Genomic DNA, 144,179 nt, shown 5'->3' with positions numbered 1-144,179 from the left:
TTTTTCTGATATCTCAGCCTCCCGTCCCGTCTTATTCTGGATACGTGTTGAACCAAATTTACATTAACTGTCATCTCTGAACCATTTTAAATTACTACATTTAGTCCAAACATTTCATTAAATGTATTACCTCTAATCAAATTGGACACAATTAGTGATTGGTGTTTTGAGCCTATTTGTTTCACAGGTATGGAGCAAGAGCCAGAGGCCCTTAATCTCAATCTCAGAAACCTCAAGTTTTTAAAGGGCATTTTTATTCAACTGCAGAATGCTCATAATTACCTATGCTGTATAGAATAGTCATTTTTCATTCAAAGGATTTTCCCTTGATTTTGAACCCAAAGGATTTTCCTCTGATTTTGAACCCAAAGGATTTTCCTATGAATGAAGCAGCTGTTGGCAATGTGTACACCAGAGGGAGGCAGAGGTGCAGTACAGAGGGACCATCACGGAAGCAGCAGTTCTAGAACCAGCCAGCCAGTGATGAGAGAAAAATCTTCTTCACAAGTTAAAGCAAGGCGGTGGTTCGTATAATGGGTAGAGGTATCTCTGTAACACTCTCAGTCATTTAGCTTTTCAATTACTTTTAGAGAAGTATCAGCATTGGAGTGAGATTGGATGGTCTCCTGTGCAGCCGATTGCGTGTAGACCACAACCCTTCAGTGCTTCAGCAACAGCGCCTCATTGGTACATCAGCTACATCTACCTCTTAAGCCAGCAGTCAGTTAATGCATGAAATGTACATGTGGGTGTAACTATCCTGTACATACCTCATAATTATCCATTACACTATGGCTTGTTATGGGGGGGGGTCTCCCTAGATTTCACATCTCCATGTTACCGGCACAAAAGGCCTTGAATAGGAAACTTCCAGCTGCAACAACGAGATGAACACTATTGCAGGATAGCAGCTTCAGAACTAGTCTCCAGATGTAGCAAGACGTTCTGTTTTCCCAGGGAGTGCGGTAACAAGTCTCTTTACTATAAGTCATTGTAATTTTGTACAGGCTTCAAGTTGCTGTGTTGGGAGGACACTGTGTATTTGTAACTCTTGCAGATTAAGTTATATGGGCCGCCGTTCCAAAATCTACATTCAAGTCTACACCTACGGTTCATAAAGGAGGAATCCTTCATGTTCAGGTCTGTGGTATTTAAAAGCTTCTTCTGGAAAAAGGTTTCCACTTTGAATTGTATGCAGTCAAACAGTTGTCCCTCTGAAGGCAGTTGTAATTAGGATTACTGTAATTCAAGTGATTGGTTTGTAGTGTTGTAGTGCTTGTATTTGGGTAAGGGTATTGTGGGGAGAGGCTTTTTCCTTTGCATTTTTCAGTGTGCTGTGTGCTTTCTGTCAGGGGCTGGCAGAAGTGGCAGGCGTGGACCCAAATGCACGACACAGAAGAAGACTTGGATTAAGCAAAGTTCTTGGTTTATTACTAAGCAGAGGTCAGGATCCAGGCAGACAGTCCGAAGCAAACAAAACCAATAGGGAGTAGACGAAAGCGGAATCCAGAAAACAGAGCCGAGGTCAGGAGCCAGGTGGTCAGTCCAAAGCAAACAATGTCCGACAGGGAGTAGGCGAGAGGAAGGTCCAGAGAACAGGCAGGTAAATCACAAGGAGGTCAGGCAGGCGATCAGTAAGGAGGGAAACGCTGGAAGGTAAGGTACTAAACACTAACAATCTGGCAGAGGGCAAAGGAAACTAGCAGGCAGATATACAGGGGAGAAGTAATGAGTAGATAGAAGGCAGGTGTGTATGTGGGTGGAGCCGATGCAGAAGTGCAGAGCAGGAAGGGAGTGGCCGAACTCTGAAATGACACAAGAATTAGTAATTGAAAATATGACAAGTGAAAACATTAATAGGAGGGTGAATTTGTGACACTTTCCAATACCCAAGATCACCAGGAACTCCTAACTAATTGTTTGTACAAGTTCCCTTGCGAATCACGCAATCAAGCATCACGTAAGGTCACCCAATTTCAATTTCTTAAAAGTAGACCTTGTCCGAGGGTAATGCAAATTATATTATACAACTCCAAGATATTTTGAAAGTTCAGGATGCCTAATATCATCTGGCAAAGTGACTGCTGATGACAATTTACCTTACAGCTAACTCGTATGCATTTCAAATTTGTATGAATGTTGCTAAACGTACCTTTTTTCAAATAATATAAAACTAGAATAATTAATAAATGGATGCTAACATTGTTCAGAGTTCTAAACACTGGCAGTGGCATATATTAAAAAAGAACACAACAGTAATCCCGAAATCTGGTTGTCAAATGATCGTATAAATAAATAATTGGGGCTTGATGTTCTACCTTAAAACTTAATGAAAGATAGAAAAAAACACAAATAGATTTTCTTCTTTAGATTTTCATATCTGAACAAATCTATACAGATAAATATTTGTGTGAACGTCTCATATCGGCCAATATCATCAGCCAACCAATTTAACGGCAAGTCTCTATGAAACCTCCAACATTTTAGTTTATTTAGTCCAAACATTTTATTAAATTTATTACCTCAAATCAAATTGGACACAATCAGTAATTGGAATTTTGAGCATACTTATTTAACTGCTATGGAGCTAGAGCCAGAGGCCCTTAATCTCAATCTCAGAATCCTCAAGTTTTTTAAAGGGCATTTTTATTCAACAGCCTCATTATTAGAATGATGTGGTTGTTGGTAACTTTGCATGTTGCAACATTAAGGATTTAATCTATAATAAATTTAATCTTAATTCAGATCAAATTTAATATACACATATTACTGGAGTCAAATACAAGTACAAGTTCCCTTGCGCATCAAGCATCAAGCATCACGTAAGGTCACTAAATGTATTCAGATTTCTAGTCCATCAGGGGAAGATCTGATGGACCTTCATTGATTCTGACATTATCTGCAGTAAAGCTTATGGTCAAGGATATCAATGGTCAGTTCTACGATTAACTTGGGGGGCATAGGGGGTGTTTCTTGTTTACCTCTTGTTTGATCTTGCAGAACAGTCCGGAGGAAGAATGCGGTCTACGTGAGACAACACAGGAATCATCTCAACCAACATGCAGTTTGAACAATGGGATTCAGGTTGCTTTTTGATCAATGGATTGAAATGATTAGCCCTCAGCTGCTAGCCCTTGTGCAACTGTGCAGGTGGTAGGTTGCTCATATTAAGATCTTGAAATCGCACAACAGCTTTCCTCAGTAGCTGAGGAAGGCTGTGCATGGTGCAGCTTCAATTTGGTCTGAAATGCAGTGCAAATGTGTTGCAGTAGTTTATATTGCTATTGGGTTTGGTTGGGTTTATCCCTGTACTTCTCTTCACAGAAATAATAGTGCGAGGCTGGCTCAAGAATGAGTGAAGTCCTCTAACCTGGATTAGGTAGTAAGGTACTGGTTTAACTTTTCATAATGAACTTCTGCAATATTGTAGTTGAAAAATTGTGTCTTGGAACTGGCTTTATGTTAACCTCAAATATTTAATAAAAATAATGCTTTACTAGCATTTCTCCATCGCCACAGGGCCTCCTGACCGAGATAAATCCAAATGTGGTGACAGAATAATATAGCAGCCAGGTGCTGAGTGGTTTTCTTTTACCAGGTTTTGCTTTTGCCCTTATTACATCAAAAACAGAAAAGCAAAAGACCCCGGTAGTGGCACTCCTGACTTTGTCAGGACAGGGTTCAATTCCCTGCGGTGTCTTGCTTTTAAGAATGCTGTGCAATGGGCTGCAAAAAAAATGGTGTGTTAGAGAAGAACCCAATTTATTTGGGGGCCGATTCAGATCTGGGAATTTTTTTTCACGTTCTTTAATATTGAGAGAATATTCCCTGGAAATACTTCATTGATCTTGATGAGTTCAGGGAACTGATATCTATGAGTGTGTGAAATTTGTTGCAGTTTGATTAAATTCAAACGGATTGTCTTATCTTATTAGACCTAATTATTATTCTTCAATCTATTTCTACTTAAATGAGGTCCAGACCAGTGATGCCGGTAACGCGTTACTCTAATCTGACCACTTTTTTCAGTAACGAGTAATCTAACGCGTTACTATTTCCAAACCAGAAATAAGATTAAAGTTACTTGTCCAAGTCACTGTGCGTTACTATTTTGTCATTAATAGTAAAATATATATTTGATTTCTTCTTGCGTCTCTGGGAGTGAAGTCATGTAGGCCAGTGATTTTCGACCATGTTGGGCCAGAGCCCAGCGGGGGGCCCCCAGACACTGAAGCCAAGAGGAACAAAGGGTTGTTAAACTTTGGGCGGGAAACATCCTCCTGCAGGCTCAAGAATCTCCCCCTGGTGGTGGAGAAATGTCCTGGGGTTTTCCCAGAAACCCCCGCTCAGTTCCAAGCCCCGCCCACTCAGATCCATTTCTGACACTCAATTGGCTTAAAGCCAGCATCATCCTATGACCAACTCCTCAAGGAGGAGGACCTCTCAGGTAGAACAAAACCACTGAGACCCCAATAATCGCTGCCATTTTTACCCTGCTCTGAAGACAACACCAGGCCCCCTTCGGGGCCTCTCAGCTGATTCAGTTGCTAACGGGGGCAACCTTAACTTTAGTTTATCAACCAGAGTTATTTTATTTTCATTTCTTTTATTTCTTTATTCAGTCGACGTTTTTATTTTCAAAAGGACTTTTGTTATTTTAACTTGAAGAGGCCGCGCACAGGAACTCGCTCGCCGGTCGAGCATCACAGACTTTCTTTCCAAATCCACAGCGGCGTTACCGCTGTTCATCCCCTGCAGAAGCGCGAGATTCATTCCGCTGAGGAGCACGAGCTCCACATCCCTGAAGAAGAAGGACGACGCTCATCCCATCGAAGCAGCACGAGCAAATCCGCTGTTTGTCCGGTCCAGCGGCCGAAGACCGCTTGAGAGACCACGTGATTCACTGGCCCGACGCGCACGCACACCGCGAGGGTGGTACAGTAAGAGGCTTTATTGTCTGGGCAGATGTTAATCTAATACGTAGCGTATTGTTTTAATACTTGAATGTATTTGTTTTGTATGAGACCGCCGAGTCTCTAGTGTTAGCGGCGATTCGCCACTTCCGGTTTCCGGTTACGGCCTTGTGCCACAGTTTTTAAGCGCCGTGAGCAGCGTCTCCAGCTCATTGTGACCGTTTGAACAACTTTAAAGAGACTTTACCGGTCAAACCTCAGCACACAACGCCACTTGGGTGCTGAGTGGTAAAGTAAATGTAACTTGTCTCTGACGGTGCTTTTAAGAGCTTTGCTCTCTCCTTGTATGTATGCTCTCTCTCTCTCTCCTTCTAAACCGACCTATACACACATCCGATCTGTATTTAGAATACAGTTCATGTAACATAGTTAAATCTATATTCAGAGAGGCTGGACACATCTGGAAGCCATGCGGCCGAACGCCAAAGCAGAGACAAAGAATTCTCTTTGTCTGAAAATCCCTTGGTGTAATTCATGTGACGACCACCAGTGTGAGCTCCGGCCACATGGTGTCATTAACATAGACTCCATTTTGAATAACGCAAGTTAAACCACCATTTTGAGTCTATTATTGCCACGCCTCCTCTCTCCCTCTCCTCCCATTCTGGCTCTAAATTCATAACGGCTCCGCCATCTTGTTTTGTAGTCAATCCGCCATTTTGAGAGTTTTTAGGCCTTGATTCCACGAATCATGATCGGCCGCCATCTTAGATGTGACGTCACCATGTGACTGCGTCATCGCCACGCCCCCCCTTCTTTACCTCTCTCTCTCTCGCTCTCTCACACACACACACACACAGACACACCCACACAGACACACATTGATAGACACAGACAGATACACACACAGATACACATAGATGAATACATGTGTTTTTCTAAATTGTGATAAGCGGCTGCTGTTGTTATCTTTGAAATATGGGAGTTTGTTAAAATGATGAATCATTAAATAACACTAACTTTATTTCACATGCATACACATAGACACACACACACAGAGAGACACTTTGACACAGACACACACCCACACACCGAGACAGACATACATAGGTAGACCGCCGGTTTTACATGTATTTTCTGAATTGTGATAAGTGCTGCTGCTGTGTTTATCTTTGAAATATCGGAGCTTGTTAAAATGATGAATCATTGAATAACATTAACTTTATTTCCCCTTTTTAATAAATGCTTTTGTAATTAAAGTATCTGTAGTCTGTGATTATTTGTGCATATGTATGTGATTGCAGCTGGATTATGATTGCCTGTGCTCGAACTTAGTAGCCTTCACTGTTAATTAAATAATTATTAATATTAAATATTGAGATTATTGATTTGACATTTATCATTATGAGACTGATATTTATAGATTGTATCGTTGGTCCCTGTAACCAGGGTGGTGCCCCGCGACAATAAGCAATGATTACAGATTTGTATTATTCTTAATTGATAATTTTATTGTTTTCATTAATTATTTTAACTATTATTAATGGATAACCGTATCATTTCGAATTAAATGTGTTACATTTCTTAATTAATAGCTTTATCATTTTTGATTATTTTTAAGAAATAATTGTTATTTTAATAATCATATTTCATGATTATTAATAATTAGCCAACGTCAATTCTACTCCTACTATTGCACAACATAAATGGTGCCCCGTGTGAGGCATTCTAACTCCAGCTGTATCATAATACTGTACAATAATCCAGATTCATTTTCCCCCAGAAATTAATTTTTGAAGAAAAAGATATTAATTAATTTTTTTTCTCCTTCCAAAACTTTTTTTTTATCCCTCACAACATAAATGGATCCCCGTGTGAGGGCGGAACGCTTCACGCATGCAACATAAATGGTGCCGCTGCTTGAGGCTATCTAACTCCAGCTGTATCATAATACTGTGTACAATGATCCAGAAATAATTTTGAAAATTATTTCTCTGCAAATAATTTTTTTTTTAATTTCTAAATTCCCCTGCACCTTTGCAACACAGGTACACTCGTGCCTTGCATATCTGTGGTTGGCTGCAGAGTGCAATCGGTGGTTGTGTATTCGCGATGCACAATATTTATGATTAATTTCTTAAAGAGAAAAATAATTTTGGAAATTTATTTCTCTTTGAATTTTTTTATTTGTAATCCCTTTGCACCTGTGCCAAACAGGTATACTATTGCCTTGTGTATCCGTGGTTGGCTGCTTATTGCATATTAGTGGTTGTGTCATCTCAATGCACAATAATTATAATTCATTTTCTTAAGAGAAAAATAATTTTGGAAATTTATTTCTCTTTTTGAATTTTCTTTATTCTTAATTCCCTTTGCTAAGCAGGCGTTGTGTATAGCTATGGTTGGTTGCTGACTACGTTTCAGTAGGTTAGTAATATTTTTTATTGGAGAATTTTCTGCATGCTTTTTAATTTTAAGGAAACAAACTAGATTTGAGAGACTAGTTTTGTTGAGACTTGTTTGTTAACCAACTAGGTCTTAAGGATTGAGCCATCGAGCTATCCTACATAGCGCTACTATATAGACACAGAGTGAAGCTCACCTGTGCATCTTGTGTAGTGTTTATTAAATTTTTATCCGCTTTTAACCTAAGCAAGCTTGAGCGGCCCACCAGGCTCTTTTCGCACTCAGAAGATGAGTAGCATGGACCATCCTGGGGCAAGGGCTCCCTCAAGGCCAGACGACCTGTCAGAGACCGTCGCCAGTCTGAGCAATTTTTATAGAAATGCTATAATTGAGTTTTTGTCCGCTTTTATCTAAGCAAGCTTGAGCAGCCCACCAGGTGTTTGCGCACTCAGAAGATGAGTAGCATGGACCACACTGGGGCAGGGCTCCCTCAAGACCAGACGACCTGTCAGAGACAGTCGCCAGTCTGATCAATTTTTCTAGTGATGAAGTGAGTGAGTTGAGTGAGTATGATTTAAGTACCTGCGATCGTAAGATTAAAGAACTGTCCATTCACCTGATCAACCCCACTGGCCCGCATCCAAAAATACCCCATGCTCTGGGTCAACTGACACTCCCCTACCAGCAGAGAGCCGAGCTGCAGGCCCAAGAACATGCGAAGGAGCTCCAGGCCATGCAAGCAGCATGTCGAGCGGAGCAGGAGAAAAACTCCCACCTGCGGCATATCATCGAGACCCGCACAGAACAGGACCAGGCGTAGCAGGAGCACGAAGCTCTGCACGGAAGGTCAAAGGTCAGCAGAAAGGGGGGCACAGTCAAACAGAGCTGCCCCCCCCTCGAGCTGATATCCCTGATGACAGGGCCAGGAGCTGACGTCATTCCCGGTGAAGCCAGCGGAACAGAGACACTGGGAGAAAAGCTGCGAGCACAGCTACGCAACCCTCTTGCAGAGGAAGCTTTGCTCTGGAGAGCCAGACACACCCAGCAGTCGACCGCTCCAACCCCCTCAACACCAAAGGGGGGGCCGGACTCAACCCCTAGACGTGCAGTGACCTGGGACCGCTATGAGGCACTCCAAATGCCTTTCCAGCGGACACACAGCATCCACTCCAGCCAGAAGGAACACATCCTGCACGGAGCCATGCTGATCCACACCACAACGACGGAAGGAATCCGTCCTGGAGGGCTGAAGGAGAGTTCCCAGTCTGCCACTCAGGCAGGGGCGCACCATGACTCACGGTTGCGTCCTGGATGGTCCTCCACTCCCGGTGCAAGAGATGGTGGCCACAAAGATGAATACTGTGGCACACACAATTCAGAAGACCCTGATGACTCAGCACCCCCTCAAAGAGAGGAAATCTGCACCCGGCAGCTAGAGCCCCTTAAAAAAAAAGACATTTATCGCTTCGACCCAGACAACCGAGGGTTCAACGAAGACGACACCGTGGTTCTGGCAGTTCAAATCCAACTAAATGTGGACCCGGCGCTGGAAGATGACAACTTTCCCCACGCCAAGATGAACCCCAGCAAAGAGAACCAGGAACAGCGACCCTTCCAACAGGGCGCCCCACAAAACCAAGGGGGTGAGGATTTCAACCAGCCCCACAAACAGTTTCGACCTCAGCACCTGAATCCCTCTCAACAGAGGAGTAGGGGCTGGAACAGACGGAAACCCTATCAGTACCAGGAGTATAGATGTGGTGACCGAAAGCCAACACATGGGATGCATCCTGGGACAGAGGAGTAAATACGGAGATGTGTGGATGAAGCAATGAGAGACATTGTGCCACGTGTTCCTTCAGGCTCCACTGAGAGACCAGACACTGAACCCCGTTGGCGAAACTAGGAGCAGACGCCCTCCTTCTCCACTCCCAAAGATGACTTCAATGACGGGGAAGGACCAAGGCGCTGCCAGAAACCCCCTCTCACCTCCACATCTGAAAAGGGGGGGAAGAAATCCCAACTTTAAAACAAAAAAAAACGCTCAAACCACTCACTCCATCAATAGCTGCATGCTTTAGACCCTCTGTCAGTAACTTGTATAACGTAGTTCAGGTAGTGAACCTCCTTAGACCTCGTTGAGGATTTTGAAGTCGTTACCACTACGGTTGTGCAGCCCTCACGGGTACACTTGGCAATTCAGTCTTGGCAGTGAAATTCCAATATCTGTAGATCTGAAAACCTAGAAATAGGATTTATCATAAATTCACAGATTAGCGAACAACAGAACGTGACTCGCCGTTCTAAATGTTTTGGTTTGACAGGATAACACACATGTTTACCTCAAAACACCAGCACCTACTCAAACATTTTCTTCTGTTCGTGTTTCCACTTTTCTTTCATTTCACTCTTCACCGAAATTCATTGGTATTTTAACTAACTGCCGATAAGCATTATGTGAAATTGAAAGTGTGTGCCGTGTTTTAGAATATATGTTATTTAGCCTGTCTGCCCAGACAATTACCTCTCTCTGTTTAGACTCATGCCTCGAAGACATTTATGCCTCTCTGCCTCATAATGAACTAACTTTCACTGCTTCAACTCCACTCAAGGATTACCTCTCATGGATTATCACTGGACTCTCGACCATAGTTTGCCCTGGAGACCGGGGTCACAGCCCACTCTCCAGACCAAAAGGGGGACTGTTGGGCCAGAGCCCAGCGGGGGGCCCCCAGACACTGAAGCCAAGAGGAACAAAGGGTTGTTAAACTTTGGGCGGGAAACATCCTCCTGCAGGCTCAAGAATCTCCCCCTGGTGGTGGAGAAATGTCCTGGGGTTTTCCCAGAAACCCCCGCTCAGTTCCAAGCCCCGCCCACTCAGATCCATTTCTGACACTCAATTGGCTTAAAGCCAGCATCATCCTATGACCAACTCCTCAAGGAGGAGGACCTCTCAGGTAGAACAAAACCACTGAGACCCCAATAATCGCTGCCATTTTTACCCTGCTCTGAAGACAACACCAGGCCCCCTTCGGGGCCTCTCAGCTGATTCAGTTGCTAACGGGGGCAACCTTAACTTTAGTTTATCAACCAGAGTTATTTTATTTTCATTTCTTTTATTTCTTTATTCAGTCGACGTTTTTATTTTCAAAAGGACTTTTGTTATTTTAACTTGAAGAGGCCGCGCACAGGAACTCGCTCGCCGGTCGAGCATCACAGACTTTCTTTCCAAATCCACAGCGGCGTTACCGCTGTTCATCCCCTGCAGAAGCGCGAGATTCATTCCGCTGAGGAGCACGAGCTCCACATCCCTGAAGAAGAAGGACGACGCTCATCCCATCGAAGCAGCACGAGCAAATCCGCTGTTTGTCCGGTCCAGCGGCCGAAGACCGCTTGAGAGACCACGTGATTCACTGGCCCGACGCGCACGCACACCGCGAGGGTGGTACAGTAAGAGGCTTTATTGTCTGGGCAGATGTTAATCTAATACGTAGCGTATTGTTTTAATACTTGAATGTATTTGTTTTGTATGAGACCGCCGAGTCTCTAGTGTTAGCGGCGATTCGCCACTTCCGGTTTCCGGTTACGGCCTTGTGCCACAGTTTTTAAGCGCCGTGAGCAGCGTCTCCAGCTCATTGTGACCGTTTGAACAACTTTAAAGAGACTTTACCGGTCAAACCTCAGCACACAACGCCACTTGGGTGCTGAGTGGTAAAGTAAATGTAACTTGTCTCTGACGGTGCTTTTAAGAGCTTTGCTCTCTCCTTGTATGTATGCTCTCTCTCTCTCTCCTTCTAAACCGACCTATACACACATCCGATCTGTATTTAGAATACAGTTCATGTAACATAGTTAAATCTATATTCAGAGAGGCTGGACACATCTGGAAGCCATGCGGCCGAACGCCAAAGCAGAGACAAAGAATTCTCTTTGTCTGAAAATCCCTTTGTGTAATTCATGTGACGACCACCAGTGTGAGCTCCGGCCACATGGTGTCATTAACATAGACTCCATTTTGAATAACGCAAGTTAAACCACCATTTTGAGTCTATTATTGCCACGCCTCCTCTCTCCCTCTCCTCCCATTCTGGCTCTAAATTCATAACGGCTCCGCCATCTTGTTTTGTAGTCAATCCGCCATTTTGAGAGTTTTTAGGCCTTGATTCCACGAATCATGATCGGCCGCCATCTTAGATGTGACGTCACCATGTGACTGCGTCATCGCCACGCCCCCCCTTCTTTACCTCTCTCTCTCTCGCTCTCTCACACACACACACACACAGACACACCCACACAGACACACATTGATAGACACAGACAGATACACACACAGATACACATAGATGAATACATGTGTTTTTCTAAATTGTGATAAGCGGCTGCTGTTGTTATCTTTGAAATATGGGAGTTTGTTAAAATGATGAATCATTAAATAACACTAACTTTATTTCACATGCATACACATAGACACACACACACAGAGAGACACTTTGACACAGACACACACCCACACACCGAGACAGACATACATAGGTAGACCGCCGGTTTTACATGTATTTTCTGAATTGTGATAAGTGCTGCTGCTGTGTTTATCTTTGAAATATCGGAGCTTGTTAAAATGATGAATCATTGAATAACATTAACTTTATTTCCCCTTTTTAATAAATGCTTTTGTAATTAAAGTATCTGTAGTCTGTGATTATTTGTGCATATGTATGTGATTGCAGCTGGATTATGATTGCCTGTGCTCGAACTTAGTAGCCTTCACTGTTAATTAAATAATTATTAATATTAAATATTGAGATTATTGATTTGACATTTATCATTATGAGACTGATATTTATAGATTGTATCGTTGGTCCCTGTAACCAGGGTGGTGCCCCGCGACAATAAGCAATGATTACAGATTTGTATTATTCTTAATTGATAATTTTATTGTTTTCATTAATTATTTTAACTATTATTAATGGATAACCGTATCATTTCGAATTAAATGTGTTACATTTCTTAATTAATAGCTTTATCATTTTTGATTATTTTTAAGAAATAATTGTTATTTTAATAATCATATTTCATGATTATTAATAATTAGCCAACGTCAATTCTACTCCTACTATTGCACAACAACCATTTAAGGGCCTCTGTAGACATGCTCCCAAAATAACTGTCAAAAGACATTAGACACTGACCACTTTGCCATGCACTGTCAGAGAAAAGAAAAGAAAAAAAAGAAAACCGAAAAGGGACAACATCACTGAAGCCTAAAAGAGAAAACCGCAAACTCTGTCCGTGAGGTGAAAACACTAAGGCCTACCTTCTCTTTGGAACAAAAAAAAGATCTCACCTAGCTCACCACAACCTCCCAAACAGAATTAGCTCGCTGCCACACATGCATCAGGAACAAATGAATCACTCAATTCATACTCAGATGCACCAAAAACCAATGTTGTTAGAAATGGCCAAAAAACTAAAGCCCATGGAATGTGTATGTCAGTGGAGACAGCAGTGTAGGAAGTGTTTGGAAGTGAACATTTTATCAATGTATCACAACAAAATACAAGGAAGTGAAAAGTGAACCCATGTAAGCAGCTGCTTGCAGGAGGGGAGAGCGAGACAACCTGTTTCAGACCTGGGAACAGAGGGCACCATCTGGTGATAACCCTCACCCTAACCCTCCTGCCCAACCCAATACATTTCTGAAAGGCAAAAAGATTAGGGGTCATAGCAAAGTTTGACATATAGATAATAACTCAATCTTAGACTGAACTACGGGTAAACAACACAATATGAGCATTGTTCCTGTCGCAAGATGGAGAAACCTTGTCTTTATATCGTGTTCTTAGATCCCTTGGTTTCATATAGAAATGGGAAAGTTATTATTGTCAAGGTAAAACATAGAACAATAGGCAGAAACGAATACAAGAACATCTGATAACCGTTCTTGCTATTCTCTGTCAGAAACTCAATTGGTAGTAGATATTATAACCCCTTTAAGTCTATATGTATTTTAAACTGCCATTTCTCTATCCAGCTTGTAAGATAAAAGGTTCTGATGAGCAGTTATTGCAGATTTGGCGTTCTAATCACTTGCCAGCCACAGATTAGTCTTCATTTGGTTGGACTGATGGGCTTCAGTTTTAGTATTTCTGGACACACGGTTTCACAAATGGTGCTAAAGTTCACCCTTTCCTACAGCAACTACCACCACAATAGCAAGACGAATAAAGAAAAGAAGTGTAATGTCAAATCAAAAATAACATTAACACACATTTAAGTCTTTAAAGCATAAGATTTGTGTGACACTGCCCCACAGGCATGATGGGAAAACGTGCCTTCACTCATACCAAGGCCTCATGTGTTCCAGCTGCGGAGTGAAACTTTTTATTATCCAAAATAATACATTTAAAGAAGTTTAGAGGAGCAGAACTGTGGGGAACCTAGGAATAAAAAACATGTAGTATGACATCATTTCCCCCTGTGTTTTGTTCTGTTAATGTTTTTGTATGAGTTGGATGTTAGTGTTGGCAAATGTAGAGAACACGTTTTTGCAGATTTTATATTATTACAATTTAATCCCATATATTATTTAGACACAAGCTTTGAAAACTTGGTAAGGAGTTCCCTAACCAGATAGTCCTGCTGAGAGAAACACAGCTGTACAATGTCTGAAACTGGGAACTGCACTCAAACTCTGTGCCCACTTTCTGAAAGATGCATGAGCTTTTAACATTCCTACCAGGATGAAGAAAAACTTTTCTGGCTGATTTCTGAGTTCACCTGTTAAAAGATGGAGCAGATCATGAAGTGATCTGGAACCATGGCTGCACATATTTTCCTGAAGCCACTACCACAGATTTCTCTCCTGACGCAACTGTTTGCAGTTGTTCATCAGATTGAAGTCCAATAGGAAAGATGAGCAGTTTGATTCTATTAGCTCAGGTCATTCCATCGTTGTTACTGTAGCTCCACTTATCCATTTGTTTCTAAATGGTTCCAACAAATCTTTGTATCATTTGTAAACAAGTGACAACTCAAAATTGATATTGTTACACAAAAGATGCTGTGAAATCTTCAAGGTTTACAAAACAGATGATTGCCTAATGTCGTGATTTTTACATTTATCATCAGCAAACAGTTAAAATAAATATGAAAACTAACTGATGACAAGGTTATCGACTTTAATTATTATTGTATTATTGTCATAATTAATATATAAATAAAACCAACTCTTCTGTTGCTGTGTTGTTGTGAACAGTAGCGCACTTATCCATTCACACTGATGTATTTAACTCCACACTGTGTAAATTGAGCACAGCCATTAATCCTCTATCTGTGTTTAGAAAGACAAACACAGGTAGATGTTACTTTACTTGTTATATTTATTTACAAGATTTACCATATGTATAATAATGACATCATTAAACGTGTTATGGTATTTACATGTGTCCAAAGGGGGAACGGGGTGAGAGGTTTGTTCTGAAGAGGAGGAAAAGGGTGGGGGAGGGTTGGGAGTGAGAGGCGTGGGCAAGGAGGAGAGGAGTGGGTGATTAGAATCGGTGAAGGGAAAAGGTTGAGAGGTTCCAGGACAAACTACTATCTTCTCACCAAGTCAAAAAGACAACAGCCAATCAGAGGTCTCCTGTCGAAGAAGTCCAATCAGATTTTTCCTGTTGTCACATACACAATAGAGTTATCGATGGAATGTCACTGTCAATCAAAATCACCCTCAAATTCAAATCTCAGCATGTGGTTGCTGTGGTGATGGAAACACCTAATGATGAAGGAAGTTTTCCCAATCATTATTTCAGTAAATACTTTTTTTCACTCTAAGTCATAAAGGTATTTGTATGACTACATTTGATTTACATTTGAAATAATAATGATGCCATGAATGATGTTCGTTTTGTGCAAAATAATCCTTTATAAGTCCTTAGTTCCACAATTTGCCAGTTAACCCTTACATAGTGTTATGGTCAAATATGAACCTTTTGACATTTGACAGCAGTAAAAATACCCTAAATGTCATTCTTCTAACCTGAACTGTGATGACGTTTCCTAAAGTGAGAAGGGGGAGAAGGGGCGTGAAAACGGAAGGGGGCAGTAATGCAACGCTTTGGATGCCAGCTGCCGTGAAGCCTCGGAGGAGGAGAAGAAGAAGAGGCGGAAGTAGCCGTTCGGAGGCGCGTGCAGCAGCATCAATACTTGTCAGTATCCAGAGCTGTGTGTGTTGTCTCTGAAGATTTGAACACTTCTGCTCCGTCAACCCTGCTGGTGTTTGGGAATCACCTTGTGTAGGTGAGTCATTGAGAGGCATGTTTACCCGAAGTTTACCTGGCGGAGGTGTAACTGAGGAAGCTAACAGTTAGCTTCAGCCGGCTCAGCGTTTTGTAACCACAGCTGGTCCCGTCATACGAGGCTGGTCGCTGCGTTATGTGACCAGAGCAGCGTCCATTCACACCACCAGCCATTGACTCCCTTGAAGCGCAAGCCAGAAGTTAAATACTCACTGTCAGACAGTTAAATAATGTAAACTAGACTGGTAGTAGAATTTATCAATATGATCGTCTCTAAATCCTCAAAACTAAGTCCATTACAAAGTGCCATTGTTGAAATGTGAAACAAAGTGCTTCTTGCTGTCACGTCAGTATGAGGTTGTGTAGTGTGCTTGGGTGGAACGTGTCTACATACCCAGAGATGTATGTTTGTGTACATGTCATCAGTCCACTTCTGGCTGCTGTGTGTCTTCCTGTGTAGAAGTATGGCCAGTGAGGAGAAAGTGGAAGCAGTGGGACAGGTTCTGGTGAACCCAAAACAGGACCTGACCCGGCGGTTCAGAGCCTTATTCACCCTGAGGAACCTGGGAGGTAAATGTCCACACATCTACAAATCCTTTAGAGCAAATTAGAGATGAAATAAAGGACCATAAGATTCCTCATCAAGCCAAATAACCAATTTACCCAGTCAGTGCTCAGTGATGGCAAAGTGATCATTAGATCTAAGATTAGCCAGTTTGCTGAGAGCTGTTATATTTACATTAATCTATTCTAAAAACCTGACATTGAATCTATCAGAGGCCTGTGGTACCTAGTGAAGGAATTTGCATGTTTTTGAGTAATACTGGAAAACACGTCATCATGATTTTAATATAAAAAATCTATCCCATGCATATACTAGTGGTACATTTTTATAAATTCCTCTATACTTTTCCAGGTTTTCAGGTTGAGACATTTCAGTTTAAGCACTGGGACCATAGACTGTATATAAAAAGGAAAGAAAAATAGTGAATACCTCAGTCATGGTGTGCATGAATGACAACAGACAACATAATAACAGATACCTTATAAGGAGGGGAGTTTCTGCTGTTCACAGCTCACGCCAGCTTTTTGTTATTGTCCATCTGCCGGGATATATTCAATCATATATTGGGCCCTTTCTAAATTTGTCTCATAGAGCATACCAAGGTGTGCCATCTTCTGTTATTAACCTCAACGAACGTAAGGAAAAACTACAAAAAAAGCAACCTATTAACAGGGAAAAAAACTTAGAAACCTCAGAGACAGCCAGTGCTCTGAAGAGGAACCCCAACTATCGCAGTTTTAGCCCTCTTTTGCGATACATATATACATTACATGTCATTTAGCTGACGCTTTTGTCCAAAGCGACTTACATTTTTAGTAGACTCAACATTTCTGAGGAGCCATTTTAGGGGTTCAGTATCTTGCCAAAGACACTTAGGCATGCAGATGGGAAAGAGTGGGATTCGAACCAGCAACCTTCTTGTTGCAGAACACCCGCTCTATCCCCTAGGCCACGCTCTCCTCTTATATACAGGCAATACTTTTTCGATATATCGTGCAGCCCTAGTCTCTATGGTTTTATTTCATTTGAATTTTGAACTGATTCTATCCATATTCTGGATTTCAGGTACTGAAGCTATAAACTGGATCAGTAAGGCCTTCTCTGATGAGTCTGCCCTGCTGAAGCATGAGTTGGCCTACTGCCTGGGACAAATGCAGGACAGACAGGCCATACCTGCTTTGACCGCTGTTCTCAAAGATACACAGCAGGAGCCGATGGTTCGACATGAAGCAGGTAACTACCACACATTCTTTATTAACCAACTAGAATGTTCATGTTCTTAAAGGTAACCACTGTCTGGCCCTCACATGTGGCTCTCTCTGAAGTTTCTATGTTTTTTCCACTGTTGATAGTTTTTTTGGGGGTGTTTTTTCTGTCTCTTGCTGATAGTTAATGACAGAGGATGTCCCACCTTGTGAGACAAACTCTGATTTGTGAATATGGGCTTTACAAATATAATTTAATTGATTGACACAATTGGTATTTGATGCGGCAAAGTTATTTTTTATATCAATAATTGATTGATTACTAAAATAATTCACACGTATGCTTTGGGAAGTCGTTTGTGTCTTAAATGTATATATGCAAATATTTATTCATGCTGCATGCACATATTGCACCAATTGCATATATATCCATTAATTTGTCTGTGTATAAGTGTACACCAATCTAATTACAAACAGTCATAACTCACTACAGGGCACTCATGTAATGAGCAGTAGTAATGATTAGTGAGTAGTGGTGTAATAATGGAAACACTACTGATTGCTCATATAATACTTTTGTAAGTCCTACTTAGTACGCCTGGTTCAGCAAATCAACATGTTCACTGGTTTTGTGTGTGTGTCTGTACTCATCACTGGTTGGTCTCTAGTTTGTCTGATTGTATGGAAATCTAATGTTTTCACTTCCTACAAAGTAAACAAAGACAGTTCAGTTTTAACATAATCATGTACAGGAGAATGGTGTGTGCTGCCAGATCTATGGATGAACTGAACTGGGACTTAATACTATTATGCAAAAAATACATGGTGTGCATCTTTAGTAGTGCGCTGACAAATAATACACACAATCTACATGGAAACTTGAAGCAGAAGTTCTGTGTCTGTCCCTCTGTCCATCTGTGTGTGTAGGAGAGGCTCTGGGAGCAATTGGTGATCCAGTGGTTCTGGACCTACTAAAAGAGTACAGTCAAGACCCTGTCATTGAGGTAAGAACATAACACTCGCCAGTAAATTCCAAGGCAGTGACATCAGTCTATTTTATAATTGAAACATTTGAGACAGATGCAGGACAGGCAATGGAAAAATGTCCCTTTGATAAACACTTGCATGGCTGAGTAGATCAAGTAACTTGATTTCACAAATTCATAGATGCAGATTATTTGCCTCAAAGGTTAATATCAAACTTAAAGCAGGGTGTTTCCCAAACATTTGTATCCTGTCACAAAACAACTCCCCAGCGTAGCTTTGTGTGTATTTCAACTTTGGTGAACTATGACCTGCGATATTCACCCGCATCCATGTATGTGTGACTATAATCTGGGTTGTTAATTTTGGTGAAGTCATTTTAAGTGTATATCACACAAAGATCAACCAATATGCACGTTACAGGCACCATTAATTCAAAATACATGTTCCCAGTTTTCATCATGTGTCCATTAGGGCTGAACGATTAATTGCATTTGCTATAAAATCGCGATATGATAAAACGCGGTTTTCTAATCGCAACGTGCGCGATTAAAACGTGCGAAAGAGAGTAGGGCTCTGGGATGTTCTCCTCACCCGCAGCAAGAATGCCGTGGGACCAGAAAACTCCTCTGATCCAGAAGATAGCGAAGCAAGCCTGCATCACCTACAGGGTCCCAAAGTCTTCGGCCGACGTGTCGGACACACAGAGCGAGCTCATCTCGCCGGTGGCCACGGTGCGGGCGGCGGACCTGAAAATCGCTCCCCGGAAAAGCAAGCCGTGCTCCGGGGCGGCGCGGCTCCAGAGCCCCCTGGTCACCTACATGTACATCTGCGAGACGGAGGTGTTCAGCATGGGGGTTTTCCTGCTGAGGCCCGGCGCCTCCATACCGCTGCACGTCCACCAGGACATGAACTGGAATCTACGGAGCTGCTGATCCGCAAGCTGCCCTTCCAGCGCATCCAGCTGGCCCGCCGCATCCGCGGACACAGAGCTTAAACTGCTGCTGATCCACTGACTATAACAACTCCGCATTCCTACACTTATAAAATGCAATTCAATGTGGAAGTAATCCAAGAATTCAGAATATGTTACTCAGATTAGTTAATGTAACGGAATACGTTACAGATTACATTTTAGGCATGTATTCTATATTCTGTAACGGAATACATTTTGAAAGTATCCTTCCCAACACTGGCAATGTTACTGACTTGGGAGCAGTAACACACCTATAATTAAAAAAAAAATTTTCTCAAGATGGTAAATTTTGCACACAGGTTTTAAAAAGTACATGGCTTGTGTTCATACTTACAATGACTTTGATTAAATTACTTAAATGCACACCGATTTGTTGTTCTTGTTTCTGTAATGAGAAGTTAAATAAAAATGTGGGAAAGAATATTGTACAGTAAATGTAACTTATATTGTGTTGGTCATATTTAAATCCTTCATTACGGTTTTTTTGGGGGGGGGGGGGAAAGAGGATAAAATAAAAAAAAAAAAATATTCAATCGCAATATTTTGGGAAAAAATCGCAATTAGATTATTTCCCCAAATCGTTCAGCCCTAGTGTCCATGTGTCAGTTGATCTTCTCATTTACCAAATATTTCTAAGAATATTTTTAGATTTAAATTTCTGTTATTTTTCTTCCTATTTCAATTACTCATCCTGCACTCAGGGAGGTCAAATCATTTGCATCAAATGGAAATGCACTGTTTGTGCTTTCCCATGTAATAACCGTTATGACTTCAATATTAAGTGCATCATACTACCATATAGCCAAAAGCATATCATCATACGTACGGCTACTCAAACAAAGTTGTTTTATTCCTTGTTTTGTGACTTTGTCATGGTCCCCTTGCCAAGGGCTGGTATCTAAGGCTCTCGTATTCAGCATGATACCTGTTCTGAATCTTTTCTTTTCCTCCCTCCCTGCAGGTTGCAGAGACGTGTCAGTTGGCTGTTCGTCGCCTGGAGTGGCTGCAGAGTAGAGGAGAGAAACAGTTGGAGGATGGAAGTACCGATGAGAACCCCTACTGCTCTGTTGACCCGGCGCCCCCATCAGTGATCAAAAGTGTGTCAGAGCTGCGCTCCGCCCTGCTGAACGAGAGTCTGCCACTCTTTGAACGCTACCGCGCTATGTTTGCCTTGCGTAACCTGGGCGATGAGGAGGCTGTCCTGGCACTTGGAGACGGTAGGATACTATACTTAAAACTGCAGTTGTATCACCGCATGGATTCAAAACAACACAACAGTAACACTAGACCTTTGTAACTTTTCATTGTTCAATTTTAAACTTCAGTCTTCAACCTGTGAAACAGATTCAATGCATAATGGGGGAAAAAGCTGGACATTACAACTTATGGTTTAAACAATATATAGAGGTTTTTGTTGTCTCACACAACTCCTGGATCATGTGTGTTGCACAATTTTTTTTTTTAAATAGTAGAACATCAAAAATGTAAAGAGTAAATGGTCATAAGAAGCAAATCACAGCATGTCCATGTAAAATAAATACATTTTGCTTCATAAACATGCATAAGTTTTACATGATTCATTTAGTTTTTAATGACGTTCACAGCTCAGTAAGAAGTAGAACACACAATTGGGTTTTGATCTAAATTGATGGACATATGATAGCAGTAGGCTAGGTTTGCATTTATTTAGAAATGGTCTCACCATCACAGTTTGTGATATCGTTTTTCCACCACTTATATGCTAATAAAAAATTCTACAAATAAAATTCTGAAGATGGCTGAAAGAGTTCTTTAAAATCCTTTTATTTCTAGATGCACTCCAAAACCACAGTATGGGTCAGTCTGTGATTAGTTTTTAGGCTCTGATGTGTTACGGAGTGACCACAGGGCCATGATGAATTCATGATTTGTGACATGACATGAGAGTGCATGACAATAATATTGCATGAAGAACTCGAGTCTGGTTCAGGCAAACAAAGAGCATATATTTACAGACTGAAGACTTCTAACTGCTTGTATGCAGTTCCCCTCCCCCCCGGAGTCTTATCATAGTTTGTATCATTAAATGAGCTGATGCTCATATTTCTTAGAAGTAACCTTGTAATTAATTTACATACAGTACAAAACTGACCTGCATGTATTCTGAAAACTTTCCAGGCAGCGGAACTTTGAGTCCACTGCAATGATGATGCATAGGGAACCCTACCTGTCATAGGTGCCCCCTCCTCTCTCAGCATCTCAGAGAAAGAGCTTTGTAATGATTAAACCTGTGTTTGACTTATATCCAATGCATAAAGGTTAACTTGTGACATCTTTGTCTTCAGGCCTGCAGTGCTCAAGTGCTCTGTTCCGTCATGAGATTGGTTACGTCCTGGGTCAGATGCAGCACCCGGCATCGGTTCCGGCGCTGAGTGCAGCCCTGGAGTCTGCCGGTGAGAACCCCATGGTCCGGCACGAGGCGGCAGAGGCCCTTGGCTCCATCGGCAAAGAGGACTGTCTGGCTGTACTGCAGCGCTATCGCAGAGACAGTGAGCGTGTTGTCAAGGAGAGTTGTGAGGTTGCGCTTGATATGCTGGAGTACGAGAACAGTGACCAGTTCCAGTATGCAGATGAACTGGTGAGGTTACAGGGATAAATGGTTAAAGGTCAGTGTCATAACTGAAGGGGCTTTCACCCTAATCCATTCTGTATATTTAACAGAGAGACCTGGATTAAGGGCTGCATCTGTAAACCTCTTGGATTCTGTGAGATGAGACTTTACAGCGTGAAATATACTCTGCACATAAAATGAAAGTTCAAGAGATTAATCAAATACGATTAGTGAGCTCTTGTATGTGGCGATGGTGTTATTCAAGACACAGACAAGTTGGAGCTGAGTCATTACAAAGATAATGGCCAACAGTAAAGCACATCATCTATGGACTGTTGGTGTGTAACAATTTCAAGTTTATTTCGCAACTCATCGAGAAGTGTTTTGTATTGTTTGCCCCCACACAATATGCTTCTTTTCGACTATCATTTACAGTTTTGTAGAAGCTACATAACCGCAGAAGTTTGAAGGCTTAAAAGACTGATGTGACAACTTCAACTGATGTGCTTTTTTATCTATTTCGGAGTTGTATGTTTGTATGGTTCTAGGTTGCACCATTGTATGGTCAGCCCTGATGTCAGTTCATTCTGCTGTAACTTATGAAGACAAGCCAAAGACTAATCTGCTTCTCTGGATGTGGGAAAGTACACAGCCACCATCGTAGGAAGAGTCCATTCTCAACTGTATTCTTCTGCAGAGGTTGTCATCTCTAATGCTCCTCTGGCTGCAATGTCACGAGACTACTGTGGAACACAGGTTGTCAAATTAATTTGTATTTCTTATAATTAACAGTCAGGTGTGAATTGTATGCAAATTCAAATTATTCTGTGACCTTTTTTTAACCTGAAGATAAACATTCATTCAGGCCACAGTTGATATTTATGTACGTATACTTTGAGAGTGACCTAAACAGGGGCATATATAATCGGGCAGAGAGAGGGTCCCGCCACCCCCCATCAGCCCATCATGGGAATAAATTAGTGTTGACAAAGATAATGTTATTTGACATAGTGTAATAATATGCCATGAAATCATTATACCCATTAAAGATGCAACATAAAGCATTTTTTATTTTTGAAAGATTGAGCCCCATCTCATTTGCCTCAGAGTGGTTTGGTCCACTGTGCCACATGCACCCGCACACCACACACTCACTGTGCTACAGAAAGGTTATATTTGCCAGTAAACTTGTAAGTGGCATCACTTATTTGTCTCAAAACCATCAGACAATGAAAACAGAGTAATTTTCACTCACATTATGCTAGACCTTTAAAACAAAAACAAATTATCACCGAGGCTGACGGAGCCCTCAAGGCAATTATCAATATGTATATATATTAATATTATAAACATTTATATACGTGCTTTTATAGGCCTGTATAATAGAATTTTACCCTTACATTTAACGGCTATCAAAATCTTTTACAGATTACATTTTCACATATGACCAACAATTCCACAAACAATTTACTGAAATATTATCTGACAGAGGTGACCCATATGTGACGCTGTAACAAAATTTTTAACTTGTAGTTATATTAGCTCTCAAATACATTTAATCAATCAATTACAGCTTTAAAACAAACAAACAATTGATAGGCTGTTTATAAACATTTTATTCAGATTAAATGTTAATTTGATTTTGACTTTGGATTCCTTCGGCCTCTGTTTTTTATGTCAGACCAAATTGCCTAATTTTGTTCTGCAACCGTTATTGGCTATGCTTTCAATTCTTCTAATTCTATTGACAGAGGTTGCCTAGCCATGCTGTGCTAAAACGCACAGACATTTTAAGAGGTTGTTGACATATTATGGTTGGGCCACAGGAAATATTAACATTAGGATTTAAAATACTCTAAAACTATGAAACTTGCATGATTTTATTATAATTATAATTTTTGATGTTTAATTAAAATCATGTTAAATTAGTGTTGACACAATTTTTGCTCTGATATGATATATTATAAGTGTTTCTTTTTATGAAACAAGCTCCTTAATCATTAAAAATATTTTTATACATTGTATTATACATAGGATGATTAAACCCTTCTCTGTGGAAATGCTGTTTTAGATGTATGGGGAAGACATTAAGTTTCATAGATTTGATACAATAATTAATAAATTGAAGGGAATGAATGTGTTGAATACATTCAATTATTAATCCCTCATTACATCTACTTTTTAAAATATTTTCATTTTTGTACCTTATAGCAGTTTCAACTGCTCGATGTGTTTTGTCCCATATCTCAAGAATCTGATATATTCATTCACCAGCTATATATATATATATAGCTTTTGTCAGTTCTACTATAATATATATATATATATATATAAATATAGTAGAACTGACAAAAGCTTCATGAAGTATCAGTGAAAGTGTTCAAGCCAATGCCAGCAGCATCTAGATGAATTGACAACTGGTTTATGAAATTTATGATGGATTGTGTGCCACACACTATATGTACAAAGGTATTGGGACACCTACACATTACACCTACACAAGCTTTTATGACATCCAATTAGAAATCCATAGGCATTAATGTGGAGTAGTTGTATCAGCTTCCACTCTTCTGGGAAGGCTTTCTACAAGATTTTGGAGTGTATCTGTCGGACGTTTTAACCATTCATTCAAAAAAAGCAATTGTGAGGTAAGACACAGATGGGATGCAGGGCCTGGCTCACAATATCTGTTATGGTTCACCCCAAAGGTGTTTGATGAGGTTGAGGTCAGGGCTCTGTAAGGGCCAATCAAGTTCTTCCAAACTCACGCAACCATGCCTTCATCGACCTTGCTTTGTTCACTGGAACAGAAAAAAGCCTTTCCCAAACTGTTCCCACAAAGTTGGAAGCATAGAAGTGTCCAAAAAGTCTATGCAGCATTAAGATTTCCCTTTCGGGATCTAGTGGCAATGAAACACCCGAATTGATGAAGGGCTGCGTCCCAATACTTTTCTCTATATAGTGTAGCAGTTGCTGTGAACATCCTGCAGGCTGGAAGAGTTTTGGGAATAAAAAAATATGTGGAATGGCAGTAAATAACAGATACAGTAGGTTCAAAAAAATAAAATAAACATTCTGCAGCACTGCCCAAAAGACCACAATGTGTCCCACAGCATCCCAAATGATATAATATATATTATACCATTGTATATTTCACTACCTCCAGAGGGCGCAGTCCTCCCAGCAACCGATCTGCTACAGCAACCATAGCAACCATAGAAGTTTGGATCTACGCTGTCTCGTTGTTTTCCAGTGTTCGTGGCCGACACAAGAAATAGTCCCAGAAACCAGTGAAACCAACCGAGTGAGTGAAGGATGGAGAGAAAGCAGGACAGCAGCGAAGGGACGCTGCAGGCAGTTGCCTTGCTAAAGACTACCATGTTGAAACAGAGCACTAAGAGCGGCCTGAACCTGTAAGTACCGTGTGTCATGGTGTTTGCTCATGTTTGCTAGAATCTGTGAACTTCATGTAAACAGCTGTACTAGCCCATTAGCAAGATTCAAAACACTGTAGAAGTTGTATTTAAATTAAACTTAAAATTAAATTAAATGTTCAGATTCTAATGTGTTAAAAGTTCGGCTTCATTTAACAGCCATTTCCAAGAAGAAGGGTAACTCCCTCCTCTACAGTAATGTGGGTAACTGTGCTCAGCATTGACAACAGAGATCACATCTTAGAAACAACACTTAATACTGAATGTGTTCCAAAAAGTGTAAACATTAAGTCTGTTTTTTAAAAAGTGCAGATTATTTTCTATTGATTGACTTTTAACTGACGTCAATGAATTACCTAGTTATCTAGTTGTCCTGCAGAGGAAAGGGTTTTCTCACCGGAGGTGTCCTGATAAACCAGGAATCCTGCTGCACACAAAGTGATGGTTGACAGCAGGAAACTCAGATCCACTGGTTTACACAGTGACGTCAGCATGAAGGACACTCCAACTGAACTCGAATTGACTGAAAACGTTTGCACTTTGGCTCACATTTCAGTGAAGCTGAGCTACAGGTATGGATGCAAATGTGTCCGTATTATTGATTATAACTGTTTACTCAGTTTTACAACAAACACAGAGAGATAGTCATGTAAATACAGTAAACATACAGAATACCACTCTCTAAGGAAAATGTCTGTATTTTGTCCAACAGTAAATGGTATATTATATTTGAGAATATAATTTCTGTATGCTTATTCTTTGCAATGACCAATGGATGATCCAATGCTCAGGAACTAGTATCGTTCTTTAATGTTCCAGCTATGACCACCTGACCCGGGTACTAATAAAGGTGATGGATGAGCAGCCACAGGATGTGGTGGACGTGATCGAGGATATAAGTCGTGACGTGAAGCGGGCTTTGTTTGAAGACAAGCAAAGCATCCTACGAGACCTTCCACAGACTACAGCTGCCGAGCTACTGGCTGAACAGCAACGTCCACTGTTTTCTAGACCAGAGAACAATGAGCAGGAGGATGAGCTGGTATTTGCTACATATAAGTAAATTGTACATTTGTCTTAGTGGTTTGAAAGTGAAATGAATTTTAATTAAAATTGTAACATCATTTTAAAGAGCCAGTGACACCACGTTACAACCTTTCATTGGTGGCAGGTGGCAGAAACTTGACACCAAATGAAACTTTCCATCCCTTGTAGCCACTAATTACCGCCACCAAGCAGATTATAGTTGCTTCAGATTGAACAAATCATAATATTTATGTGATGTTTTGATTAAAAGGGTTGTAAAATATTTATATTTGTCTATCTAACATATGCAAAAAACAATTATTTTGGTAAAAAACCACTCATGTATATTATAAGAAAATATTTCCCAGCGATTTGCCTTGGATCCACAGGGGAAAATAACCAGTACAATGTTGCCTACTTGAAGAATATTTTGTTAATGTAACTGATATTAATATGAAGCTGAATATTCATAATGTGTCAATGCTTATTTGTCTCCAGCAACAGGAAACACCTCTTCCTAATGTGAGTGAGATCGCTTTCTACCTGGAGCAGGCTGGAGTGGGTCTGGGCAGAGAGGAGATGCAGAGGATTTTTCTCGCACTCAAGCAGCTTGTTGAGTCGCAGGAGCTCCTGTGCTGCAGACTGTGGGGGAAGATTCTGGGAACAGTGAGCAGCTATATTGTTGCTGAAGCTGAGTGCAGGGAGGGGGAGGAGGAGGAAGAGCCGATCAGTGATGAAGCAGCTGAGGAAGAAGAGAGAGAGACCGAAACTCAGGAGAGTGACGAGAATGAGGTGAGGAATTGGAACATAGTAAATCAATGTAACAGAAAATCCTCATTAATTCTCCGAGAGTATCTGCCTCAGGGGCTGAGAGGACAAGGACATTCAATATATGTATTTGTTCATATTTTAGTCAGAGGCCTTTCTGTTTTTGACTTAAATTATTATTGATTGCTAGAAGGTCAATGTCCAATCAGAATCAGGTGTAAAGAGAGGGTTACATTTCATAGTTGTACCTAGGGTTGCAAAGGGGCCGAAAATTTTCAGTAAATTTCTGGAACTTTCCATGGGAATATTCAGCTCGGGAATTTTGAAAAAAATATATATACGTAAATTAAACGTTGAGCCACAAAAACATCATTCAAAACTCTATTTTAAAGTTGTATGGAATGCAACACACGCTGCATGTTGAATTTCAACCCTGTACTGCGCATTTCTCCATCACATGCACAGATAATTCCCAGCATCCTGCACACTACAGCTGGGCTATTGAGGCCTGCTGTAGTGTGCAGGACTAGTCAGGTAAGTTTCTATGATATTACTGGGGGAAATATATTAACATGCTGATTGAGGATTGTTCATCTGTCCATCTAGCCTATTTCTATTCATTTATCCATCAATTGTAAATGACAAAACAAATGTTTATATTTATGTCTGTATATGACAAGGTAAATACAGTTAGTATAAATTACCTACACAATTTCCCGTTAATTCCCGTTAATTCCCATGGAAAGTTTCCAACTTTGAATATTCCCGGCATTTTACCCTAGTTGTACCCCAAGCATCACACACAGTGTGGACATTTTGAGTTTTACTCATTCAGTGTGTTTTCTGCTTTGTATCTTTACACACATTTTCATAATACAAATTATTTTCAAGATAAAGAAATTATATTAATCTTTCTTGTCTTGTGATGGTTTTTATTTTCAGATGGATCCTCTTCCTCAGTCGACGTATAAACCCCCACCAGTGGTTCCAAAGGAGCCCATAGGAACAGGCACTAACAAGTGTGTTTACTATGTATGTAAAGAGCCTGGTCTTCCTTGGGTAAAGCTGCCTTCAGTCAGTCCTGCGCAGATTGCTGCTGCTCGCCAGATCCGTAAATTCTTCAACGGGAAGCTGGAAGCACCAGTTAACAGTTACCCGCCTTTTCCTGGGAATGAAGCCAACTACCTGAGAGCACAGATTGCTCGGATCTCTGCTGGCACACAGGTCAGCCCCCAGGGCTTCTTCCAGACTGGGGAGGAAGAAGGCGATGAGGAAGATGAGGCACCACGAGACAGCTATGAAGTGAATTCTGATTTTGAGGGCGTTCCAGTTAACGAGATGGCTGAGTCCTTGTCCACCTGGGTGCATCATGGTCATCACATCCTGCCGCAGGTACCAGTCTGATCAAAGAAAGTTCTGGAAAGCAAGTACCATTCTCTCAGCTGTTGTATGTGAATGCTTATTTAACATTAGGATGTGAACTATTTTAGGGTCGTTGCATTTGGATTAACATGGCTGTGAACTCAGAGGACTTGAATGAGGAAGGAGAGGCTGAGGAGAAAGAGGAGCCTGATGAACCTGAACCAGAAGTTGGGCCCCCTCTGCTCACTCCCCTTTCCCAGGATGTAGGTCAGTCTTTATCTTTCAACATTGCTCTGCCAAACTAGGAAGGGGTTCATTTTTTTTTTAACCCCACAGTTTCAGTTTCATTCATTTCTTTAAATAGTGTCCTCTGACTGTCCAGTTGCCAGAATCCAGAGAGAGAGGTCAGGAGCGTGTACATTTGGACCAAGCAGGGTGCACAATGTGTTTATATAGAATAGGTGGTGGTAATGCACCTTGACATAGTTGCCACACACCAATAAACCGAACAAAAGTGAACAAATTGTGGATCTGATAATAACGATTTTAGAACCGAATAACAATTACATATAAAGTTCTTTGGGTGCTTTCCGCTTTTATTCTAAGAATAACTTTACCATAAACTACAGGCCACTCAGGCTTGCAATTTTCTCTTCATGCAGCCAAAAAGAGCAGATTGGCTGTTACATGATGTGAAAGTGTTTTAATTGTAAAATATCAAGGCATTGTACTGTAACATTTACTGCTGACTTCTCACCTAACCTCACGAAATGTTCTTGTGAGTAACATTATGTGACACTATGCTCCGTGGTACACATATTTGTGTTTTTGCATTCTTTCACTTCCCATTCCCTTCCTCCAAAGTCTATTGTCTTTTTTTTTGGGGGGGGGGGGGGGTTGTTTCCATGTTTGCTTACACAACTCAAGAGATCTCTGTTGGTAGCTTCAGAAAGGAAAAGCAATGGGTTGTCTATCTCCCCCATCCGTTTCACAACAGCATTTGAGATCATTCTGATTGCTGGAAGGCATGTGCTCCGAGGAGTCAGATGCCAGTCAAGTCAGCTACTCCCAGTCCTACGTAGCTATGATGCCCCCACCCTCCTTCAGATAGCAACATGTACCTCCAGACTCCTGAAAAGGCTGGATAAACTGCTGACATGGGCCCAGATGAAAATAAAACCTACCAAATCCTGCAGTCTCTCAAACCGGAGAGGAGTCAGGAGTGACAACATGTCTCTTTCAGTTGATGGTGAGAATATTCCATTCTTGGCGGACCAAACTGTGCGAAACTTGGGAAAGCTTTACATAGCCGACCTGTCCGACAAACACATGGCTGCCTAGCTTCGACCGAAGCTAACTGCCAAGGAAATTCAAGGTTTGGTGCTACCAGTATACCTTGTACCAACAGGCCTGAAGATGGATGCAAAAGCCAAATGTTACATCAGCAAATGGCTGGGCCTCCCCCGATGCCTTTCCACCATGGCATTGTTTGGGAGAAACACCCTAAAGCTTTCATTGAAATCCATCAGTTTTGGCTACAAACCAGAAAAGATGATCCTCGTGATCGAACTTAGAGACTCACCTGACCTCTGACTGTCCAAAACACCAATGCCCAAGTTCGTATAGGACGTAAGTGGAACATAACATGAATAGTAGACCAGGTCATCAGCTGGCTATTATATTCATTCCTCATTTTGTCATGGATTTTTTTGTGAAGATCTTTGTAACCTTGTTTAGAAAAGAGCTATTCAAATAAAGTTATTAGGGCCCGAGCATTGACAGACACTGACAGACAGTGAGGCCCTATTGAAATTGTAAGGATTATTATTATTTTTCAGGCAAACGAATTGGCTTTTTGAGGGCTTTAACATTTCCTCAAACCATGTAAACATTGAGGTACGGCAAAGGTTCATCCTTAGCCAAAGGAGACGATGTTGTAATAACTCCATTGTGCATTGTCCTATTACCACCAAACTTCTTTCTCATGATCAGAGTCCAAGCCTGAACAGCTCTATGTGTCAATATTTCCTCAGGGTCATAGCGCCACCTTCTGATCAGTGTGAAAATGAAGTTGTTGTAGAATTGTCCAATTGACACAAAATTTCTCACGCTACATTAGAGCGCCTACTTGAACAGATCTGCTAGTGTTAGGCGGCTGTGGCTGAGGGGTAGAGTGGTCGTCCTCCAACCTGAAGGTCGTCGGTTCGATCCCAAGCCTGACCCATCTGCATGCCGAAGTGGCCTTGGGCAAGATGCTGAACCCTGAATGGCCCCCCATAGAATAACAAAGTGCTGTGAATAGATGCACTGTATGAATGGGAATAAGCTTTGTTAAACAATTATCATTCAATTTACATAACATTTTCACAGTGTCATATGCAATTGATAGCGTTGACCCTAATGAGCAATTAGCAGGCAAGAATCAACATCAATCAATCAATCAAATTTTATTTGTATAGCCCGTATTCACAAATTACAATTCATCTCATAGGGCTTTAACAGGGTGTGACATCCTCTGTCCTTAACCCTCAGCAAGAGTAAGGAAAAACTACTAAAAACCCTTTTAACAGGGTAAAAATACGTAGAAACCTCAGAGAGAGCCACATGTGAGGGATCCCTCTCCCAGGACGGACAGAAGTGCAATAGATGCCACATGCAGGAAAACATCATCAAGATTAAAGTCTTCAAGATTAAGATTAAAGTCTCTAGCAGCATTTGATGAGGGTAGACATCCCGAAGGACAACCCCAACATGACATGCCAAGCAGTCCCGCTGCAATCACAGTCCATGGTCAGCAACCATCCAGACCACGATCCACCATCCAGACCAGACGCCACTCCGGTCCTCAGTCACCATCCACCGCCGCCCACCAGGACCCATCACGAGCCACCACCGTGGTCCCGGTCCACCGACCGTGCCCAATGCCAACGCGACACAGGGTCCGCCACCAGCACCAGGATCAGCCCACATAACTCAGAATCCGCCACGCTGGATCCAACACTGTGACCCCCGGTGCACGATCCACAAACCGCAATCCATGGTGCGGCCACAGAGGCCCTGGATCTGCGGGTGATAAAGAAAAGGGATTCCGGGGAAGGGGGATAGGGATGGAGAAGAGGAAGGAGAAGCTGGAAAGAGAAGCTCCGTGTGTCATGTGTCATAAAATAGAAAAAGTTACGTTCTTCCGCACTAATTAGCTCTAACTATAAGCTTTATCACAAAGGAAGGTTTTGAGCCTACTCTTAAATGAAAAGATGGTATCTGCCTCCCGAACTGAAAGTGGTAGATGATTCCACAGCCGAGGGGCTTGATGGCTGAAAGCTCTGGCTTCTACTCTACTTTTAGAGACTTTAGGGACGACAAGTAGGCTTGAATTCTGGGAGCGGAGTGCTCTAGTGGGTTTATAAGGTACTAACAGCTCTTTAAGGTAAAAAGGCGCTATATTATTAAGGGCCTTGAAGGTGAGGAGAAGAATTTTAAATCCTATTCTAGATTTAACTGGAAGCCAGTGTAGCGATGCTAACACAGGAGAAATGTGCTCTCTTCTCTTTGTTCTCGTCAGGACACGTGCTGCAGCATTTTGGACAAGCTGTAGAGTCTTTAACGACTTACTGCTGGAGCCTGATAATAATGAATTACAATAGTCCAGTCTCGATGTAACAAAGGCGTGAACTAGTTTTTCTGCATCTTTTTGTGAAAGGACATGTCTAATTTTTTAAATATTACGCAAGTGGAAAAAGCGGTCCTAGAAATTTGTTTTAAGTGACTATTAAAGGATAAATCAGGATCGAAGATCACTCCCAAGTTCCTGACTGTTTCATTGGAAGCAAGGGCAATGTTGTCTAGCGCAGCTATATCATTAGATAATGTATCTCTAAGGTGTCAAGTATTATAACCTCTGTTTTGTCTGAGTTTAATAAGAGAAAATTGCGGGTCATCCAGGTTTTTATGTCCTTGAGACATGTTTAAAGTTTAGTTAATTGATTACTTTGTTCAGGTTTTTTTGACAAATATAACTGGGTGTCATCCGCATAGCAGTGGAAATTTACAGAGTGTGTCCTGATAATGTTTCCTAGTGGAAGCATATATAATGAGAATAAAATTGGGCCGAGCACAGAGCCCTGTGGAACACCATGGTTAACTTTGGTGCGCACAGATGACTCATCATTAATTTGCACGAATTGGGAGCGATCAGAAAAATACGATTTAAACAAGTTAAGGGCTGTTCCATTAATGTTAATTAACTGTTTGAGTCTTTGTAATAAAGTGACGGACGCAGGATGAAGCCTTTATCCTTGCCGCAGTGCGCAAAACGCATGAAACACTTCAAATGCATGTGCTCGGGCCCATTCAGTGCTGCTTTGCAGTCCTAGAAATTGTAGTTTTATTTTTATTTATTTTTTCAGGCAAATTAATTGGCTTTTTTGAGGGCTTTAATAATCATATTGCTCCTCTCGTCCGTTATCGCCGTTTCGTTTCGTGGAGTCACGAAAAACATGATTCAAGGTCAACCCACCCTCTGTGTCCCCGAGAAAGACTAGACGGGCTGACCCTGATACCAAAGCAGCGGCTGCAACCATATTTTACCTTTGTTGATGTAAAATAAGTGGTGTGAGGTTTTTAGAGCTCTTGTCACTAGGCCTTAACTGTCAATGCCCATACTCTGGACTCACGGCGCAGCTGTGTGGTGGTTTTCCATCGCTCACACAGTCAGCTACTGGCGGCGGGGCTGCTGGTTTATCTACTGCATTTCCTTGAATACAAGTCAAATTATGTACTAGACTACATGCCAGGACTCTATAATATGAAGACGTGCATCTTCTGGTCTTTGGATGACAATCAAAGTCCAGTTAGAACAAATGGATGGATTCAGAAAGGGAAACACTGGAGTGCTTTTACTTTAAACGGGTTCGAGAAGTGTTGGAGATATGTTTGTGACATAAACAGATAAACATTGGGTTTCAAAGCAGAATAAACAGAGAAAATGATCTTTCACCTGAGTTTTAATTTTTATCTCTTGAATTCATGTAACGAACATAAATGGTTGCAACAATTCCTATATGTGTTTCAAATTAAAAGCACTCCTGTGTATATGTTGGCCGAACACGTTTTTTTTTTTTATTGTGAAATATTAGCAGAAGCGGAAATTGCACTGGTTCATATTGTGAGGACACAGTGTACTACATACATATTTGTATACAAGGCAGTAGCAGCTCCTCTGCAGAACATATTGTTGAACTGAGAAGCTAAATATTGTGCATGAAACAGATGTTGTAAATATGAATCGATATTAATGTGAGTATTCTGGACAGCACCCTTTCATTTGCACCCCATATTCAAAACATCACCCGGACTGCATTCTTCCACCTCCGCAACATCTCCAGACTCCGCCCATCACTGACCCAGTCCAGCACCGAAATCCTGCTCCACTCATTTGTCACATCCCGCATCGACTACTGCAATGCCCTCCTCACCGGACTCCCCACCAAACTCATCAACAGACTGCAAATCATTCAGAACTCGGCCGCCCAGATCATCACCTGTACCAATTCATCGGATCACATCACTCCTGTACTCATCCAACTTCATTGGCTCCCTGTACAATACCGCATCGACTACAAAAACCTTCTCCTCACCTATAAAGCTCTCCAGAATCTAGCCCCCACTTACCTCTACCACCTCCTTCAGGAATACACTCCCTCCCGCACCCTCCGCTCATCCTCTGCTGGACTGCTAACCATCCCCACGTCACGCCTCAGTACCATGGGTGTCCGAGCCTTCAGCTGCTCAGCACCCAGGCTCTGGAACTCCCTCCCCCCCCCCACACATAAGACAATCAGACTCCATCACATAATTCAAGTCTCAACTCAAAACTAACCTGTTCAAACTGCCATACTCTTTATAAGTGGACCCTGTGCACTTCACTTGTTTTTATGTTGATGTTCTGTTTTAATGTTGTTTTTATCTTTCGGGTTTTTATCTTTTATCCTGTACTATTGTATTGTAAGGTGACCTTGGGTGACAGGCGCCTCCAAATAAAATGTATTATTATTATTATTATTATTGTGCATTGCATAACTGCCTTTCTTTGTTTAAATTTCTGCTAGTATATTAAGCCTTGAACAGAAATTGTGAAAAATATGAAAAATATGACCTTCTTAAGTAGGTATTTTTTTGAAGATATTGGTGTGGTAGATCAAGGCTTTGCGTGGTGACCACTGTTCTATGACATAAAATACAGTAAAGTAAATACCCTACTCATGGTTGGCTTTCTAAGAGGGAAGGCTTTTGAGTGTTGAATCAAATTAAATCATTAACTTTCACAGAACTTGTTTTCCACAATTATCCCAAAACCAAGGGGAAATTTCATTGGGTTTTGTTGAGAGAACCAGGCTGTTGGCACTTGACACACTTCAGCTCGATAGCATTTTTTGGATGGATGAATGGAAGTTTGAAAGGAAGGAGGGAGGAATATCATGCACAGATGTCTTTTTTAAGTTTAAGCCATGAATTCATGGTGCCTCTTCTTCTGAAGCATAACCTATGTCCTTGTGGGTATTATTTTTTATTTTGTCTCAGAAATGTTCAACACCCCTCCCTGGACCTCCAAGATGTCCTCCACTCTCACCCCTCAGCATGCAGTAGCTGTGCTGCGTTCTAACCTCTGGCCGGGAGCATTTGCATATGCCTGTGGTGGAAAGTAAGTAAAAAGATCAGGATATTCTGACTTCCTGAATTTGTTTTCTCTCAGTATACTGAAAGCAATACTGTAATTTACAAACAACCATGTGCTGTCTCTTCACTTAGAAAGTTTGAGAACATATATGTTGGATGGGGTCTGAAGTATGCAGGGGAAGGGTACAGCCCACCTTTACCACCACAGCCACAGAGAGAATATCCCAGCGATTCAGAAATCACAGAGGCACTGGACCCGTCACTGGAGGAGGAACAGGCCCTGAAAGAAGTTTTGGAAGAGCAGCAAGATGTTCAGGAGGAGTTGGAAGACACTGATGAAGAGGATGAAGATGATGGCTGAGAAAACAGTTACACATTTTTTCCAGTTTGATCTTTCAGGTATTTTAATGTTGGAACTGATAAGTAAAATTTGACCAACATTTGGCATTTAAGTTACTTGTGTCATTTTTAAGCAAAGAGTTTATTAACCAGAAAATTGCAATTACAATGAAGTTGGATGTAAGTAAAAATAGAACAGGAAAGACAGGGAAATGACTGGAAATGTTTAAAAAAAACATGAATAAAGCTTTTACTTCAAAAATTTGATTGAAAGAATTGACAATATGCAAATTCATGAAGGAAGGATATAACATAGATACTTTTTTCAGATGATTGAGTGAGTGTGTGTCTTTTTTAAAACAGTAAATGAAAACATTAGTTGAGTGTATGTTATGTAGTATTTCTAAAGACCTTCTCCACTGATTGAATTGATATTAATTAATACAAAAAGTTGTTGTGTAATCGTTAGAGTAAAACATGTTGGTATATGCTTAAAACACATAATGACAGGTTAACATTTATGATGCCTATCTTCTGGACACTCAGACATTCTCAGAGAGTCCTCCAGATGTTTGCCTGGTTTGTTCTCTAACTTTTGAGGATGACCTTTGACTTCGGGAGTTGTTTCTGACCAGCTGGTGGATGGATACAGAGGGAATGTATTTGACTAATGTGTCTTCATGTTCAGACACAAAATGTGGGGAGGGGACGTCATTTAGGGGACGTCATTTACCTGAAGTCAAGGGCGGAACCAATATCCCTAAATAACTGTGTGTAAGACCCCCGCACGTCAGATTTTCACCATTTGGCTGTGTGATGTCTCCGGGTATCTAGATGCCCGTCCTGACCTGTGAAACTTCTGTGTAATAAACTTTGATATACTGAAGGTACTAGGTCCTCGGAGTCCTTTCTTCATCATCAACAACTTCTACAACAACATCCACCTCTCGGCTACATAGAATATACGATAACTTTTTCCATGATACCATATTTTAAATGATCGCATCAATTCTCCAAAGCATTATGGGGTGTATCAGAGAAGAAGCCAGGTAAACTCACTTTATTAACATGAGGTGAGGGTATAACAATATGAGAGAAAAACAGTCAAATCTGTATTTAATTTTGAATGAATGTATGTCTCTTAAGTTGATGGGAATTTACTGGTTAGACTATGATGAAATCAAAGAAGCACGGGAGATTTCAGATCCATTTTACAGCTTTATTTTGTAATGGTGAATTGTTGAGAAAATCAATTGATTGTAGTTTAATTTTCTACAATGAAGCAAACAGATATAAACAAAAATCAATAAACAGCTCTGAATCAAACATATTGATCAAGTCCTAATAACTAATGAGTGTTAATTAGTGCAGGTCGGCAGGAGAGGAGAGGAGGAAAGAGAAACTCCAGCTCGGTACAAACCAACTGCAGTGCCTGCTCTGATCACTGAGCGGCTGTGACAAGAGATAAACTCTGTATGGTCACTGTTTCCACTCTTCTTCAACAAAGTTGTTGACCGGCTGCTTTACGTTAACGCTTCTCATCTCACTGAGCATAGTATTAATGGGGAATACACATTTTTGGAAAGTGTGGACATTTTGGCTGGTCCTCACTTTTTCTATTGACTTTAGAGGGTTATGACCTGGTTTTAGGGTTTGGGTCCGAATTAGGTTTAGGTCATGGTAGGTGTTAGGGTTAGGCAATACATTGTGATGGTTAAGGTAAGGGGCTGGCAAATGCATTATGCCAATGAGTGTCCTCACTATGTTTAAAGTACAAAAATGTGTGTATGTGTATGTACCCCACCTTGCTCCCGGAGAGGAGATGGGACATGACACGCTAGAATCTTGGTATTGGGGTCACACATGAGAACAGGTACATAATAAAAGATCATCGTATTAATTCCATATTGGGTCATTCAAATGAAGATCAAAATAATTTTTTGAACCCACCCTTTTTCCAACCAGCAATTATCAGGAAATTCTTGGGGGGCAAATGAAATACACGTGATTGGCAGATTCAAATGCACAGATAAAGTTGAGCAAGTGTGTGGGCAGAGTAGAGACTTGGGTTGGCATTGCCCACGCCTGCCCACTTCTAGACCTAGGCCGATGGACTATGTCTCCTCTAAATTGAGGTGGCACTGTACTTCTGGTACGGCACATTGGAGACAGAACCTCACAGTCCATGTTACATGAGAGTCCGTACCTCAGTAAGCGTGTCTCAGGGCCTTCAACAAAGCCAATACTGCATTTAAATCACACAGCAAGTAAAAATGAAATAATTAAACCCTGGGAGGCTTTTTATACATAATGACTGATAATATAAACAAGTATAAAGTGATATACAGGCAGTGACTGATAATGAGTACTTAATGAAATATAGAAACACATAGTATATAATAATGATGTTAAAGAAAATAGATAACTTATAAAGGATGTGAAGTTGCGTTAATTCAAAAAGTATCACAAGCACTGCCCTAAAGATCACAACGTTTCCTTTAGATGATGACACAAAGTATCCCGAACAGCACTAGTACATTCTTGTCATACTTCAGTATTTTTATATACTTTACTGCCTCCAGGAATGACCAACAATTCTGTTACATTAACCATACCAGCAAACATGGACAGACCAGTCAGAGCCAGATAGGGGCCAGATCAAGTTGTGACCAAATACAACAAACTCAGAATATTATACAGTCTGGTCTTATCCTAAATCTGACTATCTGACCAGTACGTGTTCAACACTCCAAATACAATTACTGTTTTTCAAGATTCAGTGGAAGTGTAAATATGTTTTTATTTAGAATTTTTAATGCTTACTGGCGATGTTTGAAAAAAGTGGGCGGGTTCACACAGCAAGAACGCTTCTAAGTTACAGACATAATACAAGTTTTTATCCTTGACGAGTGGTCTGAAATTGGAAGGTTTAACTTAAGCAAGATATATTTTTTTAGGATATTGTGTTGACTTCTTCTAGTGATGTCCAAGATGAGATCAGATCGGAGTAGATATGTGGATGTCATTTCCAGGACGTCATCAACAAGATGTGATCTTCACGGCCAGTGTCATGCCAAAAAGTGGCAAAATTATCTGCCAGAAACTGAGAGCCGTCACACATGCAGTCTGTTATAGTTGTATATCCTCATGTATATGCTACAGCAATTTGTATCTGAATCAAACTGTTTTAACCTGCAAATACACAAAAGGGATCTTTCATCTTTCCACAGTCGGCGATTTTTCATTGCTGGAATTGTTGTGTTCCTGAAGGTACAGGTTGATGCGTGGAGTGGATGGGGCAAGCCCCTATGCCAACTCCCTGTTGCAAAAATCTTCTTCTTCTTCTTCTTCTTCTTCTTCTTCTTCTTTGTTCTGTTCAGTGGTGGCAGGTTGCAACCAATGTCAAGGTGCATTACCGCCACCTTCTGTGTTCAGGAAGGAAGGGTTGTGTTGAAAGAATTGTCAAGATATGGCCCATTCCTGCCCAGCTCCAGCTCTTGTGGTTTCTTCTCGGCGATGCTCATAGATCTGTCACTCTTGGAATCTTCACACAGGAGGAAACTGGGTTTCCAGTGTTGGCTCATGTTTTTGTGTTTTCTACCTGCTGCTCCTGAGAGGCTGACATTGATGCAATCACCGATCCCGGCCTGTGTTGAAGGAGGTGTCTCGATACTTCCCATTTCTGCCCTGCTCTGTAGAGAATTTTCCGCATTTTGGATGGTAAGTACATGCCGTGCATTCAATGGTTGGTGGGAGACCACCGTAGTCACTGGAAGATGTCCTGTATAGGAGATTCTTGAGCTTTCTTCTCAGGGATGGATGTACATCTTTCACTGTTGTAGTCAACATGCAGGAGAAAACTGGGTTTCCAGGGTTGGTACATGTTCTTGTGTTTTCTACCTGCTCCTCTTTAGAGGCTGACATCTCTGCAGTACCCAGGGTTTTCAGTTTTTTTTTCTACCTGATCGCGCACTTCACTGCTTTCATCAGCAGGAAGAGTTTCTTCTTCTTCTTTGTTCAGTTTAATGACACATGGAAACCAATGTCAAGTTGCATTACCATCATCTACTAAGGTTTCTATCTCCCTTCATCTTCCTGCTGCTACTTTTAGAGCTAGGCTTATTGACATCAAAGACATTAAGGAGCCATTTTTAAAAGGTGTCATTTATACCTTCTGAAATTCCTTTTATTATTTTTCACTTCCATTTTGTTTGCACAAATGTGAAGGCAGTTATGCTCACTGATGGCTCCATTCTTTGGATGTTCCCTGGATTAGGCAAGCAGCATGCTAAGATAAAAAAAGGAAAAACTTTCAAAAACAACAATGGAAACCAAGCTAGAAGAATAATATATATATATGGAGCAGCAAGCATGCTGTCAACCTGAATTGTTGACTTGGCATCTCATGAAAGGGCATAAAGCCAGTGAAAAATTCAAGGAACATGAAAGATTTAAGTTGCACACTGATTCTATTCATAGAAGCAAAGCTTTGGGGAATGTTCCGATAAATGCCGTCTTGTCATCAATCAATCAATCAAATTGTATTTTTATAGCCCATACTCACAAATCACAATTTGTCTCATAGGGCTTCAACATGGTGTGACATCCTCTTCCCTTAATCCCCAACAAGAGTTAGAAAAAACTACTAAAAAAACCTTTTAACAGGGTAAAAAGGATCCACATGTGAGGGATCCCTCTCCCAGGACGGACAGAAGTGCAATAGATGTCAAGTGTAAAAGAGAACATCAGAAAGATAAGGGTATTTGCAGCATTGATTAGAATAAACACTTTGTAGTATAATATTTTCAGTAATGGTTGAGTATCTGAAGACAAATATCATATATCAAGCAGTCTTGTTGTAATCATAATCCATGGTCAGCAGCCACCACGATCAGGATCCACCATCAAGATCGGTACCACTACAGTCCACAATCATCACCCACTGCCGCCATTAGGATCCACCATCAGACGCTCTAATACTGCTGAAGACCAGAGGTGTATCACTGGGACAGGAGTCTGCATCATTTTCAGAGTAGGAGATGGTGAGACTTTAACCAAGATCCTGACATGGCCTTTCCTTTGTCAGTCAGAAAAAGTATTCATCTTGCTTAGCTCGAGGGCACCATTGGAGATGTCAGATTGTAGAAGATGGGGGGCTAAAATCACTGTTAGTTTGTGATATGACAACAGTTGGACTTTCTCCCTTTGTAAAAGATTTTGAGTGTTTAAGTTGGATTGATACATGAAGTGTCGAAGGTGGTATCGGATATTGTAAGATCAAGCGAGGGTCAAGCGCACCTGAGGAACCCATAGAAGCAACCATGAATATGGTTCCTAATAAAGCATCTCCATAAGACCAAAACCCGAAGCCCTACGTGAATCACCAGCTTGTGCACAAAAGGCAAAGAGAGGGCAAGGCGCTTATCATTGTTAACTGGATGTTTTTTTAAGGCCATTGAATAGCAGACTAATGGAGGGAATCCTGGGCAGGCTACATGCTGAAGGATCTTTGCATCTCAAATTACCTTAATACCTGCTACAGAAGCTTTAAAGATCAAGATTTAAAATAGAACAATAAAAGTACAGTTGCTTCATTATCGCAAAGAACTGATTTGTTTCCTTGGCCAAGATTTGCCCCGAGAATGCCTGCAATGACAATAGGATTTAATTCTGTAGAGCTGTGGATTGACATAAGAGGGAGGAGCAAGGAGTTATTTGGGCCAAGCGCCGGGCTCATTATTGTGGATCCCCCAAAACCAACATAAAGCTATCAGTAGCTGATAGCTTATGTTGAGACCTGGTATTTGTGAACTACAGTAGTCAAAAGCCTAAGGCCACATGTGGTTTGTCCAGACCAGCACTCAGACTCCCAGGGCGCGTCAACATCACACAGAGGGGTGAAAACCAACCGGTGACACAAGTTTCAACCACTCATCTCATCTCATCTCATCTACTCTCCGAGAGGAGGTCACCTCTCTTTCTGCTCAACTTCAATGGAGGAGAGGTGGAGCTCGTAGCTCACCTCACCAAGGAAGCCTCCTCCCAATCCAAGCTACTTCGTTTGTTTTGGATTCGGCTGGTACGCTGTTTAGCTCTGCGCTAGCTTGGCCACTTCCGGTGGACTTTTAGGCTTAAAACACAGTATTAATTACCTTGTTTTCAGTCGTATACGAATGTCGGGGCTTGCAGACACTTAGATGACGACACAGGAGCAGTATGGAGGCAAACAAAAATGCTGTTGTTTTATTGCGTCTGAAGAAGTGGTCACAAATGACTTCAATTGTGTTGGATTCAGCTGCAATGCTGTTTAAACCTGAGACTCCAGAAGTGTTTTGCGGACTCCAACACTTCACATATCCCTCCATCGACCTAGTGGATGAGTAGATAATGAGTGCATTTAATGTTTTTGTATCCCACATTTAACAGTGTCTAGAAGGACAAATTGGTCTTTAAAACAGCATATGGGTCGTACTAGACCCCAATGATCTCAGTGTGCACGGAAATTATCAAGTTTTGGGGGATCAAGAAGAGCAGAAAACTCAGTTCACAATTTAATAAATACCTGTTGTTACCTACGCTGAGGCATTGTCTTGGTCTGGAGTAGCATGTCTAGAAGAGAGGTGCCCGGCAGCAAGGCCTCAATTGATGTAATTGAATCATATTGTTTGTACTGGCGAGAAAGTGCATCAAGATATGACAAGACAAGGAAATTCACTTGTTACAGCAGCAGGCAGGTCAGAATGAGGAAGACAAGAGAATAGATAAACATAAAAAGGACAATAGAATAAAAATAAAGAATTAAAGTTAAATAGAAAAATGCTAAATATCTGTTTTGTACATAAAAATAAAACATTTGTATACAGACAAAAAATGTGCAACAAGTTGCTTTCTCTTAGAAATTGTGCAAATAGTGTAAGCAACATGACCAAAGAAGCATTTATTTTTCATTTCGGATGGTGTTGTAGGTGGAGCAGTCTGCTGCTGAAAGAGCTGCTAAGGGCCCCCACGGTGTTATGTAGGGGACGAGAGGTGTTTTCCATCTATGAATTCAGGTTTGCTAGCATCCACCTCTAACCCACCTCCCCAGCGGAAATCAGATGGCATTTCAAGACCAAGCTTGCTCTCATAACCAGTTTATTTAGTCCTTCCCTTTCCCTCTCAGTGCATCCACACCCCCAGCAGACAATGGCGTAGAAAAATGCAGAAGGCACCACAGTGTCATAAAAAGTCTGAAGGACCTCAGTCTCCTCAGCAGATGGAGAAGATTCTGGCTCCTCCTTGTACAGGAAGTCTGTGTGTGTGGACCAGTCCAGTTTGTTGTTGAGGTGAGCACCCAGGTATCTATAGTACTTCACGATCTCAATGTCCACATCCTGGATGTTCACCTGTCTGTTCTGGGGCGACTTCCTGCAAAGTCTATCACCATCTCCTTTGTCTTGGTAGCGTTGATGTAAAGGTGATTCAGTTAACACCAGTGGACAAAGTCAGTAATGAACCCCTCCAGTTCGTTGCCAACCGACACACACATTTTATGGATTCATTTGTATTATTCAGGGTCATATAATACAGAAAGTTAAGTCCTCCAGATTTGTAATTATTCATAACAGCAGTTTCTGTGATATAATGTGTATGATACAGTCTTTAACAGCCAAATATTCATATTTATTTCCAACATAGACCAGATGCCTTTGAAAAGTTATAAAGTACATTAATTACCGAAAGTACTATAATATTTTTTAATTTTCCAAAAGTCTAACATTAATAGAAATATGTGTACTTTTCACAAAGTTTGACTGACTCTCATCAATAATTGTGTCTAGGGCTGCTTTAAGTATATTGGTAAAAAAAAAAAGGCAATGCTTTTATCATCGTTATTAAGTAGAGAAATAGGTCTACATCGATGAGGAGTAATTCTTAAATTGGCTAATAGCAGTTTCCTGTAATCCAAGAGGGGTGACACACCCATTTTTAATAGTTTTCAATTCCTTTACTGAGTTAAGTAATTAAGTGACAGTTTCTTCATGTATTTTGAACTATCCGAGTTACTGTAGAAATGACAGCAGCGTCGGTTGTGTTGTGAAAGCAATATTACGTCATCAGACGTTGACGGAAGAAGATGGGTCACATGCTGTAGAAAGCTCCAGATCAACATGGCGGCGTGCATGAAGATGCTGAGCGCTGCGAGACAGATGCACAGAAATCCGGCTTCAGTAAAAGTGAATTGGGCCGGGTGGAGCCGGACCCCCAGCAGCGACACTTCAGCTCTGACCCGCCTTCAGCCGTCACGGTTCTACACCAGCACCGTGAGCTGCTCTCACGTTCCTGTCAGCACAGCAATGACAGCTGGCTGCAGGCTGACCCTTAGACCCCAACGATGGATGCGAGCCGGTGCCGTGCTCCGCTGTAAAACCGATCTTGTCACACCGACACCTCGGCCCTTCATGGTTCAGGACAGGATGTTCGGGAACCGGGCCAGCGGTGCCGGCTTCTCCGGGGAGGACGGCGGGGAGAGTGCAGGCTCCGGGGGAGAGGAGTCTGGGGGAGACGGGGGAGTCCCTTACAGCGGACCTCAGATGACAGCGCTTACCCCCATGCTGGTCCCGGAGGTGTTTCCCAATGTGCCGCTAATCGCTGTGAGCAGGAACCCGGTGTTCCCCCGCTTCATCAAGATCATAGAGGTGAGGAAGATGCCGATCTCCTTCAGTGACCCGGGATGATGCAATCCTACAGCAATGCTCGGAGGTCACATTCCTGGAGGCTGAGCTGTGTTGGCGTAATGGGGCAGCCACAGGTTTTTCTCATTTTGTAACGTTGTGTTAGATCAGGCTCGAAGGTCTTTGCTTACACCAAGCATGTGCAGCTCCAGTCACTGCACCTAATTTCTGTGAGCCAGAAAATATTGCTGTATTAATCCTTTAACAAAAGATGTATTATTCCATTTGGACTGAAATAAATGGAATGCATGGGACATCTGATTCCATTGAGGGGGGATTAGCTGTGTGGACCTGAATGTGGCCTGGATCACATTGAAGGACCACCTACGGGGGCTGATGTCCTCTGACCCAAATTATTAATTCACTTCTGTGTTTTACATACACAAATTAATTTGTGGCCACTGACACAATGTTAATGTTCATCACCCATATTGTCTTTCCAAATTTTCTCTCTCTCTCTCTCTCTCTCTCTCTCTCTCTCTCTCTCTCTCTCTCTCTCTCTCTCTCTCTCACACGCACACACACGCACACACATAATCAAATGAATCAACAACGGACCCCTCTGTATTGTCAGACTTGATTAAAACATCCTGTGATCTGAACAGAAATGATCTACAAGTTTATTTGCTTGTAGAGTGAGGAAGGGAGATCTGATCACTGTGCTTACTGGAGACACATTCTCATAGAATGTGTTATATGACAAGTTGACAAAGGTGTGAGATGTCCTTTTGATCAGATGACCTTAGACAGATGTTTATACTATGCAGCTCTGAAAAGGACTTCATTGTGTTTACGACTGTATTAACTCACTCCAAATTAGAAATTCTTGTGTATGGTCATTTTTCCAGACTCTAAAAGCTCCCTCCGTATAGCCAATCCATAATAAAATTACGTGCAGGGGTAAATCTGACATTTCAGGTTAAGTATTTTCAAGTGCTGCTGAGTACGAGTCTGTGTGTGATGCGTCAGTCTCTTTTCCTGTCAGGTAAAGAACAAAGCGTTGATGGAGCTGTTGAGGAGGAAGGTTCGCCTGGCTCAGCCGTACGCTGGAGTCTTCCTGAAGAGAGATGATAAGTAAGATGCCTCTCATGACACATTCATAATTGACCGAAGTAAGGTTATTTCATAATCAGAACATCACAGTGTCACGGTTGTTATGACAAGAAATCAAGTGTTATAGAAATATAAATAATTTAACATATTCATTTTTAATAATAATAATAATAATACGTAAGTATGTCAGTGATTGTGATGCGCGTGTGTGTGTTTGTGTGTGTGTAGTAACGAGTGTCTCTCTCTGTTCCAGTAATGAGTCCGATGTGGTGGAGTCTCTTGATGCCGTCCACTCTACAGGGACTTTTGTTCAGATTCATGAGATGCAGGACCTGGGAGACAAGTTGAGGATGATTGTCATGGGACATCGCAGGTCAGAAACACTACTGCTGCTGATGACTAGAAGTTCTGTGTAAAATGGGGGGTATTTTGGAGCAAAAATCCATAGAGTAAAGTTGTATCGCTTTTATCAGGGACTGAAACTTATTTTTAACATTCAGTAGCGATCCCTGATCTGAATTATGATCTTTCTTCCTAAATTGGAAATGTACTCTTTTTGCAATCTATTTGCACGAAAAAATTGTAGTACAATGGAAACTGCTTATAGACACATGCACTCACATCAAATGCATGTAAACACAGACTGGGTAAAACAACATAATATGTAAACACTTTAAGCGGATACTTGATCACTATAACTGAATTATTTATACATGATTTGTATAGGAACGAAGGTTTTTGAACAGATTTTTCATGTTGCCTATGGCATTGTCGACCCTCGACTGACAGTTCATTTTGCTTTGAAAAACATCTGACTATGCAGAGACAAACCACTGCCACATTACTGATGTCCTCGTCCACCATGCTGACGGATCGTGTTTAAATCTTTTTCAGCATAATATAAAATGGTCAGATCGCCCACCCCTGTACCATGTGTAGACAGCCTCATCAGTACTTACTGTACACTCTTTTCAGGATCAAGATATCAAGACAGCTGGAGGTGGAGCCTGAAGAGGCTGAAACGGCCCCCGTGTGCTCAGAGGCTGAGCCTGAGTCCCAGTCCAAACCTCCATCGAGACGCAAATCTAAACGCAGCCGTAAGGACCAACCAGGGTCTGTGGCAGAGCAGCTGGAGGACAAGGTGTGTAACACGAGCCTCGCATGCTAAATGAATAACCCTCAAACATTACCCAGACTAACACTTCAGCAGAGGATGCAGCCATCAGCACCTTCATCATCCTCTTCAACATCAACACCTTCACCTTGTCTGGAAAATGCCTGGTTTAGCTTTGTGGGTATGGATGTATTTTTCTGGGCTTGTGTTTCCGATACAGTTCTTGGTTCAGATGATTGTGAGTCAGCACACAATAGCTGTGTCGCACTTCAGGGGCTGCCATGGACCACGAAGAGGGCGGTCTTCTTGTGCCTCGTTGACCCCGAAGGCCAAACTGAAATGAGACAGTCTGGTCTACAGAGGATTTCTGGGATCAGCATCACCAGTTTACTGCTGTCACCTAGCAACAGAGCTGCATTCGGACACGACAAGATTATAATTATAATTATGAATCCCAAAAAGGAGCATAATAGGTCTCCTTTAAATTCCTTTTTCACTACATACTGTTTATTAAATGAGTCTGGATAGACATGAATAAACTGTGGTTTGACTGTTTTGTATACACATACAGCAGTGATCTAATAGATCTATTCAGCCACTATTTAAAAAAGTCTGTCCACTTTAGGGTTAGGCCACTGTCACCACTGTGTGTGTAAAAGAGGGCAGTGAAAGCATTTGGAGTTTATGTTGGTTTACACATTGATAGCTGTGATGTGAACCTCCTTGTGTTTGGTCAGATTTCAGACGCAGACATGAGCCCAGAGCTCCAGCCTCTCACCTCCTCAAACATCCTGATGGTGGAAGTGGACAATGTTCAACATGAGCAGTTCACTGTCACAGAGGAGGTCAAGGTACAAAACATACATTATAATATGTGTTCCATTGAGATGATGTGTTTCACTCATTGTTAAACTGAAATCATTGGTGATTGTGTGGCATTTGTTGTAGAACAGATGGTCTAAGTTATGAGTTGAACTTGTGGGATGTGATGTGTGTGTCTGCAGGCACTGACAGCAGAGATAGTGAAGACCATCAGGGACATCATTGCACTCAACCCGCTGTACAGGTCAGACCCATTATTTAGTGTAAAAACTGTAACCCACAAACAAACAACCAAATCCTACAGTAGCAATGCTAAAATTAAAGTGTGTGTGTGTGTGTGTGTGTGTGTGTGTGTGTGTGTGTGTGTGTGTGTGTGTGTGTGTGTGTGTGTGTGTGTGTGTGTGTGTGTGTGTGTGTGTGTGTGTGTGTGTGTGTGTGTGTGTGTGTGTGTGTGTGTGTGTCTCTCTCTCTCTCTCTCTCTCTCTCTCTCTCTCTCTCTCTCTCTCTCTCTCTCTCTCTCTCTCTCTCTCTCTCTCTCTCTCTCTCTCTCTCTCTCTCTCTCTCTCTCTCTCTCTCTCTCTCTCTCTCTCTCTCTCTCTCTCTCTCTCTCAGGGAGTCTGTCCTACAGATGATGCAGGCTGGTCAGAGGGTGGTTGATAATCCCATCTACCTCAGTGACATGGGAGCAGCTCTGACGGGGGCCGAGTCACATGAACTACAGGACGTCCTGGAGGAGATCAATGTGAGCGACCTGCACGCAATCAGCTGTTGTATCTACGGCAGGGAGTTGTCTGTTCAAGATCAGTTTGTTATAAAGGCTCTGGGAAGTGGCTGTGTGCTGCTCGTCAGCAGAAGTAGGGAAAATTATCTGATACTCAATACTCTGGCTGCTTCTCCTTTTAAGAAAATATTACCTATCTACCAATTTCTTTAATGAAGTTCTTCCTTTTAAGCTGTGAAATCTCTGACACGTGTTGTTGTTTGCAGATCCCAAAGCGTCTCTACAAGGCTCTCTCTCTGCTAAAGAAAGAGTATGAGCTGAGTAAACTGCAGCAGCGTCTAGGCCGAGAGGTCAGCGGTCATCATCAAACATGCACTGTAAGCATTAATCAGCCCCTGCTCCACTCATCAGTCACTGATTTGTGTTGCTGCTCTGCTCACAGGTGGAGGAAAAGATCAAACAGACCCACAGGAAGTACCTGCTACAGGAGCAGCTCAAGATCATTAAGAAGGTAGAGCTGTCTGTCTGTCTTTCTGTCTGTCCATCCATCTATGTGTCTGTCTGTGGACTGTTTTATTCCTCCCTTACATATTGTTAATAACACATGTGTATTATATTTTCAAAAAGGACCGCGCCCCCTCTTCCCTTGTCTACTTCAGAATTATTCATTGTCATTAGGAAGTCCTCCTCAAACAGTTCTACAATATACTGTCAGTTGTAAGGGTGGAACGAATGCTGGATTTTTCTGCATAACTGTGTTTGACCAATATATACGTTTGAATGATTTATTGAACTGGTGTTAATATTCCATAAATTGCATGTCGCCTATTTCGGAGGTCTGTTTCAATCGACACAATCTTTAGAACCAAAACAATGTTTTACTTTTTCTTTGTAGACTGGTTACTAAATAGGAAGTGATTCAAGGAATTTTGCTTCCATGAAAGTGATTATCTGTGACATACGTGATTTAAAATAAATTAATAGATAGATTACAGAAGCCCCTTCATCCCCCCCTTGACCTTCTCAGAGATGGAAATCTTAAGTTCCATCTGTTTTGCTGAAAGAAAGTGGCGTGACTTTTGGGCAGTGAAATTTAGGCACAATTATTAGGAAAGGCACAAGTAGCCTACAACTCGGTTCCATTGAAAAGAATCAGGTCATTCATGTAAGACAATCACTATAGAGAATCATGAGTGCTCTGTGCTCTCCAGCACTCAGAAAGGACAGTGAATAATCTCAGTACCTGCTCCAGCAGGTCTAAGGAGCAGGTCTCTGGAATAAAACAAAGTGTGTGGCTGTTTTCAGGAGCTGGGTCTGGAAAAAGAGGACAAAGACGCCATTGAGGAGAAGTTTCGTGAGAGACTAAAAGAAAGGACAGTCCCGCAACACATCATGGAAGTCATCAATGAAGAACTCAACAAGCTGGGACTGTTGGACAACCACTCGTCAGAGTTCAAGTGGGTCTTGTGGATTTTTTTTGTCTTACTTGTCTGCGAGGACCTTTGACTAATTATGCTATTAACTTTGTAAGGTACCATGATGGAACATGATTCCTAATGTTATGATGAACCCCCCGCCTAAATAATTTGCCAAAATGCAAAATTTGTTGAGGATGTTCATTCTGCACAGAAAATAGTCCTTTTCCATTTGGGATTCTTCATGAGATTTCCTCTAATGCCCCCTTCAGAACAAACTATATTAAAATGCGAGTGTACCACTCATTGGCTGCCAGCGGCATAAAGTCAGAACTGCAGCAGTGTAACATGTGCATATTGATGTTGCATAACTTCTGTTAAACCTGCAGGTCTAGAACTTCTCCTGTAGTAAGATGATTTTGAGTCTGGTCTTAGATAATTTGTGTCAGTGGCACTCTGGCTCTGCAGGTTTCAGACTGATACAGTTGTTATTTTACCCATCAAGTGTCCTCGTTATCATATTAATGTCCTTGTAAATGTATTTGCACCCATCTGAGCACCCGGGGCAGTGTGTCTTAAATTGAGGATTGGTCAGGTACATTATTTTGCATGATTGATCTACAAGAACCTGCTCTGAGGTCAACGGTGCATTAGGCGCGGCTGTGGCTGAGGGGTAGAATGGTCGTCCTCCAACGTGAAGGTCGGCAGTTCGATCCCCAGTCTGACCCATCTGCATGCCGAAGTGTCCTTGGGCAAGATGCTGAACCTCGAATGGCCCCTATAGAATAACAAAGTGCTGCGAATAGATGCACTGTATGAATGTGTTTGTGAATGGGTGAATGTAAAACTGTACTCTAAAGTGCTTTGAGTTTTCATAAAGAATAGAAAAGCGCTATATAAATACAAAACCATTTACCATTTATTAACATAATAATATTCCCCCACATAAGCAGGTGTACACTCTGAATGTTACACTCACAGATTATTCGCCTTGGCTTGAAGTGACATTGTTCGCTCTGCAGAGAAGTGTTCTCTCTTACTTACTGGCAAATCCACCATGATGATATCAATCCACCAAGGTGAAAGCTCACCTGGCTTTTAAAGGAAAATGGGAGATGGCACTTGGTTTATGGCATGGTACAAAACATCCATGATTCTTTAATTACAATCCTTTAGAGCAGTGACGTTTTTCTGCTGGTTAAGAAACAAAAGTGGATTTAGTCACATTTGAAATAAACTCTCTTTCAAACCACTGTTGGGTACCTCTACAATATTGTAAGATCTCACTCTACAGTGTAAAGTGCCTAGAGATGATGTTTATTGTGATGTGGTACTAGTACTAGTTCAGATTAAAAAAGTAGGGCCCTTGTTCTCACTCTGAGTGCCAGAACTCGAGGTTACATTCCAGGTGTTTTTTGGTGGGACACTCAGTGGAAACAGAACAAATAACGGTAAAAAGATCAAGGATGCTTTAGTGATGATCTCTTTGTAGCTCTCTGTCCTCTGTATCTGAAATTTGGATATATAATAGTGACATTCTGCACTGAGGCTTTTTTCTTTGAAAGTGAGAACCCCTTTCAAATTGAAATATTAGTATTCTGAACTGAAGGTTGTACATACTGTGTTTGGTGATGATTCCTCTGGGGGTTTTTTTTCAGTGTGACCCGGAACTACCTGGACTGGCTGACCTGCATGCCCTGGGGTACCTATAGTGATGAGAACTTATCTTTGAAGACAGCGAAAGAGGTTCTAGAAGAAGATCATTACGGGATGGATGATGTTAAGAAACGCATTTTGGTAAGTGCTCAGGCACACAGATTTATCTATCCACACAGGTTTTTCATGTAAAATTAACCCGGTTTTGTCTTTTTTCTTGTGCAGGAGTTCATTGCAGTGAGTCAGCTGCGTGGCTCCACCCAGGGGAAGATCCTGTGTTTCTATGGTCCCCCTGGTGTAGGAAAGACCTCCATCGCTCGCTCCATTGCCAGAGCTCTCAACAGACAGTACTTCAGGTTCAGCGTGGGAGGAATGACTGACGTGGCTGAGATTAAAGGACACAGGTCTGGAAGACTATACTTACATCATACCTGATGGCAGCTTTCACTATCAGTATCATGTACAGAAAAGTTTTTTGTTATTTGGCAGATGCAATACACGGGTATACTTTTAGACTGACGTAGTATAATTAGTATAATTTTTACCAGAAAAGCAATATTTAAAGAACCAAAACCCAATGGGTCATTTAAACGTTAACATTTATTACATTTAGAGACTTTAAAAACTTGAACATTTCATGTTTACCACATTTCCAGCAAAATATTTTTTTTATAAATAATCAAATAATTTAATTTGATTTGTATGATTAAAAATCGTGCCAAAAATAAACCACTTGCATCAACCAGATTCTGTACACATGACATTAAACCTGTTTTATAAAACTCAAAAGACATAAATAAACAATAGTGTCATTGAAACAGAGTTCCCATAGAGGTGCAGTGAAATATGAGCTAACAGTAAACAAAAGTGTCACATATAGAAATAAGTATAGTAAGTAAGTCCACAAATCATTTTTGTCTGCTAAGAGGCTACATTTATTACTGTGAAACCGTTTTTAAAAACCTTATTACAAAGAGACTCCTCATTGACAACATGTATCAGCTACAAAACCATCAGAATATCATGACATACTGTTGGACTGAAGTATTACCTAAAGCCCTCAAACTTGGCTGCAGGTCTTTTACAATAAACCAATCAATCAATCATTCATTCTCTCCTCTGTTGCTGATGTGAGGTACATCACTGCTGGACAGATACAACTGCCAGAGAGAATTCAACATATTATATCATGTGTGGATAAATGCATTGCATTAAAATGATTGTTTAGTTTAGCAATCTGCCATGATTTGAGTAGAAAATAAACTGAAGATTCATTCTCTCTGCTCTGTGTGAGTGTAAAACACATAGAGGAAATCTTTTCTAAGGAGTGTCTGCAGACAATGCTCTGAATTATAAGAGTTTTATTATTGGCACAAAACAATATCAGAGTTCTTCATTTTTATTTTGTAAAATATTTGTTTTGTGTGTTTGCTTCAAGGAGGACTTATGTTGGAGCGATGCCAGGAAAGATTATCCAGTGCCTGAAGAAAACCAAAACAGAGAATCCTCTGGTGTTAATCGATGAGGTCAGTATGGTGGTGCTGTAGTTGTATGTGGTGAGATTAATGAATCAAATCCACCTGAAAATGACCAGAGGAAGGCCACTGCTGTGGTACAGTATTTACTGTCTGTAGTAGAGATGGGTCGTAGAACCAGGGGATGGCGTTTCAATGTCAGGGTTTCACCAAAGCCAATGAGATATATTGTCTGGTAATATGGTCTATAAATATCTATATATCAATATATATTGAACTCAATATTATTTGTATAACGCAGAATCCCAGCATATATACATTATTTAAAGCACTTTGCATACTGGGGTCGGGACCTTACAAAAGTATGGAGAAACCCAACAGTTCCAACAATGAGCAAACTTTGGCGACTGTGGAACGAAAACACCTGGATTAAATGTGTCATGGGAAACGTGTCAGTTGTAATGATGAAACCACAAAGGATAATCAACAACAACCCAGTCCTTGTGCCTTAAGTGTTGGATACTCTGGAGAATGGAGAATAGTCTGAAGCTTGTTGCTATTGGGTTGTCTCTCAGACTTGTGGGGATTTTTGCTCTTTCCTGACACATAATGCACTTTGATGACATTATTAATAATAATGATTGTGTTTTTCCTCATGTCATTGCCAGGTGGATAAAATGGGTCGTGGTTACCAGGGAGATCCATCCTCCGCACTGCTTGAACTACTGGACCCTGAGCAGAACGCTAACTTCCTCGACCACTACCTGGATGTTCCTGTGGATCTGTCAAAGGTAAGAGTGTGCTCGCTTTATGTGCAGTGCCACACTCCTAGCAAATGACAGGCGCTCAACATTTAAGCCTTGCACATTTCTGTTGGCTCCAATGAAGGTGTTGTTCATCTGCACGGCCAATGTGACGGACACCATCCCAGAGCCTCTCAGAGACAGGATGGAGATGATCAATGTGTCTGGATATGTGGCCCAGGAGAAACTGGCTATCGCTGAGGTAACACCAACTTCCACCTCTGCACTGAGATGGCAAATTAAAGACTATTGTTGAAAACACTTTGAATTTAAATGTGCACAATTTTACTGTGTCATAATATTGTTTTGCATTAAATTAGCTGTTTAATATTTGAATTGTTTATTCTTTATAATAAGGTTTTACACAGTCGTCAGTCACAAAGTTTTATATACCTTGCCAGTACATTATGCTTTTAATTTCTGTTTCTCTGTGTGTTCAGCGTTACCTGGTCCCCCAGCTGCTTGCTCTGTGTGGTCTGACTGACAAGAAGTCGTCCATCTCATCTGACGCACTCAGTCTGCTCATCAGGCAGTACTGCCGAGAGTCTGGAGTCAGGAACCTGCAGAAACAAGTGGAAAAGGTAAAATAGTGTAAAAAATCTGAGCTCACAAAACACTGAGCTACTCAGAACAAAGATTTTCAGCCCAGTCAGCAACAAAAACTTAATCCTAGTTGTTAGTCCTCCTGTTATAGGAGCAGCAGGTAGCGCGGGGTTTGAGTTGGATGTGCGGATAGAGGAGGCTAATACATAAAATCCCCTGCTTTGTGAATCTTACAGTCACTGGTGTTCATTGGGAAAACGGTACTTCTGGAAATGAACTGAGATTCTCTGTGACAAAAAGAAATATAGAAGACAATACATTCTGCTCAGCCAGTGCTGATGATCAGGTGCTGGTTAAGCACCTGGTCACCTGATCGTCATTAGTTGCAGAGAGACACGTTAATCTCTTATCAATCTCTCTTCCCAATGTGTGTGTGTGTGAGAGAATAATGCCTTTCCATCCGTCTGACAGGTTTTCCGTAAGGTGGCGTTCTCTATAGTCAGCGGTGAACAAGCTGCAGTGACTGTTACTCCTGACAACCTGCAGGACTACGTGGGTAAACCTATTTTCACAGTGGATCGAATGTATGATGTCACCCCACCAGGAGTAGTTATGGGGCTGGCATGGACTTCAATGGGTGAGAAATGCACACACTCACTCAATAATTTCAGTATGGATGAACTCTCTGCAACACAATAGAAATCATCTTGTCCTCATGTAGGTTCTCTTAACAACACAGGTTTGTTGGTGTTTTAATCTCAGTCTCATAGCTAAATTAAAGCCAATTATTTTCTAAACCTTGGTTCTCACACTTTTCTGCCTCTGACACCAAAACATAGCTACCAGAAACCTATACATGGGATATTTATTTGAGCTAGATTGCAAAAGTCATCTACGTGCACGTCTCTGTGTTTCTTGTGGTGCTCCAAAGTATTCTGTTGTGCTTGGTGCTGTTGCTAATCTGTCATAATGATCTGAGGAGTCATGTGGGGACAAAGAAAATCAGACGTATGAATAAATCTAATTTGAAGTCCAACCTTTTAATCTTTTTTTAATTCGGCCTGAGTTTGTCTCGGGATTCTGGTAGTCCATCATGATTTAATTTGATTAACTTCTTCTTTTATATCTGATTTCTGTTCAGTTTCTCTTAAACCTTTAATTTTTGCCTGACTTAAGATTCACAGCATAACTTATTCTCTTTATCTACACTTTTATAACTTCTCATTTGCTGTGATTGTAAAGCACTTTGGCTCAACTCCAGTTGTTTTAAAATGTCCTATATAAATTAATGTGACCTTAACACACACAAACATGAACAAACCAATAGACAATGAAACATCCTGAGTATCTGTCTGCACTCTGTCCTCTGTGCAGGTGGGTCGACGCTGTTCATTGAGACTTCACTGCGCCGTCCTTCTGGACCAGATGACCCTAAAGGGGAGGGGACACTGGAGGTCACAGGTCGGTCAAGACAGTCACACACTGAGTCACACTGCAGGCTGCACCTGTCTGATGGCTTTAGCAGATGTGAACGCTGCATTTTAAAGATGTGGGTGCTCCTCTGCAGGTCAACTGGGAGATGTTATGAAAGAAAGTGCAAAGATTGCCTCCACCTTTGCCAGAGCCTTCCTGATGGCCCAGGAACCAGAAAACCACTTTCTGGTCAACTCCCACCTGCACCTGCATGTCCCTGAGGTAACTATAGTGATACTGTTCTGTACATAAATGGTTGCTGCTGTTATTTTTCTCTGTACTAGCTACTAAATACATTTTGTTTGTTAGATATTTTCATATCATAAGTGACTATAGGATCAAACACATACAGTATGATGGCTGCCAGAAGTGCTCATTCTTACCTGTTAATAGAGCTCAACAGTGTGGTTTTTTTGGACGCAATGATCCAATTCATTTTTTTCAATAGAGATTTTCATTATCAGCCATTTTGTCGTAATCATCCAAAGTAAAATTACCACAAGCTACCGGCTGTGAAACAATGTTATATGCTCCTGTAGAAAACCACATCGCTGTATGACTGTGTTTTAAGAAAGACATGTTTTTATCTCAACGTGAAGGAGAAGTACAGCACCACCCACAGCTGGCTCAACACTAGGTCTCTACATTACTATGTGAAACATTACATGCATACATTCAATACTACAATGTATTGCAGCACTATATTTACAACAAGTCAAAATTCAAGAAGCGTGCTGGAAGTCATCGGAAAGGGATCATGTGTTAAGGTTTATGGGATAAGTTGTTTCATCATTCTTAAAATGATTATGTAAACAGCCTTTTACCTTTAATCTTTTTGTCATTTTTTTCCATTTTTTTTTGGCTCTAAATCAGCCGGTTACAGTCACCGTTTATATTGTAGCTGGTCGGACTGGTTCCAGGCTTTAATCTTCAGGAAATAAGGATTTCCTGAAATGTTAATGAAGAAAAATAAAACATGACATTTATTTCCGGAACCAGAGCTGTTCTAAAAGTGGGCGGCCGCTGTTACGCTTTATAACTTGTGTGCCCTTGTATCTAGGGGGCGACTCCTAAGGACGGACCAAGTGCCGGCTGCACCATTGTCACAGCACTGTTGTCCCTTGCAACCAAGCAGCCAGTGCGTCAGAACGTAGCCATGACTGGTGAGGTGTCCCTGACTGGCAAAATACTGCCAGTTGGAGGAATCAAAGAGAAAACTATCGCGGTAAGTACAGCATGTGCGTGCACACACACACACACACACAACAGCCGACACGTTTTTCTTTCATCTATCACATTTCATGTAAATACCTGGTTTCAAGTTCAATATATGCTGTGTTTTGAAAAGAAATGCTCCACTGATGTAGCATGGCATTTAACTAAAGAACTCAGAGAAAGCGTCGTTTTTATTTATTGCATTGTTCTTCTAAAAAACCTGGCACCTACATTACCCACGATGCACCTTGATTGCTCACAGTTCAGTCAGAGATCCATGTTATGGTAACAGCTGCTAATTTAGCCTTGAGAGAGAGGACGCAAGTTCTCTCCATAGTCATCAGCTGCAACCAACGCTGACTTGAGTGGCATCACCTGAGGACAGACTTCATGAAGCGTCCTCTGGAACTAAATCAGTTCCAAACATAAACTGACAGAAAGGAAAAAGAAACACAAGAATGAAATGATTCCTCAGAATACACTGTGTGAGTGTTTTTCAATAATACTCCTTGGAATCAAACAAACTCATGTAAATATCTAGTGAATGTGCATATCATTCTTCGAAGTTTAACCTGGACCTTCTTGTCTTTGTCAGGCACGTCGTGCTGGTGTGACCTGCATGGTCCTGCCAGCGGAGAACAAGAAGGACTTCTCTGACCTGCCGGACTACATCACTGATGGCCTGGAGGTCCACTTTGTTGATCACTACAGCCAAATCTACCCCACTGTGTTTCCACAGAACCCCTCCTAACCAACTTTCAACCCCAGTGATGAAACCATGCCGAGATGTACCAGGACTTTTCTTCATGGCACTTCAGAGACCAGTGCTTGTTTATCACCATACCAACACTGATTGTCATTCTGGCTGTAAATAGTGTCATCCAGAGGAACTGCTTCTTTGTTGATTTCTCATATTATTCCATTAAAGTCACCTCAGGATCCCTGGATGAAGGAGTAACGCCATGGGACAGTCGACAACATCACTGAACTAAAAGTATGCAGATGTGTGCCAAAGACTGACATACACAGTACAGTACTGGTGATGGTGTAGACGATGAACACTGAGCTGACATCACAGGAAATAATGCTACCAAGCAGAAGTAGGGGTGATGACTTGCTGCCAGTCAGCCTCTTTACCCACAGCTCTCATAGTGCAGGGCTGTATGGGATTCTGTCATAGATTTCTTATATTATTTTATATTATTACATACCTTATGTAATGATGAAATAAATTAAATAATAAACAAAGTTAGTGCTGTTATCTGTTCTAGTGAACCTTTTTTTGATTTGGGCCTGTAGATGGATATTTAATCAACAGCTATGATAGGATCTAGTTGGCTCAATCAGTGTTGGTCATTTTTATCTTTTTTTAAAGAACTCCTGCACACTGTTTACTTTGCAGTCAGAGATTTATTAGGAGACGTTTCGGTACTAGACCTTCATCAGGCAAATCTTTATCTTTAAAAATGCTTTTAAACAAACATACTAAGTGTTACAAACACTGAAAGAAGAAACAACCTTTTATTTGAGCTTTATGTAAGTTTACAGTGTAGATCAGATCAAAATGATATGATAGCATGAAAATATAATCTCAGCCCCTAACATCTTTAAAAGCAGATGAGTAAATTACAACAATATTTCAATCAATCATTTTATTTGTATAGCCCATATTCACAAATCACATTTTTCCTAATAGGACGTAACAAGGTGTGACATCCTCTCACCTTAACCCTCAACAAGAGTAAGGAAAAACTACTAAAAAAAAACAGTTTTATCGGAGAGAAAAACGTAGAAACCTCAGAGAGTGCCACATAAAAAAGTATTATTGCAATAATAGTTAATCATTAGTTATAAATTAACAATGACAATGTGAAACAGTCCAATAAATATTTGGAACTGAGCCTATAATTATGAATGTAATTTCATACATTTTTTTATTATTATTCCAGAAAACGGTTAAATCAACTAAACAGATTTTCGTTTGTGCTATAGTTTGTCAAATGTCAACAAATGGAAATTTGGGAAAGTAAATAAAAGATGGACAATTGCTGGAAAGAAATATATAAAAGTAAGACCAGAGTAAATTAAATTGAATGGATTATTGCACAGCGTTGTGATGGTTAACTGTATAATCGTATTTGTTGTTCCACGATTGTCTCTTCCCTCTTTTCACCCACCTCTCCTCTCGTCCCCATTTCCCTCCACCCAACCCAACCTGTCGAACCAGATCTGGTTCTGGACGTGTCTTCCTGTTGAGGGGGTTTGTTTCTCTCCACAGTCACCAGCAACGCGTTCTGCTCATTGAGGGAAGTATCTGACCTCTGTATAGTATTTTAGGTCCCGTACTTCCCTCGCTTTAGATAATATGTGGGTGGAAACAAATAAATTAAAATAAGCTAAATTTCACTGTGGGGGTGTTCACTTGATATAAGGTGCAGCCATGTTTGTACCAATATGGTCCTGAATGTCTATTTTATGCTCATGTGTTTATTGTGATTAACCCGAAGCGGAAGTGTTGTCCTTGTTCCTGCGGGTGAGTCGGTGGGACTTGACGGAGGGGCAGACTGGATGAGAGGAGTCAGGGAACAGCTGGATGTCGGAGTCAGGGAACAGCTGGATGTCGGGGTAACAAAGACACCGGAGCTGTTTCACACCGGTTCCCAATCGGTGCTGCTGAACCGACCATCGTCCTGCTCAGCGGCTCTTTGACCGGGGCTCTGCTGCTCTCCTCGCCCTCTCCTCCTGTGTCCAGCCCGTGTTGTCTGGAGGATGCGACGGGCCCGCGGTGCTCCGCTCCCCGTGCAGACATCCATCAGCCGCTGCTCCGCGCTCGTCCCCGACACCAAACGTAGATCGGAATAATTGTTACCGTGCTGGGCAGACCTCTCCTCCATCTTCCCTCAGACATGAAGCCGTGAAGCCGCAGGGAAACGTCGCTGGGATTATTTCTCTTCGTCGGTCAGTACAGGTACGTGTGGGAGGGAGGTTGCTGCTCCGCCATACATTTTTCTACGGGCTGCTCCACTTGAGAGCTCCGATGGCCACGTACAGTCAGGGAGCAGCCAGGGTTCAATGCCAGGTGCTGTGGCCTCAGTCCTGCAGCACCTCGGCATCACACACACCGTGGTCGCACTGAAACATGGCATCTCATTGTGCTGTATGGTCACACTGAACATGGTCACACCTGCAGGGCTGCATCTGGCCTTTAAAGGGCCCCATCACACCCGGAACAGGATTAAACACCCACAGTGGTATGAGTGGGAGCATCTGATAGAAGAGTCACATTTGAATGCTAAACTTCATACAAGCTGCAATTTGCTTCTTGATTATTGATGAGGCTTGTGTTTATTTTATGTACAGATTTTCTTTAAAATGTTTTAGAATCTAAATAGATATGTATAAACGATAGACTGTTTAAACCTGCTTTTTTTGCCACCAGTTTTGTTTGCCTTGACACTTAAGAGCTGTGATTCTCCCACCTACAAAATAAATAAAGGTCTCCCAGTTGACATGGGGTGATGTTAGGCAAGTTTAGTCTGAAATCAATCAATCAGTTAATCCATTGTTATTTGTATGGACGATAATCCTAAATCCCAGTTTGTCTCATAAGGCCTAACAAGGTGCGACCTCATCTGCCTTTAACCCTCAGGAAAAAAATACCTAGAAAATCCTTTTAATAACATGAATGGAGACGTGTATCAATGTTTAAACAATAGACAAAGTCTGACAGAGATAAAACGTGCAGAAATTTCAATTGTAATAATAGATTTATTGACAACAATGGAAACACATGCAGTACACAGTGTACACAGTCTACTTACTGGTGTACTGTGTAAATTTTGATTAGATTGTGTTGTCCAAAATCAAACAAAGCGCCAGGCATGCAATCGGGAGGCAAGCAAGAGTTACCAGACACCTGCCCCTGTTTGCACACGTAAAACTGTAATAAAAATGATCAAAATATGACTCCCTACTAGGCATATCACAAATCATTAAATACATTAATCCATCAATTAATTTACCTTCCATTATGCTACAAACTGTCTGATGTTCTTAATTTTACGTGGGATCTATTGAATATCTGTCCGCCCTGGGAGAGGGATCCCTCACATGTGGCTCTCTCTGAGGTTTCTACGTTCTTTTTACCCTGTTAAAAAGCTGTTTAGTAGTTTTTCCTTACTCTTGTTGAGGGTTAAGGACAGAGGATGTCACACCATGTTAAAGCCCTATGAGTCAACTTGTGATTTGTTAATATGGGCTATACAATTAAAATTTGATTTATTTATTACCTATTGTGAAATTCCTTCAAGGTTGTGAGGATTCTGCTTATATTCTGGACAGACATGGACATAAACCGCAATCCGTCTGGTTGGTGAAGACGTACACTGCAAGACGATGATTCTAGTTTGGTATTTTTTTCTTATAGATTACAGACTACATCATCCACATGTCTGTTCTCACTCATATATGTTTTTCACCTGATACCATTCCTCTGCCGTTGTAAAAAAAGGGATGTTTTACTGCTGGTAGTTAAGATGGGACTGGATCTCCTATCCTATTTACTCAACCAGTTTAATGTTGTTTTGGAATTTTGAATAAAACCTCATTGCCTGGTCTAAATGATGCTGTTGGTTTAAGTACCTACTTTGATCAAGTAAAAACAATAATCCCCAGAGAAATTTTCCTGGGCAAACAGCAGCCGTAGCTGTCACTGAATGATGCTTTGCCAGCATCCAGCTCCAAGGGAAACACAGAAAAAACATTAAAAACGGCTCGCTACTGGGTCAGCTTTTCAAGGCATGGATGGTTCCTATGGTGACAGTGATTCACAGATTATGATGCTTATCAAAAAGAGCTTTGAATTAATATCTAGGATGTAACAATGAGTATGCTGCCCTGCGATTTCCTGTGGAGTTGCTTTATACCATTCATTCTATAGTCATGGAGGTATTTTTGCTCCTAAATACTAAAATCACACATCTATAATTTTTGGCCTGAGATCCTCCAGATCCTTATTTTAAATGTATTAGTGAAAATCTTCATGAGCTTACATGAATAATTCTAACTGGGTTGGGGACAAGGAGTTCTCATCATTCTTAATACACTACAGAAAAGAAATGTACAGTTTAGTTAAACTCTGGACAGCAATTAATTCAGTAGTAAACAACACGGTACTGTGTTAAGTTAATAGCTCAGATCTGAGAAAAGAATAACATAACAAGATGGGTCAAGTTAGAGGATCGTTAACAAACCACAAGGTTTCTCTTTCAACTTATTTAAAGGGAAAAAAAATATGATTCTTTATTGTAATTGCACTGATGCAGGCAACAATAAAAACTGAATTGTGATCAATTTAATCAAAGTGAACAGTAAATTAAATACTCAACATTTTTGTAGTAAATATTCATCTCAGTTTACAGACCTAATGTTGTACTACAGCAGTTGAGGCTGTTGTATACTTATAATTTACTTTCGAAGCTTGTGCTTCCAGACCTTTTCAGAATCAGAATCAGAATCGGGTTTAATTGGCCAAGTAAGTTGTACAAACAAGGAATTTGACATGGTGAAGTCGCTCTCAATGTTCTTACATAGAATACACATAACAAAACAAAACAAAACAAACAGTGCGATGGTCTAAGAAAAAGAAAGAAATGAAGTGCAGGGATAAATATTGAATGGTATGAGTATTACAGTTGTACAGTGAGGGTAAAATAAATAATATAATTAAAAATAATTACAGTATAATATTTCTTCGGGAGTGTGATGGAAGCTACAGATTGTATTATGTGTAGCACGAGCATGTCGCTGGATTGTCTCTTGTGACTGAATCTCAGTGTGTCAGTGTAAACCTCAAGAGGCAGGGCTGGACTGTATTGGCTTTTTGGATGTGACACTGGAACGAGATGAAACCCACATCTGAACCAAAGTCTTCTATGAATGCAGCAGAAATCCCACTGAGACTGAAAGAGAAACATTTCCCTCAAAGCATAACTGTCTCACTTTTGATGATCATTTTCAGTTTTGGTCACAGCGCTTCAGTAATGGTAACACCCGACATAGTTTAAACATCAATTTTATTTAGTTCAGTTTTATTTGGATAGCGCCTATTCATAAAATACATAATCTCAAGTCACTTTACATAGTAAGGTCAAGACCAATCAGCAAGCACAGTGAGAGGCACAGTGATCTTTAGATTTTCACACATCACTGCCTCTTATTATGAGTCTGGATGAACGTGAGTGTTTTTGGATGCAGATCATTCTTGAGCAGGCACAAACAATAGCCACTGAAAGCACTTTTGAAATTTCAATAATTTCAACTATTTTAAATGCTCCCTGTATCTAATCTTCATCCTTTACAGAATGAACATGCTCCTTTAAAAAAGCGAGAGTAATGCTGAACAGCTGATGAGGTCAAACTAAAAGATTGTTTTCAATCATGGCACAATATCAGCAAATTGTTGACCCTGCAGTCAGCCTGTATATAACAGCAATACTAATGAAAGTCCTATTCTAGTGTTATATTTTTCTATTTTTGCATGTGAGAATGTAAACATATCCGTAGGCGAGGGCCTATATTTTAAAGCACGAAACTTTCTGGTTTAAACAATCATGTTAGAGCAGGATGCGATTGCCCACTGGTTAATAGTCCGTGTGGAGAGCGGATCATGTTGACACAAATGCACGTAAAATGTCAAACTCCGAAAAGAGTTTCCCTGTTTGTGTTTTGTGTGGAGAAATATTGGACTCGTCTGATAAAAGAAACTTTAGTCTGACTGTAGACGGTGAACTGTGTCTCCAATGGAAGCCCCAACATTTTGCCCGGTGCCCGCCAAAGGCTTATTCCCAGCCAGACGATAGACGATGGGCTCCGAGATTGGTCTTAAATAGACAACCTTTACTTTTCAAGTCACCTATACCCATTTAGACACATTGATTCATTTGTTCACATTCATTCACACAGAACAGCAGTCAGGGGCAATTTAATTACTTCTGGTTCATGGACAACCAGAGTTTATCAGCCTTTTCCCTTAAAGATTTTTTTTATCATTTAATAACTAGAATCGTTGAAAATTTATATTGTTTTAATATAATAAATTCAAATTATTCATCACCTCAACACTTAAAGGAGCCCCTTTCTTGTATACCTCAAGCCTTAGTGAGCCTTTGAGACACAGAGGGGCATCTCTCTTTTTATAAACATCACCTGCAGCCCTCTGAGGTTAATACTTATTATGCTGTTTGGTAACACATGCCTGAGGGTGCCAACCTAACACAACCATGACTAATTAAAACTTTATGACCGTAAATTAATATTTAAGTGTTCATCCAAACAAGAATAAATCGAGTAGTCAAAACAATGAATGTGCTGAATAGATGTCGGCTACAGGAGGGACTCACTGTTTCCCCCAGAGCTGCACTAGCACTTGTTTACATGCCTTTTTATCTTGGTCAATCTGTTTATCTGCTCAAAAGTTCTGAGCTCAGTGGCTAATGCAGACTGTGATCATGACCTGTGTGTTTACTGTTCTCTCCACATCTCTAGTCCTGTCTGTCGGTGTGATGGCTGTGATGTTGGTGCTTCTTTTCTCCATGCTGCTCTTGTCCACCCACACTCTAACTAATGCGTCTCCTTCCTGCCCTGTGAGCTGTCGCTGCTACAGCCTCACCGTGGAGTGTGGCTCCACCAGCCTCAGAGACATCCCCAAACACGTCCCCCCATCTACACAGGTGGGTTCACTACTGCAAGAGGAAGCTCAGTGACATTAGGATTAAATCATTTGAGATATTTTGATCCCTATCAGATGTCATACAATTGGAATTGTGACATCTATATCATTTGTTTTAGCTCTTTAACACATTAACCAAAACTGGAAAAAAAAATCTCCCATCATCCCTCTTTATCTCACCTTTTGTTCATCCAGACCATCTTCCTCCAGGACAATGTTATTGGTCAGATCCGTAGACAGGACCTTCTTCAGCTAAGGCACCTGCACTACTTGTATCTACAGGTAACACGCACACAAACATACACACACGTTTACAAAAGCAGCATCAGCAGTAGAACCTGCAAGAAATAAGTTCCTGAGTAATAACCAGCAGCAACGATTTTTGTGTGGTCACCTTCTAATGTTGCTCCTGCTCCAGAACAACACCATCTCAGCAGTGGAGCCGGGCTCCTTCCGGAACCAGGGTCAGTTGCTGGAGCTGGCTCTGAATGGGAACAGGATCCACCTGGTGACGGCTGACATGTTTAAGGGACTCGAGCATCTCCGCATTCTGTACCTGGCAGGAAATGACATCACCCGCCTTCTGGACTACACCTTCCGTGGTTTACAGGTAGGAAACATTTTAGCAGATGTCTATAATGGATTTTATGTTTGACTTTCATGTATTTAAATGGAAAACTCGATACATAGCTATGCAAGATGTATTCACTAGGGATGCACCGATATATCGGCCGAACATCGGTAGCGGCCGATTTTCGCCTCGTTTACTGATATCGGCTTATCGGTAATAAACTTGACTTTCACCGATATCATTGGCCGATGTTCATATTTGTGGTAAAACCGCTGGGCACGTGCCGCGGCTGGGGGAGCATTCGCTCCGTCGCCCTCCTCTCCGCGCCGCCGGAGGCTCAGTGTGCGGCACCGGGAGGTCCTCATCCGGGGACTGGGTGCGGTCAGCGGCGGCCACTCTGGACGCGTGTCGGGCCCTTCTCGCGGATCACCTCAGCTAAGGCGACCGCTGGAGGAACCCTCCGGCTGGCGCCTAGCAGCTGACTGAGAACTGGTGCGGACCAGGGGAATCCGACTGTTTAATTAAAACAAGCATCGCGAAGGGCCACGGTGGGTGTTGACGCGATGTGATTTCTGCCCGACACTCAAAACAGGTAAAACTGAGGAGGGCTTGTTAAGTTATCTTGACTCACGCAGTGTAACTTGGTGTAAAAAGTACTTTATTCTCATGTGCACCGGCTCTATTCATCCGTCTCATGCACAGGTAACAAGGGAATTGACAACATACGTTATACACACAGAAGCCGTAACACATCTAATAAACGGGCAATACTGCTACCGTAAATCAATTCGAAGAGCGTTCTCTATAATGATACTTTAACAGGGCTGTTTTAGACAGGGTAAAAAGGTGCTGTTTTAAATTATCCTTGTGGTATTTTGACCAAAATATGTTACAGACATTTCATTAAGATCCCAAGGAACCATTTCAACTTGCGGTAAAATGGGCCTAATATGTCTCTGTTAAATAAAGTTTAGTTAAATCAGAGATTGTTTCATAAATCTGATTCAATTTGTGCTCATTAAAAGATAAGAGTGATGAATAGTGCTTTTTAAATAATGATTTAATTATTTTTCTGGCACAAAAGGGTGAATGAATAACAACAAAAAGAAAATAAACAAATATCGGTATCGGCTATCGGCCAGATTGTTATTTTAAATATCGGTATCGGCCAAGAATTTCCATATCGGTGCATCCCTAGTATTCACAGTGTCCTACTCAGTGTTTTGTATATGAACCTCTGAAGATCATGTAGTATTCTGTCCCTTTCGTAGCGTCTGCAGGAGCTTCATTTGCAGCACAACAGTATAGACATGTTAGCAGACCAGGCTCTAGCTGGCTTGACCTCTCTGGCTCTGCTGGATCTGAGCAGGAACAATCTCCATACCATCGGCCCTGCATCCCTGCGACCTCTTGTCAGCCTGCAGGTGCTGCGCATCACAGGTGAGACGGGACATGTTATTGTACAGAGATGATGGGTGGTCCTAGTGGTTAGAGTGGTGGCTCTCCAACAAGAAGGTTGCAGGTTCAAACCCCACTCTCTCCCATCTGCATGCCGAAGTGTCCTTGGCAAGATACTGAACCCCTGAATGGCCCCTCATAAATGTTGAGTGTACTAATTGTAAGTCGCTTTGGACAAAAGTGTCAGCCAAATGACATGTAATGTAATGGTCCGCAGGACTCTAAAACATATTTAGAGACAACTGACTGTCGTGTCGGTCGTTTTTTATAAAAAAAAAAAAAAAAAAAAAATGTAATTGCAAATTTATGAGAGAGCTGCTTCTTAATTATCATGATAACCAGCATGCCGTCTCAATTTGGGGGTTAAATTAAAGCCATGTGGATCCTAAAGAAGGAACAGTGGTTATTTCAGTACATTGAAGTCAGTTCTTGACCTCTGGGAAGAGTATAGTGGCAACAAAGTGTAAGCTCTTTGAAATAACCTGGTTTTCTGCATTAACTGCTATGTGATCTCATCCTTATTATAATGTGCTTCAGCGAATTTTATAATAACATTACTAAATGGCATTATTTTGATTAAAAAGGCCTGGTTGAGGTATATTTTCGTGCATATGCAGGGATGCTTTTCATTTATTATTATTAATACACCTCGGTGTTTAGGGTCATTGTCCTTGTTAAGGTGGCTGGTAGACAAGACTGAAAAACAGGGAGTTGAATGCAATGAAGAATTTATTTACAAACTGTAGAATAGTTGAAGATGAGTCTTTGGGTCAGGGTGTAGGGAGTGGGCTGATGCAGAGACCATCCAAAGTTGCCTGAAGCAGGATAGCTAGCAGGGAGGAAGCTGGGCCTAGTGAGTCCAGAAATCCGAGGTGGGGTGCAGAGAGGGTTTCAGATCAGGCGGTAGTGAGACGGAGAATGGAGTGGACCAGGGGCATCTTGACACAGGATTTACTACAAAAATCACCAAATACCATCAAAAAAGTTTGCAAAGAGCTTGAACTTGATTAACTGTTGAGTTGCGACTCAGATCTGGCAGTATGGTAGTATAGGTTTTTCTATGTAGAGGACTTTTTAGAGAGATCAGCAAAAGAGAAAAGCTTTCTCGGACACTCAGCACATTTTCTCTGCACCCGTTATTATGGGATTGTTGCAGGATTATGACGTATGCCGGTGAAAAAATCCCACGGGAAATGTAAATGTTTATTTTCCACTTAGTATAAATGCATACAGGTAAAAAAAACATGTTGGATGACTATGTTTCAGTTTGAGCGGTGATGCTCAAAAGGTCGAGCTGTTCCTTCTGCCCTCTCTCCCTTCGTCTCTCCGCTGCAACCACAATGCAGGATGGTTGCACTGTTTGTGACCATTGTTACACTACTTTTCACTATACATCGTGGGAAACAATGAGTGCAATATGAAAAACTCACCCAATAGGGTATGAGTGATTAGTGAGTGACACAGCCACAGAGGGGAGGGGAAGAGCCGATGGCACTCCTGCTGCATCACCTGACCTCTACTGAGCTTTAGACTTACTCACTACTCATTTTGTTTTGCTCAATTTCCTTAATTATTTTCTATTGACAACTAAAGCTTAATCAATGCTCCTGCTCAAACAACTTGGTAAAGGTTAAACACAGATACGTTTATGTTACACTCGTCCTGCAGTTATTCCTTTTTCAGTCATTGTATTTGTCTCTTTCTATTCTTATTTCTAAACTATCAATTCACTCAGTGCACGGTCCTTGTTTACCTTGGGTCAGTCTAAAACCACTCATAAACTTTCTGTTGAATACAAATCACTATACACCTTATTGACTCATCACAAATCATCTGTCTGTTGCCCTATCACCACGGCCAGTAACCAGGGCCTCTGTTTCACCATAGAGAAATTTTAGCCTAACCTCTCATCCTCTGCTTCGCTGTAGATAACCCATGGCGCTGTGACTGTGCTCTCCACTGGTTGAGGAGCTGGATTGATGAGGCAGGGCAGCGGCTGCTCAGCTCAGCAGAGCGTCGGCTGGTCTGCATCGAGCCGCCACGTCTCTCCCACCTCAGTCTGGTGGAGGTTCCTCTCAACAGCCTGGTGTGCATCCCTCCACTGGTGCAGCTGGAGCCAAGGAGGCTAGCTGTGCGCCTGGGGGAGAGCCTTAGGGTGTCCTGCCATGCCTCTGGTTATCCTCGGCCACAGGTAGGGACACCTCATGTTGATATATGTGTAACTTCCAGCAGCACAGCACAGTGCTGGTTCGTTTCAGTATTGAAAGTACTCCGTCAGCGGTTTGCACTTCATCACCTGAAGATTATTCACACTGAATGTTAGGATGTGACGTGTGTGAATGGTCTGATTGTTTCCAAATCTTTTTTTAAGTGCATTGCGTTCGAAAACTGGTGAAAGAAGACAAAACTGATCGGTAAACTCTGATTACTCTTGCAGGTGACCTGGAGGAAGGCATCCCAGGGTAAAGTTGTGCTTTCTCCCAGAGGCCTGGTTCAGGAGCTGGGTGCTGGAGGAGGAGGAGTAGGCGGGGCAGAGGAGCGCTCAGAGGAAGGCAAGGTCAGTCTGCAGAAGACTGAAGGCGAGCGCTTTGACCCTGACACCGGCAGTGGCATGCTGTTTCTCAGTAATGTGACTGTGGCTCACGCAGGTTTCTATGAATGTGAAGCCTGGAATGCAGGGGGTGTGGCCAGGGTGACCTTTCAGCTCGCAATTAACTCATCCACTTCCTCCTCCTCGTCCTCCTCCATCTGGGCATCTTGGTCCCAAGTGTCCTCGCCATACTCCCCTGTCTGGCCCCGGCTGAGGAACCACGGCTCGGCTTTGGGCTCAGATGTGAGTCGGGAACCCCTTTACGCTCTAGGCAGCATGGCCTTCAGTGCTTTGGGAGCGGCCACTCAGACTGCCATCGCTGTGGGCATCTCTCTGTTGGCTCTGACCGCTCTGCTGCTGGTCGCCATGATCTACAGTCGACATCACCAACGCGACAAGGAGGCTGATGGAGCTGAGAAGGTGTGTGTTTGTCCGAATTGATATATAAGAGGAACTGGCTTTGGCTTGACTTGGCTTGACAAAAATATGTTGTACATACCAAACAATTGTTTTCTGACACAATACTTTGAAGAAAGTCAGTCTACTTTGCCTTGTTAACATTTAACTTCTCCTCTGGAACTGATGTAATATGTATGATCTGATTGTAGACTCACATCTAACGGCAGAAAGCAGGACTGAATTCAAATGTCTACCTTACAGACTAGGGGCCTCATTTATAAAACAGTGTGTAGGATTCATAGTTAAAGTGTACATGCGCACAAAGGCCGAAAATGGGGTACGCAAATAAAGATTCCCAGATTTTACATGGAAACAGTAGATTACTCTTTGATTTGACTTATTATAGTATGTGGGGCTTTTTACTGCTGTACACATCACAGCAAGTTTTTCTTCTTCATCGGTTCAGTGGGCCTGCAGCCTACTTGCTCATCATCAGGTTTTTTAGTTGTTTTTCCATACTCTTGTTGAGGGTTAAGAACAGAGGATGTCACACCTTGTTAAAGCTTTATGAGATAAATTGTGATTTGTGAATATGGGCTTTACAAATAAAATCTGATTTGATTTGATTATGATTTGATCATCTGTTTTGCCAGTCTCCTCCTGTCTGCCCTCATTTTGTTTCTTTGTTTATTTAGTAATTGATTACTTTATTTAAAGTTTAATTAAAACAACTAGAAAGTGAATACATGCAAGTTAACAGAATTGAATGACAAAGCAAAATGTGTATAATTCCTCTTGTAAAAAAATTGATATTATTATTAGTAGTAGTGATGATAGTTTTATTATTTTCACAACAATAATCTCATCATTACATCAATAGCATTATCTTACAAAATAATAATAATGATGATAATCTTGGAGAATCCTTGTCTTGTCACCACCAATGTAACCAACAATCATATGAGTGTTATAAGTAAACTATAAAACTATAAGTATAACTATAGGCGGGGAAATGTAAACTCACACACTTTGTCGCATCTGCAACCATATTATATATTGTTGTTGACCAAAGTGAATTTTACCCTGCAGGAGGAGAGCATCCTCTATGTGAATGACTACTCCGACGGGCCCACCACCTTCGCCCAGCTGGAGGAGTACCGTGACGAACGCGGACATGAGATGTACGTCCTCAACCGGGCCAAACCAGTCCTGCCTCCTGCTCCACCCACCGCTGTCTCCACCACTAACTTGGGTTGCCCCGCTCCATCGGACACCTCCAGCCACACCCTCTCCTCAGGGCCTGGCCAGATCGTGACTCCAACTCTTGCCCCCAACAAACAGCAGCAGCAGCAGCAGCTGCAGCCGGAGGTTGACATACGGACCATGAGGAGAATGGCGGGGGAGGGAGGGGAGGCTGAGCCTGTGATTACATCAGAGGCTGAAGGGATGTTTCTTAACCACACAGGCCTGTTCATGGACTCTCCAATCGCGTACGAGATTCACTGCTGAAGGGGGGACAGAATCCACTGCAACACAGGTTTTGTGTGTGTGTGTGTGTGTGTGTGTGTGTGTGTGTGTGTGTGTGTGTGTGTGTGTGTGTGTGTGTGTGTGTGTGTGTGTGTGTGTGTGTGTGTGTGTGTGTGTGTGTGTGTGTGTGTGTGTGTGTGTGTGTGTGTGTGTGTGAGAGAAGCAGAGGCTATCAGATGTGCTCATTCCTCTGGAAGGATTTACTTTCTTCAAGACTCATTCACAGTAGTGGACTCTCATTGGAGACATGGCAGAGCTCACAATCTGGTTTAAATCAATAGTACTGAGACCTCCAGTGGACATTGTGTGAACCTGCATGCCAAAACACCAGTGGTAATGGCCAGTCAAAGGCCCTGTGCTGTTGAAAAAGTCAAGGTGAGCCAGGTATATACTGAGCTGCACATCACTGAACTGAACTGTCCTGTAAAGGAACATCCTTGTCAGCATTTATCAGAGCTCCTTTCATCGCAGAACCTTTCAGTGTCATCGATGTTCAGGAGTTGACATCTGTCCCCTCAAGACTTCACACAAAGCTCATTAGTTATTTGCAGGGTGAGTATAATAAAGGGGGAAGCCATGAAATCTTTCACTACATGAGCATGTGGGAACCCTTCTTTATTTTGTAAATGTTGTTTATGTCTGAATTTATTTTGAAAACATTATAGTGATTGTGGGACTGCTAAATTTTGTTACTATTTATTTCAAAATATCATATAATTATTTAATCGTCTTTTCGTCAGATGCTTCTTATCAATGTCTGATCCAGTTCCAGACACCAACAGTGAACCTCCGCTGTCTATTTCACAAAGTGACTTTATCCTTTGGCTACTCTGTCTCTCCGTGGGTTAGCTGGTACTGATCCTAACCTTGCTAATTCTGGGTATTGTGTCATGAAGCAGGTTACCAACCTAAACGTGTGCAACATCGGCAGTTCAAGATCAGAGTATTTAATATGAGATAACATGAATCTGTTCATACTATGGGGAAATAAGGCTTTTCTATGATGTTACCAATACAGAATATCCTGTAATCAAACAACAAAGATACAGTAGAATAAGATGCTATAAAAAGAAATATAATTTTAATGTTAAAAATTATTCCAGTACAATTTTGGGGATTACTAATGGATGAATAAATGGTCAGCAAAAGGATATGTATTCTAGTCTCACAGGTGGAACAAACTAGTAAGAAATTCACTTCAAAAGAGAACCACAATCCACAGCGGGTCTGCATGAATACGGGCTTAAAGAACAAAAAATTTGTTTTTAATAACTGTGTGTATTAGTTTTTCCAATTAAAAGGCTCATGTTTTATTCAAATGACTTAAAGGTTAAATGTTCATGTTCTCTTCATAGCTAAAATCATTGATTTTAGAATAAAATGCCAAATCTCCGCTTTAATTTTAGTAGGTTTAAAAGTTGATATTGAAAGAACTGTGTGTGGGATATAGCCTTTTTATTGCATAGACACTTTAACATGAGTTCATGTACAAAAACAGAGTTTAGATTGTGTCATCCTCCAATTAGGAGTAAACAGGTGAACTTTTTTGTAAAGAAGTCAATAATGAGACTACAGAGGGGGAAAAAAACCACTAAGACAGATATTAAGGGTAATTGAGCAGTTGGGCGCACTTTTGAAAGACAAGTGTAAACATGAAAGATAGAAAAGGACAGGTCGAAGAGGAGCATGACAAAAAAAAATTGAAAATCCCTGTGGCTTTGGAGAAAGCTCTCGACAATGAAGGCGGACATAATGTTTCATTCAACCAAACGTCGTCATGACCTGCGCCTCAGAGGATTTGCCACAAGATGTGAACCACTGCTACATCAACCTGATCTGTCAACAAACAGATGCAGCTGCAGTCCAAAGAAAGGCACGAAAAGGGTTGTGGAAAGACCTATTAAGGACTGAAGACACTAAAATCTACCTCTATCAAAATGAACAAATAAACGAAGGAGTGAAGAAAGTGTAGAGAAAAGGAGCAGCTTGTGACCACAAAGCCACCACCTCGTCTGGCCAACTTGGTTCTGCTCGTGCATACGACTCCAATGGAACCGGCAAAGTGTTTTTGATTGATGGTTTCACTGCTGACAGAAACAACAGGATGAATGCAGAGGTTTACCGGAGCTTTCTCATTATCATTTACAAATTCAGCAGAATGCAGCAAAGCTCAAGTATGTCATCGTCCAGCAGCAACAGTCTGAAACATACCGAAAAATCCCAAAGAACTTTTCAGAGTGGAATATCCTCGACTAGCTGAGTCAGACTGCGTTCCACTTACTGAAGTTGACACTAAAGTCAGAGACACCTCACAACAAGGTGAAGAGCTGAAGAACACTCAACGTGTCTGTCCAATTACTTTTTATCCCCCAAACCTTGGCACTTTGTGTTTGAAGGGGGCTATCTCTCACACAGTTCTTTCTATGTTGATGTACATAGGGTTTTGATATGAATACAAAATCATCCACGATTTTTATTCAATATTGTGGTCTTTCAGTTTGAGACAATTACTTTGTGTCACATTCAGATTCTGTGAAGCTTTTGCCTCAGAACACCTCTCTCTCAATCAGCCCAAGCTCATATACGCAAATTAGCTCAGCTTTCTGCTCAGAAACATTTGTACTCAAATATACTGTTGATTGCATAAATGTCCTGTGCTTCAGTTTCCAACCAATAGAATACCCTGCAGGTTATACAGTGTCATGAGGCTGCATTTGCTTTCCCGTTGTCAGCAACCTTATGGTCGGTTACTGTTTAACCAGGTTCAGCGCATCGGCCCACCAGCATGAATCCCGAAAGTCAAGGACCTCATTTGTTTTCACGAATCACAGTTAGGTAAAATTTAACAGACTGCTCATGACTAAGTGTCCAAAGTCTGGTTGGAGTCAGTCCATTTCTTTCCAGTTGTACAAATAAACTCTTTGTCCATCTAAATGTCTTCAAAAATAATTAAAGAGGCTTTTGTGATTTTTTTTCTAAAGATGAACCCTTTGTTCAGTCATTCTCTCGTTTTTTTGACATCGCAATATTTTTTGTCAACAATTAAATTAGAGAAGATCCACCCACAAGATTGTACACCTCTCTTTCTATATTATGTTTTTCTATAATATCGCAGAGTGGCCCTAAACTATATTCCTGTGTGAAAGACATTTATCTCTCTTCAAAGGGCTATATGTGTTTTGCTATTGCTACACAGCCATAGTAGCTGTAAGAGAGAGCTGTCTACAGTAATGGGAAGCAACTGTAACTCTTGTTTTGCTTCTTGTTCTATTCACATGTGAGGGATCCCACTCCCAGGACGGACGGAATTGCAGTAGATGCCACCTGTAACTGAACACATCAACAAAATCACAATATGTACAAGATTGATTAGAAGAAACCGATTTTAGCACAATGGAAGGCGTCAATGTTTAAAGTATTTATACATAAGAAAAATAGCCATACACCGACAAAGATGTCAAGAGTTTTGGTGATAAGAGCTGACACTGTTGCCAATGTGCTGTTAACAAAAACATGTGATCTCTGCGGTGGAATTAATACGTAAAATTAAATTTTCAAGTTTAAAGTTGTATCTATCATATGCAGTTAACACAGGGTCAACATTACAATGAAAGGTGTTGGAGAAGAGGAAACTGGTCAGCTCAGAAGTGCAATAATTAAATTAAAATTGAATTTAACAAGGTAAAAAGAGCTTACTATAAAAATAATCAGATGCAACACAATACAAAACTAAGACTGCATACATTCAATGTTGCTTTAACTGTATGGAGTGTGTTTCCTTCGGTCTCTGCCTGCTACACCACCCCGCACCTGAATCCAGAGGAGAATTTGTTGCTGTTGTGAACTCGTCTGAGCAGAGAACCACCCGCTGTGGAAAGTCAAGCCTCAATTCTGTTGTGAGCCTCCGCACAGCTATTGTGAGTGTAAAATGCTAAATCCTTTGTGCAAGGTATATTGAGTTGAAGTTGTGATTAAAGTTTAAGCCTTTGGCAAACCTCTTAAACCATGACCATCTTGGAATACAGTCTTGTTAGACTGAGAGACACATTTCACTGAGAGAAACATGGTTGAGAAACATGGCAGCTATCAACCAAAAACTCTTCACAGGGAGTCGGGCGGTAGCCTAAGTCTTTAGATATCTTCAAGCCTCAGTGGGGAATAGACTTTTGAAAGTATATACCCCAAAACATGCTTATTTCACAGTGATCTTGACCTTTGACTACCAAATTCTATTCAGGTCATTATTGACTCTAAGTGAATGTTTGTGCCACATTGAATGAAAATCCCTTTGGGCATTCCATATATATTGTGTTCAAAACAACACATGTGACCTTCCTGAGGCCATTGCTTCCCTCTGTTGAGTAGAAACTGTGTATTGCAGTTTGTTCTTCTCCAACATTAATATCTACACCACCCATACGCCCACAAATAATGGTTCATGTGGATATTTTCAGCAGGAGAGACTTTGGTAATGCGTCTTTACAGGTTTCAGTCAAACAATACAAATTTGTCCTAACAAACACCAAAAAAGTGGGGTTCCTTAAATCAATGCACGGGCATCCTGTGTGACACAGCATATACCAGCCCATAACTTCATGTTTTTAATTATTCTACTCTAATTATTCTACTCTAAAGAAATTTGAACTCCTTTTTTTTATGTATTTTACATGCAATGCAATTGTCATCCTAGAGTCTTATTTTTTATGTATTTCCATGTCTCTGTTAAGTACTTCCTAAGTAATTCCCTTGTGTCTGCTCAGTACTGTATTGTTAAACTTGCTTTGACATGTATTTATATTACTCTTGGTTAAGGCTGGAACGTGCTTCTTCAATGCATGTTCTTTTTTCCCATCTTTCATTTACAATTTTGTTAGGTTACAGTCTAGATTTAGACTCTTTAGTTGGCACAACTCGGGTGAGTGTAAAAGCAAAGTTTCATGGGTCAATGACTGGAGCAAGGTTTGTTAACAGGCAGACTAGGCAAAATACCAAAGGGGCAAGGGGTAGGTACAAATCTAAAGATGCAGACTGTGGAATATAAGTCAGAAAGAGCAGGCAGAGGGTATATATATATATATGCTTCACATTGAGAGAGGAATGAATGAATGAATAGATGATTTATATGTAGCCAGAAAATGACGTGGTCGATTCCTGGATAATTATTAAATGTGGGAGCCTGATTTGCACATCATCCCATTGCTGACTCTCTGTACATATTTATTTTTCAGTCACCTGGTATGACTCCTAACCTTGACATTATGATGTTGTCAGTATAATTTTCCTGACTAACATGTTCTGTTCTAGCCTTCCAACATTAGCAACGCTCGTGTTAAGATGCATTTATTCGTCCCAAACACATGCACAGTCATGCAAAGGCACACTCATGCAGGTAGGGAAATTTAATCTCTGCTTTTGACCCATCTGGTGCAGGACACACAGAGCAGTGAGCAGCCATGTACAGCGCTCGGGGAGCAGATGTTGGGGGAGTAAGGTGCCTTGCTCAGGGGCACTAGACAGGGTAGGGAGACTCTTGGATTTTTGGACAGATCAATCGAGGTTCGTCTTTTTGTTGTCTCTCCGTGGAGTTGAACCAGAGACGAACCAGAGACCTTTTCTGCCCATAGTCCAAGTTTCTGCCACTAGACCACCAATCGTCCAGTATTACTTTGTGTGATCTTTCTAAAAATCAGACAGATGCACAAAACATGCAGAAGAAAATAACCTCCTTGATGGAGACAATAAAATAAAGGCCCCAGATTTTAGTCTTTCCTGCACACTTCCATGAGTCACATGGGAAAAGTTCTGTATGGCAGAGAGGTTTTCTATCAGGTTAATATTAGGAAAGGACATTTTTTTATCAATAAATCAATCAAACGTTATTTGTAAAGCCCATATTCCCAAATCAAAATTTGTCTCATAGGGCTTTAACAAGGTGTGACATCCTCTGCCCTTAACCCTCAACAAGAATAAAGAAAAACTAGCAAAAGAACTATTAACAGGCCACAGTATATGAGGGATCCCTCTCCCAGGAAAGAAGTTCAATAGATGCTGCGTGAAACTGAACACAACAAAATTAACATTTTTACAGAATTTATTAGAAGAAACATTTTTTAACATAATTGAAGGTGTGTCAATGTTTAAAGTGTCTGATAGAAATGAAGGGAGCAGCAACGATAATTGAAATGTAAGAGTTATTGCTAGTAATGGTAGAATATTTGAGTAGACGTATTGTATATCAAGTAGTCTTGCTGTAATCATCCCGAACATGATTTTTCTCTAAACCTACAAAGAAGCATTGTAGCCTAAACCAACCTGAACTCAACCAAACTGCAACTGGAAACTGAAATTGTCCATGCGCTCTTCTCCATGACTCTTCATACCAACTCACCTGACTTCCTGAGGTCTTGAAAGCTAGAAAGTGACGTTCATTCAGCACCCGATGGTGGCAGATGCTTGGAACGCTCCCTGGTGTATGGCATATATTATAAGTGTCCATTGCAAATATATGTAGATTCTTTTCATCAAAAATGCCTCAGGTGATTAAAAAAGTGGGCAAAAAAAGACACATAGGGAAACATTTGATTTTTCATATAGGTGCAAATAGCTGAATAGTGGTCGTGATGGTGATGCATAGTTCTGTGATGAGTAATTATTGCTAAGTACAGACCAGGCGGATTTCATCTGACCAGCTTCTGCACCAATGCACAGAAAATGGTCAAAACGGCAGCTCGACGGCCGACATGACTCTCACTGGGTGTAGTAGTGCTCTTACAGTATGCAGTACAAGTGCAACATGAGAAGTTGTGAAGCTGTGAATGCATCTTATCAAGTAAAGTGCTTGTATAGTGGCAGGAAAAGGCCGAAGAGACTAACAGGGTGGTTACAAAACAAGCTGAGCTGCTCAGGTTAAAGTCTCTGTTTGTTCTTCTTGACAGTGCTGTGTTCTTGTCCTCATGCTCATGCTTCTGTCTCCTATCTCCCTCCAACCCCTTATCTCCCCCCTGTTTGCCACTCTCTCTGCCTCCCACTGGCTCTCGTTAATCTGTCCATGTCTATATAACATGCCTGGCTGCAGTGGTCAGTGCTGTCTCTCTCCTCTGCACCATGAAGGCATTAAATGTCCTGGTGCTGCTGGCCTCAGTGGTGCTGCTCTGCCGGGCTTCTCCAGTATTGGAGCCGGTGATGTGCAATGAGGATCACAGTGCTGCGGCGGCACGTATGGCAGTACATGACATCAACGAGCACCACAAACATGGCTACAAGTTCCGGCTCAGTGAGATCAAGGAGAACAAAATGGATAAGGTATTGGACGCAGAACAGGAGAACCATTTTCTTTAGGTTTGACATTGAGGTTGTGGTCCTGTGAAAATATTTAGTATTTAGATTTAACAACAAATTTACTGTCACACCAGCTCTGACTGTATTTTTGTCTTTTTAGGTTCCACATTGTAGATTCTATGTTAAATGTCTAAATAAGATGGGTAATTATTTATTAATTGTATACTGTAGCCCTACCTACAGGAATGGAGTGAGTAAAAAAAATGTGTGGGAGCCCATAAGGAGGTCTGGGGACAAATGTGTTTTTTGGACTTTCTGATGTTACTTGTCTAATGCATATTTTAATGATTATATTCCATTGGCTATTCATGAGAAGCACAATGTCTGAGTGGCGAGAATATGAGATTGGCCATTCTGTGGAGACATAAAAAGCTTAATTTACCTGAATAAGAATGATTTCCTCTCTGTTGTTTCCAGGTTGAGGAAGGATGTACCATTGAGCTACACTTGGACCTTCTGGAGACAAAGTGTCACTCTATCAGCCCCAAACACTTTGAGGACTGTGAGACCCGTCAAGAATCCTCGGGTGTAAATGATAAACCACTATTTATTTAAACTAGTTCCCCTTTATAAACCTTATGCTATTATCTTTAATCGAGGATCTTGACTATCTTCAAAAGACGCTTTGAGGTCTCTACAGTTTACTGTCTCTGTTTCCCTGCAGGCGGTGATGGCAAACTGCACCGTCATGATGGCTGTAAAAGATGGCAATGCTAATGTCACAAGATATGACTGTGACACGCGACAAGGTGGGCTTCTCTTCATAATTGTCCACTCCACTATGTCTTGATTCAAGTAGAATCAGAATAAAAAAGTATCTACTTTTAAGCTCTGTACTGATTGTTCCTAGAAATGTTATTTCTACATTGTTTTTCAAGTCTTGGTGACCACTCATACCCTTTGCAGTAGTTATTTCCATTCACCCTTTGACACACCCTCACTTTCTTTATGAAAAAGGTTACTTATTGCGTGAGCATATATAAAAACACAAACTTTCTCACTGTGAAACAATGCTGTGCAGTTATCATCATATTTCATCTCACAAACAAGTGAGAAAGTCGGTTGATTCACAACAAGAATTATTTGCGTGTGTGTATGTAGTGAGAACCAACAGGGAGATGAGCAGGATGTGCCCTGACTGTCCCACGCTGATCCCACTCAACAGCCATGAGGCTCTCACAGCTATTGAAAAAGCTGTGCACGAAGAGAACATTAACAGTACCAACGAGCACTTCTACGTCCTGCAGGAAGTGGGACGGGTGATGAGTGGGGTACAAAGATTTTCTACACACACACACATACGCTCACACACACACAGCAGACCTAGTCTAAACATAAGCACTACTTGCCAAACTTAATCAAACCCTGACCACTGACCTTTACTCTGACCTCCTCCTCTCTCAGTGGATGTCGTCGCAGGGGATGTATTACAGTTCTGAGTTCGTAATTGTGGAGACTCATTGCCCAATGGGATCCAGAATTGCCATTCAAGCATGCGACCCCCTCTGCCCTGACAGAGCCGTAAGTACAACTCTTACACACAGAGATTTTGGGAGGATGTACAGCCCCACACAGACAGTGCACTGAACTGATAAGAGAGCAGAATTCATGCAGACTTTAAACACAAGACACAAGGCGGTCTCAAGCATTTTAGGTCATTGATGACATCACAACTTCACAACTGCTCATTCACAATTTAATTGAAACAAATATTTAGACATACATACAAGAACTGGCTGGGAACATATGAAAGGAAAATAACCACATAAGCATAAATACTGTTCGTGAGGAAAACTCAATGTCTGTGTTTCTACCATATACAGTCTATGGTTTCTACATTACTTTCACATTTCTTTGTCCTTATGTTAATTGGGTGGGCGGCCTTAACTCAGTCTAAAACCTGATTGGTTAAAGTGGTGTGATCATGGGGTCTATTTCTTCTGTCTCTGCTTAAACTGTAGAATCGTTCGATTGAAATCTGAAAATTTTGTTTCTGATATTTTTACGCAGGGTTTGATTATTTCTGAAACTGAAGATCACCTGAAACTGCAGATCGCGTGGTTATCTGCAGATTACCACGCTACCACGCGATAAAATTACCATTTTATTTATTGTTGTTTTGTTCTTTTTTTATAAATATTTTTGGAGTTTTTTATTTATTTTTATATATCCATGTCCATGATCCCCACAGTGGTATGAAAGTCTTTAAGAGGAGCTATAGGCAGTGCCTTGTTTTCCAATATACAGTAGTAACAGTATGTCTTTGAGTTTGATGGTAAATATTTCGATCATTCTGTGTCCCATTCGTCTCATTGTCCCTCTCTTCCCTCTAAAGCGTCACGCTTTCTGCAGATCATTTTATACAAAAGGATCTGGGCTTCGGTCTGTTGACTGTGAATACTATCCTGCATTGGTGAGTCCATATTCTAAACATGAATGCTCCCCCAATCCTGTGGTGTGTCTTGTAAAACACCATGATCAGATATAACAGGTTATATATAGTTATATACACACCTCAACTAACTCTTGTTTGTTCTCCTGAACAGAACACAACTGCTCTCGGCCCGGGTGAGAAGGAGCCCCAGTGTCAATACCCTCATCTAATGCACCTTCCTCGTCCTGCTGGCCATCCTTCCCCCGCTGTTCATCATCCCTCAGCTGGGGGGGGCCGACCACCACCACCACCCCCACCCCATGCTCACGGTCATGGTCAGGGCCCTCCTTCCTTTGCTGGAAGTGGACCCCCACCCCATGCTCATGGTCATGGTCATGGTCCTCCTTCCTTTGCTGGAAGTGCACCCCCACCCCATGCTCATGGTCATGGTCAGGGCCCTCCTTCCTTTGCTGGCGGTCAAGGACCCCCACCCCATGCTAAAGGCCCAATTAACAGAGAAAGAGTGCTCCCCTTCTTCATCGGTCCCTGCAATGGATTCTTGGCTTACAGTGACCCAGCTCTCCATCCCATATGTCCCAAGCCTTTACCTGAACCCAGAAATATCCCAGAACTCGCGAGGCCCTGAAACACAAGCACAACACCAATTTACGACTGTTCAGAAGACTTCTCGAATTGTCTCTAACGCATACAAGAATGGTTTGAGTCCTAACATCTTACAGAACATGTTCAATAAAGTATCAAGGTCTGTCATTCAAACTTCTTCCAATGACCTGCTTCGTTTTGTAGAACACTACTCAAAATGCCTCAATTATTAACAGATATATACAGAGTGTGGGGTGTGAATCAGGATACTATAGCCACCACATAATCAGATTACATACATATATCTGTGGAATCTTTTATTTTATTGAAAATGATGTAATTACAGAATATATTTAGATACAAACATACAAATAAAAGGGAAAAAAAAAAATACTGATGAAGTCAAAACCCTGAGTGGACATTCAATCAAAAATTGGCAATAATCTCCTTCAAACTTGAGCTGAAGGTTGAAGGGTAGCCCAGTTGTTGACCAAGCACACATGACTAATGTGCACCCTGAATGGCAGGCAAAAGGTTCAGCAAATAAGAAATAGAAAACAAAGTTAATTCTTTAACATCCAACCTGGAATTATCCTGGTGGGCCCGATGGACAGTCCCACTAAGGCACAGAGGAGGGGGAGGGCTGGCAAAGGACCACTGAGGGAATTTGCTTTTCATATCTGTCATAAGGCAGACCACCTCAAATTTCTGGTAATATGCTGCATTATATTTTTTGGAATTTTATATTTGGCTAGTTGTTACACATTGACCCCCTTCAAAAGTAAATTACTTCCATTTTGCCACGTGTTTCACAAACAGGGTTTCCTGAGTTAATAAGTAGTTTCCATGTCATGATTGTTTTAGAGCTGTCAGTAGAGCTATATTATATTGCTAAGCCTTTTGCTAACACGTCTTTAAATGAAAGAGTAAGATGACAGAGCAATGAGAAGGTAAACTTTGAAACCAACCAATATTTCCACCTCACATATTTTTTTAATTTGATGAGGCTTAAAGAGAGAATACATCAATCAATGAAATTACTGTAAACATCAATGAGGATGGACATCTGTTTATTACACTTTATAACAGAAATACTACACAAATAAATTAAATACTCTTAATGCAAATAATGCTGTGTATGCGAAAGAAGAAAAATACATTCTTCAGGATCATTGGAATCGTCTTAACAGCATTTATCTGACCAACAAATGAGAAGACAGACATGTAGATCATTGGCAAATAAATTAAAACGTCAACAATAGCCACCAAAAAACAAGTTTATGTAGCACAGCAGGTCAGTTAAAGTTCTTTAAATGAGCTGAAGACAAACAATTGTTATGGTTTTGCTTCCACCTTGATTTGAAAGTCTTTCAGTCCTTGAATCTAGTAGTTCCTCCTTCAGGCAGAGAAGTAAGCAGAAGCTACAGGAGGCTTTGTTTGCTGAGTGAACTCTGAAAAGAACAATTTTAAGAAATGGAGGATTAATTTCAATTATCTAATTAATTCCTTTTATTTCCATAAAACTTAAAAATTTGCATTATACTACAAACTAAAAGGCTCGGTGTGTTTGTGTCGACACTTCGAAGATGCATGCGTGAGGTGCCATGAGGTGGCTATGACAGCAGACTGCAGCTTCCAGGGTCTGCTCAGACCAGGAGGAACCAACTGGCCTTCACTTGAGGTCTGACAGTACGTTGTTAAATATTGTTTTAACTCTGTACAACCACTCAGCTTTCAGAGTTCGATATCAAATGCATGAAGTCGTATGAAAAAAAACAGACTACACTAATCACTTAGTGCCTGGGTCAGACGACACAATGTCAGCAAGATTACAGCTCAACCCAGAAAAAATACAGTGTCGGGTAAGGTCAGAAATGATCAGTAAGCATCGTAGCATAGCTGACAGCGCACAGGCAGAAGATTTAAAACTGCACTGAGATACTAACACGTGAAGTGAAAGTAAAATGATAATGGAACTATGAAACCAAGTAGAGGTTTAATCATCGACACCAAGTTTGTTTAGATTTTTGTCAATGGAAGTCTTTTCCACACATGTTGTAAAAGACAGCAAACTGTTTCTGGGGAGCAATGTGCTTGTCTGTTATGTCACAGCGAAGATTCATAATTCAATTATCACCTGCTTGACACAGTGAGCATCTTGAACAGAATATTGTGCAATAGAAATTGTACCAGCATCAATGGCCTCAAACTATCAATACTGACATTAGAAATCAGTCACCTGAATCCAGTATTTATTGTGTATGCCGAATATTCTGTAACTTAGTCAATTGAGTACTCTAATTCAATTCAATTTGTATTTTCCAAATCATAATATGCATTGTCTCAAGGTACTTTACATATTTAGCTGATGAGTTTTACCTCTGTGGAGCAGGTTAGATGACAGACCGTAGATTGGGATGCTGTCATCTCTCCTCTCAAAGTACTTTGAATCCAGACCTGGGTAGTCACCACTGAGGAGAAAAACATATGCACTTGAGGAACACTAAGTCACACTTCCAGCCTTAACGCTTAAAAACTAAACAGTAGTGGCATTGCTAAGTCCTCTTTACACTGAAGGATTTTATTTCTTACATTGAGCCAACCTACACAGCCCGACCCACAAAAAAATATCATAATGCACAATCGATCTGATTGCAATTTTTGAGACAAACAAAAAACAAGGATACAACCGAGGGAAAAATGTTGTCGGTGAACCCTATTATAAAACCACAATTGAAAATTGGTGAGCTAAGACAGGCCAGGTGAATAAAAAAAGTGTAGTCTGAATGTGAAAAGAGGTGTGTATTAGATGTTGGTTACTTTATGTTGCAGAAATGCAGATCACGGCCAGTCAGAGAATCAGAGGACCTGCAACCTCTGTGTGACAGAGACAATGCTTCTCTATTACAAACCATTCTGTCAGGGGATAGGGGAAAGCTTCTTTTTAGTGGGCAACCCTCTTCATATCCTAAACCATGACCACCCCAATCTAATATATTGTATGCCTGTCAACACAGAAGGCATTGCATGTTATTTAAAGCAGTCCTTTTCATTTTTTTGAGCCGTTTTAACTGATATTAGCCAAATATCTAAAAAAGCTAACCTGATCGATTAATTACTGCTCATACATCACCAGCTCTTGGTCTGAAAGATCATTCAAACTCACATCTGTCTGCTGGCTGGCTGCACTGCTCGCTGTTCAGCAGGGGTGACATCCACCGTCTTCCCAGGACATATAACCGGTTTGACAGTTTGAGGATAAAACTGAGCCTGAAAAAAATACAATGATGCCTTTAACTGGTTTCAGCGTTAAATTATACAAATAAAAACTTAATACAAATATAAAACATCATTAATATATCAAGATTTACTGTTTTATCTGATTTGTATGATAACATGGTGATTGTATGCTTTAAACTGTGAGCAAGTGGAAGGTACAAAGCCAACAAAGAATTTATTGTCCTGTGACACAGCTAGAACGTCCTACCCTTAGTCCAGGGGTTGTGGATAAAACTGAAGGATTCCCCACACATTGCGGAGGCTGTGGATTTCTGGACAGATGCTTTTCATTCAGCTGCTTGTTCAGCCAATTTATAACTGTAGAAAAAGAGAAATGATACAGAGATGAGTGAAACAAAACTGACATGACACACCTTGAACCTCATTCCTCAACATTCAAATGTAATGATCTGAGCTTGTGATAGACCCTCTTCAAACTGTCCCTTTGGTTTGGTGACAATAAGACACAATTTTTTCTTATTTATTTTCTGTATGTTTTCCAGTTCTTTTTCCATTTCACTTTAATTTAGAAATTCAGTTATTTTTAATTATGTACTTTTCATAGTTGTTTTTAAACTTCTTAACTTTGAAGTCTCAATAATGGATTATTTTATTTGTACATTCTTAATATAATTCCTCTTTTTACTGACCATTAAGTTTAGTTTTTTTTTTTAACCCTAGAACACTAACGTCGGGTGTTTTTTACCCGAGCGAGTGTGCTCATGGGATTTTCATTGTGTTGCTGCTGTCTGAGTGGTGTGGGTACTTGGGCAGCTTCATGCTGCTCACTGACGTCATAGAAGGTCGGCTAGTTTCCCTGCTCACATCCCGGTTTTTTTTTTTTTTTTCCCCCCATAGGCACGTGTTCGGATGATTATCACCCAACGTTAGTGTTAGAGAGGGTACATTTTTGGGGATAATATGATATATATATGTTGTAAATGATGCAGGGAGACTGTGCCTTCACCCGACATGTCCCAGGAACAGCTGGACCGAAGAACATGGGAATTTTTCTTTAACGACCCCCTAATTGTTTTACTAATTTTAGAGCCTTTTTATAGGGTCCCCCCCAAGATACCTTTTTTTTTCTTTGTTTTATGAGATGCTGTATCATGAAAAATAAAAGAAGTATTTTTTAATCTGGTATATTATATGGGGTAAAATTTACCCAATGTTAGTGATGGTATTACTTATTGTACGTTAGTGTTCTGGGTCTAAGAAGTTAACTTGTGTAAACATTTTCAGACAATTGTTATTCCAAGCAGAAGTTTGACTTATGTTATAACAAGCATCCTTACCATTCTCATTAGTTTTCAACACTTCGCTGCTTTCATTTAGCTTCTGTACTGTCAGCTCCAACTGCTCCTTCAGTTTTGACACCTGTAAAATACATAGACTATTGTTATCAAATTCATTCAAATCAGTGTCATTTCTTTTAACTGGACTAGTTCACAACAAGTTATTCTATGAAGAGGATAACTTACAGTATAGTGATGAATTAATACAAAGATTGTACTAACAGAAGACAAATTTCTCTCTCTTGGTTTCTGATTTTCACAACACAGGACAGATGTGTAAGTATATAACTAACACTTAGTATGAAACTAACACTTTTAGTAGCACTTAAATGGCACTTACTTATAGCACTTTGTAGTTTTGTTTTAAATTGAAGAAATTGTACTTTCCTGATTCTTGTTGTTCTGGGTCTGTACCCTCGGGGTTGATGCACTTATTGTAAGTCGCTTTGGATAAAAGCGTCAGCTAAATGTAATGTAATGTAATGTTTGTTTTTCCTGCTACGAATTCAGTGTAACTTTAATTAGACTAGACAAGCCAGACAAATTTTTCCCACTAGTCATTGTGGACCAGTGTTAATTTTGGCAGCTATTTTTGATTTAGTCTTAGTCTTATGACGAAAATGCATATTAGTTTTAGTCAAATTTAGTCATTTTTATCCTTCTTAGTTTTAGTCTAGTTTTAGTCGAAGAAAACTAATTACATTTTAGTCTAGTTTTAGTCACAGTTAATAGCCACATTAAACTCCTTATTTTCCCTTCCCCGGCCCAGGGACCCTGTGTTGTGTCTAAAACTGCAAAATAGTCTAGCTTGCAGTACTTAGGTTGTCCATTAGATATCCCTACCAGCATAGGTCTATAGAAGGGGTCGGCAACCTTTACTTTCAAAAGAGTAATTTTGCCCCCTCTTCCCCCAAATAAAATTTGTCTGGAGCCGCAAAACATATTTGATAACAAAGCTAATAAAGTTTAATATAAAGTTATACTATACTAAATTATAGTTTGTTGCATTTAGGAAATTATAGAACGACAATAAAGAAAACTCTTGACATTTTATTGCTATTTGTACCTGTTACAACAAAGGAAAACACAGAACACTTATGAAGAGAAGAAAATACACAGGCAAGTGTAGGCCTACTTTGAAATAAATTAAACACAGAACTTTGTAGGGCTATTTAAATAAGAAGTACCCTATTTTGAAATAAATAAAAACATATAGCTGCAGCCTAATAGCTTAAAAATATATATTTAGTTTTAAATGTGAAAACAAAAAGTGAGAGCAGGTTAGACTGGAGGCGGACACAGAAACTGAAGCTCGGTACAAACCACCTGCAGCTTCTGCTCTGATCAAGAAGCTGCTGCGCTGATCTCTGATCAGCTGAGACCAGAGAAACTCTGTTTTTTCACTGTTTCCACTGTTAAGAAGCAGCTTCACATGGACGAGCTCAGATCTTGTGTCTCTGAGCGAGTGAGCGGGCGGGGGCGGAGCCTCGGGACCGGTGCGCTATCTGGGGCGCACACATACACACAGACACACTCACTCGCCCGCTCCTGATACTTCATGACGGCCTGATACGATGATGTTTAAATAAATTATTGTGACTTAGTCAGCCACCAACATTTTCGTCTCGTCTCGTCAACGAAAGTTAAAACAGATTTAGTCATAGTTTTTATTTTCAAAGATCCGTTTTCGTTACGTCTTCGTCTCGTCTTCGTCATGGAAAAAAGATAGTTAACGAATATTTTTCGTCATCGTTTTCGTCAACGAAATTAACACTGTTGTGGACTGAAAATGTTCTTATTATATAAAATATCTCTAGAGTTTTGCTTGAGTCACTAAGCCCTTCTCTCACTGACCCTCTCAAAAACCCACAGACCCATGCGTCGTAGTCGGAATGGCCAGCTGGAGGACTGGATGAAATACCACCAGTGCTAAAAAAAAAAAAAATCATAAAGTTTTCACGGTAGGCCTTCCCTTGTCCCGCTCTGTACAGTTGGCTCAGCCCCGAAAAGCAAATGTTAGATTTTTGATACTTCGCAAAATAAACATAATCTGACTTTGACCTCACACGTTGGCTTGGAGCTAATCCAATAGCAATTCAAATTGCTTTTCATGATTTGATGACATACCTGCTCGTCCTTGGTGATGACCTGCTGCTGGGCGCTCTGTAGATCTTTCTCGACATTCTGAAGTTTCTCAGATGTGTCCTGCAGGAGCTTCTCCTGTGACACGGTCACAGTGTTTTTGACTTTTATTTTTCCAACAAGGCCTCGAACCTCCCCCTGCAGCTTCTTAATGATACCATTCGCCTGGATAAGAATAATAAAATAAATAAAAGGTGGAACTGGACCATATTCAAACATTAGGCACAGCCCAATACTTAGTTAGCCTATATCAATTAAACTAGTTTAAAGGACAGAAACACCTATCTAATGCAACTGAGTTTAGCAGCATTAAAAATGTCATCCTCACTTTATGAAAAGTCTAAACCTGGTTCATGGATCATACAGGACACAGGAACACCTCAGAGTGTTGGTCTACGATTGTAATGTGAGCTCATAAAGAGATAATAAATGATCTCATCATGTGTTCAGTTTTGGTGTTAAATTACACCAGCAGATGGACACACTGCATGCAGCCTCACAAACCTTTATAAGCTCCTCAGATAGTGTTTTCACCGTTGATTCAAATTTTTTCATCTGAAGTTCTTTATTTTCAGCATTTTCTTCTACTGATTCCTAAGAACAGAAAACGAAACAGGAATAAATGCGGATTTTGAATGGGACTATTTTCAGCTGTGGATGAATTCATTATAAGTACACTAATGATTTTGTGCAGTAAAGGGCATTTGTGAGATTGATTCGAACTAAGCTACAGAATGTGTTCATGGTTATACAGTAAGTCACATAATGCATTAGTGCGATTGATGAGCTTTTACTCATTTGTGGACTATGCCATAGAGGAATAAGATATACAATAATTGGCTTTGGATATATATTAGAAGTAGTGCTGTCAAACGATTAAAATATTTAATCACGATTAATCGCATTTATGTCATAGTTAACTCAATTAATCACAAATTTGTATCTATTCTAAATGTCCCTTCATTTTTTTTTTTTTTCATTTTAATGCTCTTATCAACATGGAAAAGTGAATTGGCTTGCTTTATGCAAATGTTTTATTTGATTGAAAAACAACATTGCCAAACAGGGCGGTACAAAAAATAAAATTATAAAGTGCACATTTCAGGTAAACAAGGACTCAGCCTATAGTGCAGTTAAACCTTGGCTTAATATTTTCTTTTTTTCAAGTTTGCTCTGAACATAGCAGTCAGGCCTCTTATTTCAGAAACAATGAACTGTAACAGTTAGGTTACCAATAAAAGGTAAGCCTAATACTTCTTTGCTTTCAGCCAACTACTCAAACAGACAAGGAACAAAATAACAAACAAACAAAACACACAGGCAAGTGTCGGCCTACTTTGAAATAAATTAAAACACAGAACTTTGTTCTCCCCATATTTGTGGAAAATGTATGAAATAAGAAGTACCCTATTTTGAAATAAATAAAAACATATAGCTGCAGCCTAATAGCTTAAAAATATATATTTTGGTTGGCGAAATATTGAAACAAAGCGAGAGCAGGTCAGACTGGAGGCGAACACAAATACTGAAGCTCGCTAGAAACCAACTGCAGCTTCTGCTCTGATCAAGAAGCTGAGGCGCTGATCTCTGAGCAGCTGAGACCAGAGAAACTCTGTGTTTTCACTGTTTCCATAGTTAAGAAGCAGTCAGTCACTGAGCGGCTGCTTCATGCTCTGATCTCACTGTGTCTCTCTGAGCGAGTGAGCAGTGAGAGTTGGCAGCTCTGCGTTACTCTCTCGAGAAAAAAATTAACGTCGTTAAAATGGGTTTGCGTTTAAGTCGTTAATAACGCGTTTAACTGACAGCACTAATTAGAGGCCAATATTTTATTGGTTGATAATTAGTTAATGTGATTGTTAGTTGAATTTCATTGCTTCTGAATGGTTATCTTTGGCTTGGTTTCCCCTCTTTTCTCTCGTCTGCAGTCAGTGTCAATGCTCATTTAAATGAAGGCACAGACATGCATTATTATACTAATAGTGAACGGTTTTCAACAAGTTTAAAACAGACACTAATTGGAGGTGACGCTTATCTAAACTTTCAGACCTGGTATTAACGTTTTTATGTGTCTTTAGAACTGTTATTAAAGTGTCTCAGGTGACGTGATAGTAGTAGGTTGTCTGTCTGGCATAGGATCTTGAAATATTATAAAGTATACAGTAAAGTGGGCTGTGAATGCATTTCCTACCTTCTGCTGCTGAGTGGCTTCCAGCACCTCTTTTGTGCGGCGCATCAGCTGATCCTTATCTTTGACCTCCTGGTCTAGAACAGCCACTCTCATCTGCAGCTGGTTCACTAAACGCTCTTTCTCATGGACCTCTGTACCCAGAGTGCTGTTCTCTCTCCTCAGCGACAGAACCTGCTGCTTTGAGCGCTGGCACTCCTACAGAAGTAACACACATAGGAGCAGGAACACAATCCCACAAGTCAAATAAACACTGCAACAGACATGGGGATATCAAGAGAACTAATACTTTGCTATCCAGTCGATGCCAAAATTCGATTGCTCCATATATCAGCAACAGTGGACATGTTCATTCTAGGCTATATGAGATTATAGTCTAAGTTTCTCTCTGTAAAATATTTTTCTGATAAGAGAATATTTCGATTTTGAACAAGAAAAAAGGAGTAGGATTTTATCTTTCTTGGTATAGGCATCTGATTTTTAAATGCACTATGGTGATAAATCGGCCAATCAGCCTTGGGAGGTAGGTGCTTTTAGAGTGATTCTAGTTGTTAGGGTTAGTTCATGAATATTTGTTTTCCAACTCAGTAGTGTAGCACCTATTTGAGGCATGCGATAGAAACTTGACTAATAAGGGACAGACTGCCCCTTACTGACAAAACCCGATTATGAAACAGATGTTGGTGTCCACGGCATCGTTTGTAACGAGTCCCCAGAATGTCCGAAGGAGCCGACATGAGAAGACAGAAGGATATCCGGGGTGAGTGGGCGTGTTCAACATGCGACAGATACAAAAAAAGGAAGAAAGATATACAAATATCTCAGGATGAAAAGTCATCCCTCATATGGATTCCTTGTTCACTTACCTCTTCTGCTCCGACTAGTTTAATCTTCAGGTCTCTGATGGAAGACTCGTTCTTGTATTTCCTCTCTGTCAGTTCTCTGCAGGAGGCCTCCAGCTCTGTCACTCTGCTGTGAAGCTGCTGGCTACTCTTTTTGTGAGAGCTCTCCAAGTCCTGACGGAGCTGCTCAATCTGCTGCTGAAGCCTGCTTTGCAACTGAAAAATATCAAGAACCAATACCAAATAAATACAGTGTCTAAGAACCCTATAATCCACGTCTGTGCCATTGATCAACTTGGTATATTTCACATAAATGGCTGCTTCAGAGAAAAACCTGCAACTGCATATACGGTGATAAAAAAATTATTCAGTTAAATCCCTATGTGATGTCTTTCATTGACTTTTAGATTATCTCTGTTGTGGAGCAAGCCTCAGAAAAAAATAAATAGGGATCTTACCTCCACAGCCTTCTCTCTCTCCAACTGTAACTCCTGAGAATGACGGTTGGACAGAGAGCTGCTCTGACATGTCCACTCAGAACGCAGTTTGTCCAACTCTTTAGACTTCTCAGATAGAGTCTATGAGAGAAATTCAGACATGTTAGGATAGCTAGTGTTTGGTTTTCACCTTTTACCATGTTTCTAATTTATGAAAGTGAAAACTAAATGGCAATGGCAATGAAAGTACTGAAATTTGTGTCCAAACATGATTAGTAACCAAAGTAGCTAAAAATGAGAACTTGTTGGATTACTTTCGAACAGAAGAGCAGACTGATATGAAGTCAAAATCTAATACAGTCAACATCCCCTTGATTATTGCACCAAATCTAGAACTTTATATAAGCAAATCACTGATTTGAATATCACAGCACAGGATAGACCCTGAGGAAAAGTAGAGTTACCATTGTAACAATGCTACATTCAACTTAAGTATTTAAACACCACATTCAATGACAGCACACCTGTTGAGCATAACTCAGTTGTCTGGACAGATCGTCTTCAGTCTTCTTAAGCTTTGTCTCCAGGGCCTGCTTTTCTACCTGAAAGATTTCGGTGACAAGGCCTTATAAACATCACATGGTGGAAAAAAATATGCCTCAAATTGTGTCCCGAATCTTTGTTCACATTTAATACTCTGTACAAGGGGACTACGGAAATTTCAAAATGCCAGACAGTATTATGAGGATGAATTATGTTGAATGAGCAAACCTTCAGAGATGAGAGACGCACTGCCAGATAGTCCTTAATCTCCTTGTCAGAACCTTGAACAAGGTGTAAGGACAAGTGATTCAGGTGTTTGAATGCGTTTGTCTCAACAACACTGAAGTTAGCAGGGCCTTCAAGCATTGAAGACTGACATGACAAGTGCAGGAGAAACCTGTGGAAAAGACAATAAACGGTCATTAAGTGTCTGTTGTTGTTTTAGTGAAGTATATTATATTGAAAGGTGTCTAATATTTTTCCAACCACTGGATTAATGTTAAGATGAGAAACCATACGCATGTCAAGTTCTCTTCAGCAACCAGTTACAAAACATCAATCTGAGTCAGATAGTCACAGTATTATTTGCATAAAAAAAAAAATGTTGAATCTAGATCTAAACTGATTTAGTTGAACAATGTAATACTGTGTGTCATTTGCATTACATCGTACCTTGGATTCTCTGACTCTTGCTCAGAATAGCACAGGTTTAGCAGGTCGATAAACTTCTGAGGAAATGATGCAAAGTCGATCAGTAGCCCCTGCTGGACTTTCAGACTACTCCGACAATGACAAAGAAAGAAATCATCAGTGAACGTTGCTCACGACATCCTACATTCAAACACTGAGCTTATACAAGTAAATATTTACCTTTGAAAATCTTCTTCTGATATAGAGAGGTTGAAGAGAAAATATGGATCCAGATCATCTGTTAGTCTTACAAGAAGATCCTAACAGAAACAAGAGCAACAGGTCAGTCACCAGGAAGACGTCTCATCTTCATTTCGATTATTTTCACAAAAATCCTACTCACCCGTTTGTGCACTGGACTTGTTGTCAACTGAAGATTGATGATTACACGAATATTTGCTTTCCTGCAAAATTAAACTATTAAACCTCTTAAAACACTATGTATGCAACTACCATCAAACCCCCCCATTGTAACTTTCATAATCTTGATTGTGCTATGGTGATTGATAGTACTGGCCAGTAAATAAATTAATAAATAAAGTAACATTTATATAATGTGACATGGCAGAAAACAAAGAAATGACTTTTCTGACAATAATTGATTCAAACATAGATGGGCAGTTTTGATAATAATTGGGCAGATACTTTTCTCTATATTTAATTCAAACAAATGTGATATTCCTCTCCCACTACTGCAATCTGTTTTACATTATATAATTATGAATGGACATCACAAGATCAGACCAATTGACACAGTACTTTACAAGTGCAAATCACTAACAATAATATAATCGGTCACATTTACGTTACAACTAAATTGATCTGTCACAACTGACAAACTGTCATCTCACATTTGTCAAACTTAAATGTTGCAAGATACATCCTGAGTAGGGGAGTAACAATCAGTCCAAGACCCAAACCCATTTCGTTTAGGGCTCTATAGCCATCGAAAGATAATTTTTTTAAACTATGGAGTAGTCCGAATGCCTTGCGTAGTCTGAATGCCTTGCGAATCACCGGCCAGGTGGGAGAAAGATCCAATTTTTTTTATTTTCTTTAATAAGGATTTCAAAATTACGATAATGATTGTTATATCTTAGTTTAATATTAATTCAATGTATTATTGCATTCTTCACCCAACCCTCGATCGGCATTGTTGTGAGTGGATAATGAGCTTAATTTATTTGGTGAACTATCCCTTTATGCAATGGTTAAGTTCATATATTGTCTTATTTGGTTTTGCGGGTGTGTATATTACCCAATTTAATCTAGTCTCTAGTTTATTGTCCTTCATCTTGATACAAGATTATGGATGTTAATATCATGGTTTAATCTTATCTACAGTTTCATCGCAGTTTGTCACTGTACCCATCTTCTGTTATTGATAAAGTTTGCCTAAAAGGGCCTAGTGGATATTCTCTTCTGCGCCACATCGCTCAGTGACACCATAACGTTGTCAGTCGGGATCAGTGAATAGTGGTTAGAAATGGACAAACCGAAAATGAGTTCAGATAATCAACATGTTCGACGAGACTGCGGTGAACTGTCTGGTTGAATGTGTGAGAACACTGGAACAGTAATGAAAAGTTACTCTATTTTGTCCATTGTTTCTACTGGCTCCATCCTTCAAGCCTCTCCTGTCATTGTGTACATCAACATTCTGTCTCTGAATATACGAATTGTTTGTTTCTCACATGAACACAGCAGAGAGGCAGTTGAACATCTCTCTGGGATAGCTTACCTTTCCTCGCAGTCCCTGCACCTCACGTTAACCTGTAACACTTTGCTGAAGAGTTCCTCCATGTCGGTGTTATTAGTTTAGTCTTTCACTGGGGTGGTTCAACAAACAGCGGTAAACGTTAAAGACACATTTAGGAAGCGAGGCAGCTAGAGCTATGACAGGCAACTACAGCTAACATCCGACAGCTAACGCTAATGACAGGCGGGTCAAGCTAAAAGGAGGCGGTGGTCTCCATCACACGGAGTCTGCAAGGCTTGATTGTTTTTCTCTGAGATTGGATTTGGCGCCTTTCACCCGCCAAGCGAACCGACCTGGAAACGGAACCTGAATTATCTTCTTCATCCGGACGATGACGGTGAAAGTCAAAGCGTTCCATCCCCACCTAGTGACTGGGAGTATAACATGTAAAATTGTGACACATTCAGGTCCCTATAACAAAAAAACACACGCGCACACACACACGTAATTGATATGGAGATACAGAGGTGATTTAATGAAGACAGATGTGACTAAGTCTAACTGGGTGGTTGTGTGAGTTTAAGAAATAATAGTTAAATCGAACCTTTTTTTTAAATACTTAACCTGAGTGTGAAAGCCTGCATGCACGTGGACATTTTTACTCAACTAATTTGTAAAAAAAAATCTAATACAAAGGAGCAATAAAAAAAGCTATAAAGACATTAACGGAGGGAGAACATTTTTCATTTAAAGCTTCATTAATTTATTCATTCTTATTGGCTGAACCAGACTGAGCACAGGCTTCTCAGTTATGTTATGTTGGTTCTGCTGCTGGGATTGAAATATTCCCCTCATTCACCACAGAGTTAGTTAATATAATTCATAAATCAATTTTACATTGGAAATGTCTCAACAGCAGTGGACTCTTGAAGATTTTAACCCTTTGTTGACTGTTGTACCAACCACCAACATCTATAAAAAGGGTTATCTCAAGACATGTAAAGAGATATACTAATGCATTTTACTGTATCAGCAGTAGTAGATAAGCATGATAATTTATATTGTTTGGTTACATTGAGTTTAAATCAAAGGCAACTGTGCGGTTGGTGAGCAGTTTTCATGTCAGAAAAGAAGAACAACTGAAAGCATTGAGTGCATGAAGAAAATGAACCAAAAGTTGTGTTTAAAAAGATACACAGTTAAAAAACTATGTGTTCATCCTTACTGACAAGGACACTGAACGGGAACTCAAAGAATCAAATTCAAATTTGCCAGGAATTAACTATTTGACTGACCTGCTCATGTGAGTGGGGGAAATTGAAGTCCATCACTTTGAACCATCAAATATTATAAATAATAATTAAAAAAATAATGAATGGTTGACCAACAAAGAGTGAAGAAAATGGGGGAAACATAAACTGAAATGCTGCTCACTACACAGCTGTACAAGCCACCCAGCTGCACAGGGCTGGCTCTCTGGTGGAATGCAGGGGTTGCAGTCACAGTTCTCTGCCATGACCTTGGGATGTTGCTTGTGTCCTTATTCTTTTTCTCTGTGACGCCACTTGGAAACAGGGTCTTCATTCATTCATTCTGAATGTGTCCTTGGACAAGACACCGAGCCCCAATTTGCCCCTAGGATGTACCAGGAGTGTGTGAGCATAAATGCTTTTGTATGTGTGTGAATGGGTGAATTTGATCTCAATAAGTCCATGACACAAAATAGACAGAGGAGGACTAACCTAATTCACATGTTGTGATAAAGCTGCTGAGGCATCAAGCTTAAGTGACATCTAGTGGTGAAGTTGCATGTTGCAACCAACCGAATATGTGCAATGATGCTTAGGTTTAGGTGATTATATATTAATAAAAAATTATTTGAAATATTATAGATCCTCCTCAACCCTACACACTGGACCTTCAACCCTTATCTTAATTTATTTTATCATGTATTTTAATCCTGATTCCACCTTAGAAAAGAGGGGCTACACAGCAATTGGCATGACCTTGTGTCTGTATGCAGACTACAGTACATAGGCAAAGCTGGCTTGATAGAGAGTTTCAAACACAGAAAACTTAATACAGGATCATTCGATTAGACGCTGTGGAGGCCAATCAAATACATACTAATACAACATAACTGGAGTATTTCTTTATAACACTTCCCCATATTTCTCACTTTTAGATAAAATGATTGTCCCACTGCTAACTGGTCAGAGTTGTAAAGTTCTGTTTCATAGTATTATGTACCAACCAGTATTCAGACTCACAAATCATTTACTATTTGGTCCTACATGATCATATTTCATGTCACAGCATTGTCTCAATGCTTAATACGGCATTGAGACCTTTGAGTCCACAGTGTCATCAGCAGATGCCAAGTTTCAAGAGTTACAAAAATAAACAGGTTTGGTTCTGATATAGTTTGTTTTATTAATGGTATATTTTTGCATAGGGAAACATACTCATTTCCAGTAATGACTTCATCAGCGTCTGCTGAAAGCATGGGCTAAATATGGTTATAATGACATATTATCAAAGATGTTAATATCCCCCACAGCAGATGAACAACATTAGATCAGGAACACTGGTCAGGCAGCTGTCACTCAATTAAAGTCCAACCTTGAGCAGACAACTGTCAAACTGTGACTTCAGTTATAAATGTGCCACAGTGTTGACATCATATCTTGTACCTGTCTGAATGATTTATTTTAGGAACAGTTTACATCATGCAAATAAATGTGGACTATTGATATCTGCTTCAGCTGAAAAACATCCGAAGGAAAAGAAGTACCTAAAGCTCTTGTTAAAGCTGCTACAAACTACATCAGTCAGATCAGCAGCCCTTTCCACAGTGAGTACCTCAGGCCACGTATAATGCCACCACTCTCACAGTTTGGAAGATCAGTCACAATGGGTCCTCCATCTCATTGATTACCATTATATTCTTGTGTTGGACACATGTGCATTGTTGCATGACTCCATCCATCCATCCATCCATCCATCCATCCATTCGTCCATTCATCCAAATATGATAATGCACTATGAGGTGTCTCTATACGAAACATGATAGAGTCATGAGAGGGGACACCATTCTGCTTCAGCTCCAACATGTAGTGCTGTGTTCAGGTATTGAATGACGTCATTATGTGTGAAGATTCTAAACTGATTATATAATGGCCTGATGTACACTATCATGTGAAAAGGACTGTGGTCGTTGTGGATTGCAGTCATGCAATAACTGATGAAAGCTGTTCATGCCTATGCTCTCTCTGATGTAAGGGATATATATCTGGAAGCAAGCAAAGCAGACCTTGACTATAATATCTGAAAAGAAAAAAGTATAATATGAGACTGCATCAAAATGTTCCTCTTTCGCTCATTACAAACTGTCCTCAGCACGCAGAGTAAACAGTGTGCAGAAGCAACATACCCACAGATACAGACCAGAATCCATACGGCATCGTTGACACAGGAAAACTTGTATCTGTACAAAATCAGATTTGACAATAACTAAGAAACGTTTTTCAGCTGCTGTGAGTCTGAATTACAGAAAGGGTTTCAATAGCAATTAAAAATGTATCTGCAATTCATGTAAGAAACAGCAAAAAGAAACATAAACTGGAGATAGAAGATTTTCAGGCAACAGCTGCAATAGCAAAGAGTGTAGTCATATTAATAGTTCATAGAAAACCGCCCTCTATGAAAACATCTCCCTAAAATCTCCCCAAAACGAAATTCTGAAGTTATCCAGCAGACCTCACACCGTCTTCAGCTAGACCTGATCCAACGCAGCTGCTAACATTTCTAACTTGAGCCTGACATTCCCATTAACTTTGATAATCCCCTGCTACCAGTTGTCAGAACAGCACTTGGTTTGTACTACAGAGCAAGAAACATCTCAAGGGAACTTACTGTGAGACCAAAATCTGCATAATAATAATTACAACGTCGTAGTCAGCATGTAGTCAACAAAATGAAAAGATCTGTGACAACATACTTTCATCTTGACTGACTTACAATGAATTTAGATTTTTCAACCTGCCACCAAGACAAAACTTCAATCATACACACTTTGCATCTTCAAGCATTACTTCCCCCTCACAGCCATTAAGAGGATCCAGTGGTTTCTTTGTTCATGCCGGAGACTCCTGATAAATGCTCAGGGCCCACTGAGTCAGGATTTAGGCAAAAATAAATGTGGTAGTAACACAGAACATCTAATAGTTGTTCCCAACTTGTATGGCATTTGGAAAGTCATAATTAATAGATTGACCACTAATGGCTCCCAAATAAATAAAAAATTGTGAAGTTTGAAATTGTGAATGCATATTATTGTCTATTTGTTAATGATACGATGGATGGAAATTGTATAAATTAAGGTCATTGTGCAGGAATAAAACACAACTGACTGATACGGTTTTCTTCAATGCACCATTTGAAATACAAGCTCAGATAATCTCAGTCATCTTTCTGCTCTAAAGCTTCAACTGTTCACTGGAAATATTTACGCAATACGTCACATGTGGACACTGTGGAGATGTAAAAATTACTACAATAAAATAGTGGGAACTGTAAAAAGATTGAGACTCAGTATATTTACTGTGGAGCCTGGAATTTGGAAGATGACTTAAGATCCAGTCCCCGCCTACTTGTTCAATGAAAGTTGTTCATGAAAAACCTACAAGTAATGTTGAATGATAATAATGTTGATGGAGTAATGATATATTCCAAGTAAAATGTCAGTAACATTGAATCATAATACATTACTACCATTACTGTGGTTATAGTACTATTTCAATGAATAATATGCCATTTCCAATCTAGCACCTGAATTAGCCTTCATGAGCAACAGGTCTTGTCACAGTAAATATCATGACTTTGTTATGATGAGAAAAAACTACAAGTGTGCTAGTTACATTGACATTAAGGGAGTTTTGCATCCAGGAGAAGAAAAAAAAAACATATGTGGTTATATAAGTTGAAATTCAAAATAGTTTAAAATATTTAAGGTAAGTGGATAAGTTGGTGTATTGGTAAAAGGTAAAGACGCCTAAGTGAAATGGAAATAGATTCAGTGAAATAATGACGGTACAGAGACCACATGACTACAATATCCCTCAAGCTTCTGCCACAAGGATTGAAGAACAAAGCAGACTTGTGTCACAATGAGGACACAGCAACATTCCTTGAATGAATACAAGAAAAAAAAGTGTGCTCTCTGCCAAACCAATAACTAATGGCTCCTAATGGCACCAAGTTATGAGAGGGAGCCAGTCTGAAGCAGACAAATGGAATCCAGCCATCATTCTTTTTATTACTCAAACCTGTGCCAACTGTGACCTGTTCGGATGTCAGTGCACTGAGTTAGGCAGATACAAAACACATTATTAAGACCTAGGATCACTACTGCTGACACCTCAAGGCTGTTCACAAAACCCTTGTTAAATATTCATCAATTAGCATTAATTTGTTCATTATTCTGTCTTTGGTAACTATTCACAATTTTTTTAAACTTTTTTATAAAGCAAGATCAGTGTTTTTTTGCTGCATTTGGAATTTTCAATCTACAACAATGAAGATCCATGATTTTCGTCAACTCCTCAGTTTCTTGTCACCTCAGGTCCAGCCCAGCCCATCGACCATATGCTGGCCTGGACTGGGGATGTTCTTAATACTAAGCACCAACCACTAAGCTGAAGTGTGTCACACAACCATTTGAATAGAAAAAGTGCTGCAAAGCCCAGCATACAAAATTAGTCAAATGAAACCAGCACTAAAATGACAGGCACTGCTTGTTTCGATCATTTTGGTTGTTTTTCTGTTTGTATTATGTTGACCTGCTTTCTTACTTGAACAGAGCAGAGAAAGTGCTATGGTTACTGAGAGCCACGTGCTCTTTACCCCTTACTACAAAGGCCTGGACACACAAGTGCGTGCTTAGTGGTGTTATTGTACTTATAATGGTTAAAAGTCTTTTTTGAATCCATTTGGTGCAGAGTAACACACAGCCCTTTCTTAAAACACTTTCAGCTGAGTCTGGACTCCCCATATACAATGATGCCAGTGGATAAGTCTTCCACTTGGCTGGCTTTTGTTATATCAGGAGGCTGTTTGGATTTCTATAAACAATCACATTACTAGTCATCTATCGAGAAAACATGGACAGAAACAGATAATTAAGGGGGCTGCTTCAACACAGATAATCAGGAGCCATCCATCAGAAATATGACTGAACTCACTGCTTCCAATTGTCAATAACTGCATACATTCTCTTTTCAGGTGACAGTTTCTAAATCAGTTTTTTTATTTTTGGCTACTGGTTTAGCCTCTGGTAGAAAATAGCAAACTGTAATAAGAATCCCATAGTACAATATGCATAGTAATCTTGGTCATCATCTGGAGGAGACACAAGCACAAAGCCACTAATCAACTCTGTAATCCACCACATCACCAAGGAAATAAAAGGTTCCTTTGAACTGCTTGTTGCCATTGTTTACACCTTAATGGCTCAAATGATTGGGCGAATTATCCTGCTGACGTATGAAGAATAGATGGCTACAAAAAATAGTCCAGTAGGTGGCGGTATTGCAGAAGACTATACAACAATAATGAATCTATATAAATTGACAAACATGCAGGATTTGTGCCACACTGCATCAACTATCAGAAATGTTCAGTGCTGCAATTTACACCGAACAGGGACATAGGAAGGGTAAATACTTAATACAAATTAATCAACACACAGGTTCCTAGCTCCTGGGGAAAGATTCAGTGGTTGATGATGCAGCTTAATGGGGTGATTTACTCAAAAGGTATGGACTTTTTCAGAAATAGATTTGATTTTGTATTGAATTGTAGAGTCAAATATTGAACCAGTTTTGGTGTTATTGTGTCAACCCCCTTAAATCTTACCTGGAGCGACCAAACAAGAGACCTAACTTTTTTTTTTTTACAAAAACAACATCTTTTTCTGTATGTGAGCCCAGAAATTCTCCCTTTCATTTCTTGTAATGCATTTGTCAATAGGCAACCAGCGCCTGACCACAGCAGCATCGCAGCTCAGTGAACCAGACCCAGCTTCTGTAGTTCTTCATTAAGCTCTGCTTAGCAGCTTCTGTTTTTAACCCTGCACTACTCAGCAGAGGTCAACAACATTTACTGAAAAGATACAAAATTGAGTTAATTTCCGATACAAATCTGGAGAAATATTTCCATCATGTGGGCATTTTTAAAGAACCTTTCACTTTGAGTCATTATTGCTGACAGAATATCCATGACCTGACCCTAGACCATAGGATACTGTTCTCTTCTGTTTGGGTTGTTCAGGTCCAATTTTTTTCAAATTTTGGATTGTGTCTATATCTTGGAATGGTGAAAGCCTCTCATCTTTAGCTCTGAACCAGCCATATTTAAAATATTTTTTAAACACCTTCTTAGCAATTCCACATTTCATTCCATTCTCAACAAATATTAAAGATATAAATACAAATATAATATATAAATATATATATATCATATTTGTTTTGGGTAATTTATTAGCTCTTTGATATGCTGTACTGTTTCCAACAATTAGGGTTCAACTCTACACATGAACGACAGATTCTGCAGAGTTTCCGAATATAAAACACTCAATTGGTCATAAATTGGTGTGCAAAATTAGTTCATTTCCAAATGAAGCTCCAACATTGCAGGTCAGGATTTACATCCACAAATGTTGCCAATCCTTATGAGATGAGTATAGACTGGGCTCTGATCCAGTCACAGATGTGTCTCTAAACACTGTCTGTTATGAAAGCTACAAAGTTAGAGGACTGTGCAGCCTTGGCAGAGTTACACACTCTTTCAGTGCACTCTACTTCATTCTACTTCACCCTCACTTCCAATTTTCACCTAGCATCATTCATCCTCCATCAACGTTACTATCAGCCCCACCCATTTCATGGGTCCCATATTTACTGGCTTGGCCATTATCTTAAGACAGCTGAAACAAAAAGCAAAAAGATGACAAACAAACATTCTATACATCTTTTTTATGTGTCTATGTTGTACATATGTTTTATACACACTGCTGTGTTTAAACTATAAAGCTACAAGCAACATGAAGATAACAACTGAAGAAATACTTAAAAATAACATAAAAGCCATGTAGAGTAAGAATAGTGTTAAGTGCATGCATCCATATAAAACTCAAAATCATTCATTTCCTCTTGTAGTATCTTGTCATGTGATTAGTCACATGGTAGGAGTCATCATACAGGCAAATGGACGGTGTTCTAATGGTCAATCATAGAGCTGCAGAGCCTTGAAGTCTGAACCTTAACATGTTTCACATGTTTCCATTAGACTAGATTTAGTGGCTTGGCCACATTGGTTAAATTCCGGACAAAATATTCACAATATACTTTCCCCTGCAATAAATACTATGAAATGTGTTTTTATGTATTTGAGACTTATTGTTAAAACAAAACGTAGACAGAACTGAGCAAAGTCTCGGGAAATTGGCTTTTGCTTGTATTGTGAACATTTAAGCAGGTCATACAACCACACTTTACTTTCAAAACCAATGTTTGTTGCTTCTGTAAAGTGCCATTTTCAGATCCAAGGAGGCCTTACTACAGCCAACACTTTGGGACAACACACATAAAGTTAATTCTTAACACTAATGTGGGTGAAGTCAGTGTCAATTTAGCTCAGTCCACAAAGACCTATCAAAAAGACAGCACAAATTTATAGGAGCAGAGCCACAGAACCAGATCAGCTCTATAAGTGAAATCAGCACCTAGTTATGGCAAAAGTTGTGACTGAAAAAGTGAACCCTAAAAGGAACAGTGTAACATTTTGGGATTTAAATTCTTATTGAGCTTTACCCCAAAGTGGCCGGTTCATTCTTTACTTCGGAGACAGTTTTGACAGTTTTCCTCGTTTGCTCAGCTGTCGTTGAGATGGTTTAGTTGAATACATATTCAAATGATAACAGGTGTTTGGATCTGGAGTGTGGACCAGAACTCCTGATGCAGTGGCATCCTGGAAGTAGAATAGGGCTCTAGATCTCCCCACATGAAGGTTGTTTAAAGCTATAAATATTTTTGGTAAATGGACCTTGAGTAACCAGGTAAGGGTTGGGCCGGTTAGCTGAACTTATCACAAAGCTCTGCTAAATATATCCACACTGTGTCTCCAGCAGAAAGAGACATTGGCACTCTGAGTACTTTATCAGACATGTATTTCCCAAAATGCCACACCTTAAAAAGTTACTGTCTTGAATGGTAGGAGAGGATACGTGTTATCCAAGCCTCTGCTTTCACTGAGCTGACACTCAAGTCTGTTTCTCAGCCATTGTGAAACCTACAACTGTCTACCTGCTACATTGATTAATGTCAAGCAATCACACATGCAGCTTTTTTTTTTATTTTATGTGCTACCAGCTGTACCATGAAAAGTATGATAATTTTTCAATAATGTATTATTGTTCTTTAACTAAAGGCAAGGCACATAATGGGTTTCATGATATATCGTGCAAAATAGAAGTTTACAACAGGGTAATTATTAAAATTCAAAGAAATAGATAACCCTTCCAGGAAGGGGACGAGGAGACAGAGCAGGATTGAGAGGGAGAGGTATCATTAGTTTGAGCCATGCATTCTTCAGGTCAGCACAGCGACCAGGGCAGCACCATGCAGTATACATCTAAGCCAGCTATAACCCTACCTTAAACCTTGCCCTGCCACAGCTCCTATCAGCACCTTCCTTACAAACTCCTAACCCCTAGTAGGCACTGACCATTGTCAACTTTAACCCCAAACCCTGGCAAAAGGAAAAGACGCAGACATATGTTCAGATTGAATGCCAAGCTAATTTTAGCACATAAAGAAATATGAAAAATATATAGACACCTCTGTGTGAGTTAGAACTGTGTCTCCTCAAGAAAAAAAGAGAATTCCTGATGAGTTCCGAGTCTGAGCCATCACACACACTGGCACTCGTGTAAGGCTGTGATGGTCTCAACAGTATGCACACTAGATGTTTAGGTAGCACAGAGCATAGGATGTTACTCACAGGAAAAGTTTACTGTGTTTAGCTGGCTGCATCTTAAAAAGTGTTTTTGTGATCACACAGGTATCTGCTTTCTGCCCAGAATGATGAGAGCAAATCTAATGACTCTGCTGACCTCACAACTCACTGCTCTCTTCCTCCTCTTCACTGGATGCACATCAGGTCCAACTCAGTGGTCAGAAATTTCATGTTTAAGCTTTGGTTGGAGAATATTTTATCCTTCCAGGAAGACACCTTTGAGGTCACAGCAATGCCTTTCAACAGGCAAACCACTGCTGATCACAAGTGGTACAGTTATGTTTTGAATCTTCTCCTACTGTTTGAACTGGGGAACGCAGCCTGCAGAAACACACCAGCAGTTATTAGTGTAAATAATGTGTTAAAAAAAATTGTTTGGCATTCAATCGAATCACACCTCAACACAGAAACACCAGTCCTTAAACTAAATACATCCCCAAGTAACAAAGTTAAATAAACTGCTTTATAGTTGCAAAGCCTTAGAAATCAAAATATGGCATCAATTATAAAAAAATCCAATTATATTCAGTGTTTTCGTTCTACAAAGAGATGATGTAAGAAATAGCAAAGGCCATGGTGTTGCGTTCTTGTTTGGAGTCTTCATTCAATTTTACATGCAAGTATCAATAGTGACATCAATTTAATATCCCAAAAATCTATTTTGGGATATTACGTCATTCCCTTACCTTAAACTGACATCTTGCGCTTTAATACTTCTATGAAGAAGTGTTTTTGAGATGCCACCATCAATGCAGACAGAGAATAATGTTTGTGTTCTAGTAAGTGCTAAATTTTCAGCCATGAAAGAGTTAACGACTAAATGAAGATGAGAAAAACTATAAAATAATATTGCTTTGCCTCTTTAAAGCATTATGTGCTCAGAAAATCAAGACCTACACACTCTTAAGTTCCTTGTTGCAATTGGTTAACCATCAAGGTTTGACCTGAAACCAAACCTAGCACTGTGGCTAACATGTCTTTTTGTTCATGCCTGAACTCCAGACCAGCCGGAACCCTATGGCTACTGTGCCACCACACATTGTTCAGGTCGGGTCAGGGCTGAGCGACACAGGTTTGGTCACCAGTCATTCTAGAGCCGGATAAAGTGACCGCCAGAGTTTGTGCTCAGTTCAAACCAGTATACACATGACTCGTCATGTCTACACTTAGCTTGACAACAGGCCACATCACACTTTTTCTCAAAATGGGAATTTTTTACGTAATTGTAAATCTCCTTGTACTTTACCAACACACAACCTGTCAGGGTGTTCTGTGAGACACAAACAAAATCTTTACAACAACTCCTGAAAACAGAGCAGGCATGAGTGTGGAACTGCAGGATCTATATTCAAATACTGACACACACACAGACACACACACACACACACACACACACACACACACACACACACACACACACACACACACACACACACACACACACACACACACACACACACACACACACACATACATACATACATACATACACACACACACGCACACCCACCCACCCACAAACACACACCATGTGCTACAGTTTCAAACACTTCGAGTTCTGCAGCCAGGTTACAGCTGGCTGTGCAGCCACATGATCCTGGTTTTAGTCTTGTCTTTGTCTTTTCTCAGTTCTGCTGAGAAGTTTTCTTCTGGCAGGTGCATGTGTCCTCCAATCATTGTGCCTTTGGCTGCTTGGATAAGTACTGTCATGTCAAAAGGATCAGCATTTGAAGGGTAGGAAGAAGCAGGAAATTCATGTCAAAAGACGCCCTCTGCTCAAGACACTGGGCCTCTGTCCTTTAAAGGCCCAGTGTTACTGATGACTCTATATTGGTGTCCAGCTGTAGCATTGTGTGATTTGTTCGAGGAGGCATGGATATAGCTCTTATATTCCACTATTACTCATTGTTTTCTGATAGAAAAGCACAATCAGTCTTAAAAACATGAGCCTCGCATAAGCCTCGCAAAGCAACTTAATGGTTTCAGCCTGATGATTGTCAATAAAAAAGACAAAGCCTCTGTCTTTTGGTGGGAAGAGAGAAAAAAACTGCGCTGATTCAACTCAAAATTTTCTTCAGACGCATCATAACATATCAAAAAGTGCAAAGAAACTTTACATATTGACAGCAGGATCTCTCTTGCTATTTGATTCAAAAAATAAGGGAGGCTTAATTGCATATATTATAAGCAGCACCTGCAGCGGAGGGGGCATTCTGGGTGTTGGGGGGGATGAGGTCTATGTCTGTCCCAGGGTAGAGGCCATACACTGGAATCGGTGTAGAGAACCAGGGTGAAGGGTTAAAGGCTGACATCCATCCCAAGGAAACGGGCCTCATCCTGGGGACACGGTTAGGTTATAGGCTTTTCAGGATCTGGTGCGTTGAGACCTGGTTCTGGTCGACAGTTCATATGAACCAACCAGACATCTGCATCAATCCACTGCTTTCTCTAGAAAATCACAACTCACCGCAGTGGCATTTGTGTGAACCTTTTAGTGTCTTAGAGCATAGTACATTCTGGGGCTGCAAAACGGCTGAGTGAGAGCAGCATACTCCCTTCATCCAGGCTGTCTCTTCTGGGTACGTACACATATGTAAATATTTTTCACTTTATATTTACATATATGTACGACCACATGTTATATCTTTCTACAAAGCTGAATATATCAATCCTTTCGCAATGTCTTGACAACATTGTTTGTTTTCCTCCAGGACAGTACCACCACGACAATCAGCCGTCCTCCAGAGGTCCCTCAGTTGCCCAGATACCATGACTGGAACAGAGACAAACACATAATGAAATAATACAGTGAAAAAAGTTGGCTTATATGGTAAATGTATGAACTCAACCTGCTTTTCTCTCACACAAAAGAACAAGTCAAATCTGGATTACTCTATGTCTAGCATGTCTAAAAATACCTAATAATTTAAATAGCCACTAATCAGATCACTTTAATAAAATAAATAAAAATCACGATTCGAAGTTGAAGTCATTTGACTGTCTGGACATTTCAGCGAAAGCTTTTAACATTTTGAGGGGGGCATCATATGAAAGTTAAAAGTTGACAGAATTTACCAGAAAACATATTGACGACACCAAACATTTGTCAGTACTCTGCAGATGGGAATAGTGAGCAAATATAAAATGCCAGTGTGATGATGAAGGATACAAGTTAATTACATGTCAATGCTTGTAAAGCATTTACTTCAAGATTCATTGCACCAAAACTGAAGACACAGATTGAGTGTGACATGTAGCAGACCTGCAAACATTGCTGCTCTGAAATCTTACTTGGATTCCCATCACAATAAAATATCCCTTACTAGTCCAATTGTGTTTTGTTGTGACAAACTGTGGAAGCGCACAGAGAGAGAGAGAGAGAGAGAGAGGAGTCCTGACTCAGTATTAATGGAGTTGTTTCTGGGGCAGTGGAACTGCAATGCAGCAGCAACGGCACAATCCAAACTTAACACGAGGGTCCAGCGCTACTCTTTATCAACACATATGTTTCTGCCTCCCACCTTCACCATGTACTATAATATATGAGCCTGTGGCAACTGATATTTTATTGTCTCAAAGTTTTTAGATTTTATTCATCAGATTTAGCATTTAGGACAGTAAAAGAGACACCATACTTTCCCACGGGTGAGATCGGAAACTTTTTGGAGAAGTAAGAAACATGGATGAAAGAGCAGATTACAAAGTCTAAAGAGGAATGCATGAGGAACAATAATATCTCGTCCAGCACAAAGGGAGAGGTCAATATACCTGATGCAACTAAATTTGTTTGCTGTTGTATAATAATCAAGTCTTTGAGCTCCAGAAACCAAACATTATTTATCTTATAAATCATGATGAGGTGGGAACTTATTTGTTTTCTTTCTTAAGGGTCCAACAATCCAAGTTTTCTATAGTCCGATGAATCCTCTCCAAACTCAACTTGACAGTGTCATATAAACCATACTGACCTGGGCCTGGTAGAGTCCACCTGGGTCTCGAGGGGTGACTCCAACAAAGGAGGAGCGGCTGGCAGGGGGGGTCCCGGGGGCCGAGTATGCTGAGGGTGTTTGTGTTAACAACATAAGTCTTGTTATGTCTCGAGGCACATTGAACCAAAATCTGTCAAAACTCACAACATCTACAAGAGACAACAACATGAAGCTCTTCTTCCTGAATCACTGATTTCTGCTGACTGATCTAACTCCGACTGATCTGAGCTCATGACACATTTATCTTTTTTCTCTATTTCTATGATGGCATTCCAGATGTGGAAGTGTTTAACATATATTTTCACTCAACTGGTACTATAAACAAATTTCTGCTGCAGAAACTTGAAGAAACAAAATGTGTATTCGTTATCACAAGTTCTGCATCTGTTCGTTCACTAAGGTGCTTTCGATAGTGATTAGTTATGTAGTTGCGATATCACAACAAATTAGGGTATCTTCCAGAACACAACAGTAACCACCAGTTATGTATGGAGCAGGTCAAAACCAACAGCTCTAAGCCCTCTGCTCATTTACAAACTTGCAAACCAGAACCCTTTAAATATGCAGGACTACAAACGTACATCTCATGGTCTCATAATGTGAATAAAATCTTCTTTTTTTTTTATTTGCCAGTGAACTCACATCGCTGCAGCTCTGCTGTACCCTTCAGTCTTTTGATCACATGTTACAGTGAGTAATAAGATAAGACCACCTCCACCACCTCTAATACCATCTCCACTGAACTGCTGACACTCTTTCTCTGTCTGTATCTGTGCCAACCTAAAGTTTGTCACAACTTAAACCAAGGTGATCATGAGTTATTTTGTTGAAAACTTTAATATGACTGACGTATGCTGCGTTTCAGTTGATTCAGTTACTGGTATAGGATACTTCTCATTTTCTCCTTTTCTGATTCAATAAGGTTTGTTTGACATTTTACTAATGTAAGTGGACCTCAAGACTGTAAATACGATAATAGCATTGGGGATTAACTGAGGTCACATTGTAATTATTTTAAACTTAGTAAGGTCATACGTGCTGATGTCAGTCTGAACCTTAGAGCAAAGGCTGAGTGTGTAACTTGCTGCTCATGAGGTGAAGAAACATCCATTTCAATGTCAACTTCATAATAATTCTGTTGTTGAACATTTCCTAGTTGTTGATTGAAGAATCTGTCACTAAATGTATGGCTGTGATAATGAAAGGGATTACTTACTGTCAGGCACACGTCCCCAGATTGTATTCCAGGATGTAGCAACACTCATTTGTTACTTTATCTTCATAGTGTGCGAACATGACAGCTAGTCTATTCTACTAGGTTGGAGGAGACAGTGGAAACTACTGTATATCAAGCTGTGTATGTACAGGAAATAATAGCTAGTAGGAACAGCTTGGGTCTTTTAATTGATTTATTGATCAAGGAAATACACAACTTATAAGCTTTAGCTATATATGATAATAAGAATATGCCCACTGTGAGTCTGGAACACCCCCCATGAAAGAAATGCTTTGTTATAACAGACTGCTGCAATTGCATTTCAGCATTTTCTCTTTTTGAAAAGAAACATCTGTAGCATTATGGATGATGAAATATTGTATTTTACCCTGACACCTATCATGAGCTTATCAATCAATCAAATCAATCAATTAAGTAAATATAAGCATTAAGAACACTTACTGGGTGATGTTGGGGAGTTGGCTCCCCCATCAGAGGAGGTGGTAGTGGCCTTTGACTCTGTAGGCAGGGTCAGTCTGGGGAGGGAGGATTGGTTAGGAGCCAGGGAGGGTGCTGGTCCAGGAGGTGCTAACATCTGAGAGGAGATGTAGTGACCGGGGACTTTAATCTGGCTGCTGCCGTTCAGCTGGAAAAACAAACCAACAACCTTAAATACTCACATTTGCTCTCGGAAGCTAAATGGCTTTCAAAAGCAATTTCCCCCCACTAAAGTTATTGTTTTGTGTGAACAGGAGCCAACAGCAGTTGCACATACATTGCATTCATTTCCATGTTCAGCTCCAGTGTGTAACAATAAAGTCACTGATATTAAGATTAAGTCAGTACTGAGAGTCGCACAGAACTTTTAGCAGGCATCACAAGAGGGAGCTGTCTGAACTTCATGAAACCCTAGCTGTAGCAGTTAAGAAAGAAAACCGACTTTGAAAATCTGTGATGTACTCGGCTGACCTTTTAACTTTTTGAAGTTCTGGTACTTACTGAGCTTGGGGCTTGATTGGCAGGGTCGCAGGCCAGTGTGACTAGGTCTTTTAGGGGGTCCTGTGCCAGGTGAGGAGGATAGCGGATTGCTCCGTGGGGAAAGTAGGAGGAGGATGGGAAATGAAGAGATGAGGAGGGTTGGATACTCCGAGACAGACCTGGACAGGGACAGAGAAAGAAAGAAGAATTAACATTACTTGTGTGTGTGTGTGTGTGTGTGTGTGTGTGTGTGTGTGTGTGTGTGTGTGTGTGTGTGTATGAGAGAGTTACTGACCGCTGTGAACCGCTATGACTGGCCGATGGTGCTGAGTGAAAGAACCCAGTCTTGGTGAGTCTTCCTGGGGGGAGGGACTGTCCAGCTCTGCCTTCTTTACTGGAGGAGATAGACCTACAACACACAAACATACAGTAGCTGTAGTAAAATATAGTTTTATTTGTCTTTTATACTAACAATATTCATAATAACAATGCATATTATGGTAAAACAAACAAAAACGAATAATATTGGAGGAAATCAAACTTTGTTGCATAATTTTTAAATAGTACTTTTCTATGTAGTAATACAACAAAATCATTTGAGACACAACAGCAGAGCAACACTATTTCATGACTTCACATTACACGGCCAGGTGTGAATTGTGCTTAGTGGCCTAGTGGAAAAAATTCCCAAACTCTCTGTGAAGTGACAAGTTGAAACAGCATTTGACAGATTTGAATTTACAGTATGTTAGTGGTTGTGAGTCGGTATTTGGAGATGTCATGGTGGTATGTATCGGATATGTTTTTTACTTGCTGGATATTGCTGAAACTTTGGTAGACAGATTCCAACATTTAATCACTGTTTCCTGGTTAATATGAGCAGTGAGGATATATCTGAGAGTGTGAGGGCTAACATCTGTTACCCAGGGCAACTGAAGCAAACTGTCTGAGAGGAGTCTGTGGTATTCATCCATCTATTGGGTCTAAATTGTAATCTGTGTCTATAATTTAAGATTTACTTAACTTTGTCATAATGTTATTTATGTATAACATAGGCTACACAGAAATATTTCCATTGTTTTTTTTCATCAAAATAATTAGTGAATAATGCAATCGTAGAATAATTCAGGGTCCTTGATAATGGGACTGTAAATGACATAAATGAATACAATATATAACTAATCAGACTGCTTTTTAAGAGCTTAGCACAGTGTAAACGAAGCTGCAAGTATTACAGTAAGCTGACGTTATAATGCTAGTTGTGTCTCTACTGGGCACGATTGACACTGCTGTTCTTGTTGGTATTCTGTTACCTCCTTCCATGTCATCAGTCCAGTTCCTGGAGCTGCTGGCAGGAGAGGAAGGTGAGTGGTAATACTCCCCTCCTGGACTGTCAGCCTCCTCCTCCATAGAGCCAGACTTATGACGCTTACTCCTGTAGAAACATGTACAGACACGTTAAGTTTTGTTTCAATTTATTTTCCAATTCCAATAATAAGTTTATTGGGGGGGGGGGGGGGGGGGGGCTCAGTGGCTAAACGTTATTCAGCAGCTACTACAAGGAGGGTTAACAGTGAAGTCAGGCCTACGGATGTCCAAAAATATATCTTCACTACTGATTAACCTAGGATGTTTGATTTTAACAGGCACTTTAAGAAATGTGTGGTCACAACCAATGCCATAGAAGCCAGAATACCCCAAGGTCTGAGCTCAAAAAAAGAATGTGGAATCAAACTTCAGAAAGTCAGTATGTAAGTGAAATCTGAAAAAATAAATTGTCTCCAGCTGCATCTGCTTTCACAGGCCTGATTACATCTGCAGTAACCATGATCACTACACTGTCCCTTATGTGTCAAAGTTGTTAAACTGCCAGTGAAAGCAACATGATCGGTGAAAGACTTTTTATGAACTACTGATGCTTTAGCAAATAACACTAAAAGCATTCCTTCATGTAACATTACTTTCAGAGACCAGCTGCAGCCAGAGACTTCAGGTGCACTCTTTGCACAAGTTAAGTTTAGTTAGTTCTATACAATGTAGCTATCATTGAGGTTGTAGCTGTGTTCATGGCAATACCCATGGCATAGCTATAGCTCTTTGTAATTATTGCTATGGTTATAGTTGTTTTAACACTAACTATTAAATGGCAAGATTGTGCAGGTACAGTGAGATGTCATTGGTGTAAGGGCTGGTCTTTATGGTAAAGGTAATTCTGAACTTCTGTGGTGTATTGATTGGGCTATAGTGTAAGTGTAACCAGCCAGTCACAATGTGTGTTTCTCTCCAGATGGTTAATGCACATTTTCACTTTGTGCAAAAAAACAACATAGTGAAATATTGCACTATGTACACTCCTGATCAAAATCTTAAGACCAGTTAAAAAATTGCATGAATTTGCATTTTGCACTATTGAATCTTAGGAAGGTTCTAAGTAGAGTTTCAAAATGCAAAAAGAAGGAATGGGAACAAAAGTTGTGAGCTGGCAATTTATTGAAAACAACAATTTAACTCAAATAGGCTGTTCATCAGCTGATCAAAAGTTTAAGACCACAGCCTTCCTAAGATCCAACAGTGCAAAATGCAAATTCATGCAATTTTTTAACTGGTCTTAAGATTTTGATCAGGAGTGTATGTATGTATGTAAATTGTTGTGGGAACGGAAAGATAAATGACATAAGGCGGATATATACATTTAACATTTGTGTTTTTATTGATGACAAATGATGAAGTTATTAAGATTGAAAAATAAAATAAAAACGAACTAAAACCAGCCACACCATAATTAAATGTAAATGGTAAATGGTTTTATATTTATATAGCGCTTTTCTAGTCTTGATGACCACTCAAAGCGCTTTACAGTACAGTTTTACATTCACCCATTCACACACACATTCATACAGTGCATCTATTCGCAGCACTTTGTTGCTCTACGGGGGGCCATTCAGGGTTCAGCATCTTGCCCAAGGCGGTTCGGCATGCAGATGGGTCAGACTGGGGATCGAACTGCCGACCTTCAGGTTGGAGGACGACCACCTCAGACTGAGCCGCCCCACTGTGCGGCTCCAATGTGGCTGTTAGTGTCTCTTTACTATGCCTCTGAGCAAACATAGGATGTTATTTAGAACCTTTATACTTAACAATTGGGGCATCTTAGCCTTTGCTCTCTTTTTTTTTAGCTAATATAGGATGGTTGAATAAAACCTTTTTCTTTCCTTTTTTAATCAAACACACACTTTACACAATTAAATGTGAATGTGAAATCTGAATCTGAACCCACCTGCAGAAGCATTGTTGAGCCAGTTAACACTTAAAAAGAACAAGTTCCAACATCAGTTCATGCAGTTGAAAATGAACTAGTTCTAGTTCATAGTTCTTAATTAAAACACATGACCGTACATTTGTCACCTAAAACATCCCCATTTCTGATCATGACGCAGCTGAGTGCCATGATCAGAGCTCGGACCATTCAGCGGTGGACTGAATCAGACTCGGCTCTACGGATCTGCTTCAGCCTACGGAGTGGTGCGTTTTCCAGGATGACAACATCACCACGTACACGGATGCAGTCATCTGCTACATCAGCAAATGCATCGATGACGTCGTACCCAGGATAACATAACGTACGAACATTCCCAAACCAGAAGCCCTGGATGAATGGTGACGGCCATGCAAAACTCAAAGCACGGACTGATGCCTACATCTCAGGTGATCTAGAGGAGTACAGGAAGTCCAGGTATGGGCTCCAAAAATGCTATAAGCAGTGCCAAGAGACTTTACAGGGACAAAGTGGAGTCCCACCACAAGGGCTCCAACACTAGGAACATGTGAGCCGGACTCAAAACCATCTCTGACTACAAAGCAAAGACCAGCAGTGCTGATGTAGTGTCTGCATCTCTGCACCGCCCTGAACCGTAAGGCTTTACAGAGGGTGGTGAAGTCTGCTCATCCGGGCCCGCACCACCAGGCTCAGAGACAGTTTCATCCCCCAGACCATAAGACTTTTAAACTCCTCCAATGTGTTATAATTCCACTAACTCAGCTACTTAGCATATTTGCACCATTGCATTTTGCACTATTGCACACACTTGCACTATTGTTTTCTTTTTTCTTCAGGTGTATATATATATATATTTTAGATATGTATAATTTATTTCTTTTTACATTTTTATATTCAATTATTTTTTTTTTGTCTGCTTGTAATATTCTGAGCATTGCCATAAGAGAGCCTGTGACCCAAGCGTTTCATTGCAAGTGACTGCTTAATGTAATCGTTGTGAATAAGACCATAAACACTTGAAACTTGAAACTTGAAACTGAACTCTGTGTTTCACTGTTCTTCTACAAAGTCACTGAACGGCTGCTTAACGTGAACGAGCTCTGGTCTCAATGCGTGTGTCGCTCTGAACGAGTGAGTGGGGGAAATTGCGCGTTAATTCCACAAATAAATCTTCCCGCGTTAAGGCGTTAATTTTGACTGGCCTAGTTAATACATTATGGTTTTAGTCCTTAAATTACAGACACAGACTTCTTTGCCAGATTATGACATTTTGGCTGCTTTGAATTCCTTCAAAGTCTGTTTGTGTCTGAACTTAGTTTCAGAGTTTAGATTTGAATTAAGCTTAATATAAGCTCATGGTTTAAAAAAATCGTTAAGCTCAGTGCTGTAATTAAAGGTAAGAGCAATTACCAAGGCAGGTTGTGCACTTCCTGATGCTGTGAAGTTAAAAGTTTATGAAATATGGTTGTGTGTTTGCGCGCTTGCATGCATGCATGTGTGTGTGAGAGATTACCCGCAGGATGAGGTGCTGGCCAGTGATCGTCTGACACTAACAGGCTGGTTTACAGACTGGTTGAGGTCATAGGCCAGATGACCCTGGAGCTCCCCCACAGAGAAACTAGGTCCGACTCCTGTGACGACTGGAGCTGCACACACAAGGGAGAAAACACAAAGTTAATAATTTAGGGCACGCTGAAAACTGTAGTCAAGCCTCTAAAAACAGGACATGACAAAATATGCAGGTTTTTTTAGTTTAATTTAAAATTATTATTATAGTTGTTGTTGTTATTATTATTAATAATTTATTAATTTAAAAGTTCCTATGTGTTCTACCAACACCTAAGAAACCTGCAAACCTCAGCTAAGATCAAACTTTATTTAACATTTAAAAGGTCTTTATTAGTTATATAGCTTTGCTTTACTATAACATGTTTTTGTTGTTTTTTTCACCCCTAAGTTTTTAGATTTGAGACTCAACCTTCAAATTATGTCTGCTGTGTCAACTGATGCAAAGGGGCTTACTTCTTGACACCTGGACCAGCTCAGTGACACTGAAAACTCCTGATGTCACAAAACTCTCCTGGAACTCTGGACCATCTGCAGAAACACAACAGCAGTAAGACACTAGTGTGCGTGCGATGGTCTAGAGGACGGACAACTGGTTCATGTCACTACATGAACATAGATTTTCAGATAGATTCGGACATATAAGGGGTTCCTGCTTTTAGCTGAGCTTATCTACGTCATAATTTCCATATGTGAAGCAATAAGGATTATTTTTAGTCAGAGTGTGTGTTTTGATGGTTTACTTTCACTGTTTGTTTCGTTTATTCTTTTAATCCATTCTTTCAGCACAAGTTTTTCTTTTTGCATAGAGTAACATTATAATTGTGCCAAGAATCTCTCAGAAGAGGAGTTTTTGCACATTATGCACAAAACAACGCCTTGGGACAAAATGTTTTCATATAAAGAAGTGTATTGGTCCTTAGAGGAAACCAGTACAGCACTAATGATAGCATGTGGAACTCATCATTGATGTCCAGTGTCAGCATTACTGTTTGATTATCACTAGAGCTTCTAGTGCAGAAGATACAAAACTGAAAGGCAGATAATGATAAGAAGTACTGCCCATAAATTACACTATTTGTGGACGTGTTACTTGGTTTGTTAACAATCTGTCTTCTCTTTCAGATGTTTTGACTGTCTTTGATGATTTACAAATTACAAAACAATTTGTGACAAAGTGCATCATCTTACATGACCAGGTTACATAGACTTAAAAATGAATTAATGTTCCTTCTTTACAGTACCCATGGTGGTGGTTCGGCTGTCCTCCTGATCAGAGCCCACTCCTGTGCGACTGGGACTGCTGCTCTGCTCTGCCTCTGGAGAGAGAGAGAGAGAGAGAGAGAGAGAGAGAGAGAGAGAGAGAGAGAGAGAGAGAGAGAGAGAGAGAAGGACAGACAGACAGACAGACAGACAGATGAGGACAATTTGAACTTAATGCAATCATCACCAAAAAGTGATCAATTGTACCAGATATAACATTTCCATAAGGCACTGTGGCTGTTACGTTTAGTCACAAGGCAAAAAAAGATGAGTTGCAAGGACCCCTTGACCGACCAAGTTCTAATCAGTTGGTCAGGTCCAAATTAACGATTGTACCAAATTTGAGGAAATCCCCTCACAGCTCTCCTGAGATATCACTATCACTAGAGAAGGAGAACCAGAAAACATTGACTGCGTGCACAAAAAGAAAAGCATGCTGTCTGATAACTATAATTAATTATAATAATTAATTAATTTAATTATTATAATTAACTAGAACAGATTTGCATTTGACCATTTGACAGGGTGGTTTGATGGTTTACCCAGCATAAACCTGGTTGTTATGTATTTAAAGTACTTATTAGTGCTGTCTCATTCTGGTGTAACTGAATCACATTATTATTTATTCTATAGTTTATGTTAAAACTGTGCAAACCAAATGAACGGCAATGTCACACAATGAATATACATACATCTTAAACCTTAGGCTAAAGTTTTTTTGTGTGAATTTCCTGTTGTTTCTAGTCAAGGATTGCACACAAGAAAATTACTTTTTGGAAAATATAATTATGAATAAATAAACAACATGTCAAGTCAAACAACAAAAGACTCAGTTTGGATGCTCCTCATCTGAACAGATGTTCCTCATTCTATAACGTATGTGCTTGCATACACTGTATTTCATCTGTATAAAGCTACCAGGATTATTTATTGTATATTTTGAATGGAAAAATTGTGTGCTGTTTAATTTTCCATTGCTCTTGTATTTCTATTCTTTCAGTTGTGCTTTTGTTCTGCGTTGTCTAACACTATAATTGTAACAAGAATGTATTTTTTAAGCAAACTGTGAACACTATCCACTATCCTATATTTACTTGTCATGCAGGTGTTGCCATCAAATTGGTGTAACAGGTTATGAGTATGTTGACTCACTCATGTCTAGAATGGATTACGAGTTTGATTTTGTCCCTTAAACAAGGTCTGCTGTAAGTCTATCGAGGATATGTGAACCAAATCAAAAGCATGCCTCCACGAATACATAATTGGTAAGTGGCCATGTAAAAACATGTGGTCTCTCACAGTTATACAGAGTATGACAGTTTGTCACTAAGAACACACTGACCTAAAAAAACATTAACAGGCAGGATTACAATAGGGTCTTGGATTCTTTTCTTTCAAATTGTTAACAAACATTTCTCAAAACTTTGTTCATTTTTGCAAAATTCTACACACAGTCAGCAGATCAGCAGCTGTGCGGACAGTCAGATCACTTTTCACTGCTTTGAAACAGAATATATTCAACGACCACATTATTCAAAAGTTTAAACTTTTTATCTGTTTCAAGAAAAACAGCGACCACTACATATATGTATATTTACAATTAGTTTTTCACATGTAAATATTTTTATACAATTAGTACAAATTAGACTTGTATTTCCTTCATCCTGCTACATCTAAGACTCAGTCAAAACCTTTATAGAGCTGGACAATGTATAGTCCAGGAGTGAAAATGGGGATGTAGTTGAAAACTGGAACATGATTATGCCAACTAATATACTCAAGATGTAATCCCATTGTGTTTTGCATTCTGCCTTACGTGGTTGGTTGGTTTGAGTCAATCAGACATTACAAAGACTTTGTACCATGAAGCAGTGTTAAGTGGATTTAATTCAGCTGATTTGAACGTTTGCAGTCACACATACAGATTCTCTGGGTAAATTCTAGAAAAGTTCAGGGTATCAGTGCATGTGTGAAAGCAGCTTTTAACTCTCAACACACAGCCTCCATCTGGGCAACAAAGTGCTGCTCCCTCTAGAACACATTAAATGTTGGAATATCTCGATATACTGTCCTGTGTACAATGTAAAAGATTTCTCCTCAGGTGTAGGCAAGAGGACAAAAGGTCCAATATTAATGAGAACCAAATGCAAGATAGAACATGCAAATGAAGGACTGACTAGCACCATTGCACTATAAACTGTAGTCACATTGTCAAAACTTCACACACAGTCATGCTGTATGCAATTACCACATTTTCCAAATCTAACTCCCCAAGCTCTTTCTCACATTCAAAACAGAATGATTAAATTCAGTGCATTTCTGTTGTGACCACATCAAAATACATTCAAATCTTTGCAGAACATTTATATTTCAAACACAGCTGATTGCAATTTCATCTGAAAGCCTACCCAGGTGTCCTGTTTTTATTAGCAAACAGACAGAAGGGAACAGATGGATGAAGGAAGACAGGTCGTTGTGGAAAAAGAGTCGCAGGGAGAGGGAGAATGTGGTGGTAGGTATTAACCACGTTGTAAACCATGGTCTCTCTTTGAGAGAAAGAGAGAAAGATACATACAAAGGTTGTCTCCCACTGGAAGAAGAGGTAGAATACTCTAAGGATCTCAAGAAACTGTCATCATTGAGACAACTATGGGACTGAGTGCTGGCCAACATTATCCCTTTCTTAAAGTGAATACTGTCTGTTGAACAAAAACGTCAGATTCCTAGATAAAGATCAAATCAAATATCCTTTAAGAAAATAGTTTCACAGGACACTGTGAAACTATATCAGTGTATTCAGGTAAGATGTCTGTTCAACGACCAACCGAGGTACATACACAGCCTATGTGTAATTCACAGTACTGTAAAACTGCTGACTTATTCAAAAGTAATAGAGGTGACAGCACAGACAAACTGCTCATACACTCATCTCTGTGGATGAGGCTAGATTAAGCTAACAAACTTGTCTTAGGATAAGAAATATAACAATGACTACATTTAAAGATGGACGACAAGACAACTCACAAAACTAGGGCCAAAACCCCTTGTCAATCCTGTCTAAACCAGTTTGTCCTTTAGGCTGTGGCTCTTGGAAATTCTCCCAAACACCCACAACTCAACTATCAACCAGCGGCTACAGGAAGAAAAAAAAACTGGATCTTCTCTCCAGTCTTTACTAAAACACTCTGTGTGTAGCTGTTACCTTCCACTTTCAGCTTAAACCCCTTAAACCCCTTCTTAAGCCTTCTTAAACCTTCTTGAGCCTGTGTTCTGCACTTTTGAGTCCAGTCATTCAAAAGCCTTTAACAATAAATGGATGTGCTAGGTCAGAGAAGAACTAACACCACAGTGTGGGCAGCACTCTTCAATAAACAGTTTGAAAAAGTATAAAGAACAGATATGATGAAATGTGGTAACACACCCACAGAAAAATTTGCCTATACTAAGATTCCATCACAACAAAAACAACTACCTGAATTTATAACATAGTGGACTGGTCTACCTTGCAGCATGGGTCAGAGAGAAAAACATACTCCAATATGATTTGGGCTTTCCTAGTGTCCAAAGAGATCCAGTTCTGTCAAAATGATAGGTCCAGACAGGGTTGAGGAAAATTAATACATCCTGAATCAGATTAATGAGACAACACACTGTCCCATACAATAAGAAAACCTTCTTTCCTCACCTCACAAAGGTCATTAATTGAGGTCACAGAGGAATGAAAATAGGAATTCAGTCCAAGAAAAGAGTATATTTCATTTTGGATGTAGATGCAGCAGAGGGTAGTAAGTTACAGACTAAATCAACAGTAAGGGTTCTGTTATTGTTCCAACACTGAAACATAAATAAAGTAGTGCAAGTTTAATCGAAACACGTGTATCCCTGCAGAATCGAAGGTTCGGAGAGGTTAAATATCTTGTGGCCAGTTGTTTCGTGGGAGTTACGTCTCTGAATGAATGATTACCCTGCTGTTTTGCTATTTGATCAGCTAAAATGATCCTGAACTTTAATAAAGAATCTAGGGAATTATCAAAAACAGCAGATCATTAGGGATATTAAAGTATTTGTCACAAATCAGGCTGTTTAAGGGTCTAATGACATAAATTTTCAAGCATAATATTTTCATGAAGAGTAATTTTACAACTTCCAGTGACAAACAGCAATCCTTCAGACAATTGGAGACAATCAAAATGTCTCCAATGTATTTAAAATTTAACAAAATGTATTTAAATGCTGACTTCTAACCTGAGTATCTGCATTTCCAGCAGAAAATGCACGTGATTGCTGCACTGGTTGCCTTCTTGATAAGCGGATGATTCCCAAGTCTTAATGTTTCACTTTTTTGCATAATTAATGCAGGAATGGAGCTCATATCACCCTGGAAAGTTACAATAGTGGCAAACTTATGGCTAAAAAACATTAACGATAGATAAGTAACTGGCGATACTCTAAGGATATTGAAATTATTTTTACCAAGCTAATTTTTTCTGTATCATTTACAGTTTTATATTGGGAATTTTATGCATTTCTCATAAAAAAATAAAAAATAGAAAACATCAAATATCAGCACCAAAGGTAATATCACCTGTTAAGTTGCTGTTAGAAACAGTATGACGTTGAGGAAATAGTATCATATCCTTATAGTGCACTCTTCGAGGGTGTGTTGCTGAATTACAACAGCCTCTGCAACCACAATATTAAAACCAGAGCTCTGACTCAGTAACATGACTATGAGTCAGAGCTTGCCCTCCACGGATCCTGCTGTGAAACCTCTTCTGTTCCCCGGACAGGCTGTCCATCAACTTTATTCTGCAGTGTAGTTGATATTTTATTAACTGATGTGGAGACCTGGCGTCACTGGTGTCATTCATCACTGGTGCTGTTTGACGTGTACCGTTCCATGTTCCATCCACTGCCGCCTCATTGTTAGTGAGTGAGCCTTTTACATCTCCTGCAGCCACAATATATAAACCAGATGTGAACACTGTGTTTTCTTCCAGTGGTTTTCAGACTCCACTCTAAGTTGAATTAAATATATTTATACAAATGGTATCAACCGACCAATGAGAAAGAAGAACTCAGTTCCGACGTTATCAGATAACCGTTGTATCACTAACAGCAGCTCTGATTATGATTTAAAAAAATCCCAATTCCCTTTAAATTCTTCTACAGCCACTTGCTAGAACTACGGTAAATGTAGTTTCTAAGAAAATTGGCATGCATTCTCTCTCTGAATATGATATGAGTAATCATGGCTTTAAGTGACCTTCTGACCCATTGTTAGGGTTCACGGTTGGGACACAAATTCCCTACAGTTACTTGTTTCAGTTAAACTTCCTATGCTGGTTCATGAGAAGGTAAGTCAAACTAAGGGAAGTTCAGTTGGATTTGTTTATGTTTCCACAAAGATTCATTGTAATGTATTTTTTCAAGTGTGTTCTTGACTTTCCTCTAAAGAAAGAGCATTGGAATTCAGAAAGGTCCAGCTATATCTGGACTTATCTTTATAGAGAACAGTTCTTCCAGTAAAGATTATAATGCAAACATCATAATGTCTAACTAAAGTTATGATCCAGTGCCATGTATGTTGAAATATAACATGTATCAATGTATATATGTGGTCATCAACTGACTGTCAAATCAGTTTCAACAGTGAACTGGAGGGATTATAAAAAAAATTTAATTCACTTCTCGAACTATTTTCCAACAACAATTTCAACACATCCTAACAACTGAACAGCTTTAGCTGCTCTTTCTTTTCCTTTTATATCCCAACCCCACTTGTCTTGTTCAGTGAGACAAGTGAACTCTGGCCTGTTACTGCCAGCATTTTACATGTAGGTTGAAATGGTGTATTTTTGTTTCACATTGCCACTTTAAACAATCGCCACAGTATGAGAACATATGAGACATACTGTTTTTTTAACTGTCCGTCTGAAGAATGAACACAAGATTCTGTCCCGTCTTTAATAAAAACTGTGTTTTCTGTCTATTGAATCCGCTCTGAATCTTCATCTGAAGTCATAGATTTGATTGGCTGAGTGGCATCACATGAGATTATTCACCAACGTATGCATTGATCTGTGAGTTATAACCTATGGACCGCCACAAACTTTTGCTTATTGAAAAAATGTTTCCTAAGATGCACAACGGCCCCAACTTCGTACTTGCACCCCCTTCAGGCTAAAATATGTAATAGTCTAATGTGCAGATGGCCATGGCCTTTTCTCAGCACATTCGTGCTCCCCAAAGGAGGAACTCAGCTTGACCTGTTACTGCTATTAAAATGTATATTTATTGACCAGAGCACTTCAAAAACCCTTTTCATATTGCAGGGAATAATAATGATCATTCATGTATCTAGCAACTGCCAATAGATCTTTAAATATTTATTCCAAGAAGTTACACAATACCTCAAGGTACCTGAGACAAGACCTGTCAAGCAACCTTGACTTCAACTGTGGCTATATGGATTAAGTTCACTTGTAATGTCTTATCCAAAACCAGCTCCACACATGTAGGGAGGTGGTCAGATTGTGAGTGCAGAGAGGACTGTGGCACTGGTGACCAGAGTCCACTGTGTGATTGATTAATGATGGTTGATTACATTCTCAAGCTGTGAGAAGGAAAGTCAGGCAGAAGACTGGAGTAGTGATTAAACAGTTGTTCATTCAAACTGTGAGGCAGTTCCTCAGTGACCTCGCATGTGGAATTGAGTATCTATCCTCAAATGCCCTTGGTTCTATAATTAAGATACACAATGATCTTCTCTCATGTCTTATATTTCGTTTTTTCAGCTATGTGGTGAATGTTTAATTTCAGCGTGAAGCCACTTTGATTCTGATATACTTTATTTCCTATATTTAAGTTTCTCCTTCAGGGAATACAAATACCAGTATTACGTTGGGGTTTTAAAAAAGGGTAATGATGAGTCTCTATGTGGGCAAATTCATCATGAATGTAAGAGATAGAAATTAAACTAGATAATGTTGTGATTAGAGCAATAGAAATGTCATGGGGTCATAACATTGTAATAACTTTTTGGGTAATTGAATTTATCACCTTGCTGATGTGAAAATGCAAGGTAGATTCATTCATCATAATAAGGTATTTTCTTCAACTCTGTATTTTTAGCCTTTTGAGACATTGTTGACTTTTGGTAAATGGTAAATGGTTTGTATTTATATAGCGCTTTTCTAGTCTTGATTACCACTCAAAGCACTTTACAGTATAGTTTTACATTCACCCATTCACACACACATTCATACAGTGCATCTATTCGCAGCACTTTGTTATTCTATGGGGGGCCATTCGGGGTTCAGCATCTTGCCCAAGGACACTTCGGCATGCAGATGGGTCAGACTGGGGATCGAACTGCCGACCTTCAGGTTGGAGGACGACCACTCTACCCCTCAGCCACAGCCGCCCAAGGAACATAGTTTTGGGAACATTGGGAGTAACTAAGTTTCAGAACTTTCAACCCCTGGTCAAGCCCTTTTTAAAGCTGCATGGCTCAAGTGTCATCACATGTCCTCAGGTCAAAACCTAGCCTTCATGGTCTGTACGGCAGCTCAGGTTCACATATGAGCATAAAAACTTATAAACGCTTTTCTTACATCCCTCTGTTCATGTGAAGACTGGCTCTAACCACCACTGACAACACAAAAGATCAGTGTGAGGACCCTTTTGCAGAGCACAATAACGTATCATTCAGGTGGGAGATAGAAAGAGGGGCTGAGAGAGACAAGGACTGGAGGATGATAATTCTCTTTACTCATCTGTCCACAGACCAGGACACACGTGGGGACTCAAATTAGAGTTTAAAAGATTTTGAGCTTGTAAATAATAAAAAAATGTATAGCTGTAAATTGCTCTCTCTTCAACCTGAGCAATAAATCTGAAGGAGAAATTTGTATTTGCACAAAAAGAGTGTGTGATCAAATCTGAGAACCCAAAATATGCTTGGTGAGATAAAACAAAGATGCTGTAAAAAAGAGATGTTTGTCATCATCTATGTAAAGATACTGAGCAGCAAAATTGACTATTCAAACACAACCATAGTATCTGTGAGCAACATAACCACAATGTTTCACAGATTCACTTCCATGTAAACATACAGTGCCTTGCATAAGTATTCACCCCCCTTGGACTTTTTCCCATTATGTACTGTTACTAACTGGAATTCAAATAGACTTAAATAAACTTTTTCCCGTTTGATCAACAAAACATGCATAGTACTTTGGAGGTGCAAAATAAATTTTATTGTGACACAAACAATAATGAGAACAAAAAAGTTGACATCTGTTGGGTGCATAAGTATTCACCCCCCTGTGTCAATACTTGGTAGAACCCCCTTTCGCTGCAATTACAGCTGCAAGTCTTTTGGGGTATGTCTCTACCAGCTTTGCACATCTAGAGATGGAAAGGTTTGTCCATTCTTCTTGGCAAAAAAGATGAAGCTCATTCAGATTGGATGGAGACCGTCTGTGAACCGCAATCTTCAAGTCTTGCCATTGATTCTCTATTGGATTGAGGTCTGGGCTTTGACTGGGCCATTTTAAGACATTAACATTCTTTAATCCAAACCATTCCTTTGTAGCTCTGGCTGTATGTTTATGGTCATTGTCCTGCTGGAAGATGAACCTCCGCCCCAGTCTCAAGTCTTTTGCAGACTGCATCAGATTTTCTTCAAGGATTTCCCTGTATTTGGCTCCATCCATCTTTCCCTCTATTCTGACCAGTTTCCCTGTACCTGCTGAAGAGAAGCATCCCCACAGCATGATGCTACCACCACCATGTTTCACTGTTGGGATGGTGTGCTCAGGGTGATGGGCAGTGTTGGGTTTTCGCCACACATAGCGTTTTGCATTGAGGCCAAAAAGTTCAATTTTGGTCTCATCTGACCAGAGCACCTTCTTCCACATGTTTGCTGTGTCTCCCACATGGCTTCTGGCAAACTCCAAACGGGATTTTATATGGATCCCTTTCAACAATGGCTTTCTTCTTGCCACTCTTCCATAAAGGCCAGATTTGTGGAGTAGACGACTAATAGTTGTCCTGTGGACAGATTCTCCCACCTCAGCTGTGGATCTCTGCAACTCCTCCAGAGTAACCATGGGCCTCCTGGTTGCTTCTCTGATAATTTTTCTCCTTGTCCGACTCTTCAGTTTGGGTGGACGGCCTCCTCTTGGTAGGTTTGCGGTTGTGCCATATTCTTTCCATTTTCTTATGATGGATTTTATGGTGCTCAGAGAGATGTTCAAAGCTCTGGATATTTTTTTATAACCTAACCCTGCTTCATATTTCTCCACAACTTTATCCCTGACCTGTTTGGTGAGCTCCTTGGTCTTCATGATGCTGTTTGTTCAGTAATGATCTCCAACAAATTCTGAGTCTGTCACAGAACAGGTGTATTTATACTGAGATTAAATTGCAGACAGGTGGACCCTATTTACTAATTATGTGACTTGTAAATGTGACTTGTGAATGCAATTGGTCGCACCAGATCTTTGTTAGGGGTTTCACAGTAAAGGGGGTGAATACATATGCACTCAACACTTTTCAGATTTGTATTTGTAAATAATTGTGAAATCCATGTAATATTTCCCCCCACTTCCAAATTTTGTGTTGGTCCATTACATAAACTCACGATGAAATACATTTTAATCTGTGGTTATACCATGACAAAATGTAGAAAAGTCCAAAGGGGGTGAATACTTATGCAAGGCACTGTACATACATACATACACATTTGAATTTCACCTGTGCATTCATTTAACTCAAAATCCCATTGACCCTAATTTGATTCAATACAACACTGCTAAATTAATAAAACAGATTTTACGAGGCCCTAAAACAGAGAACAGTCATGTGATATGCATTTTCTGGTGTGTTACTATGAAAAGCTAAAATGCTTGTCTTATTATACCTATAGAATCAGAGTTTTTAAACTGACTATACAGGCTATAGACATATTAAAGTGCCTATAGCCCGATATGGCTAAACTATCAAAACACACAGACAGAGCCTTTGAAGTCAAAGTCAACCCTTCCCATAAAACCATTCACCTCCTTAAAATCTCTACTGAAAAACCCTAAGAGCATTAATTCCCAGTGGTGATTAACACTACACCAGTGAATCAGCAAGAACTCACTGCCTGACCAGAGGACACAAAATCTTTGTGAACTGCAGATCAAAACCACTATAATTGAGAATAGATCACAAATACAACCAAATATATATATATATATATCTTTAAGAATTTTTCACTTTGTGTAAATGTTTTGCATATCTTTTCTGAGTTTTATTTCTGTAAAATAAGTTTTCATATCAGCAAATGTCTGCACTAATACAAATTTATCTTTAAATATCATTTACTCTATTTAAAGTACATGCATTGATACCACTGAGCTTGTACTAGTTTCTCTTATTGGAAAAACAGTCAGATGTGCTGCTTCCTCAATTGGCCTGGTTACAAAGTCAAATCTAGGTCTTCCATCACTGTAACCCTGGTCATAGACGCAGTACAGCTAAAAATAAAATGAGGGCCCACATTAGCACCCATAGTACTCAGACTCACACACACACTCAAACATTCAAACATTCAAACATTCAAACATTCTTTTTGACTCATTCATTTGAAAGACTTAAGAAATGTAGATGTTTTAGGCCCTGCTGACACCATGCCACTGTCTGTGTGTGGTTCAAGTTTACTTAATTATAATTTTCAACACTGTTTTAGATTTAGTCATCACCTGCAGATATTTGACCACTTATTTAAATTCGCAAGTTCTTACCCTGACACCAACAGAAAAATGAAGCATTTTACAGCTTTTCATGCTTTGTGTGTGTGTGTGTGTGTGTGTGTTTATTAACTATCTAGGTTGCATAATGGCAACAGTAGAATCTGACATTGAAGTGTGTGCAGGTACATACCTCTCTCTTGGACATAATAAGCGAGGTAAAGGTCGAGCTCTTTGACAGAGACAGAGATGTGTCGAGGCTGGACGCAGAGGATTGGATTGGAGCATTGGCCGCCCTTCACAAGCCGCTCTCCATCTGTGCTTTCCAATGGGATTCCTTTAAACAGGATCACCATTACCAGGTCCAACCTCCACACCTTGAAAAAGACAAACATGTTGACTAAACATGAATACAACTCTTCCAAGGGTAGTGCAACAATATACCATGTATAAACGCTGCATCAGTGTTTTCCTTTTGTAATTAAGTGAATATTTTGAGGTTGTTTTCTGATCGTTTCCATTCAGCAAATTCTGTTAATATAATAGGATGAAATGAGAGCTTAACCCTCACCTTGACATATTGTGAATTGTTTAAGCCAAAGTGCAGAGTTGATGTTGACTGACAGTGTAAAGTACTTCAACTAATTCGGCTGACTTTTGATCATTTTCTTCTCCACTGCGTTTCAATAGGTTTCATCTCCTGAGGGTTTTGCTCCATCGCCTTCACCCAGACAATCATCCTTTGGGCACTTTAACACAATTTCTTTTTGATGGGGAATCGAGGTACATTTAGGTACGATTTAAAACAAAAACACAAAATTAAGTTTCATAAAAACCTTGCCCTAATATCTATAAAATAATTTATAATTACTGAGTTGGTCGAACCAAAAGCGCAGAATTATTTTACACAAAATAACGTTTACTTAGTGCACATATACTGGCAACTAGGAAAATGACAAAATATTAATAATAATATAGTATGTGATGCTGTTTATAAATATGAATCAGATCAGTTGATATTGTAGCCTGATATTTATGAAACCAGATGTCTGTCTGTCCTTTATAAGTTATCCATTTACTTATTGCTGAGCTGCATAACAACATGTGATGGAGACTCAGAGGAGACTGTTGTCCAGTCAGCTGTGACAAACAATTAAATATCAGAACAGGCGTTAATCACCATCAATAAATGGTTCACTGCTCTCTGGCTTCCATACTAGAGTGATTTTTACAAACAAACACACACACACAAACTTCAACTTTCTTGGTAAAAGGTCTGCTGACTGTAGAAGAAAGGACAATGAAGTGTAAAGTTTTCATTATCAGTTTGTGAACTCCAGAACATGACAGTTTGAACAAGCTGTGGTTTCCTCTCTCCAGTGTCTCCAAATGCCTGCTCACGGTCTCTCTTTAGTACTGTAACATCTCCACCTTACTCTGTAAAGTGCCTTGAGATAATGTGTCTTTTGATTAGAACTGAACTGAATGGGACCCTGAAAATAAATGAGTGCAAATACACTACATACAACGAGTTTAGCTCTGCCGATATACTGCTCATATTAGTTTGATATAAATTCATAATTATATTATTATAATAAAGATACATGACTGTTGTCATGCATATGGCAAAGTATTCTTCTTTTCAGCCCAAAACAAAAATAAAACAATGCATCACTGCATTGCTGAGCCAAATTTACATTTGCCTGTAGACCATCCGCTCTTTCATTATCATTATCATTTACTTATCTTGGCTTGCATATGCATGCTTTTGGGGTTATAAAAGTCTGAAGCCTGATTCTGATCCCACTACAACTGAACAAATTCACTATAACCAAACGTGTACCATAAAACTGTTTACCTTGTCAGCTTGTCGAAGACAATCTATGCGTCTCATTTTGCCTTTCTGGTCAGGGTTTGACAGGACACAACACGCAGCTTTCTTCCCAGTGACTGACAGGACAAAGTCTTCTCTGCATTCAGGCCTGATATCCTTTCTTAGCTTGGCCAAAAGACGACTGGCCCACTTCTGTTTCACCTAGGAACAGAATGACATTTTTAAGAGAGTTATGTAATTTAATGTATTGAGTAATGTATTCGATCAGCATAGTTATAATAGTTTTCAGACCAATTATGGTAAGTATTATATCTAAATATGTTGTTAAACATCGAAATGTGGTTTGACTCCAAAATAAAATATCGTCAGTTTGTTATTTTATTATTATTTAAATTTGTTATTTCATTTTAGCAACTTCATTTTTAAAACAAAATAATTGTCTCTACTCTCCACCACTCAATTTATCCATCCCACCTCTGCTTTCTCCCCTAGCAGTTCATCTTTTACAGCTCTCTCTTCTTCTTTTGTCATCCTTTTCTCATGCTTTTTGAAGTACTTCCTTTTCCTGGCCTGGAGGTTGAACCATGTGTAGGCGAAGGCACGGACCTGGGGCAGCAGAGCCTCAATAAACGGATGGAACTCATCCTATGTGACAGATGAACAGATACACTTCAATACAAACACATATGATACATGTGGTAAACACACACACAACGATCAGTAACCAAACCAACTTTAAATACACAATACACAAATTTCTTGTTAAATCTTATTTTCAGCCTCTCCCTCTCCCATCAGTGCTCATGGTTCAGGAGGGTTTTACCTGGAGGCCTTTGTCCAAAACAAACAGACCCTCTGATTAAAATTGGTGAAAACACTGAATAAAACACATTTCACATCTGTTTCTCTGACACTATTTGGCGGACACAGGTTATCTTAGAGCGGCTAGTCTAGCTGTCACTATTGTTCGCTCAGACACGATGCTTACACATGCAAAAAGGACATCTAGCGTGATTGACTGATGACCAAATTAAACGCAAACACACTTGATTATAATTATTGATTTCTCTAGGTTTGACTGGAAACATTTTGGATATTGTAAGTACACAACTCAAAAATAGCAGAGGTCTGCCTGTCTTCTGAGAACTGTATGCTGGTTGCATGAACATCCACAGTGACATCTGCTGACATTGTGCTGATTCCTGCCTGCCTGCTGACTATGGACAGTAAAAACTTAATTGATGTTTTAAGAGAGAGAGACAGAAAGACAGTTGGACAAAGAGCAGTGTCCCTTATTCAAATTTCAAATTGAATGTACTGAAGCTCAGAGCCCGAAGAACAAAACAGTGTTGTTCATATATTGTACAAATGTAAATGGTATTTACAGCCTTCTAAATACTGATACTCATAGCTGTTAGCATAGTGGTGCAGCGGTTCAAACTGGGGTCTTTCAGTGTGGAAGTTGCATAATTTTCTTATGAATTCCTCCCACCGTCCAATGACCTGATGGTTTTAAGTTTAGTTGATGACTCGAAGTTGGAGACTAGAGACTTATATCTGTTTCCATTATTCTAATTCAAATTGAATGTGTAGAAGAACAACGCCTAAACAAAAAGACAGTGTGTAACTTTTTAAATACTTACAGTACAACTTTAACAGTTTCTTCAGAGTGGAATGTGTACAAGGCAACTCCTCTTTCCACATGGAAAGATTTAATCTACTAAACACTAACTATAAGGGCACAAATGGGGACCAACTTTCTTTAAAGGCAAACATGTTGTTATTATTGAAGGCAGTTGTTTCTGGGTGTTATGACCAGGATTCTTCCTCCCTTTTCTTGCCTTGTGTTTTCCCTTCCCACATTGTTTCTTGTCTGTCTCTCTCCCTGTGTGTGTCTACCTGGAGCTGGGCAGGGCCTCCTGCTCACTAACTGTGAGCAGAGCTTCATCTCCTCGTCACCTCTCCTCAGTCTATAACACACCAGACCATCTCTCCTCGCCAGATCGTCCTACCACCAGTGTGGGATCACATCTAGGCTTCGTGATTCAACATACATCTTCTATTGAGTTTTTTGTGCCTTGCTTTGCTGCCTACTTATACATTGCTTCTTTTGTTGCCACAGAACCAGCTACTCAGCGTCATTCTGTTTTTTTTAACTTCATGTGCTCCACCAGCTCAACTCTGATCCCCAACAGCGTGCCTTCCTTCTGGTCTCCACTACCTGCCCCACCCCAATCTAGTTCCATCCAATTTAGCGAATAACATTTTTACAAACACATATCTACTGTGTTTGTGTTCTGCACTTTCCGGCCAGAAGAAAGTTATAACATAGGGGGGCAAAATTCCAAAATGGAAAAGTATAGTCTCAGACCTTTTTACCCCATAATTAATATTTAGTGAGGTCTACGATTTCCAGTTGAGAGGTTTTCTTGTCAATGTTTAGAGAATCAAGCAAATATTGGTTGTACTCTTTTGGAAGTTATTTTATTAGATTCTACGGCCATAGTCAAAAGAAGGTTTTCCCGTTACAGACTCCCAAAAGGAATGAAATGGTTAAAAGGCCAGGGATGTGTCTTGATGACCACTCAAGGCGCTAACAGTACAGTTTTTTTGCCATTCACTCATTCACACACACATTCACACAGTGTGGTGTGCAGCAATATCTGCACACCACACTCTGCATTGTGAGCAAATGTCTTCTGTGTATGCAAGTCTCATTGTACATTGTCTATTGTGCGCAATGTGAGCACCTTAATCGCAATCTATCATAGCTTGAATGTCACAGTCTATCACAAAGTAAATCTCTAATTAGTTTCATAAAGAGTGAGTTCAGTAACACTCCCCCTTCACCACATCTGAATCCAGTAGAGCATCTTTGAGACTTGGGTAGAACGGGAGATTATTCTGTGGTTCAGGGCAATATGTCAATGCGTCATCTCACAACATTGGGTAGCTGTGGCTCAGAAGATAGCATGGGTCGTCCACCAACCAGTGTTGGTTGAAGTCTCCCCTGTGACAAAATATCCTTGGACAACAAGAAACTAAACCCCAAATTGTCCAAATACAGTATTGTAAAACCCTTTGAATGCTGATCAAGACTAGAAAAGCTCTATATAAATGCAGACCATTTACCACTGACATCTGTAGAGAGACAAACAGCATGTGGGCATGTTTGCAATAAGCACACCAAAGATCCTTCTGCTGCTAGATTAAGGAAAAAGTCTAAGTCTACACCTAGCATATGTCTGGACCATGTATAGTCATTGGTTATTTTGCCAAATGGACCACACCAGTCAACATACACCATGCATCGTATTTGCTTTCTACCTCATAAAATGACATGTGTATACTTCATGCCAGATCAGAACCAGGTCTGACAAAGGCATTATTTAGGTTTACATTTTAGTACAAAGAAGGCCCAAATACAAGCTCCTTGCTACAGCTAGAATCAAACAACCAACCTTCGCACAAAGGTTACAAGAGAGTTAGTGCCCTGGAGGATGAAGTGGAGAGTGGTCCAGTTTGATAGGATAGGTAACCTAATAAGTGGCCTTTTGCTAGGCATATGCACATAGTGATCATTCATGGACAGACTCGCCATATTGTGGTTTAAATACAGCATTGTTATTGTCAATCACTCAATCAAGGTTTATTTGTATAGCCCATATTCACAAATCACAAGTTGTCCCATAGGGCTTTAACATGGTGTGACATCCTCTTCCCTTAACCCTCAACAAGAGTAAGGATACAACTTTTAACAGGGTAAAAAGAAGGTAGAACCTCAGAGACAGCCACATGTGAGGGATCCCTCTCCCAGGATGCACAGAAATGCAATATATGTTAGGTGTAATGTCAATGGATTGATGGATTATTGTCAGTAATGGTCGAGTATCTGAGGAAAAATATTATATATTAAGTTTTAGGTGGATGTGTGAGACACAGGATTGTATGTCCTTATATGCACTGATCCCCCCAGTATAACTTGGAACAGTATAACCTACATGCAAAACTGTTAAAAGCATCATCTTGAAAAAGGCCAGAAGATGTGGGTGAGAAGAGTGAAAACTAGGGCTGCTCGATTATGGAATTTTTTTTATTTTGGACAATATCAAAATCACGATTATTCAAATGATTATTAATGTGCCCTTATTCTGAAGTCTATGCTTAATTTTTTTTAATCACTTCCGGTTCCGGTAAACATCGACTGTCTTATTCTTCCGTGAAACCAGAATATCGGTGCCCGGTTATTCAAACCCTTAAAGATGGCAACCCTAACACTCTTTGACCGACTGACCGGAGCGGAGAAATGCGGGTCCGGTCTGACCGGTCTGAACAGCCAAGCGGGAGCGCGCTTGAGAATAGCGGTGCGCGGCGCGGCCGCTACATGGTGTGCTGCTGCTTTTCCACTCGCGCTGTTTTTTTCACCACCGGTCACCACACACACAACTCGCCTCCTTCACTTTACAGCTGCTTGAGAGTGAGTGCCAGTCAGCTGGGCCGCTGAATGCTTTGGGGGAAGGACTGAATTGCGCATGCGCGTCTCTTTCGAAAAAAATGCCTAATAATCGTTTCAACTCGATTACAGTAGTTTGGAGATCGTTTGACCCCATAATCGTAATCACGGTTAAATTTCGATAAATCGAGCAGCCCTAGTGAAAACATATTTTCCCTGGACAAAAAACGTAATAATGTTCTACGATTTCTCTCAGTGAATAAATACACTCCTGTTTTGAAGGGACTCGTGTAGCAACTACACAAACCTCATCAGGAGCTGACATTTTTTTTAAGAATGGAAAATAAATGTGATTTATTTCTATGTACTGATTTCATTTCAGTGTCTCTACTGTGTTTTGAGTCTTTTACTGTCAACGTCCTTTCCTCTCCGCATCTGCATGTGAATGCTAGCAGTTCAATTCTATCTGCATGTCCTACAAGGTAACCATTTCATGCAACTTGTCATCAGCATAAGTGTGAAAATCTAAATATGCCCTCACTTCAGACAGATAGATGGCGTAAATAGCACCGTCAAAACCTGCTAGTTTGCTCTCATGTTGTTACTACACATAACAAATCCACATAGCTGCTACTGCAGAATTCTAGATTACAGTATGATCATGTCAACAGACAAAAGGTTTTACTTTGTTCATTATGTTTCATCTAATTTTTACCTCCACCAAGGAGGTTATGTTTTCACAGAGAGAGTGGAGAGAGAGAAACAAAGATAGAGGCAAGCCATAAACTGTGGTTTTTGCAGCACAAAGTAATTGAAAGAGGCACTGGATTAACATCTTAACACAATATTAATTAATTTCAAATATTTCTTTTTAAAATATTACAATTATCAGCTAACCAGCGGGCACAAACACACTGCTCCTACAGTTTCAGTCTTTCTAAGCAACTCGTAAGTAAAGACACAGCGGAAAAATTCTGCCTGTAGTAAAACGTTCTGTCTGACTGTTTACAGAGGCCATCGTTCAACTGAGTATTGCTGGGGCATAAATCACTAATTCTTAACCACTTTCAAAACACTGGGTGGCACTAACACACAAAAAAAAACACTAGGTGTTTTAGTAGGCTAAAAACAGTTTTAATGATGACAGGGAGAATAAAGACTGGTTAATAGTTTGATGGAAAACAAATTACAGTCTGTGTGCTGCAGCACAAGGACAGAGTCCGCTCAGCACAGGTATCCCAGTCTTTTGAAAAGTTTCTACTTTATACCTTGCGCGCTTCAGTGTGTCCTTCATTAAAATGTCTTTCCTGGTAATTACACTGCCCGAAGTGATTTTGCTTTAGTTCAACATCAGCAGAACCCAGCAGCATATTTTGTTGATCTCCCCTCAGACTACAGCAGCAAAGTAAGCTGAATGCAGAGTGGCATTGGGAGGGCTAGAAGAGTGCGCTGTTAAAGCGTGACCCCAGTGGAGCAGAGGCCATAGAAAATGATTCCACATAGAGCTGTCACAATAGAAGATTTTCACAATGACATTATCCTTCATTATAATGGTATTTTCAAGATATTTGTACACAAACTAAAAAATAAAAAACGTATCAGTCAAATTTACGTAACTTTACGTGTGTTTAGTGTTTGTTTTGTGTCTTTTTTTTTTACAAAAATGCTAACAAAGTAGTAATAATATAAATGCATAATAATAGTAAACCTACTCTGTTGAAGTAAATGTCTAGATGACACTCAAAGCACTTCACAGTACAGCTTTTTTTGGCATTCACCCATACATTCTATTCGCAGCACTTTTTCTATGAGAATGGCACTGCCGTCGGGGGTAATTCGGGATTCAGTATCTTGCCCAAGTACTCCTCTCAACCACACCCACCCAGAACCAGAGAGCAACCATGTCACAGCAAAAAGTAACAGAGGGAAAGTCACCACTTAAAAAACAAGAAGTTTATAACAGATAAGACCAGAACTTTAAGGCCAGTATTTGAATGTGCCTGTTAAGCATGGGACCAAAACACAACCTAAACAACATCTGTTCACGTATGGCTATGAGAAATTATATTTGAATAACAATATCTAGGTCACTTTATGCAGGAACTATGAAAATCCTGATGTTGTCAAACATAACATTCACACTCAAACGCAGGTCACTATCTTTGGGTTAAAACTTCCTTACCTCCCTTTGTCTACTTTCAATGCAAAGGGCAAATGCCTTTCTTCAACGGGGAATGATTGATAAAGCCAATAGCTTCTAATAGTGCATGCTAAAACCTGCAGAAGACCGTCATCAGCTTCATGGAATAGTTGAAAAAAGTGTATTTTATGAGAAAGAAAAGTACTCGACTGATAGCAATGGACTTTGAATGGAAATATCTACAACGTGATAAACCTTTATGAAAAACCCTTTCAATTATTTTGATTAGTGGATCCTTACCAACTAAAAGAATATAAATAATCGAGGAATGGACGGACAAGCAAACTTCAAGACCGCTTCCCAGGTAAGAAGTCACCATTCTTTTGCTTTCTTCAATAAATCTGAGTGAATTACACATTCTGTACAACTTTTGTTATTTGTCAAATGAACTGAATGGTTGATTTATGGAAAATCTAAACAAACTTTATGGTGTAGCATAAATGCACGGTGCACATACAAATCTGGGGATCTGTTGGTACAGCCAGATGTTTAATAATGTGTATCATAGCATAGACCAACATTTTTATCCTCTGACCTTCAAATAAAAGTTGCACTGATTTGTTACAACATTATCCCTAAAGTTGGTTGTAGAATACAAAACACTACTTTTTACTATTACTGTTACATTTTATTTGATTTCTGGAAATCATCTTGAGAGCCGAACCCTACGCCTTGCTTGGGAACAACTGGTAGTAATGAAGATGCGGCTGTGGCAACAGTAACTACTAATAAACTTTGTAGCAAAAATAATTATTAGTTAAAGCTGTGCTAAATATGGCTACCACTGTAGCACTACTCAAACAGAGCAAAGAGCAGTAGTAGCGGACATAGTGACAGTAGCACAGGTTGTGGTAATAACAATAGTAATAACAGGGGCTGGCAGAATCCGAATAGGTTTTGAAATAGTAATGCTAAAAGCAGAATGTATAAGGAGATGTTGCAGTACCAGCATATCATCAGCAGTGTATTGAATTGCAGTTTAAGTAATCTTTTTCAGATTAAGTTCCGGGAAACCAGAATATTTGAATGTGGTGATATTTTTTGCATGATAAGTGGTCAACTTTAAGCACAAGGAATGACAGTAATACACATGAACAGCTTTATATTAGAATAATGGCAGTGGCAATCAAAAACCAGCACCAGCTGAAAAGTGATCCTCACTCTGTACTCCAACTCGCCTCACATGTCACATATTAAAGAGCTGTCCCACTTTCTTTGATCTACACTCTATAGATTTAGATCTGCAATGAGCACAAATAGTTGTGTTTGTTCAAACTTTCTCTGTTGTGAAGAGACGCAGAGGAACCATCTTTCCCAACACATGTTATGTGCTAACATACTGCAGAGAGGATACGTCCAACACAGGTTCTTTCAAGCACTCCTTTCAGCATGTTGCAGCTAACCGCACACATGTTAATTCAAATCCCAGTTCAACAGGCCTGGTGCAGTTGGTGTAACTCAGCTCTCCACCCCTTGTCTACCTGTTCCACATTTTCATCCATGTTTCATATTACTGCCTGCCCTGTTCTGCACAATGGCAGCAGCATGAGCTCGTACTTATTGTAGATGATAAGATAAAACATAGGTCGTCAAATACTTTTCTTTCACTATCGAATCAACACAGTGTCATTGATAATTAGTTAACGAGGCTACATGATGGCTTCATTTCGCTGCAGGCAGGACTCTCCTCTGACAGAGCGAATGTAACAACAGAAGCACAGACTTAGCAGTTTTACCTGAGAGAGGGAGAGGGGAGAAAACATCATTTTTGATGAGGCGGAGCCGAGTCAGACCAGGATCCCTGTTAACATAAATATCCCTGGGCTGAACACCTTCATTTCCATCGCGTCTTCATGTATTTTTATTAGTGCGGATTTCTACATGCTCTTCCCCCGCTCGTTCACTTCGGCATGCTACCTCCGGGTTAGAGAAAACGCTGCATTTCCTGGGCTGTAACTCTGAGTTTTTTTTAAGAATCTAGCGAGGAGCGGGCTCCGGTCGCCTCGGATGACTCCGCCGCGTTAACTCCAGAAATGATGACACGCCAGAAAAGTTGAGGCCCCGTAAAAATGCCTCGCGGGGAGAAAAACAGAGAGAAAGTTCCGAATAATCATTCTTAGGAGAATATGGCCGGAGGTGTAACAGAGCACGGGGGCTGTCTCGTCTAGAGAGGCACGGTGATGAGGGGGCGAAGAATAAAAGAGAAAAGTGAAATGACGTTATGAATTCAGCCCATCCCAGACGGAGGGCTTAAAGCCGCAGCAGCTGCTCTGTGCTCTGTCTCTGCACAGCGGCCTCACAACACACGCTACAGGTCAGCTCAGGACCAGTTCACAGCCGGCACACTGCTGTCAACACACCAGCCTCTTCAGCTACTCACACTGGGTTCACACGAGCAACCCTCAGGCTCCAAACACACAGTACACATACAACCTGCATACAGTGCGCACAGTACACATACAACATGCATACAGTGCGCACAGTACACATACAATATGCATACAGTGCACACAGTATACATCGTACACAAACTAAACATAAAATATACATACAGAGCACTCAGTACACATAGTGTACATACAATGTTCACAAAATATACTGTCCTAAAACTATGCATACAGTATACATAGTGTACACTGCACATAGATTACACACAATATCCAGGCAATGTACATACATTATACCTACTGTACACACCAGTCATACACACAGTAAGCTATACAGTATATATTCACTGTGCTCAATTGTGTGCTTCTACTTATAAAGCTCCCACCCACTTCTATAATTTAATGCATTGTTTTAAATCAAACTACTCAACAGTATGTGAAATATTTTTTACATTAGTTCACAAACAAGCTGACTAAAGTTAGCAAGACTTGGAGAAACTACAACACAAACATGTTACTTAAAGATGCAGGGCATCTGTAATAATATCCAATAAAAATCCAATAATACAGCTGCATTCATAAAACTCATGGTGCTCTTTTTTCTTCCCTGCATGCTTAAGATTATAGATATTTTAAGTACATTTAGCTAATAATACAAAAATAGAATGATACAAAAGTGGACGATACCGTTACATTTAAATTATATGATTTAAATTTTATAGTACATTTTACAAGATAAAGTAGCCTACACTATGTAATGTACTATAAAACTGAGCTAATATGTCACTAATGTAAACATTTTCAATAAGGATAGAACCACTAACAGGGGCTGTGTGGTCATAAGTAACTCTTTCAATAGTATGAACGGAGTTCTCTGGTAATAAATTAAAGAAACAAATGATTATTATTACTGATCCATCTTTCAACAGTACATTTGGACAGCTTTAAAACTGATGCTAGTGAGATTTGATCTGCTTTAGACTGTTGGTTAGTCAAATTGATTTGACAACCCTGTTTTAAACCATGTGGCTGAATACATAGTTTATTAACTCACCATTGGATATAATTGTACTACTGGCTGAATTATGTAAAAGTTAGGACCATTTACTTATATTTTGTTCTGTCTTTTATCTCCCTACTTTCATCAGGAAAGACATATATGATCCTTGAGCTGAAGCAGCGTAAGTAAATAAATACTTTAACATCATCTAACGTAAAGCAATGTGATTGTATTTAGCTTTGTAGTTGTTGTCCAAGGGGATTTAGCAAGAGCAAGAATAGGTAAATAAAGTCCAGAAAGTCTCAGATCTAGTCTGTTTAACCTCTTGGAGCTGGTGGAGATGAAGGTAGGGTTCATATTTTATATCTTTCTTCTCCATTGTGGCATATGTGCTGTTGTCAAGTGGCTCGCTTCCCAACATGAGCTCAGATGTTCCGCTGCGGGTACGGGAGGTCCCTGCCTCCGTAGCGGCTCTCTGCCCCAGCTGCATGCCGGGAGGGAAGGCCCTCTGTCGGCCTGTCCTTCTAACTCGGCCTGCTGGCTTTAACTGCGGCCATTTTCTGCTGACTAACACACACACACACTCGCACACACAAACACACACGCACACAGGCCGGGAGAAGCAGGCTGAACTTCAAGTTGGCCTCGCGCCGTCCCGCGTGACGAACGGGAGCGGGGCAGCTGGGCCCGCCGCTGCACGCGCCTTCACGAAATCCCTCAACTCCACAACTTTCACACACACGCACGCACACACACATACATAAACACACACTCATGCACACAGGCCAATACATATTGTTCGCTTATTCACGCACCACCAGGGGCCGGACAGCACATTTACCGGTGGGATAGAGGCTGTTTAACGCCAATACGTCCCGTTGTCAGCAACGGAGACAACGATGCTCCAAACCCCAGCATAATGTACAACAGACTGAGTCCATTTGCCTCATGACTCACACGCACGCGTCACCTGCTCTGTGACATGAAAGCCTATCACGTGAGTTGGTCTTCAGGAAAAATTCGGCGCATATCTGATTTTCCAAATGACCGTAATGTCAAAGGAACGTCAGGTTTAGTGGTGGTTCCAGGCTGCTGACTTCCGCCCTGTGCTGTGTGTTTGAGGGAACACACCGATGGGCAGAGCGGTAGATCCGATTCAGAAAGTTCTGGTTTTCTGTGAGTGCGGGCTGTTTTGTGAGTCGGTGCCAGAGCCGAATTCAAACATGGACCTGACACTTCGCCGCTGTTCCCTAGTCGAGCTGTGGCTGGCGCATGTTTATGCAGGTGTGCAGGGTGAAATTTAACTTGGAAGATTTTTGAATGGAATTCAGCGGCAGAATCTCCCCAAAAGGGAAACATCGCGTATGGGACTATAATTTGAATTCGGACGCTTCCACAAACTAATAGACGCTGAACACAGACTCGCTGATATTTCGAGGGATGGAGCCACCTCTGCGTTCTGCTCCACCTTCAGCTGCGTAGCTAATGGCATTCAACTCCTCGCATTGCGTCTTTTTTTTTTTATTTTAATGTTTAGTAAAACGCGAAGTAGCACACCATCAGGAAGAAGCGCTCCGCTACATTGCAGCAGGTTGGCTGTCCTACCATTTCCAAGCCGAGCCGCCGCCGCCACCGCCGCTGGAGCTGAACTCAACGCCTGCCCATCCCGCTCTGCCGGTCCTTATCATTCCGGAGGGTTTCCATATCTGCCATGGTGCGCGTTCCAGCTAGAGTAAATCCGCGGTGCTCGAGACCAGGAGCGTCCCGCGTCAAGCTTCGGGCTATAACGCCCCCCCCCCCCCCCCCCCCCCCCCCCCCCTTGGAGGCTGCGGCAGAACAGAGCGGTGCTACATTCACCCTCCACCTCTCTGCTCGTTTTTACTGTTGGCACCATCCTACTCCCTCTCTCCTTTCATCCCCTCATGTATGTTCTCACTATTTTATCTCTCACTCTTCTCCTCACACTTTCATCTTCCCATCATCCTTCACCATAACTTTTTGTGATGCTCTGGTTTCTTATTTTAAATATTAAGACAGTGGCAGAGGGCCCCTACCAGTTGACCTGTATAAATGTAATAAAAGTGATCCTTTAGTTGAATTTATGTAAAAAAGTTACGTGGAAATGTAACATTTAAATGAAATACATAAAGTCGCTGTTTTAGGCAGTTTTTTTGAGAGGAGGTTAAAGGGATCTATTGGCAGACATTTTATATAGAATAATCCTAGTGAGGATTTCACTAGTCTGTTTCATCTAAATTGTATGAATTGTGGTTTTCTTTACCCTAGAATGGAGCTCGTTAGAGTTAACTACTTTGTATTTACAAGACCTCTCTACGGAGGCCACCATGGTTTTTAAAGTAGTCCAAACTGGTCGAACTAAACATCTTTTGAGCTTTTTTGACAACTGAAGTTTACCACATGTTCTCTTTCATGTTTGGAAGGGGAGGGTGAGGTGAGGGGTGTTCAGCTACAACATGCCACTATAAACTGAACCTTCAAGGTGTCAGGTTGTGATGCAGCGTCCAGCTGGGTTCAACCCTGACACATATTCACTTCCTGTCAAGTCCTTTGGCCTTCACTGCTGTGTTTTTCTTATGGAAATAAGTTTATTAAGCATGGGTTGCTGTGGTTACTCACTGATAGACTAATATACTCAGAGGGGAATATGGAGTCCTTGATTCTCTTTGGGAGCAGTGCCATGATTAAAGCTGATCATTTTATTGACATCCATCCACACAGGAAAGTAATCAAAGTAGAATTTAACAAAAATGCCGTCTGGGCTTTTCTGTTGTTGGAGGGGCAAGCAGAATACTGAAAAAGCAACATTCAGAAGCAAGGCTAGAGGTAGTCTGTGGCTCACCACTTTCTTCCCATAGCTATGAAGTGGCGATGCCCCTGAGAAATGAAAAGTTATTTGCAGAGACAGCATCATTCCACCCATCCTGGGACAGCTGGGTTGGGAGGGTATACTGACTTGCTTCATCTCAGCCTTGAATTGATAAAAAACAGGATATGTGTGATTAAACTTATCCATTGTATCAGTCTCATGCTTACACAACCTAGCCATTTTCAGGGCTTTCACCCACATCCCACGGTCTTCATCATGTTATCAACTATACAGAAGCAGCTCAGGGTTTTATGAGCCTCCTATTCTTAATCCCATTTGGGTTAGGGTTAGTTAATTAGACCTTGTGTTTGAATGAATTTGCTTGCAAAATATCCTCTGGATATATTTTAGTTCATGATTTATGCAAATGTATTGTGTATCATTGAAATCCACTGTCTGTAGATGTGGGGTGTTTTTATAGGCAGATACTGAGCAAATAAACTAAAGCCATGGTCCAGAGGCCTGCTCAAAAGTGTGGATAGTGAGATAACTTCAGGCATAATCCTGGCTTTTCATTGTGAAGATAGAGGGTCTTTTTACAGGGTACACCTTCTTCAGAACAGGCTAACTTCATAGGAGCAGATCAAAACCTGTCAACAGTCCGACTACCGACCAATCAGGTCATCATTTCACAGGATCCTGACATGGACATAATAGTTTACAGTAAAGTTTAAACTATAAAGAACAGCAGATATCTTTATAGATGAGTAGAATCATTTAGTTGTTCCAGACTTAATATGTATCCACTCTGTTTTAAAACAGCTTTTAATATAAAATGTAGGGAGAGTTTATCAAAACTAATTAAAGACATCACAACTATTGTAATTTCTTTGATGTCAACAGTGTTAATTTTTTTATTCTATTATGATGTCACTGCAACTCAGAGCAACATAAGAGGTATAAAAACTAAAGCCTCTGATGTCTTTAGAAAAAGAATGTGTTTAAAATTGCCATACTTTTCAGTGAGGACTGAGCTCAACACACAAGAATTACTACGTTCTGTTTTTTCAGCAGCTACAAACTGATATTTCTTCACTTTTTTATCTGCATCACACTTTCATAATAGTTTCATCATAATCTGACAAAATGCAATAATTCTTGTATTTATTTACAGTATGTCCTTAGTATGACTAAATGAACACAAATCATTTTATAGTGTTTCTTTTTTGTACACCTTGTTGATTGTCCCTTTTTTTTTAACATGCAGCTGAAAACCTGCAGTTATCTGAACCAGTTTGTGTAGTACTGGTTATCCAGAATGGTCAATGCTAGGTTGGGTCAAGCCAGATAATAAAAACATATCCTGGGAATATTAAACATGCTTCATAGTCCAGGCCCCAGTGTGCTTTAAAATCGCAGAATGGAATGAAAATGATCAGATTATATAATCTTATACAGAATAAAAATTTAACCAAGCAGTGACTCCACATTCAGCTTTGGGAATAACAATTCCAGACAATGTGCCATTTGACTTAAAAAATTAATTTAAAAGAAAAACGGGCAAACACCAAAACTGACAAAAAAACACACGATACAGTTGCTTAACAGTGGCTACATGAGGCATATTGGAAAGTCAACTTTCTTATTTTAAAATTTTACATCATCTTTCCTTTGTGCATGTTAAGCACCTGTCATTATGTCCAAGAGCAACCACAACTCTATAGGAGGATGAAAACTTTGGTCTCTGCCAGTTCAGTGAGAAGCTGCTCATAAGTTCTGTCATAACAGCAGTGGCAGAGCAGCAATGAGGAGTGGTGTCTGTCAGGGGAACACGGGTGACATAATGGCACACTAACAAGAATCAGTGTAGGACACCAGGACAACAGCAGCATCAATATGACTTTGTGCCAAAGTTTGGTTATGATCACAGCTGCAAAACCAATCCTATCAACCTGAGCAGAACCGCTACCTACACCAGCGTAACTATTATGGTAGCCATGGTAACTCTATAGGACCATCAGCATGTTTATATGTCGTTGTAAGAATGTTTCCATGTTGGCATTTGCACTTAACTGAAAGCAATGCAGTGCACATGTGCAACCTCCACTAGCATGTGTCTCAAAGCTTT

The 144,179-nt window shown here is 40.3% G+C and overlaps 7 protein-coding genes across 14 annotated transcripts; 5 read left to right on the top strand and 2 right to left on the bottom strand.

Moving 5' to 3' along the window:
• The first annotated feature begins 15,465 nt into the window (after nucleotides 1–15,465).
• Nucleotides 15,466–23,013, top strand: dohh (deoxyhypusine hydroxylase/monooxygenase). The gene is made up of 6 exons (XM_053429952.1): nucleotides 15,466–15,614; nucleotides 16,074–16,183; nucleotides 17,244–17,411; nucleotides 18,311–18,387; nucleotides 20,305–20,560; nucleotides 21,668–23,013. Exons 2-6 carry the CDS (start codon nucleotides 16,078–16,080, stop codon nucleotides 21,976–21,978), a joined length of 918 nt encoding a protein of 305 aa, XP_053285927.1. The 5' UTR covers nucleotides 15,466–15,614; nucleotides 16,074–16,077; the 3' UTR covers nucleotides 21,979–23,013.
• A 1,978-nt stretch (nucleotides 23,014–24,991) lies between these two features.
• Nucleotides 24,992–36,415, top strand: LOC128447680 (radial spoke head protein 6 homolog A). Of its 2 annotated transcripts, XM_053429950.1 has the most exons (8): nucleotides 24,992–25,346; nucleotides 25,787–25,939; nucleotides 26,187–26,409; nucleotides 26,892–27,185; nucleotides 28,104–28,553; nucleotides 28,652–28,790; nucleotides 35,103–35,223; nucleotides 35,331–36,415. In XM_053429950.1, exons 1-8 carry the CDS (start codon nucleotides 25,249–25,251, stop codon nucleotides 35,557–35,559), a joined length of 1,707 nt encoding a protein of 568 aa, XP_053285925.1. In that variant the 5' UTR covers nucleotides 24,992–25,248; the 3' UTR covers nucleotides 35,560–36,415. The 2 variants fall into 2 exon arrangements, with proteins under 2 accessions (XP_053285925.1, XP_053285926.1); XM_053429951.1 differs by lacking the exon at nucleotides 25,787–25,939 and having other exon boundaries at nucleotides 24,997–25,346.
• A 7,225-nt stretch (nucleotides 36,416–43,640) lies between these two features.
• lonp1 (lon peptidase 1, mitochondrial) lies at nucleotides 43,641–57,789 on the top strand. The gene is made up of 21 exons (XM_053429944.1): nucleotides 43,641–44,215; nucleotides 45,237–45,325; nucleotides 45,558–45,677; nucleotides 46,280–46,445; nucleotides 47,156–47,269; nucleotides 47,423–47,484; nucleotides 47,853–47,982; nucleotides 48,228–48,311; nucleotides 48,404–48,472; nucleotides 49,267–49,418; nucleotides 51,035–51,173; nucleotides 51,258–51,436; nucleotides 52,471–52,558; nucleotides 53,176–53,298; nucleotides 53,396–53,512; nucleotides 53,751–53,891; nucleotides 54,325–54,490; nucleotides 55,228–55,314; nucleotides 55,421–55,548; nucleotides 56,387–56,551; nucleotides 57,137–57,789. Exons 1-21 carry the CDS (start codon nucleotides 43,688–43,690, stop codon nucleotides 57,290–57,292), a joined length of 3,003 nt encoding a protein of 1,000 aa, XP_053285919.1. The 5' UTR covers nucleotides 43,641–43,687; the 3' UTR covers nucleotides 57,293–57,789.
• A 105-nt stretch (nucleotides 57,790–57,894) lies between these two features.
• LOC128447677 (leucine-rich repeat-containing protein 24) lies at nucleotides 57,895–72,137 on the top strand. Of its 2 annotated transcripts, XM_053429946.1 has the most exons (8): nucleotides 57,895–59,509; nucleotides 64,087–64,271; nucleotides 64,466–64,552; nucleotides 64,689–64,880; nucleotides 66,113–66,281; nucleotides 68,228–68,490; nucleotides 68,737–69,309; nucleotides 70,378–72,137. In XM_053429946.1, the coding sequence occupies exons 2-8, from the start codon at nucleotides 64,104–64,106 to the stop codon at nucleotides 70,795–70,797; spliced, it is 1,872 nt and encodes a 623-aa protein (XP_053285921.1). In that variant the 5' UTR covers nucleotides 57,895–59,509; nucleotides 64,087–64,103; the 3' UTR covers nucleotides 70,798–72,137. The 2 variants fall into 2 exon arrangements, with proteins under 2 accessions (XP_053285921.1, XP_053285920.1); XM_053429945.1 differs by lacking the exon at nucleotides 57,895–59,509 and having other exon boundaries at nucleotides 64,046–64,271.
• A 5,686-nt stretch (nucleotides 72,138–77,823) lies between these two features.
• ahsg1 (alpha-2-HS-glycoprotein 1) lies at nucleotides 77,824–81,308 on the top strand. Its single transcript, XM_053429949.1, has 7 exons — nucleotides 77,824–78,117; nucleotides 78,571–78,681; nucleotides 78,818–78,902; nucleotides 79,255–79,424; nucleotides 79,558–79,674; nucleotides 80,489–80,566; nucleotides 80,700–81,308. The coding sequence occupies exons 1-7, from the start codon at nucleotides 77,920–77,922 to the stop codon at nucleotides 81,171–81,173; spliced, it is 1,233 nt and encodes a 410-aa protein (XP_053285924.1). The 5' UTR covers nucleotides 77,824–77,919; the 3' UTR covers nucleotides 81,174–81,308.
• Nucleotides 81,309–82,183: 875 nt separating this feature from the next.
• On the bottom strand, nucleotides 82,184–94,629 carry sass6 (SAS-6 centriolar assembly protein). Its single transcript, XM_053429948.1, has 16 exons — nucleotides 94,288–94,629; nucleotides 92,890–92,950; nucleotides 92,727–92,806; nucleotides 92,529–92,633; nucleotides 92,085–92,253; nucleotides 91,838–91,915; nucleotides 91,335–91,454; nucleotides 90,901–91,092; nucleotides 90,038–90,232; nucleotides 88,354–88,443; nucleotides 87,835–88,014; nucleotides 85,708–85,789; nucleotides 84,618–84,727; nucleotides 84,297–84,400; nucleotides 83,510–83,601; nucleotides 82,184–82,581 (listed from the first exon to the last, which is right to left on the bottom strand). The coding sequence occupies exons 1-16, from the start codon at nucleotides 94,347–94,349 to the stop codon at nucleotides 82,529–82,531; spliced, it is 1,773 nt and encodes a 590-aa protein (XP_053285923.1). The 5' UTR covers nucleotides 94,350–94,629; the 3' UTR covers nucleotides 82,184–82,528.
• A 2,024-nt stretch (nucleotides 94,630–96,653) lies between these two features.
• On the bottom strand, nucleotides 96,654–140,997 carry nfic (nuclear factor I/C). 6 transcript variants are annotated; one of them, XM_053429939.1, is made up of 13 exons: nucleotides 137,574–138,061; nucleotides 129,659–129,829; nucleotides 129,209–129,385; nucleotides 127,544–127,727; nucleotides 116,590–116,664; nucleotides 115,802–115,876; nucleotides 115,293–115,425; nucleotides 111,816–111,937; nucleotides 110,798–110,911; nucleotides 110,524–110,681; nucleotides 109,987–110,170; nucleotides 108,288–108,376; nucleotides 96,654–107,092 (listed from the first exon to the last, which is right to left on the bottom strand). In XM_053429939.1, the coding sequence occupies exons 1-13, from the start codon at nucleotides 137,601–137,603 to the stop codon at nucleotides 107,072–107,074; spliced, it is 1,533 nt and encodes a 510-aa protein (XP_053285914.1). In that variant the 5' UTR covers nucleotides 137,604–138,061; the 3' UTR covers nucleotides 96,654–107,071. The 6 variants fall into 6 exon arrangements, with proteins under 6 accessions (XP_053285914.1, XP_053285915.1, XP_053285918.1 ...); XM_053429940.1 differs by lacking the exons at nucleotides 108,288–108,376; nucleotides 137,574–138,061 and adding an exon at nucleotides 140,830–140,997; XM_053429943.1 differs by lacking the exons at nucleotides 108,288–108,376; nucleotides 137,574–138,061 and adding an exon at nucleotides 140,195–140,333.
• Between the last annotated feature and the right edge of the window lie 3,182 nt (nucleotides 140,998–144,179).

The sequence above is a fragment of the Pleuronectes platessa genome, chromosome 9 (assembly GCF_947347685.1).
Source record: "Pleuronectes platessa chromosome 9, fPlePla1.1, whole genome shotgun sequence".
Classification (NCBI taxonomy): domain Eukaryota; kingdom Metazoa; phylum Chordata; class Actinopteri; order Pleuronectiformes; family Pleuronectidae; genus Pleuronectes; species Pleuronectes platessa.
The sequence above is the reverse complement of the archived record's forward strand: the minus strand, read 5'-3'. Positions and strand labels throughout refer to the sequence as shown.

Excerpts from the sequence above, each read along its gene's own strand:
- dohh (XM_053429952.1), top strand. The coding sequence starts at position 16,078 with ATGGCCAGTGAGGAGAAAGTGGAAGCAGTGGGACAGGTTCTGGTGAAC. Across the intron at positions 16,184-17,243 it reads CACCCTGAGGAACCTGGGAG|GTACTGAAGCTATAAACTGG; the intron begins GTAAATGTCCAC and ends TCTGGATTTCAG. Across the intron at positions 20,561-21,667 it reads TGTCCTGGCACTTGGAGACG|GCCTGCAGTGCTCAAGTGCT; the intron begins GTAGGATACTAT and ends CTTTGTCTTCAG.
- LOC128447680 (XM_053429950.1), top strand. The coding sequence starts at position 25,249 with ATGGAGAGAAAGCAGGACAGCAGCGAAGGGACGCTGCAGGCAGTTGCC. Across the intron at positions 25,347-25,786 it reads ACTAAGAGCGGCCTGAACCT|GAATCCTGCTGCACACAAAG; the intron begins GTAAGTACCGTG and ends CTGATAAACCAG. Across the intron at positions 27,186-28,103 it reads AGGAGAGTGACGAGAATGAG|ATGGATCCTCTTCCTCAGTC; the intron begins GTGAGGAATTGG and ends TTTTATTTTCAG.
- lonp1 (XM_053429944.1), top strand. The coding sequence starts at position 43,688 with ATGGCGGCGTGCATGAAGATGCTGAGCGCTGCGAGACAGATGCACAGA. Across the intron at positions 49,419-51,034 it reads AACCACTCGTCAGAGTTCAA|TGTGACCCGGAACTACCTGG; the intron begins GTGGGTCTTGTG and ends GTTTTTTTTCAG. Across the intron at positions 55,549-56,386 it reads TGCACCTGCATGTCCCTGAG|GGGGCGACTCCTAAGGACGG; the intron begins GTAACTATAGTG and ends CCTTGTATCTAG.
- LOC128447677 (XM_053429945.1), top strand. The coding sequence starts at position 64,050 with ATGACCTGTGTGTTTACTGTTCTCTCCACATCTCTAGTCCTGTCTGTC. Across the intron at positions 66,282-68,227 it reads GCAGGTGCTGCGCATCACAG|ATAACCCATGGCGCTGTGAC; the intron begins GTGAGACGGGAC and ends GCTTCGCTGTAG. Across the intron at positions 69,310-70,377 it reads AGGCTGATGGAGCTGAGAAG|GAGGAGAGCATCCTCTATGT; the intron begins GTGTGTGTTTGT and ends TTTACCCTGCAG.
- ahsg1 (XM_053429949.1), top strand. The coding sequence starts at position 77,920 with ATGAAGGCATTAAATGTCCTGGTGCTGCTGGCCTCAGTGGTGCTGCTC. Across the intron at positions 78,118-78,570 it reads AGGAGAACAAAATGGATAAG|GTTGAGGAAGGATGTACCAT; the intron begins GTATTGGACGCA and ends TGTTGTTTCCAG. Across the intron at positions 79,675-80,488 it reads CCCTCTGCCCTGACAGAGCC|CGTCACGCTTTCTGCAGATC; the intron begins GTAAGTACAACT and ends TTCCCTCTAAAG.
- sass6 (XM_053429948.1), bottom strand. The coding sequence starts at position 94,349 with ATGGAGGAACTCTTCAGCAAAGTGTTACAGGTTAACGTGAGGTGCAGG. Across the intron at positions 91,455-91,837 it reads AACTGAGTTATGCTCAACAG|ACTCTATCTGAGAAGTCTAA; the intron begins GTGTGCTGTCAT and ends TTTCTCTCATAG. Across the intron at positions 82,582-83,509 it reads ATCTAACCTGCTCCACAGAG|AGTTCACTCAGCAAACAAAG; the intron begins GTAAAACTCATC and ends TGTTCTTTTCAG.
- nfic (XM_053429938.1), bottom strand. The coding sequence starts at position 137,603 with ATGATGTTTTCTCCCCTCTCCCTCTCTCAG. Across the intron at positions 129,386-129,658 it reads TGCTAGGGGAGAAAGCAGAG|GTGAAACAGAAGTGGGCCAG; the intron begins GTGGGATGGATA and ends TTCTGTTCCTAG. Across the intron at positions 107,093-109,986 it reads CAACTCCCCAACATCACCCA|TCATGGTATCTGGGCAACTG; the intron begins GTAAGTGTTCTT and ends TCTCTGTTCCAG.